The 119,375-nt window shown below is 53.4% G+C and overlaps 6 protein-coding genes across 22 annotated transcripts; all 6 read left to right on the top strand.

Moving 5' to 3' along the window:
- The first annotated feature begins 12,562 nt into the window (after positions 1–12,562).
- Positions 12,563–41,827, top strand: IP6K2 (inositol hexakisphosphate kinase 2). 8 transcript variants are annotated; one of them, XM_019806726.2, is made up of 7 exons: positions 12,574–12,716; positions 19,668–19,757; positions 32,403–32,734; positions 34,660–34,882; positions 36,772–36,947; positions 40,423–40,598; positions 41,054–41,827. In XM_019806726.2, exons 3-7 carry the CDS (start codon positions 32,533–32,535, stop codon positions 41,552–41,554), a joined length of 1,278 nt encoding a protein of 425 aa, XP_019662285.1. In that variant the 5' UTR covers positions 12,574–12,716; positions 19,668–19,757; positions 32,403–32,532; the 3' UTR covers positions 41,555–41,827. The 8 variants fall into 8 exon arrangements, with proteins under 8 accessions (XP_011231658.1, XP_019662283.1, XP_019662285.1 ...); XM_019806723.2 differs by having other exon boundaries at positions 32,400–32,734; XM_034658280.1 differs by having other exon boundaries at positions 19,668–19,834.
- Positions 41,828–43,523: 1,696 nt separating this feature from the next.
- Positions 43,524–54,344, top strand: NCKIPSD (NCK interacting protein with SH3 domain). The gene is made up of 13 exons (XM_002926034.4): positions 43,524–43,800; positions 46,309–46,418; positions 46,673–46,877; positions 47,066–47,156; positions 47,365–47,855; positions 49,148–49,318; positions 49,464–49,550; positions 49,639–49,777; positions 49,858–49,938; positions 50,095–50,223; positions 50,317–50,409; positions 50,538–50,710; positions 53,445–54,344. Exons 1-13 carry the CDS (start codon positions 43,630–43,632, stop codon positions 53,646–53,648), a joined length of 2,145 nt encoding a protein of 714 aa, XP_002926080.1. The 5' UTR covers positions 43,524–43,629; the 3' UTR covers positions 53,649–54,344.
- Positions 54,345–59,820: 5,476 nt separating this feature from the next.
- On the top strand, positions 59,821–86,674 carry CELSR3 (cadherin EGF LAG seven-pass G-type receptor 3). 8 transcript variants are annotated; one of them, XM_034658275.1, is made up of 37 exons: positions 59,821–64,815; positions 66,288–66,938; positions 67,314–67,539; positions 67,855–67,970; positions 68,393–68,481; positions 68,589–68,746; positions 69,303–69,466; positions 69,731–69,856; positions 69,947–70,116; positions 70,541–70,726; positions 71,289–71,405; positions 71,784–71,955; positions 72,121–72,262; positions 72,359–72,479; positions 72,790–72,973; positions 73,291–73,392; positions 73,612–73,626; positions 74,786–74,880; positions 75,104–75,313; positions 75,536–75,731; positions 76,001–76,156; positions 76,519–76,693; positions 77,291–77,458; positions 77,687–77,813; positions 77,901–78,107; positions 78,314–78,488; positions 78,707–78,819; positions 79,268–79,347; positions 79,811–79,937; positions 80,374–80,490; positions 80,575–80,723; positions 80,983–81,098; positions 81,416–81,574; positions 82,137–82,337; positions 82,730–82,948; positions 83,494–83,618; positions 84,947–86,674. In XM_034658275.1, exons 1-37 carry the CDS (start codon positions 60,702–60,704, stop codon positions 84,992–84,994), a joined length of 9,816 nt encoding a protein of 3,271 aa, XP_034514166.1. In that variant the 5' UTR covers positions 59,821–60,701; the 3' UTR covers positions 84,995–86,674. The 8 variants fall into 8 exon arrangements, 7 of the variants coding, with proteins under 7 accessions (XP_034514166.1, XP_034514161.1, XP_034514160.1 ...); XM_034658270.1 differs by having other exon boundaries at positions 79,814–79,937; positions 82,730–83,618; XM_034658269.1 differs by having other exon boundaries at positions 82,730–83,618.
- A 1,025-nt stretch (positions 86,675–87,699) lies between these two features.
- SLC26A6 (solute carrier family 26 member 6) lies at positions 87,700–97,645 on the top strand. Of its 3 annotated transcripts, none has more exons than XM_011233357.3 (21): positions 87,700–87,814; positions 89,591–89,749; positions 89,831–89,970; positions 90,184–90,294; positions 90,842–91,005; positions 91,211–91,375; positions 91,455–91,607; positions 91,947–92,029; positions 92,115–92,262; positions 92,534–92,647; positions 92,742–92,819; positions 93,110–93,205; positions 93,429–93,535; positions 93,683–93,752; positions 94,729–94,821; positions 94,909–95,007; positions 95,416–95,508; positions 96,243–96,419; positions 96,609–96,663; positions 96,938–97,074; positions 97,306–97,645. In XM_011233357.3, the coding sequence occupies exons 1-21, from the start codon at positions 87,792–87,794 to the stop codon at positions 97,318–97,320; spliced, it is 2,280 nt and encodes a 759-aa protein (XP_011231659.2). In that variant the 5' UTR covers positions 87,700–87,791; the 3' UTR covers positions 97,321–97,645. The 3 variants fall into 3 exon arrangements, with proteins under 3 accessions (XP_011231659.2, XP_034514167.1, XP_034514168.1); XM_034658276.1 differs by having other exon boundaries at positions 89,810–89,970; XM_034658277.1 differs by having other exon boundaries at positions 87,718–88,453; positions 89,810–89,970.
- A 1,214-nt stretch (positions 97,646–98,859) lies between these two features.
- On the top strand, positions 98,860–100,147 carry TMEM89 (transmembrane protein 89). The gene is made up of 2 exons (XM_002926036.4): positions 98,860–99,575; positions 99,962–100,147. The coding sequence occupies exons 1-2, from the start codon at positions 99,039–99,041 to the stop codon at positions 100,145–100,147; spliced, it is 723 nt and encodes a 240-aa protein (XP_002926082.4). The 5' UTR covers positions 98,860–99,038.
- Positions 100,148–108,417: 8,270 nt separating this feature from the next.
- Positions 108,418–117,258, top strand: LOC100478686 (cytochrome b-c1 complex subunit 1, mitochondrial). The gene is made up of 13 exons (XM_002926037.4): positions 108,418–108,578; positions 108,831–108,971; positions 110,776–110,862; positions 111,908–112,037; positions 112,251–112,449; positions 113,199–113,278; positions 114,730–114,845; positions 115,081–115,224; positions 115,344–115,504; positions 115,617–115,702; positions 116,095–116,183; positions 116,542–116,617; positions 117,065–117,258. The coding sequence occupies exons 1-13, from the start codon at positions 108,510–108,512 to the stop codon at positions 117,127–117,129; spliced, it is 1,443 nt and encodes a 480-aa protein (XP_002926083.1). The 5' UTR covers positions 108,418–108,509; the 3' UTR covers positions 117,130–117,258.
- The last annotated feature ends 2,117 nt before the right edge of the window (positions 117,259–119,375 follow it).

The following is a 119,375-nucleotide window of genomic DNA, read 5'->3' as shown; positions in this document are numbered from 1 at the left end:
GGAAGCTCTCTCTCCCTCTCCCTCTGCCCCACCCCCCATTCACATGCGCTCTCTCTAAAATAAATAAAATCTTTAAAAACAAAGTAACCTTAAAAACTTTTTAAATTTAAAAAATAATTTTTAAAAATTAACTACCACAGCATGGTATTTGAGTTGTTGGGGATGCTGTGGAAGGGCATCAAGTGTATCCTTGCCAGGGAAGATAAACTCACCAATGAAGCCCAGCAGACAACACCTCCTGTCTAACAATATTACTTTACCATTTTCTTCTCAGTAATGTGGCTATAACGAGAACGAGCAATGATTCTGCGATCACCCGGTGTTCCTACAATTTCTTTCCAAGTGACCAAAAGAGGCTGTTCTACAACAAAATCATGTTCCCATTTGGTCTTGCCTTGACCTGGCAGTACAGGAGGGTCAAGTATTGGGTAAATATTTGTGATAGCCCACTGAGCTCAAGAAACCGATATTTGAGCTGTCTCAAAGCCAAACTGGCCTTGTTTCAAGGCTTTAAACATGAAATACGGCTTCTGCTTTTGTGGTTTTAGTGGTGGTATTGCTATGAACAGTTAAGAAATGCCAGGACGACAATAAGATCCTACGGTCCACAATCTCAGCCCCGAAGAGTGCATGTGACATGAGGACTTTGCGTTCTTGTATGTTCTGTAGTTATCACAGGTACCTGAATATATCCTCAGCTATCTTAGGGCATCCATTTTGTAACATCAGAATTAAAACAGTTTATTTACACTGTGATTAAGGAATCTGTGTGTGTTTCACAAGGCCCCATGTTAAGGATGACTTTTGCTTCCTTCACCCATACCCAGACTCTCCGTGGACAAATGCCGCATCACAGATGATAGCACAGGTACTGTTACCTGATTATTGGGGGGTATGCAGATAAAATGCAGGGCATTGACCAGGAATTTACTGAATAATCACTTGTGAATTTAGATGAGTATTATCTAAGTTCTGAATTAGAATGTCAGAAATTAGGTCTGATTCAGCTTATTCATTCACTGAGCAAAGATTTTTTTAAAGGGTTTTTATTTGAGAGAGCAAGAGAGCGAGCATGAGTAGAGGGAGGGGTAGAAGGAGAAGCAGACTCCCTGCTGAGCTGGGAGCCAGATGGGGGGCTTGATCCCGGGACTCCGGGATCATGACCTGAGCTGAAGGCAGATGCTTAACCGACTAAGCCACCCAGGCATCCCTCATTGTGCCGATTTTGATGACCTGCTGTGGACATTCCTGACGCTGCATTTAAACCCCAGGAATTATCAAGAATGATACTGAGGTCCACCAGGGCATTCTGGATCTTTCTCCCATTGATGAGAGAGCTTATCCTCCATGTTTCTGGACTCACATAGCAGCCCTCGTCTCCTGTTTCGAGGATGATCGTGCTCCCAATGCCTTATTGTTGCCCTTGGTCATGCTGCCCTTCTCCTTCGGGGCTGCCACTGCCTCTTCGTGAAGTGAGTGGTTTGGACACACAGCATGCAATGTCCCTCCATGCTCTAGCCTGCATCACACAATTCTGGTTACACAAGCATCTGGGGCACTAAAAAAGGAGAAAGACTAGATTTGAGGTTTGAAGGACACTCCCTCCAGGTAGGGATGTCTTAGAAATTATCACCTTCATCCTAGTCATCCTAAACGTCATGATGAAACTTAACCAGAGATGAGTTTTGGGTCTAGGTTGCATTGTGCGATTTCATAGGCTAAAAATCAGACTTTTCTGAAAGTTTGTCTCTTCTGTGTGACATTTCTACCCCTTCCTCTTGACTTTTTCGCAGCCAAAATCCTTGACCCTGTGAGCACTTCTTGCTCTTCTATAAAACCAGTTAACTGGCTTATCTTCTTCTTCTTTTTTTTTTTTTTAAGATTTCATTTATTTATTAGAGAGTGAGAGAGAGAGCACAAAGGGGAGGGGCAGAGGGAGAGGGAGAAGCAGGCTCCTGGCTAAGCAGGGAGCCCAACGCAGGACTCGATCCCAGGACCTGGAGACCGTGACCTGAGCTGAAGGTGGATGCCTAACCGACTGAGCCACCCAGGCGCCCCAGCTGGCTTTTCTCTAAGTACATCAAGTCAAGCAGTACCCAGCCCATTTGTAGACGAGAGGGCAGGAGGCTCGCCAGGCTGGAATGTGAAACCAAAGGAGCTACCCCAGACACTAGGAAAGCCAGCAGGACCTGACCGCACCAATCAGTCTATCCTGACAGGCAGAAGAATGGGCATTCGGCGGTCGGCTCTTGGGGAACACAGTCAAAATAGTACAGGCCAAATCTCCGTGGCCTTCTTGGCCATCGGCCCACCACTTCCTCCCTCTGCAGAATTGCACTGAGCCAAGGGTCACACAAGTCACTGTGTAGGCTGCTGGAAGCCAGGATCCAGCAATCCCCTTCCTGGCCAGGTCTCCGAGCCCTCAGAATGAGGAGGCAGGGGTGTTCAGTTGGCTTTTTTCTTAGTAAACTGGTAAGAAGGAAGAGCCGAAGTCTAGACCCATCAGATAAGCAAACCAGCGCTTGCCAGCATAACATCCAAACATAGTTAAACTGGACATTTTCTTTTTTCTTTACTTTTTTAAAAGATTTTATTTATTTGAGAGAGCAGAGCAAGAGAGAGAGAGCATGAGCAGGAGGAGAGGCAAAGGGAGAGGGAGAAGCAGACTCCCCACTGAGCAGAGAGCCCAACACGGGGCTCAATCCCAGGACCCCTGAGATCATGACCTGAACCGAAGACAGACTCTTAATGGACTGAGCCACCCAGGCGCCCCTAACTGGACACTTTCATTCTAAAATGAAAGTCCTAGGCATGAAGGGACACCTGCAGCACACACTCCTGTGCCTGCCACGAGCCCAGCCTGGGCAGCTGGAGGAGTGGGGGACCTGAAGTTGAGGCTGGATCTGCAGGACGGTCAGGGCAGAGGCCTTCGGGGCAGATGCGCATCAATCCCAGGCAAGCTGGACTCGCACATGAGTCAGCCTGGACTCCTGGCGTCCTGTCCTAGAGCCCAATGCCCAGGACGAGAAAGGAGGCTGCACACAGGCTCAAATGACCCCAGACGAGGGGCTGTTCCCTGAGCAGCTGCAGCCCTGGCTGTTCTGGGAGCCAGACTGCTTTTCTAACCAGGACAGAGCCGGGGGACAGAAAGCATGTGACCCCCAGACCTCCACTTCAGGGCACCGCCCCTACCTCAGAACTCAAGATGGTTCCACCGGACTGGCAGCTCCGGGCTGAGGCTGGTGAGATGAGTCGGAGACCCTCCAGTACCTTGGCTTGCTCCTCTGTAAAGAACGAAGCAGGCTTATGGGAGGGCATCCACTCAGCTGCCCTTGGCTTTGCCCACGTGCGTTGGCCTCATGGAATTCCAGTCCGGCCCTTTACCTGCCTGGGCTGGGCCAAGGCCCAACCACGGAAGGAGGCTGGGGTTCAGTAGGAGGCGGGGGTTCAGTGGCTGGTATGGTCTCTTCCCTTGCGCTCACTTTAAGCTGGGCATCTCTGGCTCACAGCACAAGCAGGCCCCACTCCCTGACAGAGAACTGGCCTCACAACTGAAAACCTATATGAGTTATTTTCATACCTGATAAACGGAGAAAGCTAGTTTTATGTCCCAGGAGGGCTAGCTTTGCACATGGGAACTGGTCCAGGGCCAAGTTTACAAAGTGAGGCAAAGTTACATGAAGCATATCAGAGTGGGGCTCGCAGAGACCAGGTAGGCTTCCAGCACAATGGGAATTTCTTAGTGTCCTTCTGGGCTCTTTGCGACCTAGACTCAGTGGGGACAGGGTGTGCGTCCAGGACGATGTGCTGGGAGCTGCCTCCACCCTGGCCCTGTGGGATCCTTTTCTTGGTAATCTTCCTGCCTTTTGTTGGATAACAACAACAAAAAAAAATCAGGAATGACTGCAGCCAGCCCCTCCCCATGTGGCCCACTTCCCAGGGCTATGGATGCAGGGGAGCGGGTAGGGTGGTGGGGGACCTGAGTCCTCCCCTGTCCTGGTGGGAACATCATGTTCTGGACTGGACTGGGAACTGCCCATCTAACCCTCGGGAGCTGTGGGCCTGAGGGGGTGGGGTGGAGTGAGAAAGGCAGGCTTGATTAAGGAAACAGGCAGGGAAGGGGTTTCTGATAGGTGACTGAGCCCAGGACAGCTCTGCCCATGCCCTCCCTGCTGACCCTACCCCTGGCCCCGCCCTAGCAGAGAGGGGCCCTTCCTTCCTCAAACCCAGGCCAGGGCTGCGTGGGAGGAACGAAGGGATCCCCAACTGGGATCTTCAGCACAGAAAGGCTGCCTCCACCTCCTGGTCCAACTCTCACTCCCTCCACTTTTAGACAACCTCTTTCACCCTTGCTGATCCCTGCCTGAGTCCTGGCTACTTACATCCCTGAGGCGAGGTCTCTGCTCGGCCCCTCCTGCCACCCTTCATCGGCAGGCCCCTCGCACGCTTGCTGCCTGGCCCTTGGTCCATCCTCTAACCTTTTGTGCCTCTACCCCCCTCCGCAATGGCCTCACCTCATTATCAGAGAAAACCGAAACACAGGCCAGAAGCCCCGGGCTCCTCCTCTGCTCCCCGTGTCCCTCTCTAGCACCTGCCCCACTGGTCTACTTTCACGACAGAAAGCCTTGAGACTTCCCTGCAGTTGCCGCCTCGCCTCGCATTCTGGCCACGGCTCACCACTGCCATCCTAGGAGCCAGCGGAAGTCACCATGGTGGACCCCTCTCTCCTGCTTCAAAGACCACCTGCTCAGGAACATCTAGTTCTCCTGGTTTGCTTTTCACCTCTGCTGCCAGCTTTACCCCAGCCTACGGTTCAACGCTGGAGTGTCCCAGGGCTCCACTCCACTCCCCACCCTGAGAGAGTTTGTCAGAAGCCTGACTTTCGGTGTTCTCTCCACGCGGCTCGCTCCAGATTTTTACTTCCGTCTGGGACCCTGGGCTGGGCGCAGTGTCCAGTGTCCTAGTGGTCTTGGGCTGGGCTCCCTCACTCATCTCTTCACTCCACCCACTGGGAACCTTCTGCAAAGTTTGCTTGGCTTTGTTTTTTTGTTGTTTTTTTTTAATTTTTTTCAAAGTGTGGACTATAATGAATACAGAAAGACATTCTGCTCAATGATTTCTCACAGGCCAAACACTCACAAAACACAGCCTGGGGGAAAGACACTGTTGGCGCCCGATGGTGCCTGTGCGGCTCTGCAGTCATTCCTCCCTGCTCTGCCCGAGTTCTAAGGGAAGCTGGTCATTACCTCGATTTTCTTGATTGTTACCACCTAAACGTACCCCTCCGAACAACCACTTTCTTGGAGCACCTGGCTGGCTCGGTGGAACATGTGACTCTTGACCTGCAGGTCAGGAGTTCAAGCCCCAGACTGGGTGTAGGGCTGACTTAAAAACAACAACAACAACAGAAATAAATTAACAAACAGGTAACCACTTTCTTCATAACAGTGATATAAACACCTATAATTAAGTGCCTAAGGGAGATCCCATCCTAACTACCAGGTTTTAGCATAGTCTTTATCTTTTCCTCTTTTGTGTACCCCTGCCTCTCGGCTCTATCACCACCACTCTCTGGAAAACCATGGTTACAAGATCTATATTCCCTGGGGCACCTGGGTGGCTCAGTCCACTAAGTGTCTGACTCTTGGTTTCGGCTCAGGTCATGATCTCAGGGGCTTGGGATCAAGCCCTGGGTAGGGCTCTGCACTCAGCGGGGAGTCAGCTTGAGATTCTCTCCCTCTCCTTCCCCTTCTACCCCCTCCCTCCCTGTGCTCTCTGTTTAAAATAAATGTTTCTCCTTGCTTACATAATGATTATATATATATATACACACACACACAGTTGATCCATTGAATGACACAGGGGTTAGGGACGCCAACCCTCTGCACAAAAATTCATGCGTAACTTTTGACTCCTCAAAAACTTAATAATCCACTGTTGATTGGAAGCCTACTAATAACATAAACTGTAAATTAACATATTTTGTATGTTGTATGTATTATATACTGTATTCTTACAATAAAGTAAGCTAGAGGAAGAAAATCGTAAGAGAAAATAGATACAGTACTGTACTACATTTATGGAAAGATATGCAAATAAGTGGAGTTCAAACCTGTGTTGTACAAAGTGTGAAATGTACACTTACACAGAGTGGTTCGTCTTTGTTGTATACATTAGATCATTTTGTACATTTTTCTGCATCTTTCCTTTCTCACTCTTCTCAACTTGTTGCAGGTGCTCCATTTCAGGCGGTGGTATTCCAGTTCCTCCTTTTTGATGGTGACATAAAACCTGTCCCCAAACTTTTTGATACTCCTCCCACGAAAGGTGGAGTCTAATTTTCCTCTCCTTGAACATATGACCCGGCCTTAGCGACTTTGCTTTTAATGAATAGAATGAGGTAGAAATGACAGTGTGACTTCGGAGTCTAGGTTAGAAAGGCAGTAACACCTTCCGCTTGCCTTCCTCTCTCTTGGGACAATCATCCTTGGGACCCAGACACCATGTTGTGAAGAGGTTCAGGGCACAGGGAGGCCAGTGTGGGTGTTCCTGCCTCAGCTCCAGCCTCAGGTGACAGCCAGCATCAAACATGCTTCAAGTGAGGAATCTTCCAATGATTTCAGCCCCAGCTTTCAAGCTGCCCAAACTGATGTAGCAAAGAACAGTTGCCACTGAATTTTGCTCAAATGGCAGATTTGTGAGCAAAATAAATGTTACTGTTTTAAGCCACTAAATTTAATTTATTACACAGCAGAGTAGCCAGAACAGTGTGGAGGTACCAAAATGCCTCTAACCGTGGCCTTGTGGATGGGCCATCACTTTGCGTTTTTTTCCCCACTATACATGATGTAGGAATAAATATCGCTGACCATATAGTTCACATCCAGTGCTCTTATTTCTATAAGGGAGAATCCAAAGTTTGGGACTAGAGGGCCCAAAAGTGTATGCATTTTTATTCTACTGGAGTTTGCCAAATTGCTTTCCAAAAAGGCTGTAAACAGTCTTACCTTTGTCAAGAATGTTTGGGCGAATCCTTTTCCTTACATCCTGGAAAGCAAGAGTTGGCGCAGCTCTAACATTTGCTGGTCTACTAAATATAAAGTGACAGCTCATTTCTCTTTTTTAAAAAAATTAATAGTTTTTTTTTTAAAGAGTGGTTAATTAGGTTTACAGCAAAATTGAGCAGAAAGTAGAGGGTTCCCATATATCCCCTCCCTGCCCCAACACACAGCCTCCCTCACCATCAGCATCCCATATCAGTGTGGTATGTTTGTTACAATCAATGAACCAATGTTGACCCATCATCAACCAAAGTTCAGAGTTTACATAGAGTTCATTCTTTTTGTTGTACATTCTAGGGGTTTTGACAAATGTATAATGACATGTATCTGCCATTAGAGTATTATGCAGAACAGTTTCACGGCCCTAAAAAACCCCCTGTGTTCCGCCTATTCATCTCTCCCTCTCCCTCAAATGCCTGGCAACTGCTCATCTTTTTACTCTCTCCATCGTTTTGCCATTGTTACATTTTCACTCTGATTTGCATTCCTTGCCTTCTGATATACTTGACCATTTTTTCATGTTGTGAGGTTCTGTTGGTTGCCTCCCAATCCTTTTTCTCTTTCATCTTTGCTAACAAACCCAGATTTTGTCCAGAGTGGCAAGTGTCCAGTCTCAAGGGATGGTTGAATCCTGACTCCACTCCCTCTCAGACTCCTAGTATAATTTCCTATAGGAAATTTCTCACCTAGTACAATTCCTATACCTTTCATAATAAATTATTCCCAAATATTTTATAGTTCTGTTATTGTTAATTGAATATTTTTCTTTTTTATTGATTTCTAGGGGCTTATTTGTAGTAAATTTTTAAAAAAAAAATTAAGTAGGCTCCATGCTGGGCATGGAGCCCAACATGGGACTTGAACTCATGACCCTGAGATCAACACCTGAGCTGAGATCAAGAGTCAGATGCTGAACTGAGTCACCCAGGCACCCCTGTAGTAAATTTTTATTTTTATTTTTTTAATTTATTGTTTATTTTAGAGAGAGAGAGCACAAGTGGGAGGGGCAGAGGGAGAGGGAGAAAGAATCCCAAGTAGACTCCATGCAGAGCACAGAGCCCAATGTGGGGCTTGATCTCATGACCCTAAGATCACAGCCTGAGCTGAGATCAAGAGTTGGACACTTAACTGACTATGCCAGGTGCTCCTATAGTAAATTTTTAATATATTTTTCTTGTATTTATCACCTTAACATTTTCTCTTATTAAGTGTAGTTTTCAAGAAAGTCCTTTGGATTTTCTAGATTTCCAATCATGACATTAACTAAAAAGATAGTGCAGTCTCTGTCTTTTCAATATTTATAATATCTTATTTTCTTGTCTTACTACATTTGCTAGAACTCTAAAGCATTGTATAATGATAATAGTGTTGATACCAATCCTGTCTAGCTCCTGATTGAAACAAAAAGTTGTTTTAGTAACTGGTGTATGTTGGCTTATGATTATTTTACATTTTATATTTTTTTCATGAACTGTGCCTTTGTTAGATTATGACCTTCTTTATTTTTCTCAATGTCTATCACCTTAAATCCTACCTTCTCTGGTGTCATGTGGCTATTCCTGCTATCTACTAGTTTGTGCTGGCCTGATCTTTCTGACAACTTCTTTATTTTCAGTCTTTTTTTTCTTCTCTTTCTTGTGGTTTCAAGTATCTTTGTTATAAACAGTATGTATCTTTTTTTTTTTTTTTTGGTCTTTCTAACCCAGTCTCTAGGTCTTTAATGGGGGGTCAGGGTATCCTTATTTCCTTATTTAGTATGACAAAGATGTTTGCCATTCCATAATTCCTTTATGTTTATTATTTTTTACTTTGTGATTTTATCTTTTTATTCAATTGACCTATATGAAACTACCAACTACCTACTACTTTCCTCTTTTCTCTCTCTACGCTGTCATTCATTTCATTTTTCCCTTGGTAATTTGGAAATTCTACTATTTTTTTTCCATTCCATTAATGGCTATCTCCCCTCTCTAGGCATGAGGACTGGCCCTTTACTGGGTATAGGTAGCAGATAATTTACCTACGTTATGGGGGAGAGTTAAAGGCCAGTTGGCCCTTCCTCCTTGGTAGGTAACTTGTTCTATCTATCTGTGAGTTTGTACAATATTCTCTTTCTCCTTGGAGTTTAAGAATTTACTATCATCTTTCCCTTCCATACTGCCTGGGAATGAGGTCAGTACCTCCCATCTGCAGACACAGCTTTTTCTTCGTCAGAAAAGTTTTCTTCTGTAATGCATTTAGTTCATGCCTCTATTTCATCCATCCACATTTCTCCCTCTGGAACTTCTGGTTGCACATGAGGATTCCTAGATTTGGCCTCCAGTTCTCTGGTCTTTCCTTCATGCCTTTGAGCTTTCCATTGAGCTCTGAGCTACTTCTTCCATTAGACCCAAGCACCTTCTTCATATTCCTCCAATGTGCCAAACTTGTTCTCTCCTTGGAGTCTTTGCACTTGCTATGCTTTCGTCCAGGAATGGCTTCTCTTAGCTCTTTCCCTGCTCAGCCATGCTTCCAGGTTTATCTTAGCTCAGATGCCCCCTTCCCAGGTATACCTTTCCTGCCACCTTGGATGTAAACAACATATCCTGCACATCACCCTGGTTCCTTTTCTCCATTATTCACACTGCCCATAATTAAGGGTTTTTTAAAAAGATTTTATTTATTTATTTGAGAGAGAGAGAAAGAGAGAGCATGAGTGGGGGGTGGGGCAGAGGGAGAGGGAGAAGCAGACTCCCCACTGATCAGGGAGCTCTAAGCAGGGCCTGATCCCAGGACCCTGAGATCATGACCCGAGTCAAAGGCAGACGCTTAACTGACTGAGCCACCTAGGTGCCCCTTAAGTTGTTTATTTTACTGTTATATTCATCCTTTACTTCCACACACTCCTTACTGTGGGGCAAGGATTCTATAAATCATTCAAATTCGTGCTTCCCATTCTTCCTATGTACCCAATGTCTAGCACAGGTCAGCACTTATGGAAGAAATAGGAGAATGAATTAATGTCTTCCCCAGGGAGACCCTGCCCTGTCCAGCCTCAACCCCACACATAGGAGTATTGGAATGGGAGAGTCGGTGGGCAGGGGAAGGTGGGGCAGTACTTACCTGAGAGGGCTTGAATGACTGGTGTCTGCTGGGCTTTTTTTATTCTGTGGCTCCAGGCAGGGAACAGGAGCAGAAGCTGGGTTGGGCTTCCTAGGAATCCTGCTGGGTATGGGGCCTTTGGGCCTGACCCAGGGCTAGCCTTGATCTCGGATACTCTCATGCTGCCCCATTTTTTTCCCTAGACCTTATCACTTCATACCACATGGCATCCTTCTTATTCAGTCAGCCAACAGGTGTTTCTGGAGCTTACTTGGTATTTGAGGTGTTCAGATCTGTCCATGACTAAACCAGAGGGATTCACCTCACAGGGCTCTTATTCCAGTGGAGGAATCCAGGCAATGCCATATAAGATTAATAAATGCCTCCATAAGAAAGGCAACTGCTGGGGCGCCTGGGTGGCTCAGTCGTTAAGCGTCTGCCTTCGGCTCAGGGTGTGATCCCAGGGTCCTGGGATCGAGCCCCACATTGGGCTCCCTGCTCGCTGGTAGCCTGTCTTCCTCCTCCCACTCCCCCTGCTTGTGTTCCCTCTCTCGCTGGCTATCTCTCTCTGTCAAATAAATAAATAAAATCTTTAAAAAATAAAAAGGCATTATGAGATTATTTCTTTAAAAAAAAAAGAAAGGCAACTGCTATAAAAAAAGTAGAGCAGGGTAAGGGGATAAAGGTGATCCCATGTGCTGGCTGAAAGGTGCAGGTTGCAGTCTGAAATGAGGGGCTTTGAGGGCATTAGGGTACAGTCCTGTGGAAATCTGTGGAAAGTGCATTGCAGATATGGGAACAACTGGAGCCCAGCCCTTGAGCCAGGAGAGTGCACAGGGTGTGATAGGTAAGAAACTTCAGGCTGCTGAGCAGTGGGGCTGGAGATGAACAGAGGACACGCAGTCAGAGGTAATGGGGAATCATAGGGTCCCTGCCAGCTCTGACTTTTCCTTGGGGAGGGTCTACTGCAGGCTGATGTGTGGAGAATGGACCAAAGGTGGCAAGGGTAGCAGCAAGAGACTGGGAGGTGGCTGTGACATTGCCCTAGGGAGAGATGGTGGTGGCTTGGACTGGGTAGAAGCCATGCACCTGGCAAGAAGTGCTCTCATTCTGGATAGATGATGAAATGGAAGAAACAAGACTTCTTGAATGTAAGTGGGAAAGCAGTCAAGGGGTGTTTGGACTGAGCAATAGAAAGGACGAAGCAGCCACCCCTTTGAACTGGGGGAGGTGAGGTAGAGTGCATTTGGGGGATGAGCTGGAGCGAGGGTGGCACAAGGTGAGTTTGAGATGCCAAGTGGAAGCCAGTGCAGATGCCTAGTTTACAGCTGGGCATTGAGTCTGGCACTCAGGAAGGGTCTGGACTGTACGCACAGCTCTGGGAGTGATGGACGTGTAGGTGGAATTTGAAGCCATGAACCTGCATAAGGTTATGAGAGAAAGAATGTAGATAGAGAGAGGAGCAAAGAGGAAGAACCAGTGAGGTGAGGGCATAGAGGCCTGAAACATACAGAGAAGGTGCCTCCAGGAGAGGAGGGATCAGCTGGTCACAGGAAGTCTTTCCTGGCCACTCCCATAAAGGCAGCACCCTCTCCCCCTCCTTTTTTTAACTGTTTTTGTTCACTGCTATATTTCCAGCACAGAGTGTGGGTGCTCAATAAATACCCGTTGAATGAATACGCATATGCACGAATCCACACCTCCGCAAACCCCCAGTGCACATGCAGCCGGGGGCGGCCATGCTGGCCTCCTTTACAGAGAGAGCAGAGATCAGGCAGGAGGTTCTACCCACTCTCAGTGGCACCTCCCTCCTCCCTCGAATTTCCCAGCTTCACTGACATCCACTCAGGTGCAGCCCTTCTGGCCAACCCATAGGACCCAGGACAAATGAGCCTTGACAAGCCCTGCAGTGTGGAGGTTAGCAGGACCTAGGTTGGGCACAGGGTCATCCACCAGTCCCCAGAGGACTCTACAGCCATTCCTCTGTCCACCCCTCTACATCTAGTCATCTATCCACTGTGCATATAACCACTCCTTTACTCACCGTCTACAGTCACTCTTTTGTCCATCTTTCCATCCATCCCTATCTAGTCCTCTGTCCATCCATCTGCTCGGGGGACGAAATTCCCAGTTTGCTGCGGACTGTCTCAATGTTAGCCCTGAAAAGTCCACATCCCGGGAGACCCCTCGGACCCTGAAAAAATGGGACAGTTGGTTGAGCCATCCGTTCACCCAGGGATCCCTCATTGCACCCACAAGCCCAAAGTCCATCTGTCCACCGAAGCACACACCTGACCTCCCTGGTCATCCTCCCCCTGGAAGGCAGGCAAGGCCCCGCCCCATCCCTGGCCCCGCTCCTTGCCCCGCCCCTCCCGGAAGCCGCTGCCGGGGATCCCGGCGCCCTAGCAACAGCGATTTTCGGGCTGCCCAGTCCACGAGCCGGGCTCCTGGTGTGAGCCAATAGCGAGGGGCTCCGGGAGCGAGGCGCGGGGGGCGGGGCTCGGCGCGGCCGCCGCCATCTTGATGGGACAGAAACAATAGGACGAAGCACCGCGGGACGGGCTGAGGCCGCAGGTAACGCCCGCCTTGTCCAGCCTACGGCTCTGCCGCCCCGGTAGATTTGGAGGAGGGTGTCTCCGCGCCGTTCAGGGGCGAGGTCTCTGGTCATTAGGGTTGTCTCCGGGTTATTTGGGGAGGGGCTCCCCCGAGATCCTGGGGGCGGGGAGATCTCCTCGGGTCTTGGTGGGGCCGGATATCCCCCGGTTGTTTGAAAGCGGCATTATTTCTTCAGGTTACTGGGAGGAGAACATCTCCCCTAATATTGAAGGAGCAGAATCTTCTCTGGTCATCGAGGGGGCTCTCGGGTATCTTGGCGATTCGGGATCTCCCCCGGTCATTGAGGAGGTTTCCCCAAGTCTTTGTGGGGGAAAGATCTCCTGGGTCATTGCTTCCCAGGACAGCGGTGTCCATGGACTCCCTGGTTATTGTGGTGGGGAGGGGGGTTCTCCTCGAGTCTTTGGGTGGAGGAGCCAGCCCACCGCCTCAGGTGCTGTTTACCTGGGGCCGGCAGATGTGCAGCCATTTTGAGCGTTGAATGCCATTTGGGCCCGTCATCTGGCGTCTTGTGAGGCAATCTGCCCATCTTATTATCCAAAAAAGTCCTAAAATGGATCAGAGGAAGGCTTCTTTAATAGTGGTAAATTTCACCGTGGGTGGAGCTTTCATTTTTTTCGTATTTGCTTCAAGACTGCTTTTGCCGCCCATCCTAATATTTTGTATCACTCGGTTTCCTATGGTAAAGCTGCACTAGCAGAAAAGTGAGTCCAAACGTTGTGAAAACAAAATGGAGAAAACAGTAAAAACAGTAAAACCTAGTGCTCTTAAATACCAGGGAAATAGAGCCAGTTACTGCTTGGAATGAAACATTTTGTTAGTAAAATGTTCATGAAACAAAATAAAGCCTTTGGAAAGAGTAGTTTTAAGAAAAAGTACTGAAACTTTTGAAAAGCGTTAACAAAATGTTCGGGGTCACCAGTTCTGTGTTTTTTTTTTTAATAAAGCATCATGATTACAGTAATTTTGATGAACTGTAGTATTTAAAATATTTGCAGTATTTGCATTTTTAGCAGGGTTACATTTTAAGTGAACTCAGATGCTTATTTACTTAGGTTGCTGCTGTGGAGTTTGTGTAATTGCATCCTGTAACCTGGTGTTAAGTATTTAAAGAGAAGTTTCAGGGTTGTGGTGTTATTGTTTTAATTTTAGCCACTATCAGAATTAGAAGCCAGGAAAATGAATACTTTATCATATTTGATGTAAAAAGTCAGTTGAGGGGCACCTGGATGGCTCAGTCTGTTAAGCATCTGCCTTTGGCTCAGGTCAGGATCCTGGAGTCCCTGAATTGAACCCCCATTGGCGGGCTCCTCGCTCAGTGGAGAGCCTGCTTCTCCCTCTCCCTCTTCCCCTCCCCACTTGTGTTCTCTCTCTCTCATAAATAAAAAATCTTAAATAAAAGCCAGTTGATCTCTTACTAACTTTGGGGAAAAAGTCAGTTGAACTGTTAACTGTTACTCCAACTGATATATTTGCTTTTTGACTTTAGAGTAGAATTGACAGGAATTGTTAGAAATCAGGTGCACGAGTACCAGCATCAGAGTTGATAGAATTGTAAAAACCACTTTAGCAGATGTAATAGAATTCTTTTGTGCTTTGTAGCTTCACAAGTGACAGACCAGTACACTGTATACCATCCCTGTGTCTGTCGGAGCAGTGGAATGTGGAAGGAAGGAAGGAGCAACTGCTGACTGATGAACCTTAGCTAGTCTCCCTTGCAGAGGGGTGCCAGAGCCTTCTGTAAGCACTGGAGATGTCACTGGTATCTAGGCAACAGGGTTGAGCCTGAGCCTCCGAGGCCAGCCTGCTGAGGTGAAAATTTTCCATTGTTTGGTTCATAAAGAGGATGCTCTGGGGAAGAATTTTCCCTTGAAGTGAAGTTATTTTACCTAGTGAGATAATCGCCCTAACAAATTGAGTACATGTTTGTACAGTGGAAGGTAAGCAGATCATTTCTCTGGTGTGATTATATTTTAAAGCATATTTTTGTTTTTAAAATAATGATATTTTTGCCTATTTGAATACCAAGTAATAAAAGTAACCGTAGTATTATATTTTGCAATATATTCTGGTAGCAAGAAAAGGTCCTTTTTCCCCAAAATTGAATTTATAGTCCACCTCAGAGTTTGAAGGAAAAGACAGTTTCCTTTTTTTTTAATAATTTTTATTTTGTTATATTAGTCACCATACAGTACATCCCCAGTTTTTGATGCAATGTTCAATGATTCATTATTTGCGTATAACACCCAGTGCACCATGCAATATGTGCCCTCCTTAATACCCATCACTGGCCTATCCCAATGGAAAAGACAGTTTCCTAAGCTGATGAACAGTTGGTTTGGGTCTGTCATCCATCACCAGTTGGGAGTTACCAACTCCTAGTCGATCTTGTTTCATCTCACTGCCTGTCTCCCCCCATCTTAAAAACAAACAAAACCTGAGTTTTTTTTAGGTGGCATAGTCCCAGGATGTATTTTTTCTATTAAGTATTTCATTGTTTATCTCTAAGAGACAAGGAGCTGCCCGTGATATCTACAATACCATTAATATACCAACGATAATACTTTTTTTTCCACCTGAATATCTGGTTATGCTCAAATGTCTCTGATTTTCCCATAGTTTTTTTTACAGTTGATTTGTTCATATCAGGATCTAAATAAGTCCTGCACTTTGCGTTTGATTGAAGTATCTCTTTTGTTACTTAAATTTATATAGGCTCATTCTGTTTTTCTAATAATTGTTTTGTTGAAGCAACTGTCATCCTTCAGGATTTCCCAAATGCTGGCTTTTGCTGATCACTTCCTTTGCTTGAGACCTTTTGACTATGGTGGCTGGGATTGAAGGGGTCGCTCCTGTACATCTTCTCAGTGAAGGTCTTGTGAAGGTTTTGCCAAGGCTCACTCATAACCGAGCCCCAAACCATGAACTCTGAGGTCTGTCATGGACCTAAAGGGCCACACAGTGCAAGACCCTTCTTCTCCTTCTGGGTCGTATAGTCCGAAGACTATGAGCCCTAGATTTTCCACATGAAACTGGGAGGAGATTCCCTCTGGATCGTGTAGTCCAAAGGGTATGAGCCCTAGATTTTCCATGTGCAACTGGTAGGAGATTCCATGACTTCCAGGAAGGTATAGACGTTCTGCCTCTGTCTCTTTACAGACCTCCTTCTCTCATACTGACCTTGCCCCCTCTGCTCACAGGCAGTTCGCACCTATGAGGGCCCTGACCCAGTGTTCTTCTTTCTTTGCACATCACTCTTAGAGTGCCTTCTGTCTTCCCTTTGTAGGTAACCCCCAAATCTCTTTTCAGGTTAGGTTCACTCAAGCTTCCATCCCATTGCTCCCAACTCTCTGCTGAGTATTTCTTAAGTGCTTGACCATCCCCTTATATTTAAGTGTCTGCAGCTCAACTCAGTGTCTTCTGAGCTGTTTCTGACTTCATGAACCAAACATCCTTGTTCTGACGTGGGAAAGCTCAATATCTGACTCATCCCTCTAATTGGGTTCCCTGTATCGGGTTCTGAAGATAGGGTCCACAGGTACCTGCACCCCAGTCTGTATGTAGAGTTCAGTGAAGGTATGCATTTTTCAGGAGAGGCCCACAGATGTCTCAGATTCTCCAGGGGGTCAGTAACCTCCTGAAGGTCAGTAACCTTCTGAAGAACAGTGTGGTACACCTAGCCATCTACCAAATCCTGTTTCTCTACCCTCCCCCCTTCCTTCCTTAATTCCCCTGTGGGGGCTGGGCACCAGCCTATCGTACATTGGAGAAGGCAGGAGAATTTGTGCCCTGCCAAGTGTGCCACTGAATGTGGGAGAGGTCCTTCCAGGTGGGACAGGTGTCTGGAGAAGGCAGCCCTGGTGTCTTGGCCCCAGGGCCTAGGAGCTGTCAGGACTCTTTCTCACCTTCCGCCCCAGGAATGAAGGAGGAAAGACCCATGAGAGAAGGAAGCCCATTCTGGGAGAGGCTGAAGAGACCAGCTTGGTCTTGATCCTGATGGCCTCCTAGAGGTTGCAGCTCTCTTAGGGGTACTCTTGCTATCATCTCCTTCCTCGTGCAAACTCCCAGACTCAGGACTGCGAAGGCAGTGTTGCCTTCTCCTCTTTCACCTTGGTTTTGATATCTTCAAATAACCAGATTCTAAATTCATGAGCCCACAAAGTTACCTGAAACACGTCTATGGTATAACATATAACAGAGTAGCTTGAGAGCTTTCTAAACACTCACAGTTCTTCTTAAGCAGCTTAAAATTTTTCTTCTCTCAAACCTCTTTTTTCATATATGCTTCCAATGTGTATAAGCATTGTATCTCTTTGTTTGCTCCTTAAGAAAGAATGTAGACAGAAGACAGCCTGATCCTGTTTATGTAAAGAATAGAAAAGTGTATGGAAGAAAATCTGCAGGGTGAAGAGACCCCAAACTAATAATGGTGGTCATTTTATCACACTTGTAACTAGCTTAAAAATCTGTTTTTTTAAAGGCTAGGCAGGATGTCCTGTGGCACTCTGTTCCTCTGCCTGGCGTTGAAGCCTCCTCTCTTCACTCTCCTTACAGGAGTGCAGGCTTAGTATGCCCTTATCCCCTCGTACTGTCAGGTCCCTCCTGTGACCTCCGTCTCCCAGTGGACTCTTTGGAGGAACTGTAGGGCAGTGGGCAGAGGACAGCCAGGCAGGAGGCTAGATATTTTACTTTACTCTTGTTCCTGCCTCAGAGCACCTCTGTAAAACTGTACCATGCCTGGCTTATAGATGAAGACCGGCACCAAGAGGAGGTAAAGCACCATGTATACCCCAGGGTAAGGCAGGCCCGAATTTGCCAGGGAGATTTAAAAGAATTTTTTTTTAAAGATTTTATTTATTTATTTGACAGAGAGAGACAGCAAGAGAGGGAACACAAGTAAGGGGAGTGGGAGGAAGCAGGGTTTGTTCCTATACTCCCATGATACTCTCAGTTTTCAGTATTTGGGGAACACAGCCTCATGAGACCAATAGGGGAAAAGAGTGTGAGCTTTCGAGTCATTATCAACCTTTAAATCCTGTGCCCTCTTATACAAGTTGATTTTTTTTTAAAGATTTTATTTATTTATTTGACAGAGATGAGACAGCCAGCGAGAGAGGGACAAGCAGGGGGAGTGGGAGAGGAAGAAGCAGGCTCATAGCGGAGGAGCCTGATGTGGGGCTCGATCCCGCAACGCTGGGATCACGCCCTGAGCCGAAGGCAGACGCTTAACCGCTGTGCCACCCAGGCGCCCCCCAAAAGAATTTTCTGATACAATTCAAAAACGTATAAACTTAGAGAAATGTACTTGGAAGTTGGCTTTCCTACAATATTTACTATTTTTAATTGCACATACACAGTTATTATCTAAAACAGTGTAGTCCTTTAGAAGTTATACTTTTTTTTTTTTTTTTTTAGACTTTATTTGACACAGAGAGAGACAGCCAGCGAGAGAGGGAACACAAAGCAGGGGAGTGGGAGAGGAAGAAGCAGGCTCCTAGCAGAGAAGCCGGATGTGGGGCTCGATCCCAGAACGCTGGGATCACGCCCTGAGCCGAAGGCAGACGCTTAACGACTGAGCCACCCAGGCGCCCCTAGAAGTTAATACTTTTTACCCACGTATTTCGTGAGTTAGTTCTGTTCTGCGTGCATCTTTGCTATTCTCATAGCCACATTTGGAGGTGCTCTCCTCCTGAGCACTTCATCTTCACCTCTTAGTGGTGGAGATGTAACATTATCACTGGAACCTTTACCTAGAGCTGGTTGTGGTCTCTTCAGTGTGACCCTGTTACTGCGTTGATTTTTTTTTTCCTGTATAACAGCTTTACTGAGCTATAGTTCACATACCATATTACGCATCCCAAAAGGAATCCTGTATCGCTCATCCCCAGTATAGCTCCCCTCCCAACTGACCCTTCAGTCTTCCTGAAAGTCTCCTCACCTTGACCTGTTTTAAAGGCCACCGCTGCACTTGGTTAAGCCCTGGGGATGGAGGGAGGAAGCAAGCTCTTCCTGCTGTTCGTTGTGGTGGTATGCCCCAGAGGTATGCCTTGGGACTAGGGAGGCTGTAGCACATTACCATTTCGCCATTTTACCTGGAAAGTTGGAGGGGAAATGAGGACATCTTACCGAGAAAAGACTTTGTTGGACATGACCATCTGTAGTCCACAGCCAGCTCAGATGCACTTTAGATTCATTTTTCTGTTTATAGACGTTTTCTCCAGTCTTTTTCAAGATTGTATATTTGTTTTTGTTTGTTTTTTTAAAGATTTTATTTATTTATTTGAGAAAGAGAGAGCAAAAGAAGGAATACAAGCAGGGGGAGTGGGAGAGGGAGAAGCAGGCTTCCCACCGAGCAGGGAGCCCGATATGGGGCTCGATTCCAGGACCCTGGGATCATGACCTGAGCGGAAGGCAGATGCCTAACTGACTGAGCCACCCAGGTGCCCCTCTATATTTGTTTTTAGTGTAAATTTTCATAAATAGGGTTCTCTTCTAATTGAAATTACACAAATTCAGTCTTACAAGTAAGGATTAAGCTTTGGTGACACACCAGCATTATCAGTATATGGTGACTAAAAGTTAATATTCTAGTAACAAGAAAGAGTTTTTGTATTTAATGCCACTAAGATGCCACTTAGTTAAGATTGAAATGGTTGGGAGGATGGTAGCTCGTAAATATGGTCTCCAGGTCAGAACAGGTAGCAAAATATGTGGTTAAACAAACAAATGGTTAAACAGAAAAGTTGTGCCTTGATTTGATTTTAAATGTTTGTGAAATGTAGCTGTTGCTGAAGTTATATTGGCAGCACCTACAGCACCCTGCCCATGGGAAAATAGAAATAACAGCTCCAGCAGCTGCTAATGGGACATTCACTATGCTAGGTCTTTTACCTGTGTTCTTTTCATTCCCAGGATGATCTCATCCCGCTCTGGACTGAAGGGTTTCAGACTTTGGTTTGGAGTTCCAGTACCTGCTCTCATAAACTCCTTGGGACAGCTGGAGTCAGTCTGGGCCTCTTGGGCCTCTTCTGATTGCTTTCTATTGTAGACAATTCACAACACTTTCTTTGCACTGCTGGGTTTGTTTGTTTTAACTCTTCTTGTGAATATATTTAACTGAAAGTCATAATTGGTCAAAATGGGAGAGCATTTAGTATTATTTGTTCTCTCTATGTAGCCATCCATTTATCTTGAGATGCTCCTACATGTTTTAGAAATTGAGTGTCCAATCCCAAACCTAAGGAAGATTAAGTTTCTTTTTTTTTAAGATTATTTATTTATTTATTTGACAGAGAGAGAGACAGCCAGCGAGAGGAAACACAAGCAGGGGGAGTGGGAGAGGAAGAAGCAGGCTCCCAGCAGAGCAGGGAGCCCGATGCGGGGCTCGATCCCAGGACCCTGGGATCATGCCCTGAGCCGAAAGCAGAGCTTAACGACTGAGCCACCCAGGCACCCCTAAGTTTCTTTTAATGAAGTAAGATGTGTTAGAAACCAGGAAGACAGAACACTTGACTAGTGCTGCTGTTTCTGCTCCAGGCTTTTCTATCCCCAGCTGCACACACAGAAATGAGAGGTCCATGGGCTTTGTGAGTTCCGTCATACTGTCTTGGGGAACGTAAAAATCTTGGATCTCCCTTCAAAGCTTATTTTATAAGAATGGATTATTTTTGTTTTACAACTGTAAAACTAACACTAGATAGGAATTTTTGCTGTGACACTCCTCCCTGCCTTTTTATCCGGGTTTGAGATCCCAGGTCTTATACAACTTTGGTGTCATTGCTAAGGCTGCAGCAACATTTGTCTTGGGATTAACCTAGCTCCAAGCCTGCCGGCTTTCCCTCTGATGCCCGTTTGTTTAATGTGCTTGAAATTGGGTGTCTGTGGATTGTACCTTAGCTCATTCCTCCCCTCTCATGGGCAAGAAGTGATGCTAAATCTCTGCTGAGGTCTCACCTGAGCTGCTTTTACAAGGTGCACTGTGGAGGTGTGTGGACCAGCACCTTTCGGTTCTCATGCTCAACAGAATCAGACTGTTTCCTTGAGAGATAGCCTGGAGTTACCCAACAAAGGAAGAGGAAGGGTGGATATAGTGTATTTGACCACAGAAGGTATATTTTTATGAGTTTGAACAACCTGACAGGAAAAACATATACCACTATTAAACTATTTAATTGTACATTGCTGATATTACGGTCTTCCTAAATTAGTTCTTAATGAACATTTTCAAGTTTTCTGCTTTTATGCTCTATTCATGTAAGGCAGAGAAAGGTGTCCTTCCAAGAACAGTGTCTGTTCACTGAGGTGAGTGCCCTGGAGGAGAGTTAATGTAGTTGGTTGCCAACTCTCTGCTGAGGGTTTGGGTTTTTCTTGCTCTGTCCTTACCAGAGTATGGGAACACAAGTGTCTTTTCTCCAGGTCCTTTGAGCTGCCCCTGCCCTTTGTAGTACCTATGCTAGGCCTTATGGGACAGACACAGCAACACCTTCCCAGAGTTACATGCTTGAGGACCTGTGGGTTGATTGGGATGCTGCACCTCCCTTGGGAGGCTAGGGGAGGACCGTAAGCCCCAGATGCAGGGTCCTGGGGCATTTGGAAGAGTGGACCTTGCTGAGGTGCCAGGTGGCAGCTGATAGAGTCTGGGCTGTGAAAAACTGATGGATGTGGCCAGCAGGTCTAGGGCAGGTAAGGGCTGGGAAAGGAGGGGACAGGCTGCTCCTCTTCCAGGAATGATTCATCTCACTCTCAAAAGAGTGTTTTTACTTTGAAAGTACTGGAGGCTCTTTGTATAGAGCCAGAGAATGGGAGCAAAGAGGCAAGATGTCAAAAGTGGAAGTGCCCCATTGGCCTTCCTTCCCAGTCCTCAGATGCGCTCTTGAGTGACTGAAGTCACTGCCCTTCTCCCAAGCTGGGTGATTCTGAAGGAGTCAGCGTCCGATTTGCTACAGTACTGTGGGTGTGTTTGAACTCGATTTCCTTGAAATTTGTAAATATTTTGCTATGCTTTATTTTGGAAAGAAATCTTAGGATTTCTGGAGGATAACTTGCAAATGGCATGGTGTTGTGACCTGTACCAGTGTCAGGAATTTTCTCACACCCATATCTCATTCTTTTCTGGCTGGTCAGGGAGGAACACTGTGTGCAGAATGGTTTGTGATAAAAGCTGCCAGATTGGGGGACACCTGGTGGCTCAGTCGATTGAGCATCCTAGTCCTAGTTTTGGCTCATGTCATGATCTTAGGGTCATGGGATTGAGCCCTGCGTTGGGCTCCCAGTGTTGGGCTCCACGCTTAGCAGAGAGTCTGCTTGAGACTTTCTCTCCCTCTCCTCCTCCCCCCACTCTTCCTCGCTCTCTCAAATAAATAAATCTTAAAAAAAAAAACAACTTCCAGAGTGGTGTTATGAGCGTGGGCTACTCTGCAGCCCCTTGAGGAGAGTATTTACCTGAGTGAGGTTTTGCAAGGACCCAGAGGAAATTGTGCCCCCTGGACACAGGACCTGGTGCAGTGTAGGACACACCTTGGTCCCTCCATCAGTAGGTATAACACTCAGGGTGCTGGCCTGGGCAGGTCATGGCTGCCTGGGTTCTGTGGCTGCCCATGAGGACTGAATCATTTTTGGCCCCCTGTGTTTCAGAGGATCAGTTCATGTGTCATCTGGTTTGGGAGCTTGCTGAGAGAGGAGTAGGGGTAAACACTAACTACATGCAGAGAGCATTTAATCTTGCCTAAAGCCAATGAATGGACCATTACTTGTTGGCACAAGACAGAACTGTGATTCAAGGTAGGAAAGTCCCTCAGATTGAGACCTCATGGCAATTTCAGCTGCAGTGTGAGGCGGTCACTTCTGTATGTTTCTGTTGTGTATGTTTCGTACAGGGTGGTGGGAGTCATAGACTGCACCAAGGAGGAGACTGGAATTGGAGAATTGCCCTTGAAAGAGGGGTAATGGGCTTTTTAAGGAGGACTGAAAATTCTTGGTTTGTGTATGAAATAACATTTAATTCTTTTTTTTTTTTTTTTAAGATTTTATTTATTTATTTGACAGAGACAGCCAGCGAGAGAGGGAACACAAGCAGGGGGAGTGAGAGAGGAAGAAGCAGGCTCCCAGCGGAGGAGCCTGATATGGGGCTCTGGGATCACGCCCTGAGCCAAAGGCAGACGCTTAACGAGTGCGCCACCCAGGCGCCCCAACATTTAATTCTTTATAAGAAAATGTGATATTCTGATAAAGAGGACATATGACACCTTAGAATTAATAATTTCAATTTCCTTGAAGGAGTGGTGCTACGGTTCTAGCTAGAAAAAGCTTTTTTTTTTTTAAGCTTTTATTTATTTATTTGTCAGAGAGAGAGAGAGCACAAGCAGGGGGAGCGGCAGGCAAGAGGGAGAAGCAGGTTCCCTGCAGAGCAAGAGCTGAAGGCAGATTCTTAACCAGCTGAGCCACCCAGGCGTCCCTAGAAAAAGCTTTTTAAGTTGCTAAAACTTTGTAATTCTAGCAATGTAACTCTGATGAACATACCTCTAGGTAGGCCGAAAGCTTCTCATCTCCTTCCATCTTGGGACCCATTAGTCCTTCATTCCAGAAATCTGATCCGAGGCAGAGATATCAGGCAGTGTGGTCATGATGGCGGTTCTAGAGAGGAGAAGCATCTGAGACGCTGCTATTTCCCTTATAGAAAAGCTTGTCTGGATTTTTGGAACAGAATCTGGTGTTTTATTTGTCCCTCAGCATTGGGGGAAAGATGTACGTTATTGTGGCTTTAGTGAAATAATTCCATGTACAACTTAGAGCTTTTCCTTTATTTAAACTAGAATAAAATATTAATGGAGAAAATGACACAGGTATCTGTGTCAAATTGATGCAGAGCTTCTGTGTCTTGCCTCTCTGACTCTGTTGCTTTGGCATGGGGGTGCGGGTGGACGGACAGACACCCTGCCAGCCAGCCAGGCTGTAGCTCCTTTGAGGTTAGAACTATGATTCCAGCCATTCTTAGCAGTAACTCTTTCATCTCAGGCACCTGTTTTCTGTAGTGAGGCCTCCCTGTTATGGTGACCTCCTGGCGCCTCAGTGCATCCATCTATGAGGGAGATAGGTAATGGTGGTGTCTACTCCAGAGGGCTGGTGTAAGAGCTGGGTGTTACAGAATAGACTAAGTGCTCCATAAATGGCGGCTCTGGTCTCTAGTCTCTGGCTTGGTTGTATCCCGTTGTCATTGAAGCTTGAGGAGTTGGTTACTTCCTCCTTTGGTCTTCCAGTGCTTTGTACACACCTTAAGGGCAGGGTGTGTTTGGGTTGTTATCCTCCCTTATTTACCTGTGGTCCAGCTTCAGGTTCTCCGTCGTGGAATGGAGCCCACGCAGTGTGGGCTAGGGCATTGCTTTTTTGTGGATGAGCTTAAAATCTTCAAGAGCTGAACAACTATTGGGTTTTCCTGTTTTAGTCTCAGTGAATTCTTTCATTTTTTCCCTTAATATTTCCCTCCCTATTATAAAGGTAACATATACTCTGAGTTTGAGAATATTTCAAGAAGTTTGGGATATTTAAACAACTTGAAGAGAAGGAAATAACAGTCTTACCACTTGGTACAGGGCAGATCCAGGTTTTATGCTGTCTGAAGTTTATATAAATATATATAATTTATTTATATAAATATATAATTATAACTGCCATCTTTAAACAGAAAAATTTACAATGATGAAAACAAGTTGGTAGAAAGTTTTTGTTTCGATTGAAAAAAGAAACCAGAAGTTCACATTTCAAAAAGCAGACAAATACTACAACTGCAGTACTTCCCCCCCCACACACATTTTGGGGCAGCGTTTTGACTGACTGTTCGGTGACAACAGTGTTCTAATGTTTCTACAGAAAGAACACATAGTTGCTCCCCTAGGTTGATGCCCATCTACTTTCTATTATTGACAAGTTAGAACACTTTCTTTTAGCTTCACAATTCATCTCTGTCATGTAAATTTGGGGGATTGTTGTCAAATTTGGGAAACGTGTATCAAGTTTCTTTCATAGCTGAGCTGGGAGACTTCAAGGCATTCAACATTTTTAATGCAGTGGCTACAGGGCTTTGGAAGGGGGCAGGCAGCCATGACCCCTGTGAGTAGCTGGTACTTCATTTTTAGATTTTTTGTGTGTGGTAAAATATACATAACATAAAATTTACCATTTTAGCCATTTTTAAGTATATGATTCATTGGCATAGCTGGTACTTTTTGCTAGTCTTCTCCTCTGTAATTCTTTGGACCTAGTTCAGACAATATAGATTATACAGTTTTATATCTTCTTTAACTTAAAAGAGGATATCGTAAGCATTTTCTCAAATTGTTTAAAAATCATAAAATTGATAAGCAACTTTTCATAATATCCTGATAGTCCGTCATACACTCTTCTATTCCTAGACATGGGAGTAAGTACTTTCACAATGGGGTATAAGAGATGTCTTAATGGGGGAAGGGCATGCCTGGCTGGCTTAGTTGGTAGAGTGTGTGACTCTTGATCTCAGGGTTATGAGTTTGAGCCCTACATCGGGTGTATAGAGTACTTAAAAATAAAATCTTTTTTAAAAGGTAGGGGGGAGATGTCCTGATGGGGCTTAAACAATGTGGCACAGTGGTGGGAGTTTTCCTGAGGTTGGTGATGGCTTGATGCCCTGTACCCAGATGGGTCATTCTGGTCAGCCCTTATGCTTGGTGCCTCCCACAAGGCAAACATTGATAGCTTTCTTCTTCCTTCCTGGCTTTATTTTGCTAAAACTCCTTTTTGTATATTCATTTTGTTACCAGGAATTATACCTCATCTATTAACCAGCTTCCCAGTAAGTCCAGGTCATGTGAAGAATGATTTTCCTTCTGCATTATCTTGCTAAGATAACTCATTTAAAGCTGAATGGCAGACCGACCAGTGTTGCTGAAGGAGGCCTTCATCAGAGACCCAAAACCAACCCATGGCCTTTCTTTGCTTTGCCTGCAAAAGATGGGGATAATTATCTTTTATTTTTTTTAAATTTTTTCTAAAGATTTTATTTATTTGAGAGAGAGCGAGTGCGTGTGAGTGAGAGAGAACACAAGCAGGGGGAGCAGCAGGCAGAGGGAGAAGCAGATTCCCCACTGAGCAGGGTCCTGATTCTCGGGGCTCAAACCAGGGACTCCGGGATCATGACCTGAGCCAAAGGCAGATGCTTAACTGACTGAGCCACCCAGGCCCCCCAGGAGAATGATCTTTTAATGATAACTTTGCAACCTGAAAACCTTAGGTGTTTGGGATGTGAGCTCTCAGTACCAACACATAATTTCTTAATTCTTTTTTTTTTTTTTAAGATTTTATTTATTTGACAGAGAGAGAGACAGCCAGCGAGAGAGGGAACACAAGCAGGGGGAGTGGGAGAGGAAGAAGTGGGCTTCCAGTGGAGGAACCTGATGCGGGGCTCGATCCCAGAATGCCAGGATCACGCCCTGAGCCGAAAGCAGACGCTTAACGACAGAGCCACCCAGGCGCCCCCCAACACATAATTTCTGAATGCTAGTTAGAGTATTTGTTTTAAGCTATGATAGAATTTTAATCTTCTTGAGGCTACATTTTCTTTTAAAATAATCTCTACACCCAGTGTGGGGTGCGAACTTACAGCCCTGAGATCAAGAGTCCTGCTCTCTACTACCTGAGCCAGCCAAGCACCCCAAGGCCACATTTTTAAAAGTTTATTCTTGAATGACCATTCTTTTCTTGCCTGATTTTCTGCAAGAGAGAATTTTCAAGACATTGATTGTCATTACATTAAGAGCTTAAGCTCTGTTTACGTGAAATGTTTCCACACTACGAGGTCCCAGATGAGTGTTCAGGTGCAGGGTCCTTCATTTATATTCCTCAGTGAATGTAGACTTAATAGGTGGGGAATTATAAATGCAAAATTAACACCAGTCAGTGCTCAGAATACATTTAGTAAAGTGTGTTGCATGCCTCATTTTAATAATTGTACTCACTGTATGTGGGTTTGGATAATTGCAATGGGTGCCTTTTGAGTCCTCTGTTGATCTATGTACAGCAGGTGTTCATGATGCAGTAGTGACTTGAGGCACATCCTGTAAAGTACCTACTCTGTGCTGGTGTTCTGGACTCTGGAGATTCAGCAGTGAACAGAGCAGTCAGCAATCTCTGATTTTATGGACTTTGTTTTCTGGTGGGGTCAGGATGGGGGATAAAAAAAATTAAGACAAATAAGAAAACATAGTATGTTAGATGGTGGTGATAAGTGCAGAAGAGAAATAAAGCAGGGTTGTATAAGGGAGTGTAGACAGGGAGGTATGGCATTTTCAGATGGGGTAGCTAAGGAAGACCTCATTAAAGAAGTGACATTTGCATAAAGAGCTGAAGGAGGTAAGAGAGTGAGCCAAGGGGATACCTGGGGGAAGAGTGTACCAAGCAGAGGGAATGGCAAGTGCAAAGGCCCTGAGGTAGGTATATTCCAGGCATGTTTGAGAAATAACAAGGAAGTTAGTATAATAGCAGATTTAATGCTGATTTTTCTTTCCTTCTGGGTTTTACAGAAAGGCTTATTGGACCTTTATGCTTCTGTTCTGCTTGCTTATGTGTAAAGGATGCTTTTGCTTTGACTTTATAAGAATTGAAAAAGATAACCATGCAACTGGTAGAAGTGTGCTAGTATTAAGTAAAAAGTCTAATTTTTTTCTGATTATTAAAATAATATGTACTTATGAAAATTTGGTAAATTAAAAAATGTAAGAAAAAATTTAATCCCTCTATTGAAGAATAATTTATATACAGTAAGACTCATCAATTTTAAGTCTAATTTGATGATTTTTTTTTAAGGATTTTATTTATTTATTTGACAGAGAGACAGCCAGCAAGAGAGGGAACACAAGAAGGGGGAGTGGGAGAGGAAGGAGCAGGCTCCCAGCAGAGGAGCTTGATGTGGGGCTTGATCCCAGGACTCTGGGATCGCACCCTGAGCCTAAGGCAGACCCTTAACAACCGAGCCACCCAGGCGCCCCAGTACATTCCCTTTTATTGCTGAATGATATTCCATTATAGAGATATACCACAGTTTGTTTATTCATTCACCCATTTGATGGATGTTTGGGTTTTTGCCTTTTGGCTATTGTAGGTAGTGCCTCCGTGATCATATACAAGTCTGTGTGGACATTTGTTTTCATGTCTCTTAAGTAAATACATATGAATAGGATTATTGGGTCATATAATAAGTATTTAACTTTCTAAGAAACTGCCAAACTATTTTCCAAAGTGGCTGTACCACTTTTTGCATTCCTACCAACAGTGTTTAAGAGTTGCAGTGACTGACCCCGGTGGTGTAGTCATGGGTTGTGTAATTATGGGTTGTATGCAGATAGTGGTGGCTCTGGGGCTTACACAGATGAGGTGTGAATGGTGAGTGTTGTTTTTGCACCATTAGACTAGTGTGCCTCACACCACCCCATGACTATCCAACCCTGAGGTTTTTCTTGAGGCAAAGTAAGTGGCCCCAGCAGACCCCACTTATAGCCTCATTAACTAAATTCTAGATGTGTGAGCTAAAGGAAGGGCTCAAGGATTTTCATGAGTCATAGTTGTTTTATTTGCAAGATTTTATTTATTTTTAAAATTGTTTTAAAGATTTTATTTATTTGAAGGAAAGAGAGAGCGTGAAGGGGGAGGGCAGAGGGAGAAGCAGGCTCCCTGCGGAGCCTGAGCCTAATGCAGATGCTTAGGCACCCCATCTGCAATATTTTAGAAGCTAAGAATATTAAGGCATTGTTTCCAGCAGATACTTACACCGATTTGACAGATTTAGGGGGATGGGCTGTGGAGGAAATCTATGTCCTGTCTTAGATGAATTATGTTCTGTTTTCCTTACCTTTTCATAGTTTCATGGACCAATGTGAGGCAGTATGGAAAGCTAAAATAGATGCTAAATCTGAAAGCAGTATTTTATGCTTATCCCCCCTCTCCCTAAGCACAGGGTCCACACATTTTGCGTGGACTTCTCAGTAACCACTAATACTACAGGATTCCTGGGAAACTGGGCCTTAGAGCTTGGATGTTTAAAAATCACTGAGAGATCCCTCTGCTCAAACCACATGTGAGACAGAGTAGCAGGTGAAAAAGAACAGGTGTTTTAGGCACTTTTCTTCTGGCCAGGTTGAGGCCACTAGAGAGGGAGCTGATCTGCTGTATATAATCCTTGGGAAGTTTGATCCTCCATTTTCCCACAGAGATACGGCCTATAAGGGAAGCTAGGAAAGAAGCTCCATTTCTTCATCTGCAACCCCAAATGTGAGAAATATGTGGTATGGTGAAGCCATATTTATGTTCATATTGAGAGACTAAACATAATTGAAATAAAATAATCACAAAGGGGCGCCTGGGTGGCTCAGTCACTTATGCGTCTGCCTTTGGCTCCAGTTATGATCCCAGGCATCAGGCTCTCTGCTCAGCAGGGAGTCTGCTTCTCCCTCTCCCTGCCACTCTGCCTACTTGCACTCTCTCTCTCGGTCAAATAAATAAAATCTTTTTAAAAAAATTTTAAAAAATAAAAATCACAAAACAGGACTTACCTTATTATTTGCAATGCAATGATATTTACCCTTTTTTTTCCTATTTGATTAAAACAAACTACTAGTTACCTCTTACTAATTGCATTATACCACCCATACAGTAGAGGTCTACTCCATGCCTCTCTTCTCCATTTTACAAACCAGAAAACTGGAACCCAGGGGCGCCTGGGTGGCGCAGCCATTAAGCGTCTGCCTTTGGCTCAGGGCGTGATCCCAGGGTCCTGGGATTGAGCCCCACATCAGACTCCTCTGCTAGGAGCCTGTTTCTTCCTCTCCCACTCCCCCTGCTTGTGTTCCTTGTCTCGCTGGCTGTCTCTCTCTGTCAAATAAATAAATAAAATCTTTTTAAAAAAAAAAGAAAAGAAAAGAAAACTGGAACCCAGAGGGATCCAGGGACTTGGAGATTTTCTCCAAGTAATTGAGTGGCTGAACTGGGACTAGAATCTGTCTCCACCTCACTACAGGGTAATCAGTTGTCGCCCTGACTCTGCCTCATATTTGGCAGTTTCTTCTGTTATGAGTTTGGCTCAACGCGAGGATTAGCCTTATTTTTCTTGCCTCTCTACCCAAGATGATTATTCTCCAGGGAGCAATGTCTTGAGGACTGCCAGAGTTGGGTGCTGGGGGGAGGGTGGCAAGGTGCCACATCATACCCAGTAGCTAATGAATACACTGAGGACCTGGGAGGAGGAGATGGAGACATCCACCTGGCCTTTTGGCCTCCAGCCACACCCATGCACCAAGAGAGTTGCAATGAAAAACCAGATTTGTTGTAGATTGTTCATTAGGGTAGGGATGGGTAAGAGAGATGCCCGGAGAGAGAGATTTTTCTACTTAATTGAATACACTTAAGGAATTTTGAACAGAGTTGGAAAGGGATTCATATTGGTGTCAGCATTAGTCTGACAACAAAAGCAGTTTATACTTTAATGAAAGGTTTGGATTGTGTTTCTAAAGCCTGGACCATGAGGAGTGTCTTGTGCATTGACAATAATTATGGTACCTGGTTTGTGCTTGGGTACTGGCCGACCGACCGTGGGTCAGTACAGTAGGTTTTCTTTGGTATTGCTCTTACTCCAGAGGTCTTTTCAGTGGATTAATGTGAACTGGTCTGTGTAGACCCTAAGAAAGGGCTGGTGTGGCCAAGTATCTCAGAGCTCCACCTTCTGGAGAGAGTCTGGAATGGCTAGAATGTACTCATCCTTGGAGCTTAGAACCCTTCTCAGCACATACCCTCCTGAGGGCTTCTGTGATGATGAGGTGGTGGTGCCAGGAGAGAAATCAGGACCTTTGGTTTTTGTCTCTTTGCATATAGGAAAGTGTATTGATTCCTAATCCTCGAGTCCATTTGGGGTCCACAGATCTCTCTAAAAAGAGATTAACAACCACTTTAAACTCTTTAAGAGAGGCTACGTTATAAATAGAAAATGTACATGGTGAAGGCACTCTCATACCAGGCAAAATGTCCCATGTACATAGGAGGAGTGCTGTATCAGGGCACTAGTGCCAAAGACCCTGGGACCTAGAGGTGGCCCTGTGAGGGCATCCAACAGATTGAGGTTCATTTGGGAGCTGAGGCTTATTGTCCCTGGCCCTGGATGAGTTTCCTCACCTCCCCAAATCAGCTTCATTGTTTGCAGCAGAGAGAATAGTGTCTTCCTCACAGAAAGTATCCCAAGGACAAAACGAGGTAAGTTTCTGTAGTGAGCCTAGCATGTAATAGGTGCTTTACTCACCTTAGAAGACAGTGGTTACATCTTCAGCAGACCTATTCTCACCACCAGCATGTCAGTTGGGGTAATGGGAACTGGAAGAGTTCTCATTAAGAACGCTACAAATAAATGAAATGTCCCACGCCCTGTAAGTAGTGCTAGTAGCAACTGTGTAGTCTGTAAATTACAGTCAGAAAACAAAGAACTAGCTTGACATGCCGCGAAATGGTTAACAGTTGCATAGAGGTTGCTTTGCTGAGATCTGGGGTGTTTAGGGATGCAAAGTCAGGTCTAAGGCCCTGAACCTCAGAGTGGATGAGAGCCCTAATTACTCCAGGAGCGCAGCTTTGGTTTAAAGGTGTGCCCCAGCTTTTGGAGATCAGGATAGAACTGATAAAAATAGTCAGTGACCTAGAACACTGTGTATCTTTTTAAATGGAGTTAGCCAGCCTTGATCGGTTGTTTTTAGATACAGACGTTAATCATTAAAGCTAGGCCCAAGCTGCACTGCTAATAAGGTTAATGGGGCTTGTCTTTGGCCTTGGGGGTGCGGGGGGGAGTGGACACCCCGGGGGAGTAAATCTTACCAGATGGTGAGTAAGCAGGTTTTCCCTTTAACTGCATTTTATAAAAACATAATTAACGACTAAGAACCTAATGTCAGCTAGGATGATGAGTCAGTGTAGGTTCATCATTCGTAACAAACGTACCACTCTGATGGGGGGATATTGGTAACCGGGAAGGGAATGCATGTGTGGGCGTAGGTGGTTATGTGGGTAGTTATCTTCCTCTCGTTTTTTGCTGTACACCTAAAACTACTCTAAAAAATAAAAGTATTAAAAATATGTATGTATGGCGGCGCCTGGGTGGCTCAGTGGGTTAAGCGGCTGCCTTCCGCTCAGGTCGTGGTCCTGGGGTGCTGGGATAGACCCCGGCGGGCTCCCTGCTCAGCGGGGAGGGAGCCTGCTTCTCCCTTTGCCCCTCCCCTCGCGTGCGCTCTCTCTCAAATAAAATCTTTTTAAAAAGTATGAAGTTCACCGTACTAGAAAATGGCAAGGTTTATCTGAATTATTAGGTTTGAAATGGGACTTTACCTTATCGTGGCTTTGCATTTTTCCCGCCTAGTGGAGGGCACAGGCTCTTTGGGGACACCTGGGGCCAGTCCCTGCGTGTCGGAATCTGGCCCCACCCCGCGGTAGCTCCGGCTGTTTGTTTCTGCGGGAGGAGGCGGAGCCGGGGTGGGCGGCGTGGGCGGGGCCCCGCCTGAGCTCGGGCTGTTTGTCTTTCTGTTGAAGTGCTGGCGGCTCTAAGGCGATTCCCAGGCCGCTTCCAATGCCAGTGTCTCCCTTTGCTTCCAGCAGAGCGTCCCGGCCCGCTCAGCCGAGGACTTGAGGCCAGACAGACGGACGCACGGACAGACGACAGACGGAGGACGCGCTGGCCGCTGGACCCCGCCGCCTCCCCCTTCTCCCTGCCGCCTGCGCCTGGAGGATGAGCCCAGCCTTCAGGGCCATGGACGTGGAGCCCCGCACCAAGGGCGTCCTTCTGGAGCCCTTTGTCCACCAGGTCGGGGGGCACTCATGCGTGCTCCGCTTCAACGAGACAACCCTATGCAAGCCCCTGGTTCCGAGGGAGCACCAGTTCTACGAGACCCTCCCAGCCGAGATGCGCAAATTCACTCCCCAGTACAAAGGTGAGCCCCCGCTGCCATAGGGGTCGCCAGCGCCTGGCGAGGAGATGCAAGGCGGCGCAGCCGTGGAAGGCCTGGGCAGCCATCCCGGGAGCCCTCACCCCTCCCCTCACTCTGTGTTTTCCCTCCTCCTCCTCTTGGCCCTCAGCCCAGCACCTCACACCCTCAGTTTGCAAGCCCTGGTAAGATTGCTCAATTGTTTTGTTTTGTGGATTTGTTTTGAGTTTATTTCTGGTGGAAGTGTAGTTGTGTTTTATGTTCAGGTGTCTCTTGATCACAGTAACTCATAGCCCCCCCATGGGGGAACAGCGGGGGAAGACTTTGGGAGGATTTTACCCAGAATCCTTGCTGCCTGCTTTTTGTCCTCCAGGAAACCAGAAGCCCTGGTGATTAGGTAGGCTGGGAGCAGGGTTGAGTCAGATGGAATGCAGGAGTGGGAGGCTTGTGCTGATAAGCCGAAGCCCTTTGCTATTACGGAATGTCCCCAAATTGCAATGTTATGGCAACCCTTTGATTCACATATGGTGACTCTCTCTCTCTTTTTATAATGCATTTTTGGGGTGACATCAGCAACCACCAGCATGGTGTGGTCTTTCCTGGGATGGGGGGATATTTTGTAAATCAAAGAATCCATTAAAGGAAATTAAATTTATATTGCCTGGTTATACAAAAGACTCTTGAACAACTTAGGTTCTTCTGGGACTGTTGAAACATGCTCTTTGAAGACAGAATGTACTGGGCACCTCTCTCTGTACTCTGAATATGCATGTGTGTTGTGGGGGGTGGGGTGGGGGAGTTGAGGGCCCTCACTTGGTCCTTCTCTGTTGTTTTTTCCAGGACAAAGCCAAAGGCCCTTTGTTAGCTGGCTGCCCCTGCCCCCTATTTCCCCCTGGTTCTTTCCCCGAGGCCACAGGGAAGTGTGGTCCCCTGAATTCCCCACCCGGGCTCCTCTGCTCCTCTGCGCCCAGAGCCAGGGACCACCTCAGAAGTGTCATCTCTCTCTGAGCACGCATTCCCCTGCAGCGAGCGAGCGAGCAAGCGGGCGGGCAGCAAGGACTGAGCAAATTGAGTGATCCCGGGCCAGAGAGGCCTGGGAGGAAAGGTGTTCAGCCAGTCGGTTGTAAGGCACTCGTCGGCACCTGCTGAAACGCTCCCACCTGACAGCCCCCTCCTCAAAGACTGTCTAATTACACATGGCAGGTTCTAGAGACTCAAGGGGGAGAGCCGCTTTCAAGGCCACCACGCGTCTGTGCTCCCGGCCCGACCCTATTTGCCTTGTGTTCATTTTGTTCTTTTGTGACTGCAAAGACCAATAAAGTAACATGTTTGAGGACAAAAGGCTCGGGGTGCCTACCCATGTGGGGGTGCTGCAAGAAGCCTTTGCTAGGGTGTCTGTTGTGCTGTGTGGTTTGTTTTTGTTTGCTCCTTTATTTTGTTTTGCTTGCCCAGTCTTCCCTAACCCTTGGATGCTTCTTACCCCTCAGGGCAAACCTTTGTCCCCGCTGTGTTCAGGCTCTGCTTTAAAGCAAGCCTCAGGCCATCGGAGTTTCTGTTTAGGCATCAAAAATCCCCAGAAGATATAAAGAGCAAATGTTTTTACGTCTCTCTTAGGATTAGAAGAATTACATAAAACTTAATAAACATTTTCAATGATGGAAAAATGTGTCTTGTAATTCTTTGGCTCTTGCCTTGTTGAGTGCATCAGAGAGGAAGACTCTCGGCCATGTTTACTCCCTAATCGCTTGTCTTGTATGGTGTCATCTTTTCTAGCTGTTTTGATATTTGTTAGGTTTGCAGATGAGTTTGGGGCCTCTGGCAACTAGAGACTAAGGAACAGGGTAAGAAAAAAACAAATGTTACAATCATGTTCTTTATAAAACGTCTTCTCTGGAATTAAAAGTTCTCTCTGCTCCTCACCCCCCTTCCAGGTGTGGTGTCTGTACGCTTCGAAGAAGATGAAGACAGGAACTTATGTTTAATAGCATATCCATTAAAAGGGGACCACGGAACTGTGGACAGTGTAGACAATTTAGACTGTGAACCAAAAAGTAAGCTCCTGAGGTGGACAAACAAAAAACATCACGTTCTAGAAACGGAAAAGAGCCCCAAGGACTGGGTGAGGCAGCACCGGAAAGAGGAGAAGATGAAGAGGTAGGTATAAACTGAGGGGGGAACCCTGTACTCTGTGGAAGGGGAGGTGTCAGGGGATCTTAGTTATAGCCCAGAAACAGTGGACTTAGTAGGTGCCTTGTCACTAGTGGCCAGTTCCCACATGGCAGCTTCTCTTTGGTGATTCTGGGTTACACTTTTGAAGTTTGTGTTAAATATTAGCCTTTTAAGATCAGTATTTTTGAAATAGAAAATGGAAAAGATGTACTAGACTTAATGTATTATAGGTGAAGCTAAAAGGCAATGCCATTTATCTCTTTAGCACTGAGGTTACCTCTGGATTACAGAAAGATCATGTTTCTTTTATTTTTTTACTTTTCTTTAAAAAAATTTATTTATATATAGAGAGAGTGCACAAGCACACATGAGTGTGCAGCGGGGTGGAGCAGAGGGAGAGGTAGAGAGAGAATCTCAAGCAGACTCCCTACTGGGTGTGGAAACCTATGCTGGGCTCATCTCACGACCCTGAGATCATGACCTGAGCTGAAACCAAGAGCTGGACACAACCAACTGAGCCACCCAGACGCCCCCATAAAAATGTACCTTTAAACAATTTTTTAAGTGCAATTTGGCCTTTGAAAGTATATCCTAAGTCTAGGAATTGATTTTTATTTATTTTATTTTATTATTTTATTTTAATCTTTTTAGGTAGGCTTCATGCCCAGTGTGGAGCCCAATGCGGGGCTTGAATTCACAACCCTGAGATCAAGACTTGAGCTAAGATCAAAAGTCAGATGCTTAACTGATTGAGCCACCCAGGCACCCCTAGGAATTGATTTTTAAAGGGAAGTTATAAACAAAGGAAAGTACAGACTTAACAATGAATCAGATTTGTACCATATCACCCAAATCCACATTAATGCAGACATGAAGCACCTGGGTGGCTCAGTCAGTTAAGTTTCAAACTCTTAATTTTGGCTCAGGTCATGATCCCAGGGTTGTGAGACAGAGCCCCATGTAGGGCTCTACGCTATGCATGGAGCGTGCTTAGGATTCTCTCTCTCCCTGAAGTCATCCAATTTGTTGTTTATTCTACCTTATAAATGTTATTAGCCTTTTGTTAGGATATAACCTCCTAGTTAATTTATTTTGAAATAAAGCCTAATCATGTAAGGTAAAGTAAAAAAAAAAGAAAACAACTCTGGATTAAATTATGCCACTTTGGATAAACAGCTACAGTGGCAGCTATAAGAGAGTTTTAGTCACTCATTGCCTCTGCAGCTACCCTGCGCCAGGCCCTGTGCTGCGTCCTGGGGATGCAGCAGTGACCAAGACAGGAGCCATCCCATCACCTCAGGTTGTTCACTGATGGTGAGAGACAAAATGGTCAGTTGGATATCCCTGAAATGTAGGATCTACCTATACAGAGCCTTCCAGGTGTCACCCCTTGGCAGAGCTTGAAAAAAAATATATATATATATAAATTGAAGTATTTATAATGCAGCTAAGTAGGTTGGCTTATTCCCATGGGATTTCAATTCAGCTTTTCCCAGTCTCCAGCATTTGGAATCTGGGAACCTACATGCATTAGAAGCCGGGGGGTGGTACTGCCTGGAAGAAGAGGGTAGTAAAGCCTGCTTGGGAGGGAGTGGTGGGGGTGCAGGAGTGGAGGCAGAGGCTGTTCTTGCATCTTAGGTTTTCCTTACTGTAGAAAAACCTGAGCTGGGCCCTTAATTTTTTAAAAATCAACTTTCTTGATGTATAATACACTTAACAATAAAATGTATCCATTTGAATGTTAAATGTGTACACTGAAACCACCACCACATCGAGATCTCAAACGTCCCATCACTCCAGAAGTTCTTTCGTGCCTCTTTGGCCCTGAATTTTGATAAGACTTTGTGATTTATTGGCTTCTTGTCTCCTTACAGCCATAAATTAGAAGAAGAATTTGAGTGGTTAAAGAAATCTGAAGTCTTGTACTACAGTGTAGAGAAAAAAGGGAATGTCAGTTCCCAACTTAAACACTACAACCCTTGGAGCATGAAGTGTCACCAGCAACAGTTACAGAGAATGAAGGAGAATGCAAAACATCGGAACCAGTACAGTATCCTTTGTTCACAGAGTATCTCTGCCTTGGGGAGAGGGGAGGATGGCTGAGATCCCAAGAGCTCAGAGAAGTTGGGTTTGTTTTCTAGCCATGGTTATGCCAGGGCACCCTATGCAGTAGCCATGGGCAGATATCTGTTCCCACAGGAACGGGGGCTGGTCTGGGAACATAGATGGTGGGGAGGCAGGTGAGGGGCACCTCATGGAGGGACCAGCCTGCATCAGGGCGGCTTACCCTAGAGTGCAAGGGCCTGGTTCGTGTTCTCAGAAGTCCCCTGCTTACCTGCCAGGGGTGGTGTGGCAGGTGGGGGCTGACACATGAAGAATAACACAGGGGCCTTTCTTTTTTCCCCTTCTAACCCATTAAGCTATGTTTCACTGATTTCTTTCTTTTTTTAATCTCATGGGGAGCGGGAAATTCCTCAGAATTGAGTATGTTTTATTTATTTTTAACTTTTTACTAGGGGATATTTTATTAATTTATTTTTACACATTCAGTTTTATTGTAACAAAGCAACTTGTACACTNGGGGAGCGGGAAATTCCTCAGAATTGAGTATGTTTTATTTATTTTTAACTTTTTACTAGGGGATATTTTATTTATTTATTTTTACACATTCAGTTTTATTGTAACAAAGCAACTTGTACACTTTTAACGTTTAAAACTGAGCAGCATCTTTCCTTTCCAGTGAAATAAAAAGAAAATTTAAAAATAAACAGGAACAAAATTACAATAGAGAGTGTCAATTCCAAATAAGATCCTACGGGTTCTGCCGATTCTCCCATGGAGTGGCAGGGCTGAAGTCATCATTAGGAGTGAGTTTTATTTTAAAGCATCATCTTAAACTGCAAGGATCTCCGTTAAACATCACAATTAAACATGCCAAAGGAGAAGCCATGTTGTCAAAATGCCCACTTAACCCACCCAAACATCTCAAACCTACCCTTTGCTGACCTTCCATAACCCCATCTTTTAAAAGTTTTAAACAAGAGAAAGTAGACAGGTACATGTTGGTAAATGCTAACTGTCCATATTCACATAGAGACTCGGTATAATCTTTGAGCCCAATATACAGAGACAGGAGGAAAAAAGCTAGAATTCTTTGCACTACTGCACAGGGGCATAGCACCCTCCAGCTTCCAGCAGAGCTAAGGGAGCAGAAGGTTTTTCTTTTTTCTACTAGGGGATATTTTAAACATGTTAAACATAGAATAATACTTTGAAGTTATAAGTACCAGTGACCCAGGTGCGGCAGTTAACTCACTTAAGTCCGACTCCTGCCATGACTGTCTGCTTACACTTCGCACCCCCAGCCCAGCTCTTTCTGAAGTGTCTCCTGGATCATTGCCATCTGCACACACCTCAGCATGCATCTCTAGGAGAAGGATATTTTAAAACATTATTACCATTCTTGCTCCTTAAAAGTAGACAGTAATTCCTTATTATCAAATATCTAGTTTGTGTCCACATTTTCCTAATTGTCTTAAAAATCTGTTTTTACTGATGGATTGTTTGAATGGGGATCCAGGTGAGATTCACATGTATTTGGTCGAAATGTTTAAGTCTTTTTAAATACCCTTTCTGTTTTTTCTTCTTGGAAATTTCTTGTTAAAGAAAGTAAGTCTTCAGGGTATCTGGGTGGTGCAGTCGATTAAGTGGCTGACTCTTGGTTTCAGCTCAGGTCCTGATCTCAGGATCGTGAGATCAAGCCCCAGGTCGGGCTCTGTGCTCAGCGGACAGTCTGCTTGAGACTCTCTCTGCCTCTCCTTCTGCTTCTCCCCACCCCTAATAAGTAAATAAATCTTAAAAACAAGAAAGAAACTAGGTCTTCTAAAGTTTCCCACCATCTGGATTTTACCGATTACATTCCTGTGATGTCTTTTACATGTTACTCTTTTCCCTCTGTTTCCATTAAGTTGATAGTTTGATTTCCAGGCTTGATCAGATTGAGGTTCAGTTGTGGGGTGGGGGCAGGAATCCTTCTGAGATGGTATTGGCCATCAGCAAGTGCACTGTTTGTCTTTCTCTCCTGTATTGCTGTTGCCTTAGGTCCATTTTTCCACTAGGCAGTTTTCTAATTTTGTCATTCCTTCTTAGCTGGAGTCTGTAAAGATAAACTTTTTCCCATCGATTATATGCTTATCCTGAGGTATAGTTGATATAGGAAAGGCAGATTAAATGTTTCTTTTTCCTTTATTTACTAAATACTTGGAATAATGGGTGGGTTTTTCAACATCCTCCAAAGGTGACCAGTGAGTTTCAGTATCATTATGAATCTATGAATTTAAACATACTTGATGTGGTTTACTCCATTGCAGTTTTTATCTTTACTGATGCACAAATTGTCCCATGTTTGGTCTTTTAAAATAGGCTCTTGAGTCCTTCTGACACAGTCACGGTAGTCTGTGATGGCTGTCTCACTTTCTGGTATGAAAAGATGGTCCAGAGTCATGTATGTTTCCTACTTCAGATGTGAGTTCCTCATTCCTCTAAGGCAGGAGTTACAGACCTTTTCAGTAGGGGGCCAAATAGTAAATGTTTTAGGCTTTGCAGGCTTTACAGTCTGTCACAGCTCTGCCATTGTGGCATGAAAGTAGCCATAGATAATGTAAATGAATGAGCATGACCGTATCCCAATAAAACTATGGTCACCAAGATTTGCATATCATTTAATTTTCATGTGTCATGAAGCATTATATATATTTTTTGATGACTTAAAAATTTAAGAACGATTTCTAGTTTACAGGCCATACAACAAGTAGGGAGCCATAGTTCACCAATCCCCGCCGCAGGAAAACTGGTCTCTTGCTAGGGGTGCTCATACATCTAGCAGGTCATTGTTTCTAGACCACACAGCAGCAAAATACACATTTATTTATTTATTCTTAAAGATTTTATTTATTTGACAGAGCACAAATAGGCAGAGGGAGAGGGAGAAGCAGGCTCCCCACTGAGCAGACAGCCTGATGAGGGACTCCATCCCAGGATCCTGGAATCATGACCTGAGCTGAAGGCAGACGCTTAACTGACTAAGCCACCCGGGCACCCCAATACGCATATATTTTAAAGAGAAAATTTTTCATGAGTTCATATAGTTATTTCCAATTCACATATAAGGCTACAGGATTTACTTATTTAATGTTCTGTTTATAACTTAGGACAGTTTGGTGCAGAACCCTCTTCCCATACCTCGCCGAGTTCAGGAAATGGTGTGTGTGTGTCCCCCAGGCTGCGGGAAGCCCAGGCCTGTGTTGAGTCTAGACCCAGGCAGTTCCCTGACAAGAGCTGAATATGCCTTTTAGCCCTCTGGTCAGCCTTGGGCTCTCCACATGGTGGGATAGCAGGACTGATGGGGCCCTCTGTGGACTCAGGCTTCTTTGAGGCATTGTGTACAGGCATTGTGCCCTGGGACTGCCAAGGCCCCATGCAGCAGCACCTTCTCTTTAGAGCGAGGATAGTCCTTAACCACTCAGAATTCATCTTACTGGAAAACCTGACTTCCCGCTATGAGGTGCCTTGTGTCCTGGACCTCAAGATGGGTACCCGCCAGCACGGTGACGATGCTTCAGAGGAGAAAGCAGCCAACCAGATCCGCAAGTGCCAGCAGAGCACATCTGCAGTCATCGGTGTCCGTGTGTGTGGCATGCAGGTGAGGGGACTGCTGGGACATAGCATGGGCTGGCTGGGGCATCCAGTAGCTGCCGCTCCCAAACCCTGGCATAGTCCTGTTATCTCAAGATTCCAGCATGACTTCCTAATGCTTCCTAATGCTTTCTGGTTAGGAAAAAAGCATGCATGCTTGGGTGAACCCTCTGGGGCTGACCTGGTTGACTGAGTCCAGAGCCTCTGGACAGGAGCGGGAATAAAGGCAAGGAGGTTAGGCCTTCTCCACCAACCCATACACTAAGCAGGGGTCTGTGGACAGAGCCAGGTCAGAGGGCTGCATCCTGAGTGGTGGTTGATCAGAGAGGATAGTGTCTTGTGTGACTGGTGTACTTCACAGGTTCAAGGAGCTGATCCAGGGCTGTCATCTTGCTGCTGTTCCCCAGGGTTCAGGCTTTGAGATGGCGGTCAGTACCTAACCTGCTGGTCTCCCTCCCACAGGTGTACCAGGCAGGCAGTGGGCAGCTTATGTTCATGAACAAGTACCATGGACGGAAGCTATCGGTGCAGGGCTTCAAGGAGGCACTTTTCCAGTTTTTCCACAATGGTCGGTACCTGCGCCGTGAGCTCCTGGGCCCTGTGCTTAAGAAGCTGACTGAGCTCAAGGCCATTTTGGAGCGACAGGAGTCCTACCGCTTCTACTCAAGCTCCCTACTGGTCATCTATGATGGCAAGGAATGGCCTGAGGTGGCCCTGGACTCAGATGCTGAGGACTTGGAGGACCTGTCAGAGGAGTCAGCTGACGAGTCTGCTGGTGCCTACGCCTACAAGCCCATCGGCACCAGCTCAGTGGACGTGCGCATGATCGACTTTGCACACACCACCTGCAGGCTGTATGGCGAGGACAGCGTGGTACACGAGGGCCAGGATGCTGGCTATATCTTTGGGCTCCAGAGCCTGATAGACATTGTCACAGAGATAAGTGAGGAAAGCGGGGAGTGAGCTTGCTGGCCGCACCAGCACTTGAGAGACTCTCTGTGTCCCAGGCACAGCTGTGCTGCGTCGGGGAGGAGGCCAGTATGGCCAGGCCGTCGGCCCCTGCAGCCTGGAGCTGATGTGCAGAGGCCTCTGTGAGTCCCAGCCTGAGCCAGCCTCAACTGCGTTCGGAGTCTTATTTATTTTAACTATTTCTTCAACATTCCACATTTGATGATGCAGATACCTCTTTCTTCCCTGAGTGTAAATGTTCTAATACAAATCTTTTTGTTAATTGTACACAGTGCTGCTGTCGTTCTTACCAAGGGCAGGCAGCCAGCCCCCTTCCCAACCCTCAGAAGCCTCACACATGCTATCTCCTCCACCCTAGCCCAGGAATATTCTCCTTGCTACTGCCCCCACCTCATAGACCTAAAATCACCACAGCTGCTTGGCTTGCCCCTTAGGTCTCTTTGGGGTCTGTGCTGGCTTAGTGTCCCAGCACCCCCTAAGCAAAGAACTACTTGACTTCTTGATACAGGTCTTTTCCTTGCCCTCCATACAGCTTAAGACATAGTTGGGCAGCATATGTGCCAGACCTTGGATTCAGCTCCTGCACTGTGATTTCAGATGTCCTAGAGCCAAACCGGGGCCTCGGGTAGCTGTCAGGCTCCGGTCTATTGGCAGCCATGGGCTCCACAGTAAAAGGCCCTAGGAGGTGGGGGGTCCCAGTGAGAAAAGGTGTTCCTCTTAACCACACCACATGTCACCACTGCTACCCACCGCAACTACGCCAGTCTCATCTAACCCAGCTCCAGCCAAGGCAGCCCCTAAGAGCTACTTCTTCGCTAGGAGGGTTCTGGGAGGTGTGGCAGGAGGTCTTGAACTGCAGAACCAGACACCAGGAAGAAGAGCACAGACCCAATGCCAAGAAGGTAGGGTCTTGATATCCAGTTCCAGCAGACCCACACCTCCCTGAAACTCCCAACACCTCCTTTCCAGGGCCCACTATGCCTATGTGTGCTATGTCCCAAAATGCCAACTGCGTACACTGGCCTGTTTGTGCCCACACCCCCTGCACCCTGGGCCCAGGCTTCCAGTGGGGAATGTGGCTGGACCAGTACCCGGACAGGAATAGGAAACCCCCAGGACCCTTCGGGCCTCTCCCCTGGGTCCCTCCCTCTCTCAGGACATCAAGGACAGGTCAGGGCTGACTAGAAAAGGTGTGCAGGGTCAAACAAGCTCTTACGGCCACAAAGCACGCCCCTCCTCACCCTCACCAGCTCTCCTGCCTGCTCAGAAATAAGAATTTGGAGTTGTAAGTCCTATGAAGAAAGCAATGTGACAGCGACTGGGACCCTGATGATCATATGCTGTGAGGGAGGGAAGTGAGTCCCAGGCAGAGGAAACCATATGCAAAGACCCACATTAGAGGAGTAGAAAGAAGCTAGCGAAGAGGAGGTGGGTGGGCAACTAGGACGGGAGGACTTTGGACTGGAGAACAGCCAACCTGGTTTCTGTGTGTGCGGCTGGATTAGGGACTCCCTGAGGAGGGATCATGCGGCCTGCGGACACCAAGGAGACCGGCCCCCGCGGGCGCCTCCAAGTGTTGGATCAGCGAGATGCAACAATGGGACTACGCTACCGTTAGTAGGTCAGGACCCACTCTCCCGGCGTGGCGGGGACGCTCAGCACTAGGGCGCAGGACACGGGCTCTGCCGTTGGGCCGCGGGCGGAGCGCTCCTTCGGGACGTCGAACGGGTCGCAGCACACGGGCTTGAGTGGAGGGCCAGGCAGGAGAAGCTGGGGTGGGGTTCCCCGGGCGGGTACGCAGCAGGGATCGTTGGCTCGGAGTCTGAGGGGTCCGGACCGGACCCGCAGTGGTCTAGAACCGCGCCGGGCCGCTCCGCTTGGAGCCGCCAGGGGGCGCCGCGAGCCGCGCGGGGGCCGCCCCCCTCCCGAGGCGGGGCTGCGGCGGGCTGGTGAGCGCACGCGTCGTGTGTCACGGGGCGGGGCGGGGCGATCGCGGTGCTCCGGGCCTGGCGTCTTGGTTCCGCAGCCCCCGCCGCTTCCACTACCCCGGCGCGGCCCGGCCCGGCTCCATGTATCGTGCGCTCTACGCGTTCCGCTCGGCGGAGCCCAACGCGCTGGCGTTCGCTGCGGGCGAGACCTTCCTGGTGCTGGAGCGCAGCAGCGCGCACTGGTGGCTGGCGGCGCGGGCGCGCAGTGGCGAGACGGGCTACGTGCCGCCCGCCTACCTGCGCCGCCTGCAGGTGAGTGTTCCCCTCCCCGGCCCGGCCTCCGCGGTCCCTAGACTGGGCCCCATCACAGGCGCTCGGTACCGACTCCGGAACCCCAGGCCCACCGGGACCTCCCGCAGATAGAGAGTTTGAGCATCTGACCCTGGGACCCCAGACTCAAGAGGACTGGGGCCCCAAGAGCCCGCACCCCCACAAAAGGCCAGGCCCTTGACAGCCAACTCTGAGGACTCCAGACCTGCAAGCCTAACTCTGGGACTGAGACTCCTTGGGATCCCAGACCCATTGAGACCCAATATCTGAAGCCCCATCTGAGTAGAATTCAAGACTCAGTTCTGAGATTCCAGTACGGCCGAATTCTGATCAGTTCCCCAGATCCCTGAGACCGCAGACCCATAATCGGTCCTTTCCCTGGATCCCCTGGATCCCACACTCTTTCCTCCCACCCTCAGACCCGCACCTGGAGCCACTGCCTCCACCACCGAGACCCGGGCCACTCTGGACACCACCTGTTTCCCCAACCGTTGCCTATGGCCTCACTCCCCCACAGAGACCCTGGAGCCCCCGATGACCCACCAAACCTTAATACCTCAGTGTCTTTCACTCTTCTGTACTCAGCCACCCTCTAAGCTCGTCTTCAGACCACCCCCAACTCTCTTGGAACCAAAGATCTCAGCCCCTGTTGGCACTCCCTGGCACTGCTCTCCCCGCCCCCCATCACAAGCCTCAGGCCCTGACTTTTCAGACTGATTTTCTCTGAAATTGAAAAGCTCCATCCCTCCTTGTCCGCAGCCTGGGGTGGGGGCCTCTCGGGTTGTGAGGAAGTGAGACCTCTTCATGGCTTCCCCTGGTCTCACTATGGCCCTGTTTCCTTCCAGAGGCTGCATCTCCAGTTCCTGTTTCCCCAAGAATAGTCCTGCTGTGGGGGCTGGGGTGCAATGTCTCCAGCTGGTCTATTCTGACCTCAGGGGAAAGGAGGGCCTGGAGCCTCCAGGCCTGGCCTGTGCCAGACACCCCCGCCCCATCCTAGTCCCTAGTCTTTAGGAAACATCCTGTCCCAGCCCAGTTCAGGACAGAAATAACAGGATAAATTTGGAGATGTCGTCTGGTCTTACCAGAGGGGCTGGGCCCTAGATCTTGGACCCTCAGCTTGCTCCCATCTCAGAGTGCCTGGGGCGTGACTGGAGCTCTGGACACTAGGGCTGCTGGCTCTGGAACGTGCGTGTCAGACCCAGCTAGAGAGGGGTTGGGGGTTGGTTGGAAGCCTCTTCTTCAAGGGCCTGTGAGGATCCTTTCCAGGGCTAGTGGGGCTTGGTGCTTGGGGAGGGCGGCAAGGCTACCAACCCCTCGTAGTCTCTTTCTGTGTATCTCCCTGTCTCTGTCTCCCTAACTCTGTCTGCCATTCGGACTCTCTCCCTTTCTCTATCTCTGGCTCTCAATTTCTTTCTGCGTTGTCTCCCTCTGCCTGTCTCTCCCTCTCCCTCCCTTCCCTCCTCCCTCCCTCTTTCCCCTTCTCTCTCTTTGTTGTTTTCTATGGATATGTGTTTCTTTTTCTGTCCCCCTTTCTGTCTGCTGTCTCCCTGCATTCTGGCATACCCCATGCTACCTGGAGGGCTTTGCCGACCTCTGTATCCATCTGTCTGTCCCCATCAGGGACGCTTCTTTGACCCCGCTTGGTGTGACATCACCTCAGTTCTGAGACTTCCATGTAGCCTGATGGACCCTCATGGACAGGGGAGGGGTGGAGGTGGGTGGTCCCATGGCTGCCACCCCCTGCTCGTCACACCATGCCAGCCTGGCTGGTTGGTTAGACCCCTGAGTTGCTGGGTCTGGCAGCACGGAATCTGGGACAGGGGCCAGGCCCCTCTCTTATGTCCGTCCTCTGCCACAAATACAGAACTGCTGTTTCCCAGGGCAAGTCTGGAAGATTCCTGGAATAACTAGAGGGTATAAAGGCTAGAAGCAGGGGTGGAAAGAGGAGGTCCCTTTGGCCCATCCTCAGCTGGTACCTCAGGCCCATCCCTGGGGTCCGTAGAAGGCTCTGAGAGGACAGGGCTATTCTGGAGTGTGACCTTGGTTTGGAAAAGGATCAGCAGGATCCAGAGAGATTTGTTAAGGGTTCCAGACGCTAGAGGCTCCCTGCTTGGCATATCAGCCTAGGCTCTGAGCCAAGCCTGGGCATAGACTAGGTATGTACTCCTGGTCTCAAGCTGGGGGTCCTTGGGCTGTGTTTTTACTCTAGACCCCTGGTTTTCAGAGACAGCCGAGCGCCTCACTGTGGGGCCTGACTGGGGCCCCAATATGTAAAGCAGCAGCATGGGGCCACTCCGTGCCCCAGCTCCCTGAGTGACGCAGTTTGAGAACCTTACTTCGTATTGTAGTTCAACTTTGTATGCTCATGTCGAGCATTCCAGGCTCTAGCTGTAACGGTCTCCTGTCTGCCCTGGGCTCCATCCTGGGCTGGGTCTAGGCTCACCCTCCCTAGGCCCCCAGGTCTAACTGCCCACTCTTGCCCCTACTCAGGGCCTGGAGCAGGATGTCCTCCAAGCCATTGACCGGGCCATCGAGGCTGTGCACAATGCAGCCATGCGGGATGGTGGCAAGTACAGCCTGGAGCAGCGCGGAGTCCTTCAGTGAGTGTGGGGGAGGGGAGGAGGAGGGCACCCTCCACCTCCCTACCCCAGTGAGCAGTCGGGTGGGGGTCCTTCAGTGAGTACTGGGGATGCCTGGAAGGCAGAGTTGGGAGTAGGGCAGAGTGGGGTGGAGCATGAGGGAAGTGGGAGGAGCCTGGGCTGTGAGGGGCCCCCTCTGCATCCCACAAGGAGCATGTGAGGACTTTGGGAGTTTTAAGGTCACTCGCCCAGTAATCTCCCTGTCCCTCCATCAGGAAGCTGATCCACCACCGGAAGGAGACCCTGTCCCGCAGAGGCCCCTCAGCCTCCAGTCCCGCAGCCATGACCCCGTCCACCAGTGATCACCATTTGGACGCTGCTGCCGCTAGGCAGCCCAATGGGATGTGTCGAGCTGGGTTCGAGCGGCAGCACAGCCTGCCCAGTTCTGAGTATCTCGGGGCAGACGGAGGCCTCTACCAGGTATGTGGCGAGGATATGCTGAGGAAGGGGGGTGGGTGGAGCTTAAGGCTTGGTCCAGAGGCTCCGAGAGTCCACTTGGGTCAGTGATGCAGAGCCATAGCCCTGCCCATGCCGAGAGCCCAGTTCCCTAGCCAGGCGGTACCCCGGCTGGCAGCCTGTCCTCCCAGAGCCCACTTCTGTCCCCCCAGATCCCACCGCAGCCTCGCCGGGCAGCTCCCACCACGCCACCCCCGCCCGTGCAGCGCCGAGACCGGGAGGCCCTGATGGCCCCAGGAAGTGGTGAGAAGGCAGGGTTGGGGCAGTTGGGGGGGCACCCTATGCTTGGAATGGTTGCTCTGCTTGCGTCAGGAAGTTAGGGGCTCTGGGCTTGGTGGGGCAGGTCTGGCAGAGAAACCAGGCCCTGTACTGGGGGGGGCGGGGCTCAGGGCCTGGAGGGGTAAGGGACCCAGGGAGCTGTCCCAGCACAGCATCCACTCTCTGCCCACAGGCGGCCGCAACACCACGCCCTCCGGGGGCAGTTCTGTGTCCAGCGGCTCCTCAGTCAGCAGCACCTCCCTTGACACGCTCTGTACCGGCTCTAGCTCGTCTGAGCTGGGCCCCAGCTGCTCACCCACGCCCCCACCTGTGCCCCGCCGAGGCACCCATACCACTGTGTCCCAAGCTCAGCCCCCTCCCTCCAAGGTGCCAGCCCCCGAGCCCCTGACAGAGGAGGTGGCGGTTGATACAGCCTCAGCCCCTGATGAGCTGGAGGCCCTGGGCGCACTGAGCCTGGGGACCGCAGAGGAGAAGGTGGTGGCTGAGCCTGCCGTGCCCAGGACCATCGGGGCAGAGCTGATGGAGCTCGTGCGGAGAAACACCGGCCTGAGCCACGAGCTATGCCGTGTGGCCATTGGCGTCGTGGTGGGTCACATCCAGGCCTCCGTACCAGCCAGCTCGCCTGTCATGGAGCAGGTCCTCCTCTCGCTGGTAGAGGGCAAGGTGAGGGTGGGCGGCAGGGCCAGGGGCCTCCCCATCCTTGGGCCGCCCTGCCTCCCCCGCCCCATCCCCACCCTCACACTTGTGTCCAGCCTTAACTTGACAGGCGTCTGTTGAGCTCAAGCTCGGCCTTCATTGTGCTGGGTGCTGGGGACATATGAGCTGATCCTCGGAGGAGAAAGGGAGGAAGAGAATTCCAGGCAGAGGCTTAGCCTGGGCAAGGGCCATAAGGCAGGACCACGCTGGCTCGCAGGAGGAAGTGGAACAAGGCCAGCATGGCTCTAACATGGGGAGTGGGGGAACGGGGTGTGGGAGGAGGTGAGACTCGGGGCAGGTGACAGATGAGACCAGATGTGAGTGGCCAAGTGTCTTCTCTGGCTGCTGGGGAGGAGTAGACAAAGGGCATGAGAGAGGACCATGCTTGCTGGCCTTGGCAGTGGAGAGGAGTGGGTGCTTCGAGAGCTGTGGCGGAGGCCTCGGGGCTGACTCAGGTGTGAGTCAGGTGCGTGGGCATCGTGGGGTCGGTGGGATCCTTTGCCGGGGTTGGGGCACTGGTCAGGAAACAGGATTGGAGGGCAGTGAACCTTCTCCATGTGGGGACCAGATGGGCCCAAGGTCCCTCCTTAGGGCCCCAGAACCCGGCAGCCGTGGTGGGGGAGGCGACACGTGGAACAGCAGGTCAACGGGCTTGTCTGTGCTGGGCACGGCGGGTGCTTATCAGGTGGCAGCCACTTGGGAGACGGGAAGTGGGGAGATGACAAGGCCTGGTAGCTCATCGTGTGGATTTGGAGGGTAGCGTCTCAGTCACATTCAGGCAGTGACAGAGTCAGTGGCCTTCCTCATGGAAGATGTTTATACAGGGCTGGGATGAGAGGTGAGTTGTTGGAAGGCCCCCGCAGGGGTGTCTCACGCAGAATCTGGTCCCAGCATGTTATCAAGACTGGGGGCAGTGGGGTTACTTGCAGAGGGCGTGTAGAACTGGGCTGGTGCCCTTGGGAGTGTTGGTGTTGAGGTGTGGGCCGTGGGAGCAGGTCTTCAGTGGGAGCTCGAGACGGGGCAGAGGGGAGGAAGAAAGAGAACCAGGGGCCGGTCCCATCACAGGTTCTGGGAGGACACGAACTAGAGGCAGCTCTGAGAGGTGAGGCTGGGGACCCTTGCCTGATGTTGGCCTGGAGCTCATGCCTGTGACATCCTCAGGGTTTGGGTTGACTTCCAAGCCTTGGGGGCTTCCTGGAGATGGGGATGGGCAAGGAGTGTGCTGAGCCATGCCTCCCCCTCTTCCTCCCCCCCTCCAGGACCTGAGCACAGCCCTGCCCTCAGGGCAGGTCTGCCATGACCAGCAGCGGCTGGAGGTGATCTTTGCAGACCTGGCTCGGCGGAAAGACGATGCCCAGCAGCGCAGCTGGGCCCTGTACGAGGACGAGGGTGTCATCCGCTGCTACCTGGAGGAGCTGCTGCACATTCTGGTGCGGGGTGGGGGCCCACAGGTGTCCCCCCCCTCCACACTCCCCTCCCGCCCCCGTTGCTCAAGAGTCTCCCCTGCGTGCACTCAGCTCACTCGTGTGGCCACGAGGCTCACACTGAGTCTGTCCCACTTCCTCCTCCCCACAGACTGACGCAGACCCTGAAGTTTGCAAGAAAATGTGCAAGAGGAATGAGTTCGAGTCTGTCCTGGCCTTGGTGGCCTACTACCAGATGGTGTGTGTGAGGCAGAGGGGCGGGGGCGTGGAGGCGCCCGGGCAGAGGTGGGGGTTCTGGGCTCTGAGCGCACAGGGTCTCCTGCCAGGAGCACCGGGCGTCGCTTCGGCTGCTGCTTCTCAAGTGTTTTGGCGCCATGTGCAGCCTGGACGCAGCCATCATCTCCACGCTCGTGTCGTCCGTGCTGCCTGTGGAGCTGGCACGGGACATGCAGACAGACACGCAGGGTGAGGCGACGGGGAGCTTCCTGCCGCGTGGGGGGTTCCCACCCGCTGTAGGGGCTCTGACCGCCTGCCTTGCCCTCCAGATCACCAGAAGCTCTGCTACTCCGCCCTCATCCTGGCCATGGTCTTCTCCATGGGGGAGGCAGTGCCCTACGCACACTACGGTAAGCGGGCAGGCCGCCGACCGCTGGGAGCCCGGGGCCCTGGGGGACCCACGGCTGACGGGGATAGGGCATCCTCCCCGGGGGCTCACAGGAACCCAGGGGGCTGGGTGGCGTACAGAGGCAGGGAGGGCTCAGATTCTGTGCGCCCCCTCCCAGAGCACCTGGGCACGCCCTTCGCCCAGTTCCTGCTGAGCATCGTCGAGGACGGGCTGCCCCTGGACACCACAGAGCAGCTGCCGGATCTGTGCATGAACCTGCTCCTAGCTCTCAACTTGCACCTGCCAGGTGGGGGCGGGGCCGGCGGGAGGGGGCTGACCAGCGCGGGGGCTCTCCCTGCGCGGTGCCCGTGCGCTGGTCTACACCCATGTCCTTCCTCAGCCCCTGACCAGAACGTCATCATGACGGCCCTGAGCAAACACTCCAACGTCAAGATCTTCTCCGAGAAGCTGCTGTTGCTCCTGAACAGAGGGGGTGAGGGCCCAGGAATCCGTGTGGTACCACTGCCCTGCCATTTGACTCCGTGACCCCCATAACTCCCTGCGGTGCCCCCCGGGCTCCCCACAACGACCACCCTGACGCCTCCTCCCCCTGCCTCCCAGATGACCCCGTGCGCATCTTCAAACATGAGCCGCAGCCGCCACACTCCATCCTCAAGTTCCTGCAGGATGTGTTCGCCAGCCCCGCCACAGCTGCCATCTTCTACCACACAGACATGATGGCGCTCATCGACATCACCGTGCGCCACATCGCGGACCTGTCGCCTGGAGACAAGGTGGCTGCGGCGGGGGTGGGAGCCGCGTAGACACTGAAACATAATGAAGGGGGGACAGGACACTGAACGGAGACTGAGGACAGGCTGCAGCTGGAGCCAGGCCAGTGTGGGGGGCCACTCAGAAAACATGGCAGGTGTGCCCAGACCCACAGGAGCCTCGGTGAGCTGATCTGGGCCAGACGGCCTGCACAGAGCCGGGGTGGAGGAAGCCAGGGGATCAGGCAGGAGGAGGTGGCCTTTCCACAAGGCCTCAGAGGCTGCAGCAGGAGCTCGTGGGTCTCAGAGGAGGGAGACTGACTGACACCGCAAAGGGAGTGTAGACTGTATGAGAGCCTAGGGGAGGGGGGAGGCTGTCAGGGCTGCCCGGGTCGGCAGTGAGAGGCCATGGCCGTGGGGGACGAGGTCAGGTTTGTGTATCAGAGGTGAGTCTGAGGGCTTGCCCTGGACTTCTGTCAAGCAACCAGGTGGATGAAGTGTGACTGCTGAGGTGGGGAAGCACTCTCAGGGGGAAGAAGACAGGGCTGTGTTCTGATGTGTCAAGACTGAGAAGATACCGCTAGTCATCCAGGTACAGAGCCCGCCAGGGAGCCGTGGAGCTGAGTTGGGACTGGGGTTGCCTGTGCACGGGTGTGACGGGAAGCCTGCTTCAGGGCCACTACCGAGGGCGTGAGGTGGACAGGTCAGACGGAAGCTCAGGCCTCGGCTCAGGGCACAGTGGGGACAAGTAGGGATGAGCCCAGGAGAAAACCCAGAGAGCAGGAGCACAAAGCAGGATTTGGGGGAGGTGGGAGATGAGCTGTCTCCACGGTTAGGAGCCTGAGTAAGATAGAGGCTGCGAATTGGCCGTTGGAATTGCCCCCCAGAGGCCAGAGGTGACTGATAAGCAGTATCCGAGAAGTGGTGAGAAGAGGGTCTGAATGGAACTTGTAAGAGAGAATTTGAAGTTGGAGGGGAGTGAGAGGGACATTGGAAGCCATAAACAGAGACAACTGCTGTGAGTTTTTCTATGAAGGGAGCGGAAGAGCAAGGGGGGGGAGCCCTGGAAGGAGATGTGGGGTCAGGAAGTGTTTTATTTTTTTTTAATTTTTTTAACTTTTTTTTTTTTTAAGATTTTATTTATTTGACAGAGACAGATACACTGAGAGAGGGAACATAAGCAGGTGGAGTGGGAGAGGGAGAAGCAGACTCCCCACTAAGCAGGGAGCCGGATGCGGGGCTTGATCCCAGAACCCTGGGACCATGACCTGAGCCGAAGGCAGACACTTAATGACTGAGCCACCCAGGTGCCCCTCAGGAAGTGTTTTAAAGGTAGAAGATGCTGGTATAGGTCTCTGGGTCAGAGGGAATGATCCAGTAAGCATCAAGAAATGGCTGGCGTGTTCAGGAGAATGGGCTGCTGCAGGGGTCAAGTAGATCCGGCAGTGGAGGAGGGACCAGACCTCTGGGGGGACCCCCCATCCACCAACAGGAGCCAGGGCAGCTCATTTTGGTGGGCACAGGTGAGTTGCGGGTGCTAGGAGGGGAAGAGAGCTTTCTGAAAGATCACGTGTTTTCTCCATGAAGCACAAGGCTGGCTGTCTAGGCACTTTAAATCTGGAAAACTGAGAAGAAAGTGGGCAGTGGTCCTTAAGGGTGCGTGAATGTAGCAGAGAAAAGTGGTGGGAGTCCAGGGCAGTGCATGTCCATCTGAAGTTTGTGGTGGGGAAGGAGGTTCAGGCCTGTGCCTGGCCTTGGGGCTGTCCACTGCTTAGATACTGGGAGCTGATTTGCAGGTGCTGAGATCTGACCAGGGTTGGGGGTTACAGGGTGACGCTGCCTGAAGAAGGTATTGACTCCCCTAAGCACAAGTAGAGAGGGAGGGGAGGGGTGGTGACAGGGATGGTGAGGGGGGCAGACAGAGGGAAAGTGCTGGGATGCGGGTGAGTTAGTGGATTAGGTGTCTCAGTGAGGAAAAGGAGCAGCTGGGGTATCAGACTGGAGGGGCTGTTGAAGCTTTTTCAGCCAAAGGTGCTGGGGTGGGGGATGTTAGCACTGGACCGAGGGCATATGTAGAAGGTAGGATGGCAGCCAGGACCTCAGGGTGGGTATCAGAGAGGACACCTGTGCTTCTGGCCTGTGCGTTCAGATGGACAGCCGTGCTCTTTCATAAGGAAAAAAAAAAAACAAAACAAAACTGAGAAAGTCTTCAGTTTTGAGAGGATGGGAAGGTCAGGAGTTTGATGGTGGACATGTGTGGAGGGGGTCTCTTTGAGGTCTGCAGGAGATGAGAAGTGGGCAGTTGATATTCTCTTCTGGAGCTCACTGGAGAGGTCTAGGCCAGAGATGTGAGTGGGGGTCATTATTTGAAGCTGTGGGTGTGCGTGAGATCTTCAGGGTGGGAGGAGAGAGTGGGAAGCGGGGGGCCTCTGACTGGACAGCGGCCCCGGGAGGGCCCAGCAGTAAAGTTGGGCAGAAGCTGGCCATTTCCCCTTGCCACCTGTCTGAGCCAGGACTCTGGTGGGCTGGCCACGTTCTGGGACTGTCTGTGTCTGGGATGATCCATTCATTTACTTACTCAGCGGCTCTCAAGGGCCAGTTCTGGGCCAAGCACATGGTGGGTGCTGGGGGGTGCAGCCCTGATCTTCAGTGCTGTGAGCTGGTCCACGGCCCGGGGGCCCACGTGGTGGCCTGTTCCTGTCTGGTGGCAGTGGCGGTGCCTCCCTGGGGTCCCTGAGCTCAGCCCCTCCTCCCACAGCTGCGCGTGGAGTACCTCTCCCTGATGCACGCGGTAATCCGCTCCACGCCCTACCTGCAGCACCGCCACCGGCTCCCCGACCTGCAAGCCACCCTGCGGCGCATCCTGACCGAGGAGGAAGCCTCGCCCCAGGGCCAGATGGACCGCATGATTGTCCGAGAGATGTGCAAGGAATTCCCTGTGCTGGGCGAGGAACCCAGCTAGCGCCTTCCTTCCCTCCCTTCCCTGCAGCCCTGGTCAGGGTGCAGGGGACACGGAGGCTTGGCCCTCAGAATGTTTTGCACAGACGGTGTGGGGGAGGTGGTGGTGGAAGGGACCTGAGCAGGGCCCCCCCAACACCTGAAGTAGAACCAGTGCGAGGGGCCAAGTGCAGGATTGGGGACCACGCTCTGGGAGCTCTGCTGGGGCAGAGGGCCTGTGTGAGCTGAAGCCCCTCCATCTCCCAGTAGGCCGCCTCTTCAGCATGCCCCCTCCCCTCAACACAGACGCGCACTCAGAGCCCTGCTGCTGCTCCGGGCTGGGCCAGAGCCCCCATCCTTGTCTTGCCTAGTCTGGGTCCTGGGCCTCAGCAAGCCATGTCCTTGGGGTAAGGGGAGGCGCCTTCCGCCAGCTCTGTTCTTTGCCTTAGCTTTGCAGTAAGTGCTGCTCATGTGCTCCCCCCTCCCTGTGGGGGTTGCTTTCCCTTGCTCCCACCCCCAGAGGTCTTGGCCAAGCTCCTGCTTCGAGAGCAGAATCTTAGAGATGGGCCATCTATTCTGGAGCTCCACAGGATAGGGTGATGGTCCCGAGAAAGCCAATGACAGAGTCTATTTTCTCCGTAAAAACATAGACTGAAAAGCCATGTGTATTTTCCTGTGTCCTGCAGCTCACCTTCGGGAATAAATCACAGGCATCCGGAAACAGCTGTGTGATCAGCAACCCTGCACGATCCTGGGTGGGGGTGGGAGAGGATGGGCAGGGATGCTGGGGCCTCAGGACCTTGTCACTTGCTTGCCCTGACCTCTCCAGCATGAGGAGGGGATGGTCCCTAATAGGCCTGTCCATCAAGGTCCCTTGAGCCCTGTTTCAGCCTCTCTCCGTGAGTTCCCATTTCTCCGGGGCCACAGCTAAGCCAGTGAGTGCCCCACGCGGCCTGTTTTCAGGTGACCGCCCTTGCAGACCTCCCTTCTCCCATGTTGAAACCCTATCCTTCGTAGCTGTTCTCAAATGAAGTGGGCCCCACCCCAGCCTCCCAGCACATGCAGGCCCTGCCCAGCTCTGTTCCCTTCCTCGTTTGTCAGTGGGTACAACAGGATCCCCTCGTTTTACAGCCTCAGAGATGTGGTCATTACATAGGGCAAAAAGAGTATCTCGACAGGTGTGGGGTTCGGCTTGCACTACTGTTGGCAGACAGTTGGGGACCGAGCTGGCAAAAACGTCATTTTCCTTGTGGGCTCCCAAGTTAACAAAGGCTCTTGCCATAAATGGGGGAGGGTCAGGAGGCCACAGGCAGACACCAGTCAGAAGTGGTTTTCATTAGTTCCGTCCAGCTTTCACCCAGGATAATCCTCATCCCACACTTGCACACATTCAGAATTACTGATACTGTGACTTCAATCACAACTTTTCTTTTCTCTCTGGGGTGCTGAAGGCAGATGGCTGTTCCATTATTTTCCCAACAGGACTGTAATGCAGCAAGAAGCACAGAAGAGGCCAGGGTGAGGGGTGGGGTCCCCCCGGGCACAGGTCCTCGGGGAGCTGAGGCAGGAACGTTGACAGGGAGGTCACGGAAGCAGAGAGCAGGAAGCTGATGAGATGTCCTTCCCTAACTTGATTCTCGGGTTAAACACACAGGCTCCCCTGCTGACCTGAAGAGGGGCTGACAAAATGCCCCCCCCCAGTAGCACTGTGGGACACAACCTGGTCACTCTTCACCCTGGGCGGCGTTCTGCCTTGCCTTTCACATCAGAGTCCGTGACATGGCCTTCCAGTCACGACTCCTTCCTCACTGGAGAGCAAAAGGCAGAGAACCGTGATGCTCCTGAGAGAGAGTAACTCGGTGAAAAGCACAGGTCCCTCAGCAAGCTGAGACAGGAACTTTCGACAGCCTCTGTGCTTGGCTCTGCTCGCTGTTGCGATGCACACACTGATGGGAAGGGCAAGGGCCGTGCTGTGCCACCTGTCCCAGTGCTGGCACCTGTGATGAGCGAAGTAGAACCCGTGGCAGGAGGGTCAGAAGCCCTGGTCAGTTTCTGCGCAATTGTCCAAGGGGCCCTGGCATGTGTTTGTAAGGGTCGCAAGAGCCCCCGCTGACGGAGTTAAATACTGGCCTTTGGCAGCAAACGGGCGCTGAGAGGATCCGGAACTCCATGACCCCCTCAGCAAACACCTTGATGGCACTCTCAAAACAAAATGACAACTGTAAGGGGAAAAGATGATGAGCCACACAATTCCACAGCGAGAGAACTAGCTTTGCAAGAACACCCGTTTGGCTGCTTGGAAGGATGGAAAATGTGGGATGTGGTGAGACAAGAGGGCAGAGACAGACAACTAAGCCACTCAAACGGGAGTGTTCAGTGCGTGGGCCCAAGAAAAAAAACCCGAAGGAGATTCTGAAGGGCAGTGAGGGATGGGGGTTTGGGCTGAGCTCTGAGGTAGAAGTGGGTACATAAAGGTGCTTGTGGGACACGCGCTACGGACCACAGGCTACCCACATATCTGGCAACGCCAGGGTAAGGCGTTGGGTGAAGATCACATGCCTGCTCGGTCCCCGAAAGATAACAGAGGCTCCAAGTAGGTGAAAACAATCTTTTTTCTCTTCTTTTTATGGAAGAATAACATAACCATGAAAAGTACAGTATACAGCGAGTACAGCTGAATGAATTATGAGAGAATGCTGATACAACCACCACCCAAGTCAAGAAATACACTATCACCAGTCCCCAAAGCCCACTTGTCCTGACACGCACGTCCTCCCTAGACCTCCTCCCTAGAGGGAATTACAGATAAGTTTTGCCTAACCTGACGTAAATGGAACCATACAGTATAAACTCTTGTGTCTGGCTTCTTCATTCACCATTAAGTTTCTGAGATTCGTCTGTGTCCTAGTATGTGGTTGCAGTTTGTTCACCCCCAAAGTCATGTGGGATATACCCTCATTTATTCACTGCTGGTGACCGCTCAGTTTCCAGTTCTTGTCTATTATGAACAGAGGCATCAGGGACATTGTTACCCAGGTCATCTTGTCCCACGTGTGCATTATATTGGGGGTGTGTTCTCATGAGTGGAACTACAGGGTCGAAAGCCCGCTCTCCAGATAGTTGTGCAAAGTAGCTTTACCAGTGTATGCTCCCTCGTCATGCTGAGTTCCAGCTTCTCTTTCCCAAAAAGGTATTGTCAGGCTTTTTTTTTTTTAAGTCATTCCCCTAGGCCATAGTAGTATTTATTTTTTAAACTTGCGTTTCCCTGATGGCTAAAGAGGTTGAGCACCTTTTCACTAGTTTCCTGGCTATTTGGATCGTTTGTGAAGTACCCGTTCAAATCTCTTGTCCATTCGTTTGCTGGGTTGTCTATCTTTTGTTGATTTGTGATATGTATGTGGCATATGAGTCCATGGGTTGTCTATCTTGCAATATCTTCTCCCATCCTTAATGTTGTCTTTTGATGAAAAGATGTTCTTAGTTGTAATGTAATCCATTTTTTCAGGACTTTCTTTGTGGTTAGTGCATTTTGTATCCTAATAAATCTGTGCTTAAAGTATGAAGATCTTATGTGTTGTCTTTCCTTTCATATTCAAATGTCAAATCTATCTGGAATTGATTACGTGGGTAATAAGAAGTAGGGTTCTCATTTAACTTCTTCTACATGGATATCCAACAGAACCCGCACTATTTTTTGAAAAACCCATCTTTTCCCCATTTGACTCTTAGAGCCACCCTCACCAAAATTCAAGTCTCCACACATCTTTAGGCCCATCTCTGGGTTATGTTCCAGCAGTCTATTCCTGCTCTGGAACCATAGTCTTGGTTTCTGAACATTTCTTGTACCAATAGAGGAAGCTGTCCTCCTACTTTGGTTTTCAAGACTCTCTTGGGTATTCCTGGCCCTCATTTTAGAACCTAGTTTATCAGTTTACACACACACACACACACACACACTGGGATTTTATTGGAGTTGCACTGAATCCATATGTCAATGAAAATTTTAGAAGAAATGGCATCTTTACAATACTAAATCTTCCAATCTTTGAACATAGCTTTTCACTCCATTTATGTCTTTATTTCTTTCAATGTGTGTGTGTGTAAAGAGTCATCACATGACTTTTATTAGCTTTATTCCTGGCATTTTGTTACTTGACGCTCTTGTAAATATTTAAAATTTTTTTTCTGTTGCTGACATAGAGAAATTACAACTGATTTTTATTTTTATTTTAAAGATTTTATTTTTAAGTAATCTCTACACCCAACGTGGGGCTCAAACTCACAACCCCAAGACCCAGAGTTGCATGCTCCACCAACTGAGCCAGCCAGGTGATCTGCAACTAATTTTCATATATTGACCTTGTGTTCAAGAACTTTGCTAAGCTTACTCTAATAACTTATCTATAGGTCTTTTTAAAATTTTTTACACACCCAACCCTATTGCCTGTGCGTAAGTTTTATTTTTTCCTTTCCAATCCTCATAACTTTTTATTATTTTTCCTGCCTTAACAGCACTGGCTATGCTTTCTGATATAGTATTGAGACTTGTGGTCACGAATGTAAAATGTTTTCCTCTTGTAATGTTCTGCTGCTCCAGAGGGGAGGGATACACAGATAGTCTATTTTGGGTTGGGTTAGGTTTTAGCCCATGTTTATCTAAGAAAAGCAGGGCAGTTGAGTTGTTATAACACTGGATTCTATTAGGCTAATGGTAAAGGTAAGGAACTGAGGAGGTGAGGAATGATGAACTGGAGATCTCAGTGAGATCAAAGAACTATTGGATAATTAGCTGGATGGGTTGGCCAGGTCTTCTGGCTTGCTCTTCCAGCAAGGTACCTGACTGAGGGGGGGGGGCGCTAAACACAGGGTAGAAAGAAAAGGCAGGAAGTGAGGGCCAAGATGTCCTAGAGAGCAGTTTCTGCCCAGCCTTTGCCCTCTGGTCTCTGGACGGCTCTCCATCTATCCCACAGCAGCCTCCAACCCAGGTTTCTGAGCCCTTGGGTGGACCCTCTAGCTTAGAGATGGAAAGACAAGACAGAGGATGAACCGTAGGGATCTTGCTATGTTCCTAGGAAGTAGGGGCAGGTCTGGAGTTGAAGGGAGAAACTATCACCAATACTTGGTTTCCGTCTTTACCAGCTGCCGCTGGGGGTGGGGCGCGGAGGTGAGTACACATGGGGAGCGGGAGGCCCCCAAGGTACAGCAGCTAGAGAGGACAGCAGTGGAGGCAGGAACAGTAGGGCGCGACACGGATAGCCACCGCAGTCACACCGCGAGTCAGGGGTATTAAGAAGTCTAGGTCTTGCTCTCCACAGGAGGATCCGCTGAAGCCACCGCTAGCCCTAGTGAAGACAGCAGAGCTTATTTCCCTCGGCCGGTGGTTCTTTACGCCTCTGCATATGCCCACGTAGCCTCCCAGAGCTAGGATGGCTCCTCCTTCCCTCTCAGCGGCAGACTTCCTCTTGGTTATTCGAGGCTCTGCTCAAGCATTTTCTCTAGCGGGAAGCCATCCCAGTCGCTAAGTTGGCTGAGGCACCTCCTCCGGGACCCTAGCACCCTTCCCCCTAGCGTTCCGCCTGCCTCACTCCTTGGTTGGTGTAAAGTTTTGTGCCCTGCATTCGCTAGATCGTGGACCCGGAGGGCAAACGTGCAGCCAAAACCTCGGCCTCGGCCCTCCAGCCCCTCCAGCCCCTCCAGCCCCTCCAGCCCCTCCACGGACTGGGCCCCCATCCAGCCGAGTTTCCCCTTCAGCGGCGCACCAGATGCTCCACCCTCACGCCGAGTGGAACCCAGACAACACACCCGGGGCAAATCTCCGACTTTTGAGGAATCCTCAGATTCTGGAGACCACCGGCCGGCTCTCCGTAGGCAGAGCGCTCGGGAGGTGGAGTCCACGGGAACCCCACCTCCCGGAAGCGAAGAAGTCAAGAGGCCAAAGAATGTGCCGTCTGATTGGTTGATGATGATGTCATAGGTACCATCGGAGTGGGCCGGAGGCCTTAGCCAGGAGTTTTCCGTTAGTTCCTAGGAGGAGCCGCGCCCCTTGGTGCGTTCTGGAATCCAGCCCTAAACCCCTCCTCGGTCCCGGGACGCCCGCGCCCTTCACACATGACGCTGCAGGGCGTTGCCGCTGCTGCCTTTGCCGGCACGACCGTAGAAAGCCTCCAGGATGATCTCTCCCGGCCAGCCTGGAAGCCACAGAACCCTCCCCTCAGACAATGAGTCCGCCGTCGGGGGCGGAGCCTCCCATTGTGCCAATAGTTCTCCCTCAACCCCGTGTCGTCTTCTGTGACGTCCATTCCGCCGTGTCTGCCCATTGGCCAGCTCGTACCGATTGGCGCCTGGAGTTGCTCAGCGCTGGGAGAACTATAATGAATCGTGGGAGGAAGGTTGAGCTTCCGCTAGTCCCTTCAAGGGGTTAAGGGACGCGGTCGTGGCGGGCGAGGGGCGGGGATCCGAGGAAGCCGTGGCAGTAGCCCTGTGGCAACTTCGGGCTCCACGTGGCATCCCAGAGCACTCGAGACCTGCGGCCTGGAAGAGGGTGTAGCCTTCAGTGGAGGGGTCCCCAGAGCGGGATACTGCTGGGATCCAGCAAGGCAGAGAAGAGTTCGGTCTCTACTCACGCCTTGGTCGGGTCACCTCCAGTCCCTGCTCTGCAGAGACGCTCCAAAAAGGCAGATGGTCGCGACATGTGTCATGAGTTAAAATTCAATGATCGAACAGTTCAAGCTATTAACTTTGCGTCTGGCGTCCCAGGTCCTCATCCAGTCAACGTCCCTTCCACCCCCAGGATTCCACATGGTAACCATGCCAAGAGTCAGGAGAACGCTCTCTGCACGTCATGGGCACCAAATTTTCAGGCCAAAATCCCGGACAGGTTTCGGAACTAGTGCTCAGGAAGGGGGACAAGACACCTGCAAGCAGAAGAAAGGATGGGAGATGTAGCTGGGACCGCGCCTAAAAGGGGGAAGGCGGGTGAGGGCGGTGGCTCAAAGCAAGGGGGGTGGATCGAGGGGCGGCGAACCTCCTAGCCCTGTTCAGCACCGCGGGCAGCAGTTATGCTTTGCCCTCAACAAAGATGGCGAAAATAGCTTCAGCAGTCATAGTCGGCATGCGCGACGGGCTGTACCACCGGATTTGGGCCTTCGGGGCGGAGGTGGAACGAACCATCGCTGAGGCCGGGAGCCATGTTGGAGCGGCGGGAGGCGGCAGCAGCTTCGGGGATGCTGTGGTGGGGGCGGCAAAAGCCGGAGCCGCACGCCAAAGGGGTTCTGGCCGCGGAGTAGATGGTGCCCAGAGGGCGGAGGCGGCGCGGAGCGACAGGCCGAGAGGCGGGGGACCGGGGCGGCGGCAGGGGCCCGGGAGGGGGCCCGAGCGGCGGGGCGGGCCCAAGGCCCGGACCGAGGCGAGGGGCGGTGGAGGCCGTGTGGGGAGGCGGGGGGTGATGGCGAGGCGGCCGCCGTGGTGGAGTCTCAGGGGGCCAACGACCCCACTACTCCTGCTCCTTCTCCTCCTCTCTTTGTTCCCTCTCAGCCGGGAGGAGCTGGGGGTCGACGGGGGCCAAGGCTGGGACCCAGAAGTAGCTGCCGCTACGGGGCCAGGGGCGCGGACCGGTGGCGGAGCCTTAGCTCTTTGTCCCGAGACGCCCGGGGTCCAGGAGGATGGAGAGCCTGGTCTGGGAGTCAGGGAGCCTGTCTTCGTGGGGCCCCGAGAGGGAAGGCAAAGCGCCCAGAGTGGTCGAGGGCCCCCTGAGCAGGCGGACGCGGGGCTGGGGGCAAAATATGGGGTCCAGGCATTAAACAGCCGCGGGCGAGAAACAGGACAGGGACCAGGATCTCTGTTATGCTGGCGCGCGGAGGTCTCCTCTTGCAGGCAGTCAGGACCCTTGCGAAGAGATAGTCTGTCTCCAGAGGCTCTGTCCCCAGGGGTCCCGAGCCTGGAGACCAACTCGGCCTTCCCTTCTGACCTTCTGGTTCGGCCCCGTGGTTACAAGCTGGTGTCCTCCCAGAGGAATGCTGGGAGAGGCACCCCAAAAAAAGTGGGAACCATGCGCTGCTGCGGGGAATTGTGGGCGCCGAAGCGCAGGGGTCAGGGCGAGAGAACTGAGACATCTCGAGCAGAGAGGACAGCCTCCCATCCGGACTGTACCCCCAGGGCTGCGGGATCTGGCCTTGGGCTGGATTCAGCACCGCGCACAGAGAGGACAGCTCCCGCTCCTGGTTCAGCACCGCTCGAGTCTCGGACAGCTCCCGAGCCGACGCCCGAGCGCATGCGCTCGCGTGGTCTCTTCCGCCGCTTCTTCCTCCCGCAGCGCCCGGGGCCGCGCCCTCCGGGGGTCTTGGCTCAGCCAAGATTCTGGAGAATATCCCCAGCAAGCAGGGTCCGCCGCCGTCGCGCTGCGAACCGCCACCCGCAGTTTCCGCAGTACAACTATCAGGCGCTAGTGCCAGAGAACGAGGTGGCGGGCACCGCGGTGCTACGCGTAGCGGCGCAGGACCCGGACGCAGGCGAGGCCGGACGCCTAGTTTACTCTCTGGCTGCGCTCATGAACAGCCGCTCGCTGGAGCTGTTCAGCATTGACCCACTGAGCGGCCTCATCCGTACAGAGGCTGCTCTGGACCGCGAGAGCATGGAGCGGCACTACCTGCGCGTGACGGCGCAGGACCACGGCTCGCCGCGCCTCTCGGCCACCACCATGGTGGCCGTTACAGTGGCCGACCGCAACGACCACTCGCCGGTGTTCGAGCAGGCGCAATACCGGGAGACACTTCGCGAGAACGTGGAGGAGGGCTACCCCATTCTTCAGTTGCGTGCCACAGACGGCGACGCGCCCCCCAACGCCAATCTGCGTTACCGCTTCGTGGGGCCGCCAGCTGCGCGCGCCGCTGCCTCCGCCGCCTTCGAGATTGATCCGCGGTCTGGCCTCATAAGCACCAGCGGTCGCGTGGACCGCGAACACATGGAAAGCTACGAGCTGGTGGTAGAGGCCAGCGACCAGGGCCAAGAGCCCGGGCCGCGCTCCGCAACTGTGCGTGTGCACATCACCGTGCTGGATGAGAACGACAACGCGCCCCAATTCAGCGAGAAGCGCTACGTGGCGCAGGTACGCGAGGATGTGCGCCCCCACACGGTGGTACTACGCGTCACAGCCACTGACCGGGACAAGGATGCCAACGGACTGGTGCACTACAACATTATCAGCGGCAACAGTCGTGGCCATTTCGCAATTGACAGCCTCACGGGCGAGATCCAGGTGGTGGCACCTCTGGACTTTGAGGCAGAGCGAGAGTATGCCTTGCGCATCCGGGCGCAGGATGCAGGCCGGCCACCACTGTCCAACAACACAGGCCTGGCCAGCATCCAGGTAGTGGACATCAATGACCATACACCTATCTTTGTCAGCACACCCTTCCAGGTCTCTGTACTGGAAAACGCACCCCTGGGCCATTCGGTCATCCACATTCAGGCAGTGGATGCGGACCATGGGGAGAATGCCAGATTGGAGTACTCCCTAACTGGTGTGGCACCTGATATGCCCTTTGTGATAAACAGTGCCACTGGCTGGGTCTCTGTGAGTGGTCCCCTGGACCGTGAGTCTGTGGAGCATTATTTCTTTGGTGTGGAGGCCCGAGACCATGGCATACCCCCACTCTCGGCCTCAGCCAGTGTCACAGTAACTGTGCTAGATGTTAATGACAATCGGCCTGAGTTTACAATGAAGGAGTACCACCTACGGCTGAATGAGGATGCAGCTGTGGGCACCACGGTGGTCAGTGTGACTGCCGTAGATCGCGATGCCAACAGTGCCATCAGCTACCAGATCACAGGCGGCAACACCCGGAATCGCTTTGCCATCAGCACCCAGGGGGGTGTAGGTCTGGTGACACTGGCTCTACCACTGGACTACAAGCAGGAACGCTACTTCAAGCTGGTGCTAACCGCTTCAGACCGTGCCCTTCATGATCACTGCTATGTGCACATCAACATCACAGATGCCAACACTCACCGGCCTGTCTTTCAAAGTGCCCACTACTCCGTGAATGTGAATGAGGATCGGCCAGTGGGTAGCACGGTGGTGGTCATCAGTGCCTCTGATGATGATGTGGGGGAGAATGCTCGTATCACCTATCTCCTGGAGGACAACCTGCCCCAGTTCCGAATTAATGCAGATTCAGGGGCCATTACACTACAGGCTCCACTGGACTATGAGGACCAGGTGACCTACACACTGGCTATCACTGCTCGGGACAACGGCATTCCACAGAAGGCAGACACCACTTATGTGGAGGTGATGGTCAATGATGTGAATGATAACGCTCCACAGTTTGTGGCTTCCCACTACACAGGGTTGGTATCTGAGGATGCCCCACCTTTCACCAGTGTCCTGCAGATCTCAGCCACTGACCGGGACGCTCATGCCAATGGCCGGGTCCAGTACACCTTCCAGAATGGGGAAGATGGGGATGGAGATTTTACCATTGAGCCCACCTCTGGTATTGTCCGCACAGTGAGGCGGCTGGATCGGGAGGCAGTGCCGGTATATGAACTTACTGCCTACGCAGTAGACCGAGGTGTGCCCCCACTGCGAACTCCAGTCAGCATCCAGGTGACGGTGCAGGATGTAAACGACAATGCACCTGTCTTCCCAGCTGAGGAGTTTGAGGTGCGAGTGAAGGAAAACAGCATTGTGGGCTCCGTGGTGGCTCAGATCACTGCAGTAGACCCTGATGAAGGCCCCAATGCCCATATAATGTACCAGATTGTGGAGGGGAACATCCCTGAGCTGTTCCAAATGGACATCTTCTCTGGAGAGTTGACTGCACTCATTGACCTGGACTATGAGGCTCGCCAGGAATATGTGATTGTGGTGCAGGCCACGTCTGCCCCTCTGGTCAGTCGGGCCACTGTGCACGTCCGCCTGGTTGACCAGAACGACAACAGCCCTGTGCTCAACAACTTCCAGATCCTCTTCAACAACTACGTATCCAACCGCTCAGACACCTTCCCCTCAGGTGTTATTGGACGCATCCCAGCTTATGACCCTGATGTCTCTGACCACCTTTTCTACTCTTTTGAGCGGGGCAATGAGCTGCAGCTGCTGGTGGTCAACCAGACCAGTGGGGAGCTTCGACTCAGCCGCAAGCTAGACAACAACCGCCCACTGGTGGCTTCCATGTTGGTGACTGTCACAGGTAAGGGGAGGGGTGGGGATAGGCAAGTGACCCAGTGACCTCAACGTGTCAGGGCCTCAGGGGCTCCACAGGGCATCAAACCAAAGAAGTATTCCCAAGCCTTCCAAGAATCCCTTAAGTGCTGAGTTCCTGCACCTCACAGGGTCTGCCATAGACTTCACAGGTTAGGTTCACATAGTCTCTGCTTAGGGTCTTGGGTAGACTCCACAGAACCCCAAAGATTCTAGGACATCTAGCAGACCCCATAAAGACTGTATGAACTGTCTACTACACTAAAGATAGTGCCCCTACCCCCAAAAGGCTGCAGGTCCTGGGTTAATGTTCTGGAGGTCACAGGAAAAGCCAATATGGGCCAGTCAGCCCACACCACACCCTTGTTCAGATGAAGCATTACTTTGGGTCCAATCTGACCTTCATCTGTACAGGGGAGGTAGGCCAATAGTTTAGTGGTCAAGAACAGCAGCTTACTCTGGCAGCTTCAGACAAAGAGTGGGCCCACATTGGCCTGGCTGCTATCTAAGGGACTGACTGAGTCCCTGCCCTTCCGGAAAATGTCCAGAGGCTCACCTCCCTCTTTCCCACCTCCCAAGCCCCAGACTTCCACAAACACTCCCTCATAGGCAGATGCAGGTGGGAGAGCCTCTTGCAATTCTGCCTACTGCTCCAGAGGTTGGGAGCTAGGCTTCAATTGATGTTCATTCCCCAGTTCTGGAGCGTGGGCTCCTGGCTCTGCCAAAGAAGGAGCAGCCTTCATTTATCCCTAAGTTCACTCAACAACCAATCCTTATTGGCCATTCAATGTGTACTAGAGCCTGGGGACAAGGGATATAAGCACCTCATTCTCATTTTGAGAGGTGGCCACTGAGATCACGGGACCCGGGTCTGGGGTAATGGGCAGCTTTCTGACCCAAGAATGCTGAGGAGAGCGTGGGTGGTCAGGGTCCAAGACCTTCCTGAGGAGAGGGAGCTTGCTGAGCCAGGGTTCTGTGGGGTGGGGCTGGGAAAACAGTTTGCTGACCAGAGATAGGGGATGGGTAATCCTTGATCTAGAACCCCATTTGTTTATTTGAGGGGATGTTTTGCTGGTTATGCAATGCCTGAGGATAGGGGTGGGTTGTCAGGGGCCCTGGCTCCTCTTTAAGTTCTGAGTGAGGGTGTCTTGCTGACCATGATAACCTGGGGGAGGGTAGGTTACTGACCACTTAGGGACCTTCTTGTGTGCTGTTGGATGAATGGCTTACTGACCCATGGGCTGGCTCAGATCTCTGCTGGTGCTGGAGGGAGGGGAGAGGAAGCAGCAACTTTGAACCTTGATGCTGGTGGTCACAAGCCCCAGACCCCCTGTGTCCTGGCAAGGTCAGCCTGCTGACTCAGGTGCTGGGGGTCTAGGTATTCATTGACCCCAGCCCTCTGAGTCTCGGGGAGGGGCAGCCGCTGACTCCAGACTGATCTCTGTCCCTACCCCCCCGCAGATGGGCTGCACAGCGTGACGGCGCAGTGTGTGCTGCGCGTGGTCATCATCACGGAGGAGTTGCTGGCCAACAGCCTGACCGTACGCCTCGAGAACATGTGGCAGGAGCGCTTTCTGTCACCACTGCTGGGCCACTTCCTGGAGGGCGTGGCCGCGGTGCTTGCCACACCCGCCGAGGACGTCTTCATCTTCAACATCCAGAACGACACAGACGTGGGGGGCACCGTGCTCAATGTGAGCTTCTCGGCGTTGGCGCCACGCGGGGCCGGGGCGGGCGCTGCGGGTCCCTGGTTCAGCTCCGAGGAGCTGCAAGAGCAGTTATACGTGCGCCGCGCGGCCCTTGCCGCCCGCTCGCTCCTGGAAGTGCTGCCCTTCGACGACAACGTGTGCCTGCGTGAGCCCTGTGAGAACTACATGAAGTGCGTGTCGGTACTGCGCTTTGACTCGTCCGCGCCCTTCCTGGCCTCGGCCTCCACGCTCTTCCGACCCATCCAGCCCATCGCAGGCCTGCGCTGCCGCTGCCCTCCCGGCTTCACGGGAGACTTCTGCGAGACAGAGCTAGACCTCTGCTACTCCAACCCGTGCCGGAACGGCGGCGCCTGCGCGCGGCGCGAGGGAGGCTACACCTGCGTGTGCCGCCCGCGCTTCACAGGTGGGCAGGCTGCCGGGCTGGGGCGCCTTGGGTAGAGCGTGGGGGCGAGTGAGGGTGCGGCGTCAGTCTTGAGCCTACCGGGGTCGAGTGGGCGCGGTTCGGGCGAGGCGGTAGAGCCCGGCAGTGCAGGAGCATAAGGCCCTGAAGGAAGAGAGAGAGGCCTTGACGGGACTGAGGCTGTGAAGGGGGCGTGGCCGTAGCAGGGGGCGTGCCCTGTGGGCGTGGCCGGGGCCGCGGGAGCGTGGGGGCGGGGCCAGGCTGACAGGTGGCGTGCCCACGGGGAGCTCGCCCTTTCAGAGGGCTGGGAGTCCTTGGAGGGGCGGGCCCCGCTGGAGTCCGCGCGGGCGGTGACCTCCGGCCGCGTTTTGACCATAGGAGAAGACTGCGAGCTGGACACGGAGGCCGGACGCTGCGTCCCCGGCGTCTGCCGCAACGGGGGCACCTGTGCTGACGGGCCCGACGGCGGTTTCCGCTGCCAGTGTCCGGCTGGCGGCGCCTTCGAGGGCCCGCGCTGCGAGGTGGCGGCGCGCTCCTTCCCTCCCAGTTCGTTCGTCATGTTCCGTGGCCTGCGGCAGCGCTTCCACCTCACGCTGTCCCTCTCGTAGGTGCTCGCCCGTTATATCTGAGCGCCTCCACGTCGTCCCTCCATGACCCTACTCCGTCCATGATCCTGACTCCGATTTCCAGCTGACCTACCCTGATGTCCCACAGGACACTGCCCCCTCCCCGGATGCCCCACCTGGGTGTCTCGGAACATCTCTGTCCCTGACGTCCTGCACTGTCCCTGACATCACGGCATCCTTTCTCATCACTTCCTGCCCCATCCGAGCCTGTGCGGGCGCCCCGCGAAACTTCTGTCGAGGGGTGGTGGTTGCCAGGTGTCCTGCTCATGACGCTCCCTGTCCACCCCATCCAGGTTCGCAACGGTGCAGCCAAGTGGGCTGCTCTTCTACAACGGGCGCCTGAACGAGAAGCACGACTTCCTGGCCCTGGAGCTCGTGGCCGGGCAAGTGCGGCTTACATATTCCACGGGTGGGTGCTCCCGTGGATGTGTGTGTGGGCGAGTGTACATGCGTGGGTGAGATGGCTCGGGGGTATAAGCCTCAAGTCCCCTCGGGTTTGCCTCACTGCACCCCTAAATACCTACTTCCATGCCAGACAGACATCAGTGAGGATCTGACCCTCCTACCCATTCTCTGCGGGAAGGTCCATCTCTCCAAGAAGTGTGTGCTTCTCCTATCTGCCCAGAAGTGTGTCCTATCTCCTGTCTCTCCTATCTGTCTCCTTTCTGGCACTCTGGTCGAGCCAGTGTGGTCACCAGTGGATGGGACTGACCTGATGTATCCAGGACCGTATGCTACATTCTGGGAGTAGCTGCATTTTTATGACTGGGGTGGGGAGGGCGAGGCAACTAGGCACCTCCAGACAACCTTCCACATGTATCCTCCCCACAGGTGAGTCCAACACAGTGGTCAGCCCTACAGTTCCAGGGGGCCTGAGTGACGGACAGTGGCACACCGTGCATCTGAGATACTACAACAAGGTGGGCACCACCCTTGGCATGGGAGTGTGAGGGGAGCTGGGAGGCCAGATTCTGCCTCTCAGGGGTCACCCTGGGGGTCCTGTTGAGTGGTATGTCTGGGTCTCTAGCCCCGGACAGATGCCCTGGGGGGTGCTCAGGGCCCCTCCAAGGACAAGGTGGCTGTGCTGAGTGTGGATGACTGCGACGTGGCCGTGGCTCTGCAGTTCGGTGCTGAGATTGGCAACTACTCATGTGCGGCTGCTGGTGTGCAAACAAGCTCCAAGAAGTGAGACCCCAGCCCCTGATCCCCATGCCCTCTGTCTGCCAAAGCCCACCCCAACCTTTCATATATCCCACTCCCCACCCCAGCCTACCAAACTCCCTATCCTTCCCCAAATCACCATTTCCCTCTCCCCATTAGGACACTGAAACCCCACCTCACCCTAGCTCCATCCCTGTATTCTACCCCAGACTCCCCATTCCTGCACATGGTCCCCAGGAACTCAGCCCCTAGGCTGCACTCTCCCTGCTCCTTTTGAATGCCCCACATCCCCACTTGGCGCCCCAGACTCTTCACCAACCACCCAAATGCCTCACTCTTTCATCCTAGCCCTCGACCCCTCTTTCACCTTTCCTCAGACCATCTGTCCATCATGAGCTCTCCTTTGCACGCCCACAACTGAAGTTAGGCCCCAGCTTCTTCCCTAGCCTGACCTTACCCTCCCCCCTAGATCATCTTTACCCTCTGAGTCCTACCCCCGACACACACACTTCCTGTGGCCCTCAGGAGCACCCCTACCCTGGCCCCCATCCCAACAATGATGTGGACCCCTGATCCCCAGGTCCCTGGACCTGACGGGCCCTCTGCTCCTGGGGGGTGTCCCCAACCTCCCCGAGAACTTCCCCGTGTCGCACAAGGAGTTCGTTGGCTGCATGCGGGACCTGTACATTGATGGCCGCCGAGTGGACATGGCAGCCTTTGTTGCGAACAACGGCACCATGGCAGGTAGGCCATGTCCCCATATTAGAGGGGGGCGGTGGAGGGCTACATGGAGTGATTCCAAATCTGACCTCATCTTTGCTTCCTTTGTGGGCAAGCACTGTGCAATAGCCTAGCCTTTAGGGCCCACCTCCTTCCAACTCTACCCTGAGAGAACACAGGGCTGAAATCGTGGCCACTTTTGTCCCCCCGGACCCCTGTGTCCTGTCTAGCACTCGTGCCCCCCGGCCCTCCATGTTCTCACACCCTCCATGTGCCTTCCTCTCCCAGGCTGCCAGGCCAAGCTGCACTTTTGTGACTCGGGCCCCTGTAAGAACAGCGGCTTCTGCTCAGAACGCTGGGGCGGCTTCAGCTGCGACTGCCCTGTGGGCTTCGGTGGCAAAGACTGTAGGCTCAGTGAGTGGGCAGCATGGGGCAAGAGGGGCCTGCAGGGTAAGGTTTGTTCCTGAGGTGGGGCCTGTGATCCTGCTCTTTTTATCCCCTCAGCCATGGCCTACCCCCATCATTTCCATGGCAATGGCACACTCAGCTGGGACTTTGGAAACGACATGGCTGTGTCTGTGCCATGGTACCTGGGGCTGGCATTCCGGACACGGGCGACACAGGGAGTCCTGATGCAATTGCAGGCTGGGCCACACAGCATGCTCCTCTGTCAGGTGTGTCTATCCTCTTGGCCCCTTCCCAGACCCTCAGGTCTCAGCTTCAAATGCCACCAGCAACACTCCTTTGGGGTTGAGCCTGGTCATACCGCATGCTCCTACCAGGTGGACTGACCATACTTGACCTTGCTCGGGATCCTAGCCCTTGACCTTCTTTCCCACCATGATATCCCTTGCAGGCGCAGGGCCCCAGCATGTCTCTTTTGTGCTAGCGGCACCGATCCCAGACCCCTGATCCTGACGTCTGCCCCCTAACTTCACTCTCAGCAACATGACGTCCCTGGGCACAACCCCCTGTGTGCCAGATATAGCCTTGGCCCTGCAGTGCTGATGTCAGAGCCCCCGGACCTCGCATCCTGACACTCCCAGCCCCAGCCCAGCTTGGGGCCCTGACCTCAGGGCTGTGCTTCTCTATCTGCAGCTTGATCGGGGGTTGCTGTCTGTGACAGTGACCAGGGGCTCGGGCCGTGCTGCCCATCTCCTCCTGGACCAGGTGACTGTCAGTGATGGCCGGTGGCACGATCTGCGGCTGGAATTGCAGGAGGAGCCAGGGGGCCGGCGGGGCCACCATGTCCTCATGGTCTCATTGGACTTTAGCCTCTTTCAGGTCTGATCGCTTACTCTGTGGTAGTTCATTCTCAGTCTTCCAACCAGACCCACCTCATTTGACCCCCCCCACAGTCCATTTCCTCTCAATTCTCTCCACTGCACCCCACTCTCCCTGCAGTGCCCTCCTCATACCCTTGCTCTGAGCCCACCCTGCCAGTCAGGCTGCTCCGCTGCCAGGCCTGCTCATGTCAGAGAGGCTCTCCAGACTTCTGGCCTGGTCTTGGGGTATCTCTGCAGCCAGTACATTCCCTAACTCTTGGAAACCCTCTATGGTCCCTGCCCTAATCTCCTCAAAGCCATGAAATTTCAGGGTCTATTTGGGTCCAGGAGAGAGACCCGTCTGGGCCCAGTTCTTGACCGAAATCTTGCTCTTACCCATCCCCCATGCTACAGTGGGTCCTCCGTACTCCGGGGCAGCTCATTCCCAGACCCGTCCCCTGGTCCAGAGAGACAGAGGATGGTCATGCAGGGCTAAGACAAGGTCAAGACTAACTCTGGGGTAGGGCAGGGATCCATCAGGCACCCCCACACCTCCAGTGCTGACTGTCCCCCTCCCCCAGGACACCATGGCAGTGGGGAGTGAACTACAGGGCCTGAAGGTAAAGCGACTCCATGTGGGAGGCCTGCCCCCCAGCAGTGAAGAGGAGGTTCCTCAGGGTCTGGTTGGCTGTATCCAGGTGGGGGTCAGCATGGGAACATGGTATGGGCCGTTAGGGTGAGTGGTCAGAGGTTAGGAGCACCTTGGGGCCTGAAAAGCTGCATTCACATAGGGGTTGGCACAGGGAGGGGATGTGACCCAGAGCCATCAGACAGGGCAGGCCTTTCTGTGCTGTTGGACGTGAGGGTCTAGCTTAGACTATCAAGGGTCATTAGAGATCTGTGTCAGGGACAGCATGATTAGGGGCCCCATGGGGGGGCTGAATTGGGGATATTGGGGTCAGGGTCTGGGTCTTTTGGGGGGCCTGCATGTCAGGGGTCATCAGATCAGGTGGCTGGCTCTGTAGGGACTGAGGTGCTTTGACATGAGTCTCACGCCTTGCTGGCTCTGTCCACAGGGGGTATGGCTTGGCTCCACACCTTCGGGATCCCCAGCCCTGCTTCCGCCCAGCCACCGAGTGAACGTGGAACCTGGTTGTGTCGTGACCAATGCCTGTGCATCTGGACCCTGCCCACCCCACGCTGACTGCCTAGACCTCTGGCAGACCTTTTCTTGCACCTGCTGGCCAGGTGTGACTTGGGGATAGGGCAGAGTGATCTGGGTAGGAACCAGGGACTCCTGGTGAAGACTGGGGGATCTGGAGAGCCTGGAGGAGGCAGGCACTGGAAGAACAGGTGCCTACTTCCTCCCGTGCTCTGTGGCCGGTGTCCTGAGCTTGCTGACCCAACCTGCAGGTTACTATGGCCCAGGGTGTGTGGACGCCTGCCTCTTGAATCCCTGTCAGAACCAGGGGTCATGCCGCCACCTCCCGGGAGCCCCCCATGGCTATACCTGCGATTGTGTGGGTGGCTATTTTGGGCACCACTGTGAGCACAGGTGAGGGACTAGAGGCTGAGATGATGGAAAGACCTGGTCGGGGGCGGGAAGGGTCACCAAGACATGGAGGCATCTCACCTGGCTGTCTCCCTCCAGGATGGACCAACAGTGTCCTCGGGGCTGGTGGGGGAGCCCAAGCTGTGGCCCCTGCAACTGTGATGTTCACAAGGGCTTTGACCCCAACTGTAATAAGACAAATGGGCAGTGTCACTGCAAGGTATGCCTGGCCCCAACCCCTGACCTTTGAACTTTTCTCCAGCTGTGATTTTTGATTCTTATCCAGCTTGCTGATCTCTTCCACCTGACTCAGGCCCTAACCTCTTACCCTGTCCTGTCACCTAACTGCCACCTCTTGTCCTTGACATCTGATCCCTCCCTTACGTTTCATTTGAAGTCCAACCTTTCTTCCGGCCTGTGAGTACTGTTCTCTTGACCATTTGCCCTTGATTCCACTCATTCCCCAGGCCTGAGACCCCGACCTTAAGCCCTGATCTCTGACCTCAGGCCCCTGATCCATTCTCAAATAGGAGTTCCACTACCGACCACGGGGCAGCGACTCATGCCTCCCATGTGACTGCTACCCTGTGGGCTCCACCTCGCGTTCATGCGCACCCCACAGTGGGCAGTGCCCCTGTCGCCCAGGAGCCCTCGGCCGCCAGTGCAACAGCTGTGACAGTCCTTTTGCAGAGGTGACAGCCAGTGGCTGCCGAGGTGAGCAGGCTCCATGCAGTTCCACATAGAGAGGGCTGGTTCTGCACACTGCCACCAAGTCGCCTGGCCTGCGTGGCTCCTTAGATAGGGGCCTCAGGAAGTTTTTCCCGAAGGAGACCACTGACACCTAGGGACCCCCACATTTGCCCCACCTAATTCAATGACTTGTCACAGAATCTGATAGGCCAGCTCCCGTAATAAGGTCAGCAGGGGAGTGGTGGGTGGTGGGTCTGGTGTGGGTGATAGAGGAGCCGTGGGTGTGGCTGTCGTTGGCCCCAGCCTCTGGCCATCTGGTTCAGTGCCTCCTCTCTCCCCAGTGCTCTATGATGCCTGCCCCAAGTCCCTGAGATCTGGTGTGTGGTGGCCCCAGACCAAGTTTGGCATGTTGGCCTCAGTGCCCTGTCCTCGGGGGGCCCTGGGTGAGTACCTTGGGGGGCAGGGGCATCACTGAGGGTGGGAGTAGGCCTGTCCTCTGACTGCTGGAGCTACTTCTTTTCCTGAGTTGGGTGGCCCTGCTCCTGCAAAGAAGTGGGAGTCGGGGAGGGGTCCATGTGGGCTCCTCACTACCTCCTCGGAGCTCTGGGTCCCTCCCCACACCCTCACTGAGCCTCCATCTGTTTCTCTTGGCTTCTGGGCAGGATTGCGGGGTGCAGGTAAGGGGTACGTGTTTGCTCAGGTGTGCTGCCCCCCCCCCACTGCCAGAGCTTTTGCAGACCCTCCTGCTGCCTGAAATCCCTGCAGACCCATCCCTGCTGCCTGAGGTCTCTGAGAGCTACTCTCAGCTGCTTGAAGTCCCTGGAGGCCCCTTTCTACTCTCTGAGGATGCTGGGGGCCCTTTTCTGATGCCTGAGGTCCTCAGAGGCCCCTCCCCACTTCCTGAGATCCCTGCAGACTCCTCCTCGGTTTCCGGGGTCTTCAGGCCTTTCCCTACTGTCTAAGGTCACGAAAGACCCCTCCCCTCTGTTTGAGGACCCTCTAGACTCTTCCCTGCTGCCTGAGGGCCCCTCCCCACTGCCTGAGGTCCCTGCAGAAACCTCCCCGCTGCTTGAGGTCTCCACAGTGGCTGGACAGACATCGTCTGTGTACGCATGCTCACGTGTGTGTCTTTCTGTGCCTGTGCTCGTGTCTGTGAGTCTGTCTTGCAGGGGAGGGGGTTCTGTGTTTAAGTTAGGGTCCCTCTTGCTGGTGGCTATAAGCTCTCTTAAGGCCCAGGTCTATTCTCATTCAACCCCCATCCCAGTCGCACAGACAAGGGAGAGATGGCAGCAGAGCCCACGACTGGGGCAGTTAAAACCAGTGTGAGAACTGCCACCCCACCCTCACTTTGGTCACAATACCCCTGGAAAACCTGGTCTGTGTGCGCATGTCTGTGTGTGCATACACGAGAGCGCATGTGTGTCTGCGTGTTTGTCCTGGTCCACACATCTATGTGTGTGCAGATGTGAGTGTTGGGGTGTGTGTGCTTACCCTGGGCCACGTGTCTGTGAACCTGGCCTGGCCTCTGTGTGTGTGTGGGTGTGTGTGTGTGCGTGTAAGAGAGAGAGAGAGAGCGAGAGCCCTTGTGCTCAGCTTTATGTAACCAGTGGTTCAGAATGACCCACAGACCCCTCAAGAATTAACTGATAGGCAGCTGGGACCTGCCTGGGCCGGGGGCTGGGTGCTGGGGCTGCAGTGTCCAGGGGTCCAGCCACAGATGCTGATTATTCTGGTCTCTGCCTCAGAGCTCCCCGCTGTGTTCAGGGAGGGTGCTGTGCTCCCTCCTCAGTGAAAGTGTCCAGGACCCAGGCCTGATCAGGGGTCATCTGCCCCTAGGTGCTGCTGTGCGGCTGTGTGATGAGGACCAGGGTTGGCTGGAGCCTGACCTCTTCAACTGTACCTCCCCTGCCTTTCGAGAACTCAACCTGCTGGTGAGACTGCCCAGACCTGGCCCTGTACTCAAGACCTGTGCTGGCCTCACCCTGGCCTCGGTTTCCCTAGCCCCGTGCTGGGCCCTAGGCCTCATGCCCCAGCCTTTGACCTCCTGGGCTTTTCCTCGTTGCCCTTTAATCTGGCCAAACCCTTCTTCCTGTGAAGCTTTTGAGAAAGGCTTAAGGGACAAGAGAGCGACCATCCCCATCTTTGTCCTGGCAGCTGGATGGCCTAGAGCTGAATAAGACAGCCCTGGATACCGTGGAGGCCAAGAAGCTGGCTCAGAGGCTGCGGGAGGTGACCGGCCACACTGACCACTACTTTAGCCAAGACGTCCGAGTCACTGCCCGACTGCTGGCCCACCTGCTGGCCTTCGAGAGCCACCAGCAGGGCTTCGGGCTGACAGCCACACAGGACGCCCACTTCAATGAGGTGGGGCTGCACCCTGTGCTCACCGTCCCCTGGACCCCTGCTCAGCCCCCTCCCGACCCTGGGGAATTGAAAGCCCTGGGCTCGCTCTCTTCCCTTGTCCTCTCCAGACCCACCCCCTTGCCTGCTGGGTCTGAGTGCCCAGCCAGATCCTTCAGGCCTGCCCCATCCCCTCACATGTCCTCCCTCACGTGGCTGAGCCCGTTTTCATCTCCCTGCTTCCAGAATCTGCTGTGGGCGGGCTCTGCACTGCTTGCTCCGGAGACTGGAGACCTGTGGGCAGCACTGGGGCAGCGGGCCCCCGGGGGCTCCCCAGGCAGTGCAGGGCTGGTGCAGCATCTGGAAGAGTATGCAGCCACCCTTGCCAGGAATATGGAGCTCACATACCTGAATCCCGTGGGGCTGGTGACACCCAACATCAGTACGTGTGGGTGGCCTGGCAGGGTGGCGGGAAGGGGGCTATGAAGGGGCAAGGACCTGGAGGTCTGAGGGGCTGGGGATATTGATGTCAACATCAGTGGCAGGAGGCTGGGCCACCTCCGTCAGCTCTCTGCAGGGACAGGCTCTGTGTTGGTAGCAATGAACTGATGGGTTGTGGGACGTGGGTACAGGATGAGGAGAGGAGGGTGTGGGGCCTTCAGCATGGGGAGGAGATCCTTGTTGGGTCTCACCCGTCTTCCTCCTGGGCAGTGCTCAGCATTGACCGCATGGAGCACCCCAGTCCCACCCGGGGGACTCGTCGCTACCCTCGTTACCATAGCAACCTTTTCCGGGGCCAGGATGCCTGGGACCCTCACACGCATGTGCTGCTGCCTTCCCAGTCCCCACGGCCATCCCCACCTGAAGGTGAGAGCCCTTGGGTGACCCCTGGCCCAGACAGCATGTCGCCCTCCTGCCAGTTCTCCCCTTGCCAGACCAGCCCCACATCAGACTCCTGCATGAGACCCTCCTATGTCAACCCCCCCACAGCACTCTCCCCTCGCCAGACTCTCTCCCTCACCCCAGATGATGTCTCCCAGGCCTTGATATTCGGGATCCAGCGCTGGGCATGAAGGGGACATGGACTTCTACTCCCCCCATCTCCCAGTTCTGGACCTTCAGGGAGGAGATTCCTGTGCTTGATGCTGCATTGGGTTGGTTCAGAGCTGGGTGTGTGGGTGCTTGGGGTCAAGGGTCACTGACAGTGGTTCCTCTCCCGCCCCTGGCAGTTCTGTCCACAAGCAGCAGCAGCATGGAAAACTCCACCGCCTCAAGTGCGGCTCCTCCTCCAGCCCCTCCGGAGCCTGAGCCGGAACCTGGGATCTCCATTGTCATCCTCCTTGTTTACCGCACCTTGGGGGGGCTGCTCCCTGCCCAGTTCCAGGCCGAGCGCCGGGGCGCCAGGTACCACGGGAGGGCCTGACTTCTAGGCCCCTCACCCCTGAGCTTCCCGCAAGGTTCTACCCAACCTAGCACCCTCTCTGGGTGGGCAAATGAACAGGTTCACCATCGTCCTGAGACCGGTCCTGTGCACAGCCCCAGGGATTCCCTGTGAATCATGTTCTGTGGGGTTGTGCACGGTTGCAGACAGACACAGAGCTATCGGTGGGGGCGGTTGCATAAAGGAGGGGTCCAGGAGCCAGGTACAGACAGGCAAACTGGATGACAGGGACTGGCAAAGACAGGCTGACCAATGGAGGTCAGAGGGGGCTGGCAGGGAGGGCCGTTGGAGGCCAACAGTCTGGAGCTGCTCAGGCCGCAGACTCCAGTGCGTGCAGTAGGTCTGCAGTCCCTCAGCTGCAGAGAACCTGCCATTTGTGCAGAACCATGGCAGCCCAGCTAGGCATTGGACTCAGGGTCCTGAAGCAGCCCAGAAATAGCGTCCACTCCAGGGCATCCCGGACTCTCGGTCAACCATGCCAATGGCAGGAAGACCGCGAGGTAGGTAGTCAGAGCTTGGGGAGGTCAGCGGTGTCCGAGCCCAGGTGGGTGTCTCCTCAGGCTCCCCCAGAACCCTGTTATGAACTCCCCGGTGGTCAGTGTGGCTGTGTTCCACCGACGCAACTTCCTAAGGGGCGTCCTGGCGTCCCCGATCAGCCTGGAGTTCCGCCTGCTACAGACAGCCAATCGGAGCAAGGCCATCTGCGTGCAGTGGGACCCACCTGGCCCGTGAGGACCTCCACTCTGGAAACCCTTGGTCCCCTGTTGGCCCCTGGAGCGCCCCGCCTGCCCCTGGGGCCCCCATCAATGTCCCCGTGCACCCAGGCCCCTGAGGAATGCTGCTCCCAAGCTTCAGCCCCCCCACCCCCCCAGCCCTACTGTCTGTCACAAGCCCCCCACCTGGCCACGGGGCAGCGCCCCGAGGGGATGGTAGGTCTAACTGCCCTGTGGCTGCAGGGCGGACCAGCACGGCATGTGGACAGCACGGGACTGCGAGCTGGTGCACAGGAACGGGTCTCACGCCCGATGTCGCTGCAGCCGGACAGGCACCTTTGGGGTCCTTATGGATGCCTCCCCCCGTGAGGTGGGACTGTGTTCAGAGTCCTGAGGATGCGGGCAGGCCCAAGGGCAGGGGTGCCCAACACCCCAGCGACCGTCCCTGTCCCCACAGCGGCTGGAGGGTGACCTGGAGCTGCTGGCGGTGTTCACGCACGTGGTCATGGCGGTGTCTGTGGCTGCGCTGCTTCTGACCTCAGCGGTCCTGCTGAGCCTGCGCAGCCTCAAGTCCAACATGCGTGGGATCCATGCCAATGTGGCGGCTGCCCTGGGCGTGGCAGAGCTCTTCTTCCTGCTGGGAATCCACAGGACCCACAACCAGGTGCAGGGTCAGGGCCACGGGACCTGTGTCTTCGTGACCTCGCCTGGCCTGGGAGGTCCTGGAGCCAAAGCTCAGGGTCAGAGGTCAGGGAGGCCCCGCTGGGGGCCTGGGTTCGGGGCAGGATGCCAGGGTAAGGTGCTGCGGTTCAGGGGTCAGAGGCGGGGTGAGGCGGGAGCAGTGCTGACGCCCCCTACCCCTGCCTCCAGCTGGTGTGCACCGTGGTCGCCATCCTCCTGCACTACTTCTTCCTCAGCACCTTCGCGTGGCTCCTGGTGCAGGGCCTGCACCTCTACCGCATGCAGGTGGAGCCGCGCAACGTGGACCGTGGCGCTATGCGCTTCTACCACGCCCTGGGCTGGGGCGTCCCTGCTGTGCTGCTGGGTGAGGGCTCTGCCCCCTAGCCCGTCCAGGCCCGTGACCCCTGGTTTCCGGCCCGACCCTTGCCCCTGCTCCCCCCCATCATCACCCTAACCTCAGTCCCCCGTGCCCTGGGCTCAGGGAGGAGCCTGCGCTGCCCTCCCCCGCAGCTTCTCCCCGTGCATGAGTGGGGTAGCTGTTCTAGAACATACCCCTGCGGGCCTTCCTCTCCTCCCCTATAGGCCTTGCCGTCGGCCTGGATCCCGAGGGCTATGGGAACCCTGACTTCTGCTGGATCTCCATCCACGAGCCCCTCATCTGGAGCTTCGCAGGCCCTGTCGTCCTGGTCGTCGTGGTGAGTGTTCTGTGCTCGAGGCCACCCGTGCGCACTGTGGCAGGTGTTGGGGTGTGGCCCACAGCAGGTGTGGTGGTGTCCGTGGAGGGGTCCAGGGGGCAGTCCACAGTCTTTGCAGGAGGTCAAGTTCTGTCTTCCACTCCCCTGGCACAGAGATGGGAGGCATCAGGTCAGACACTCGGCTCCCTCTTCTCCCTCTTGGGAACCTCCTTCTCCATTTCTCAGTCCCTCTCTGGTTCCCTACCTGGGACTTCCTCGGTGTCTGAGGGCCTCTCTGTTTCTGATCTCCGGACTGTGTGCGTGTGCACCCGTGCACATGTGTGTTTCTCCCTGGTTCTGCCTCTCTCTGTGTGCCTCGGTCTCTCTCTGTCCCTGTCTCTCTCTTTCTCTCACTGGCTCTGTCTCTCTCTGCCCTGCCCCTGCTCCGCATGTCTGGCTGCGGGTCCAGATGAACGGGACCATGCTTCTCCTTGCTGCCCGCACATCCTGCTCCATGGGGCAGAGGGAGGCCAAGAAGACCTCCGTGCTGTGAGTTGGCCGGTGGGGGAAGGTGGGGGTTCTTAGAACAGCAGTCCTCTCCTGGGCAGGCTGGGCTCCAGATTCTGGGTACGGGGATGCAATCCTACCTGCCCTGGCCTGTGGTCCTTCTCTGGCGCCTCCATCACCCTCTGGCCCCACATGTGCTTCTGCCCCGTGGTCTCTGCAGAGGTTCCCATGATCTGGGTGGCTCACTTTGCCCCCTACCCCCTGTGTCGCCCCCGTCTTCCACGTTTTTCTCACAGCACCCCCCCGCCTGCATGTTTTCCCCACGTCCCCTGCTGGCTCCCTAAGTACCCTCCTGATTCATTTGGTGACCTCCCATCTCCCCCCGTGTTCTCCTGAGACCTCCATGTTCCTGTGTGATTTCCTGTCCTTCCACGTCCCCTGTGTGTCCCACACACGAGCCCTGCATGATGCTTGTGTGTCCCCTGTGTCCCCATGTGTCCCGCAGCAGGAGCCTTCGCAGCTGCTTTCTGCTGCTTCTCCTGGTCAGTGCCTCCTGGCTCTTCGGCCTCCTGGCGGTCAACCACAGCGTTCTGGCCTTCCACTACCTCCACGCCGCGCTCTGCGGCCTCCAGGTAACTGGCACCCCGCCCCGCCCGGGGCCAGGTGGGGGTTCGGCAGGGCAGCCCCAGCCCTGGACAGGCCCTGGAGCCCAGGTTTCAGGCTGACTTCTGCTGGGTGACTGATGACGGGCAGGCTGCTCATCCTGGGTTGACCTTCCCCAGCACTGTGGCTCCTGGCCACTTGCTGGTCCACCGACTTAGTGACTTGTGCCCCTCTGACTCCTCACTGCTTCTGAGACTCTCCCTGACTCCCTTCCTGGGTCGACCCTGGGCTCCTCACTCCCTCACGCTAACTTGCAACGACTGATCCCCCTTGCTGACCCGCAGTGACTTCTCCCAGCCCTGACTCAGCCCCTGGTGGCCCTCCTCTGACCTGTGACTCATTTCTGATCTCTCATTGACTTTCACTAACCCCTCATTGACCCCACACTGGTCCTTGCTGGCACAGGGCCTGGCAGTGCTGCTGCTCTTCTGTGTCCTGAATGCAGATGCTCGGGCGGCCTGGACGCCGGCCTGTCTGGGCAGGAAGGCGGCGCCCGAGGAAGCGAGGCCGGCGCCTGGCACGGTGAGGGGCTCTCGGGGCTGGGGATTCAGGGTGGGGGCCTCTGCAGAGCCAGCTCACACTCCTGTCTGCGTCCACCTCCTGCAGGGGCACGGGGCCTACAACAACACGGCCCTCTTTGAAGAGAGTGGCCTCATCCGCATCACCCTGGGTGCCTCCACTGTCTCCTCAGTGAGCAGTGCCCGCTCCGGCCGGACCCAGGACCAAGACAGCCAGCGGGGCCGCGGCTGCCTCAGGTGAGCAGAGCGACCTTCTTGGGAGGGGCAAATATAGCTCGGACCAGTCCCACTTGACCAGAGGTTGGCATTAGTGGTCCCGGGATGGTGGCTCTGCCTATCTTGGCACCTGGGCCCAGACGTCTCTTGCCACACACCTGGGGGTGCCTTCAGAGCCATTCCACAGCAGTTGGCCTGTGTGCTCACAGACACCCCAGCCTCCAAAACACCCCATCTCATCCTTCTTTGATGGTGGGGGGGGCCACTCCTGCATTTCCAGGGACAATGTCCTGGTTCGACATGGCTCAGCTGCTGACCACACTGACCACAGCCTCCAGGCTCACACTGGCCCCACTGACCTGGACGTGGCCATGTTCCATCGAGATGCTGGTGGAGGTAGGGGCCTGGGCTGGGGGTGGGGGGAGGTAGAGGATCTCTTCCCCCATTTCTCTTTCTTGAGAACAGCAGCTGACTGTGGTGGGGTGAGCTCCCCCCAGGTCACTGCTCTTGGAGGCACCAGGTTCTCCTGCCAAGTCCCAGCCATTCTGCACCGACCCCCACTCTAGGCTCTACCTAGGTCCCCAGGCCCAGCTCCCCGCTGTAGCCGCTCCAAGACCCTCAGCTCCAGGCTCTTTGCTGACCCCCAATTTCCTTGCCCCCCCCCACCCTGAGCCACTGATGTGCCCTCCCTCTTCTGACCTTCCCAACTCCAGCCGCAGACTCTGACTCCGACAGTGACCTGTCTTTGGAGGAGGAGAGAAGTCTGTCCATCCCATCCTCAGAAAGTGAGGACAATGGCCGGACCCGGGGGCGTTTCCAGCGTCCACTCTGCCGCGCAGCCCAGAGTGAGAGGCTCCTGACTCACCCCAAAGGTGAGGGGATACTCTGACCCCCTGGGTGACCAAGAGACACCCCCTATTCCACTTGGGTGTGACCCAGGGACACTGATATCCCCTGAGGATTCCTGGGACTGACCTATTGGGCATGTGGGGTCATCACCATGCGTCCACACACCTCTTCCCATCCAGCCTCCTAGCAGTTCTGCTGGCTAGAGGCCCAGCAACAGCCTGGACAACAAGGTCAAAGTCAGGGTGACAGGTCATTCCTCCAGCCCCTTTGCTTCCCTGAGGGTTACGGTTCAGCCTGGTTGGTTCTTCCAGGGTTCTTCTTGACCTCTCAGCCACCAAGCACCCCCCGCCCCTAGTATCTCTCTGCCTCCAGAGGGGCAGGCTCACCGGTAATCCTCTCCATGGTTCCATCGATTTCTGAGAGACACCGCTTATTCCTACCTCTGCTCAGTCAGAACAGCCAGAGTTTCAGGAGTCATTAGGGTCAGGCTTGGGGCAGTGGGGGCAGTCACCGAGTCTGGATCACAGGGCTCGCGAAACAATGGGGCCAACTCGGAGGCTCCTGTCACCTGCTCTGGCTCCACAGATGTGGACGGCAATGACCTCCTGTCCTACTGGCCAGCCCTGGGGGAATGCGAGGCCACTCCCTGTGTTCTGCAGACCTGGGGCTCCGAAAGGCGCCTGGGGCTGGACACCAGCAAGGACGCAGCCAACAACAACCAGCCAGACCTGGCCCTGACCAGTGGAGATGAAACCTCTCTGGGCCCGGCCCAGCGCCAGAGGAAAGGTATGATCCCTGACTTTGGCCTCCACTTCAGGGACCCCAGGGACTGCTTTTACCGCAACCCAGGGGATTCCTGCCTCTTTGACCCTGGCCTGCATTGCCAGGTCCTGGGGGCTGTCGCTCCTCTGATCTCAAGGTGCAGGGGGTGGGGGTTGCCCCTACTCCTGCATAATGGGGAGAAACCCTGCCCTGACCAAGGATTACTGCCTCCCCACTCTGAGCCCTGTCCTGCTGCCTCTGTGGAGTCCCGAGGGGCTGCCTCTGCCCCTCCCCAAGGGGCTTCTGCCCCCAGCCCCGTGTTAGAAGGATCGCAGGGCAGCTGTATCCCTAGACCCAGGGAGTGTCTGCCCCTGTCCCCCCACACATACCCTTGCTCCCATGTGTTCCTCACACAGGCATCCTAAAGAACCGATTGCAGTACCCACTGGTGCCACAGAGCCGCGGTGCCCCCGAGTTGTCCTGGTGCCGCGCAGCCACCTTGGGCCACCGTGCTGTGCCAGCTGCCTCCTATGGTCGCATCTATGCTGGAGGGGCCACAGGCAGCCTCTCGCAGCCAGCCAGCCGCTACTCCTCTCGAGAACAGCTGGACCTGCTCCTCCGGCGGCAGCTGAGCCGTGAGCGACTGGAGGAGGCCCCTGCCCCTATTCTTCATCCCTTGAGTCGGCCAGGTTCCCAGGAACGCCTGGACGCTGCGCCAGGCCGCCTGGAGCCCAGGGATCGGGGCAGTACCCTCCCACGGAGGCAGCCACCCAGGGACTACCCTGGTGCCAGGGCCGGCCGCTTCGGGTCACGAGATGCTCTGGACCTGGGGGCACCCTGCGAGTGGTTGAGCACACTGCCCCTGCCCCACAGTGCCCGGGACCTTGACCCACAGCCCCCGCCTCTGCCCCTGTCTCCCCAGCGGCAACTCTCAAGGGACCCCCTCTTGCCATCTCGGCCCCTGGATTCGCTGTCCAGGAGATCAAACTCAGGGGAGCAGCTGGACCATGTGCCTAGCCGGCACCCCTCGCGAGAAGGCCTCGGGCCGCCCCCACAGCTGCTCAGAGTTAGGGAGGACCCAGCCAGTGGCCCTAGTCATGGCCCCTCCACAGAGCAGCTGGACATTCTTTCTTCCATCCTGGCCTCCTTCAACTCCTCAGCTCTCTCCTCCTCTGTGCAGTCCTCAAGCACGCCCTCGGGCCCTCACACCACGGCCACGCCTTCTGCCACAGCCTCTGCGCTTGGGCCCTCCACACCACGCTCTGCCACGTCCCACAGCATCTCGGAGCTGTCTCCAGATTCAGAGTAAGCAGGGTGTGGCCACGTGCCCAGACCCTCATCAGCTTAAGGCGCTCTGTGTTTTGCCGCAGAATGGGGTGTGGGTTGGCAGTGTGGGCTACCTCAGGCTCAGCACAGCTGGGGGGCCATAGGCAGGCAATGGGTGTGATTAGCAGGGACTTGCCGGGTGTCTGCTCGGTGCCAGCCACACTCCCCTGCACCTCCCAGGCTAGGGAAGAGAGATAAGTGCCTTCCAAAGGGCTTGAGCTAGTGGAGGGGACAACAGTAGGAGCCAAGGCCTAGAAGGAGGGGGTAACATGGTACAGAAAGGGGCAAGGGGGAGACGAGGAATCATGGCTTGGGAGCCTTTGCTTAGGAGCTGGTAAGGGGTAAGGAGGGGCCAGAAGTAGTGCCAGGATATGGGCATCTCATATGTCAGGCTGAAGAGCTGACTTTGAAAGTAAATCATTTACCCACTTATTTATTTAGGCAATGTTAAGTTCCTCACGCCTGCAGGCACTGCGAGGTGGCGCACGCAGGAACTGAGTTGGGACCTGGTGCGTCTCAGGGACCTGTGGGCCATCTGTAGTGTAGGGAGCAGCAGACATACCTGGGAAGCAGCTGGATACAGGAGTCAGAGAGGGAGTGGGGAGGAACCAGGGGTTGCCAGGCTTTGGAAGCCAAGACAAGAGTTGAGTTTCAAAAAGGAGGACTAGCTAGGTCAGGCTTTGTGGAGGTCTGCAGGGTGAAAGGAGGCTTTGGGGGGAAGGGACCCCAGGAGTGGGGCAGGAGACCGATAGCACCAAAGCAGAGTCAGAGGAAGAGAAAGGAAGGAAGGAGCAGGGAACTTCGGGCCTTGTGCCGGACTCTGGAAGGGTGCTGGATGCAGGGCTGAGGAAGGGCTATGAGTATTGCCTGGGCCCAACTGCAGTCCAGCCTTGGGGTCTGGCTGGTGGGGTGGGGGAGGGGTCCTGGGGGACTGCGCAGGGGTTCGGGCTCTGGAGTCACACTCCACCTCCCGAGGTCTCTGTTTCCAAAGCTGTAAAATGGATCTGTAGTAAACTGGGACGTGGAGATTTTTTTGAGACAAAATCTGTCAAGTGCTAACGTGTCTGTACGTAGTAGGTGCTCTCTGAGTGCCTAGAGAGAAGACAGGTGACCAAGGCGCCTTGCTGATGAGTGCAGAAGGGGCGAAGGGCTCTGAGAACCCTGGAATGGGTGTAAGGGGCTGGGGACTGAGAGGAAAAGGTGATGGGGTTGGGGGGGTGGCGGGGGCCCCGGCTGCGGGGGAGCCGAGAGCCGCTTGACTGAATTCTCTCAGCAACCACCTCTGACCACGGCATTCAACTCTGCAGAGTTCCCAGAAGCGAGGGGCACTCCTGAGGGCTGGACGCCCAGACTAGGAACGGCTGAGGGCCATGGAGGATTTGAGCTAAGAGAAGAGACTCCAGGCATCGGGGGCTGATCCCAAGGCAGCCTCCCGCCCACCCCCCAGCTCTCCTGTGGGTGCGGTGCTGAGGCTCCTCGCTCTGTCTGTGAGCATGCGAGCATGTGCATAACAGGTGCAGGGCAAGGGAACTGAAAGGAGGACTTTTATATGTTTTGTACCTTTGTAACCAGAGAGATATGCTTATGTTATTTTTCAGCTTTTCTGTCTCCCGGGGTTCTGAGGCTGGGCTGGGAGGGGAAGGGGACAGAGGGTAAGAGGTGCCGTGTTTGGCCCCGTTTGGGTCCCTGGCACACCATATGCTCTCTCCTCTCATCTTCCTGGGGTGGATTCAGAGAGGAGGGGCAACTAGCCCTCACCCATTGATCTGACTATTGTTAGGGCCCAAAGTACAGAATTGATCTTTGCTCTTTCTCGAATGCCCCAAGGGCCAAACTTCAGGGACTGGGGGTTGGTCTTGGAAACAGGGGTCCTCTGACCTCCTCACGGGGCTTGCTCGTGCTGCCCCTCCCCGTGGATGTGTGTGTTTCATATGTGGAGTCCCTGCCACTTACTGCCTTATGACCTAGGACTGATACTGCGGGGCGCTGGTAGAGCCGCACGGTCAAGTTTACAGAGCAAGGCTTTCCTTTCGCCCATGCGGAGGGGCTCAGGCCTCTATTCAGACATTCCTGCAGACGGTGGACTAGGGGGGCATTTGCCAGCCCATTGTCTGTGGTGCCATTTCAGCCCCTGACACTGCCCTGCCCTAGAATTTCTTCCTCAGGGTAGGGGGAGGCAGGGGGAGCAAGGGGGAGCAGAAATAAGAGAGTTAAAGACACGGAATGTAGGTGCCACTGCCTCCCATGTTTACAGGACCCTCCCTGGCCCTAGGCACCTGGGCTGCGGTAACTAGTTCCACCCTACTTTATTCCCTTCTAAAGGGAAAAATGACTGTTTGGACCCTGTTCACAAAACTCTCTTACATTGCTTTGTCTGACATCCAGAACTGGGAACTTTTAGATTTTGTTACTTTGTTTACAGGTCAAGATTTAAAACATTTTAAAACTTTGTTTACAACTTAAAACTTTGAACTTTTACACTTTGTTTACAGTGGAAAATGTGGTTTCCCTCCCCCCCTCTGTTTACAAGTGAAAGATTGAGAAGGTGGGAGAGGGGCCTGAGGACCTTGGACCTGGCCATCTTGAGGGGTTTCTAGCTGCTAGCTCTCCCAGGCCAAAGGTCAGCCCTGAGTCCCCCCTGTTGAACAGCAGACCCAGAAGGCCTCCAGAGCAGGCATCCTCTTACAGCTGGGAACAATGTTTGCATAGGGTGGTAGGGGGTCTGTGTAGACACCCCCCTTCCCCACACATACTCTTGGGAGGCAGTTTCCAAGGAGATTAAAAGTTCTACTTTGCTGACTGGTGCCAAATCCTGCCAGCCAGGACTCCAGCTCTCCTTACCCAGAATGACCCCAGCCCTTGAAGGGTTGAGGGGCCCGCTGTGGGGAGAGGGGGCTGTCCTTGCTATGTCCTAGGTTCTATAGATGCCCCTCTCTGGGGGTCCCCTGCTCCAGCCCAGTGGCCCCTTTCCCTGTCTGTGTAAATTGTTCCGTGAAGCCGCGCTCTGTTTTGGGAATAAACTTCTATAGAAAATGGTTATTGCCTCTTTCTGTTTGGGGGTGGGAATGGGGTGGGTAGGGTAGGAGAGTGACTATGAATGATTCAGACCAGGCTGACCTTTGGGAGAAATCTGAGCGCTGCCCCCCCCCCAATATTCAGCTATTTTTAGCCCATTTCATCTGACATTTGGACAAGGTTCCCATCTCTTTCACCCTGAGTTCTGGCCTGGTGCCTTGTGATCCCAGCGTGAAGTATGAGCATGGGTGCTGGGAGTAAGGCGCCCGGGAAAGCCCCTCTCTCCTCAAGGTGTCAGCACGATGATTTGGTCTTCAGGGCCTGCAATTCTAACCTGGCATTTGCCCCGGCCAGGGCTCCAACCAACCCTAGGAACTGCCCTTGTCAACCCTTCAGCCCATTAACAGTACTGACCCCCACTAGCCTCTCGGACTTGCAGCTGGCCAGGACATCGCGTTCCTTCCCCGCTCAGGCAGAAGCCTTCGGGGCGAGATGCCAGGCTGTGCTCTGTACAGGACGGAAACCTCGCAGCCTCATTTCAAGTCTGGATGTCCAGAGTTGAAGGGAGGCCTTGAGCACCTTCGGTGTCAGGCATTACCTGGTCTTAAGGGGAAAGCCTGAAGGTGGCGCCTTTAGTGGGAGGCAAAAGAGGCCTCATGGACCGGATACCCCAAGGAGAGCAAAGGTTCCGGTTACCAGCAGGGCCCCGAGGCAGCCCATTTGGGGGGTTTCCCTACCCATCCCGCGGGGACCCTCCGAGAGAAGCCAGAACTTGGTATCCGCCCTGTCGTACTCAAGTACCCCGGGACCGCGGCTATGGCCAGCCGAGCGCGGATCCTTAATCTCAGTCGTGAAGTTCCACCCGGCTCAGGGAGGAGGACTAGACGAGCCGAGAAGGGTAGCGGGAACCAGGCCGCAGGGGAGGAAGGGGTTAAATCTTCTGTCCCGGGGCTCGCCACGCCTAAAGAGCCTCACTTAGGCCCCGCCCGAGCACGCTGATTGGCTCAAGCCTGCCCCGTCCTGTCCGGGGATTGGCCCCTTGGAGCGCGCCGTAGGTCCCTGTCTCCGCTCCCGAACTGTAGCGGCCTCCCGCCGGACTCCAGGAGCAGCCGCCACCTGGCAGGCAGCCCGCTGACCATGGGGCTGTCTGAAGCTTCGGGGTGAGTGTAGGGCACGGTTCCGGTTCCCCGCGTCCGTGTCCGGGAGCTGCCGCGTGGCCCCGGTGTAGACGCCGGCTTAGGTTAGCTCGGAAGGGGGTGCCGCTAAGTCCGAAGCAGGCATCCTCCCCCTGCGACGCCCTGGTTTGCCGCTTTGCGGATCTTCTGCAGGCGGCTGCCCCCTGAAGCGAGGGATGGGGGCGGGAGCCGGCGCGATCCCCGCCCCTGAGGGCTGTGCGGGAAGCCACTCGAACGCCGCCCGCGGGCTAGCCTCGGGCCGCGGGAGGCGGCGGAGTGTGGAGGAGCCCCCGCCCAGCAGGTGAGCCGCTGGGCGCGTTGGAGCCGGGCGGTCGCCAAAAAGAATCCATAGCGGTGGCCTGAGCCCACCCAGCTGTACCACTGACTTGGAATGAGGGGTCCGGCTGGAGGGCCGTGGTGCCCTCCCAGTGGGAGGGGCCAAGGATCTAGGCCCCGCCCTTCAAGCACGTGTCCTGGGGAGTGGGGGAGCCCTTTAAGAAGACCTGAGTGACTCACGGAGGAGGGGCAAGGGGGCTCAAAGATCTCTGTGAGACGGCGGTGCCAAGAGTCTCTGAGGATCTGCCTTGCACCTACTCCATTCCTTTCTCCAACCAGGACATCCAGGTTAGAGGTTCTTCCCAGGCGGTTCTTACCCCTCGGGTGGGATCCTACCCCCAGGTCAGAGCCCACAGATCAGATCTTTTCTGAAAACTTGCCCAGCAGGGGAGAGTTTCCCCTTAGGGAAGAGTTTCCCCTCAGGGAAGACTCCTGTGCTGAGGTCTATTCCCAGGTGAGAGCTTTCAACCGATGCAGGTGGGCCAGGTAAGAGCTTCTCTTAGGGGAGAGTACCCTCCAGATAAGAAATTTCCTGGTTTTCCTGGCAGGTGAAGACTTTCCCCACTGAGAAAGCTTCCCTCCCAGTGTGAGCTTCCTTGAATAAGAACTCCCTCCCTACAGATCGCCTATTCCCAAGGGAGGTCCCCTCTTCCCCTCCCCACCTCCCCTTCAGGTGGGGAGCCTCTGGGTGGATAAGAGATTCTCTGAATACAGAACATACCTGGCAGGTGCAAACTTTCCTGTCGGGTGAGAGCTTTCCCTACGTGAGAAAGAGCACCTGGTAGTAGGAGCTCCCGAGGGGAAATCTTCCCACTTTAGGTGGGCGCTTGCCTTTCCAGGTAAGACCCCTTTCTCCGGGTGAGAGTCATCCCCTGGCTTTCCCAGATTAAACCTGAGTTTCTCCATGGCCTGGACCCCCAAGGCTGGAGGCCCAGGGGCAATCTTAGCCCCAATACTTTCCTTCTGTTAGAGGGCAGCCACTCTTAAAGAGGAGCCTGCCTGAAGAACTAGACCCCTGGTTGCTGGGCCCCTTCCTTGTGCGAGCTCTCAGCCAGCCAGCATTGAGCCCATGGGGCAGCTGGATGAGGACTCAGACACTGGACAGGGATTGTCCGGGGGAGGGGCTGAGGGGGACAGTCAGCGTGGGACGGGGACTTACAGAACACTCGCAGGTGGGCAGTTCGACCTAGTTGGAGGTATGGATCGTACTCATCCTGCCATCTCTTCATAGGGGACTTTGGCCCAGCAAGAGACTTTTCCCAGCCAAAGTTCAGGGATTTCTACTGGCTGGGCATGGGTCCAGCTCTCAGTTACCTAGATCTTAAGGCCTAGAAAAGTCAAGTGGGTGACTCTGATCCCACGTGAAAGCGTGGGGGAGGTTGGGCCAGAGGTGCACTCACTGTGACTCTGGTCTCACCACCCCAGACAGAGGGACACACAGGCACTGTTGCCTGTGACACAGGCCATGGAGCTGAGGAAGCGAGACTACCATGTGGAGCGGCCACTGATGAACCAGGAACAGCTGGAGGAGCTGGGGTGCTGGACCTCAGCAACCAGGACCTACCAGTGGCGAACCTGGTTTCAGTAAGGCTGAGGGTAGGGGTCTGGGGGCGCTGGCAGGACTTAGGTAGACCCTGTCCCCAGTACCTACCGTTGTGTCCCCAGGTGCTCCCGTGCTCGGGCCCAAGCCCTTCTGTTCCAGCACCTCCCAGTTTTGGCCTGGCTCCCCCGGTATTCCTTGCGTGACTGGCTCCTGGGCGACTTGTTGGCTGGCCTGAGTGTGGCCATTATGCAGCTACCACAGGGTGAGCCATACCTGACCCCGAGGCTGTACCCTCAATCCTTGCGGGATGATCTGCAATCCTTCGAGGCCCTGGCCCAGAAGCCCTGCGATCTTGCGCACCCCCCAGCTATGAGCGCTGCCTCTGGAACTATAGCCCATGACCTAGGGTTGGGATTCCCTCATCCTTTTCAAGGCCCTGGCCTCCAAGCCTTCATTGCTACCATTCCACTTCCAGGCCTAGCCTACGCCCTCCTGGCTGGACTGCCCCCCGTGTTTGGCCTCTACAGCTCTTTCTATCCTGTATTTATCTACTTCCTTTTCGGCACTTCCCGGCACATCTCTGTGGGTGAGTGGCGCCAGGCGGCCTTGCAGAAGGACGTCCACCTTCCCCCATGGAGGATAGGGTAAGGGAGGGCCAAGCGGGGCAAGGGAGCTCAGGGAAGGGGGCAGCATTGGTGCTGGGCCGCTGGGACACTGGCCCAAGGTCATTTCCAGGCAGGACTAGGCCTCTGACCATGGGGCCACAGATTCAGGACAGCTCTAGGCCCTGGCTCCAGGAGGATGTGCAACTCGAAGGGCCCAGAACTTGCAGAGGCCTGACTAGCCTGAGGCAGGCCGTGTCCCTTTACCCATCTCACCTTCTACAAGGGGCGTGATTCTGAGCGGATGGACATGGGTGGGGCAGGGTAGGTGATGCGGGGCCAAGATTTCTAGCTGCCCTGCAGAGTCCCTGAGTTCAGGGTTCATACCTGACCACTAGCACTGCCTCTATATGCCTGACATAGTCTGAAGATACTTGTCTCGAACCGGCTATCTCCTGACCCCTTATGGGCAGGGCCCCAGGGTAGGGCAGCATCCTCTCCCCTTCAGACCCACCCTGACCTACCCTGCAGGCACCTTTGCTGTCATGTCTGTGATGGTGGGCAGTGTGACAGAATCCCTGGCCCCAGATGAGAACTTCCTGCAAGGTGCGAACTCCACCGTCGATGAGGTGGCCAGAGATGGTGTCCGGGTGCAGCTGGCCTCCACACTCAGCGTCCTGGTCGGCCTTTTCCAGGTGCGGAGCAGGCAGGAGGCTGTGCCCCCACCCCGCCACTGCTGAACCCATCCCTACCCTCCTCTGCCAGTTCCCCTTCCCCCGAGTGTGTGCCCATCACCGCCCTCCTCATCCCCCTTGGGTGCCACCTGCCCCGGGCTCTGCTCTCGCCACCCTGACGACCCTGACCCTCAGTCTCCCCTGACTGCCCCTGGCCACCCCGCAGGTGGGGCTGGGCCTGGTCCGCTTCGGCTTTGTGGTCACCTACCTGTCCGAGCCCCTGGTCCGCGGCTACACCACGGCGGCGTCTGTGCAGGTCTTCATCTCACAGCTCAAGTATGTGTTTGGCCTCCAACTGAGCAGCCACTCTGGGCCGCTGTCCCTCATCTATGTGAGTGAGGGCGGGAGGAGGGACAGGCGGGGTGCACCCCACAGCCTTGAGTGCTGCCCGTGACCCTGCCTCCCCTCAGACGGTGCTGGAGGTCTGCTGGAAGCTGCCCCAGAGTGTGGTTGGCACGGTGGTCACCGCATTGGTGGCAGGCGTCGCGCTCGTGCTGGTGAAACTGCTCAACGACAAGCTGCGCCGATATCTGCCCATGCCGATCCCTGGGGAACTGCTAACGGTTTGGACTCTGTGCGGCAGGGCGGGGGAGGGGGGCAGGGGAGGGTACATCCCTGCTGGTGGGCACCCCCGGGATTTAGAGACCAGCTGGACTGGGCACCAGGGAGCGTTCCTGAGGACGGGGTATGACCACAGCAGGAAGGTCCCATGTCGGTACCTTCAGGACCCTAATAACCTCTCCACTGTCCCCAAATGGTGGTGTTATCTTACCTTGTCGCCCACTTCTCACCACCCCCCTCCGAAGGTTTTGCTTCAGGCCTCCCTCTTCACCGCCACAGTGGCTTCTCCACCCCCTTGACAATGCCAGCACCCCTCCCCTGACTCTGTCCTCTCTCCCCAGCTCATCGGGGCCACAGGCATCTCCTACGGCGTGGGCCTGAAGCCCAGGTTTGGGGTGGATGTCGTGGGCAACATCCCTGCAGGGTGAGCTCTGGCCCCTGTCCGGTCAGGGAGGGCTGGGGGGGCCAGGGCCAGCACCCTCCTTTGGCCTCACAGCTGCCCCTCACAGGCTGGTGCCCCCAGCGGCCCCCAGCCCCCAGCTGTTCGCCAGCCTGCTGGGATATGCCTTCACCATTGCTGTGGTTGGTTTTGCCATTGCCATCTCACTGGGGAAGATCTTCGCCCTGAGGCACGGCTACCGGGTGGACAGCAACCAGGTCTGGGGCTGGGATATGGGGGTAGCTGGGTAGACAGAGGCTCCAGGGCCCGGGGGCGGGGTGTGTGTGTGGAGTATCAGGTGGGACATAGGGAAACTGCAAACAGATGGGCTGGGGCTATGCGGGGGACTGAGGGTAGGAGAGCAAGGCATTCGGGACAGCAGCAGCCAAGCCTGGGGGCTGTTGAGTGTGGATGGAGGTTGGGGACCCCTAGGCCTGGACACAGCGGCACAGGCACCAGGCACTACACACCTGCACTTTTCTCCACCAGGAGCTGGTGGCTCTCGGCCTCAGTAACCTCATTGGGGGCGTCTTCCAGTGCTTCCCCGTGAGCTGCTCCATGTCCCGCAGCCTGGTACAGGAGAGCGCCGGGGGCAACACGCAGGTGGGCACTGCTTCGGCTGGGCGGTCCCACCCTGCTTCTCCCTCCACCCCTACTCCCCACCCCGCCGCACCCCCTGCTCACTCCCACCCCGCAGGTGGCTGGAGCCGTCTCCTCCCTCTTCATCCTCATTATCATCGTCAGACTCGGGGAGCTCTTCAGGGACCTGCCCAAGGTGAGCGGCCGCATCTGCCCAGCCAGGCCAGGGGCTCAGGTCAGTCAGGTCCTAGGCGAGGGGCAGAGATACAAGGGCGTGACCTGTTTTTCAAGGTTGAGCTGTTTAGGGTGAGATTTGGAGTCAAGGGTCAGGGATTAGAGCCCTTCAGAGTCAGAGCCAAGTGGTTGGGTTCAGAGGTGGCCGTTAGCATCATGCGGGGTTATGCCAGCCTCAGCCCAGGTGGTCAGGCTTGTCAGCATCTGGGCGCCTCCCAGCAGCCCCTGCTGACACACCCTCCCCTCACCCAGGCAGTCCTGGCAGCTGCCATTATCGTGAACTTGAAGGGCATGTTGATGCAGTTCACCGACATACGTTCCCTCTGGAAGTCGAATCGAATGGATCTGGTGAGAGGCCTGAGGGCCCCTGTCCTGCTGCTACCTGTCCTGCTGCTGAACCCACATGGCCTTCCTCCTGGCCTCTTGGGCTCCTGAATTCTTGGTCTCACTCATCCGTCCTTTTTGCCTGATGCCCCCGGGGCCCCTACTTTGCTCCCCTGGCAGGTCAGTGCTCTGGGTGGAGTTTCATTTTTCTCCCACTCCCCTAGCCACGTTGCCCTTCTACTTTTAGCTCATCTGGCTGGTGACCTTTGTGGCCACTATCCTGCTGAACCTGGACATCGGCCTGGCGGTTGCCGTGGTCTTCTCTCTACTGGTCGTGATAGTCCGCACTCAGCTGTGAGTCTCCCCCTTTTTGTCCCCCCATCCCAGCTGGTGAGGGGGTGAGGGCCACATTGGTTCCCTCCAGCTTTCCTGCATCTTGGGGGTAACCCTAGGCTCCCTGGTACCCCTTCATTTCCCCTCCTCGCACACTCTCTTTCATAGGCCCCGCTACTCTGTCTTGGGGCAGGTGCCAGACACGGATATTTACCAAGATGTGGCTGAGTACTCAGAGGTCGGTGGCAGGGGCTAGGCCGGAGGAGGGCCTGAGGGGGTGGGAATCGAGGCAGAAAGGGCGTTTGTTAGTCCTTTTCTGCCCCTGGCAAAAACCCTGGGGGCTGAGGGTGGCTTGGTCCTGGGAACGTCAAGGGAGGAATTTGGGTCTGTGACTCCTACTCAGAGCTACGATAGGACAGAGGAGGAGTGGACAGAGAGGGCCTGGGGAGCCTGGAGAGGGGTCTGTCTTGGAGCCAGCAGTACAAGCCTTATCCTGCAGAGCAGCCTTGGGGCAAGAGCCTGGGGCACCAGGATGTAGCGAAGGCTGCTTCCTGATCTGATCAGTGGAATTCCTACATCTCTATTGTTCATTTATCTCCTGAGAAGCTTCATGCCTAATAGTGGGGTTCTGGAATAAAACAAGCCCATTCCTGCTAACGTGGAGCCTTGGAGTCTGAGTACAGTATAATCAGACAGAGTGAGGGGAGGGCAGGAGGGGGAGCAGCTCAGCAGGATGGAAAGGGAGGTGGGGGCACATTATGCAGGTCCAAGTGCTGAGCAGACACCTGGGCTGTGCCCTGGATGGAGTGGGATTTGGGGAGGGTCTCTCTGTGCGTGTGCAGAAAACAGACCACGGAGTGGGGGGTGGAGCCCCAAGAGGAGACCTAAGAGCCTGTTTTGGGTATTGGCAGAAGGGAGGGGAGATGGGAAGGGAGGGTGCAGGATGCCCTGGAGGAAGCTTTGACAGGCCTGGCTGAGGGCCTGGGTGGTGGTGGGGGCGGTGGTAGAGAGTAGGCTGAGGGGTTAGGGTGATATAGCCAAGCTTGTAGTCCAAGATCTGGGGAGGGCAGGGGCCGCAGGCTGGGCCTGTGCTGGCCAGTGAGCAGAGGCTTGGTGATGGGGGCCCTGGGCCACACAGGGGGAGGAAAGCAGGAGAACCAGATGCAACCAGGAGAGTAGAGGGCTCAGCCACCTCAACCCTGACCCATCCCCAGGCCAGGGAGGTCCCAGGCGTGAAGGTCTTCCGCTCCTCAGCCACCATGTACTTTGCTAATGCTGAGCTCTACAGCGACGCACTGAAGCAGAGGGTGAGTCTGGGGGTCCCCGGGGTGAGTGTCAGAGGGTCCCTCGCCCCCCAGAGCGTCCACATCCCCTTCCGTGACGTTTGCCTCTAGTGTGGTGTGGACGTTGACCGCCTCATCTCCCAGAAGAAGAAGCGGCTCAGGAGGCAGGAGCAAAAGCTAAAGCGGCTGCAGAAGAGTCTCCAGAAACAGGCAGGGGACCCTTTGGGCCAGGGATTCCTGCCCCTGTCCTGCTGCCAAACCCACACAGCCTTTCTCCTGGCCTCCTGTGTTCTTAGCCTCATCCATCCCTCCTTCCTCCCTGATGCCCCCACGCCGGACCCCTGCTTTGCTCCCCGGGCAGGTCAGCGCTCTGGGCGGAGTTTCGTTTTTCTCCCACCCCCCAGGCCAGTGACAGCATGGACCACCACAGTCCTCTTCCATTTTTGGCTGCTCCTGGAGCTGGTCAAATCCCCTCCAGCGAGGCGGCCCTGGGTCCCAAGCTTTTGTTCCTGGCCTGCCTACCTGCCCAAAGCCTGAGGGTGACACCAGACTTGCCTGGCTTGGCTGTCATTTGACAGCCGGGACAGCTCTTTCCTGTCCCCCTTCTCCCCGGCCTAGACTGCTGCCTCTGAGGGCGCCTCTGTTTCTATCCATGTCAACACCAGCGTCAGAGACATGGAAAGCAACAACATGGAGGACTCCAAGGCCAAGGTGAGGCTGGAGGTGGGAGAGGGGCCAGCCATGAGCTGCAGAGATGTGGGTGGCCCATGCACGTCCTGCGAGGCAAGCCGTGGACCTACCAGCTGTGGGTTGAGGTGGTCGTGCCAGCAGCAGCGGGGTGGGATGATGGATCTGAATCGGGCTATGGGGAGAGGCCTAATGATCAGCCATAGATTCTGCTTGTGGCTCTGTGGTCTGCCATCCAAAGACCTTGAATTTGTAGAGTCCACAAGACCCTGCAGTCTGTGCTCATGGGTAGAGAGAACGGATTGGGGGTATCGGGAAAAATATAGGATCAAAGGGGATGCCAAGCTCAACTAGAGACCCAGGCGGGGTGCCACGCTGTGTGTGTGCATGTATCCCTGGGCCCCCTACCCACCCCACCCTGGCTGGCTGAGGATGGGGCGCTGTCGCCCAGCACCCCACCTTCTTAAGCATCCCTAGACCTGCGCCTGGGAGGTAACAGAGCAGTATATGCACGTCTGTGCGTGCTCCCTGAGTCTGGGCTTCCTCTCCTGTGCGTCCCCACGTATCCCTCCTGTCTTTGCATACAAGAGGCTTCCCCATGTCCAGGTTTTCATGTGTCCCCTGCATGTCCCATATATGCAGCTGTTTGCATGCATGCTCCCACATCGGACCCTATGTGGCCCCTTGCCTGTCCATGTGTGTTCCTTGCCATCACCCCTGCGTCGGCAGCCTTTGCAGGGTATCTGTTTTCCCAGCAGGCGAGCATAGGGAAGGAGCTAGAGGATACAGCAGCCAGCGGTCAAGAAGATGTTAAGGCCCCAAATGGATCCACACTGAAGGCCCTGGGCCTGCCTCAGCCACACTTCCACAGCCTCGTCCTGGACCTGGGCGCCCTCTCCTTCGTGGACACTGTGTGCATCAAGAACCTGAAGAATGTAAGGGGCTGGGGCACCCCTAAGAAGAGCTCTGGGAGAGGACAAGTCCCCCTAAGCCTCCTGACCCCATAACTAGATCCAAGAGCCCCTCTGAGTTCCCTCTCAAAACTCCCTCCCCCACAACCTGCCTGAGTCCTTCCTCGGAGCTCTTGCGCCTCCCTCTGAGTCTGGCCCGCTTTTCTGCTGCAGATTTTCCGCGACTTCCGAGAGATCGAGGTGGAAGTGTACATGGCCGCCTGCCACAGTGCGTGCAGGGGGGACAGCACGAGTGGCCTGGGAGGGGAGTGGGGCTCTTCCAGCCAAGGAGTCTGCCAAGCAGCACAAGCAAAAGTCTTTCTCTGAGACCGGAGGTCAGAGGTGTCTTGGGAGACAGGGGTCAAGGGTCAAGAGTCCCTGGAGGTTTAGCTGTCACCTCAGGGGTAGAGGTCATGGGTGAAATGGGTCAGGGTGTTCTGGTGATTGGGGTTGGGGTTCCTGGTGGTTCTGCGAGTCAGGGGTGACCTACTCCTTGCCTGTAGCTCCTGTGGTCGCCCAGCTTGAGGCCGGGAACTTCTTCGATGCATCGATCTCTAAGCAGCATCTGTTTGCCTCTGTCCACGATGCTGTCCTCTTTGCCCTCCAACACCCGCGGTCCGGCCCTGCCAGCCCTGTTTCGGTGAGCTGGCCTCTGGCTCACCGAGCTCTTTTTGTTTGTCCACTGCTTGTACCTACCTTGATCCCCACCTCCAGGAAGTCCACCCTTCCTTAACGGCTCTGCCCCCAGTGGACCCAGTGCCTTCCCTTCCCACCTTCAGCTGACCCTGGAGTAGGGGTTGCTGTCCTGGGGGAGGGAGCCAATATGTGTTTTTGGAAACTGACCGGAACCTCCCCTCCTCTGCCTACTCAGATGACCAAACTCTGACCATGCCGCTGCCCTGCCTGAGACTGCTCACCCCCAGAGGCTGTGGCCAGGCACTTGTGAAAACCTCCCCGCTCCGGGCTGCCTCCAGACGTCACCCAGGAGTGCCCTCCGTACATACACACACACGACTCAGGGATGGAGGTCCTGGGACTCCCAAGTTCAGTGCTATAGGCCTGGGCCTGGGATAGGGCGCTGGAGTCAGACCAGCACCGGCTGGGTCGGGGGAAGATACAGATTTTTGGCCCCAGAAATAAAGACCTGTTTGCCTACCACCAGGCCCTGCTGTGCCTTGGTGCTGGCTTGCTGGAGTGGGCAGTGATCCACAGCCCTGGCTCCTGACCCTTCTTATGCGCCAAAATGGGGGGCTGAAGTCAGAAGTTGGGGGGAAGATTTGGGGAGGGCAGAGTCAGGTGAGAGAATAGAGAGCCAGAGGGAGAGTTATGGGGCCCGGGGCCAGGGCGGGGGTACCCCAGGTTCAAGCTCCCCACGCACAACCCTCGGCACCTGTGTCTTCAGCTAGAAGACTGTGGAATCAGAGCTGCTTCTCAAGAATGGTCCCAATGAGTGCAGCCCTGGAGGGTGTAGAGTGAACGCCCGAGCAGCCAGCTGGGGGAGTATGGTGTTCACAGGTGCTGCTGGTCTGTGTCAAGAAGTACGAATGCGTAGGATTGACTTACTTGGGAAGAAGGCTGTTCGTACCATTAGGTCACTTGGGGTCTGCAGGTCCCTGTCAGCCAAGAAGCATGTGCTGATTTCTACCTTAAAAGGTTAGCATCTGGGCATGTTGCCCAGTGGGCAGCAGTGGGCCTTCCTTCGGGCCAGCGGATGCTCTGAGTGGGGGTGAGGGGGCCAGAATATTTCTGGGTCTCCTGGGCAGTACAGCGGGAATGGTAACCGTACCCACTTCGTGGGATGCTCAGTGAGCATTAAACGAGACAGTCCAAGGAATGCTCTTAACGAGGCCGGGCTCGTGTTACCTGCTCAGAACACTGAACTCTGCCGGCCGCCAGGTGCTGACCAGGTGCCCTGCTCTGTGCTGGGCGAGGAGACAGAGGCTGTCCTGCCCTTCAAGTCACCGAGGTGCCCCTCGTCCAGCTCAGTGTTTATCGTGTTTGGCGGTGGCATCCTGCTCTGTGTTCATGAATCATCTGCCCCCCCGCCTCCCCAAACCATAGCCCAGAAAGTCAGAGCTTTTTAATCTACTCTGACACGCCATGTCCCGGCACCAGGAACAGTGCCTGGCATGTGGTGTGCTTGGCAAATATTGGGTGAGTGAACTTATGTGCTGGGTGGAGGCCAGACCTCAAGCAAGAAATTGAGATAGAACTGCTTTGAAGACAACAAAACGGGATCACACAAGAGAGGAGGGACTGTGTTGCCCAACAGGGTCACAGGAGGGAAGCCAAGGGAGCAGGTCACACAAACTGAAACACCAGCTGTGAGAAGCGGAGGAGTGGAGGACCATAGGGAACAGCAGTTGTGTTTGGGAACACCAGGGAGGCCTGCAATGAGGCCGGAGGGAGGCCACAGCATGCAGGACCTCACAGGCCAGGGCGAGCCTTCAGGCTTCATTCAGAGTGTGTGGGGGCCCAGACATGTGAGGGCTCACCCTGCTGCAATTTGAACTGTGGGGCAGGCTGGGCTTTGGGGATCAGCAAGCAGCTCTGTGCTGGACAACAGCCTTAGGAGCCATGAGGTGTTAGAATTTTAGGGATTGGATGTTAGGGGAGGGGGAGGCGGCGGAGGTAGGGAGAAGGTACTCTTTCAGTCCTGTGGGCTGGCTAGGAGCTTGGCACCCAGGTCTCCAGCCTGCCATCCCCCTTGGCCCTGGAAGTCCCCCCTTCCCCACCCTGCTGTGTTTTCTGGCAATGGACCCAGTTGGAACCCACTGCCTGCCACTGGGGGAAGGGTGTTTGCCCGTTGCCAGGCACCCAGGTTCTATCCGGGCATTTGGCGCTGCCATGCTGCTCGCACCATCCTTTCTGCTACTGCTGTCCCTGCTGGCCCTGCCAGCTCCCTCCCACGCCTGGTCTCGGCCCCTGTGGTACCAGGTGGGGCTGGACCTACAGCCCTGGGGGTGCCAGCCCAACAGCCTGGAAGGTTGTGGAGGCAGCCTGGGCTGTCCTGGCCACTGGATGGGCCTGGCGATGAACCGCATCTACCCCGTGGCTGGGGTCACGATCACCACCACCATGATGCTGATGGTGGGCCGTGCGGTGCTGCAGCGGCGGCGCTCCCAGGCTACTAAGTCTGAGGTGAGCGAGCACCGCCCCGTTCTGTGCAGCCTCCTGCCTCCGCTCAGACCCGCGAGCTCATGTCCTCCACCCCATCCTCCCACCCAGGCCTTGTGTCCCCTCCCCCGCTGCTCACACCCTGTGGTCCCTACATCTGTCCACACCCATCAGCCCCTGACCATTCCCTGTGGCCAGTACTCTGCCCCCATCTGTCCACCCATTTACTATCCCTATTCCTCATCCAGCCCCCGTAGCCCCCGGGACCACCCTAGCCCACAACAGACCCTCGGTGACCCTCCATCACCACCTCCCTTCCTATGCCCTTCTCCCTGGTCTCATCGCTGCCCCTCACCACACCCCCATCCCGTCCCTCTGCTCTTACTCCTGTCTCTTGGTCCTATCCTCAGCATCCGCAGGTGACCATGAACCCCTGTGGACCCTGGAAACGGCGGACCCCAATCTCAGACCGTGCCTTGCTCCTTGGGGTCCTGCACATGCTGGATTCGCTCCTGGTCCATATTGAGTGCCACTTGCAGCATATATCCACCCAAAAAAAGACCCAAATAAAGGGGAGTCCCGCCCAGAGTGGGTGACCCAATGCATGCCTCTCTTTGCCTGGTGGCCAGTCGGGGTGGGGATGGCCTGAGGCTCTGGGCCAGGTTCAGGCCTGTGTGTGTGTCCTCTCCAGGCCTGCCTGGACCCTATGTCCCCTTTCTACTTCTGCAGCGAGCAGAGGTGAGGCCTCCATGATCAGGATGGGTGGGCAGATGGGACTGGCTCACAGTGCTCCATTGCCCCTACCAATAGACCCCTCTTCCCTAAGGTGTCACCCACAAATGCAACTGTTCCTCTGGGGCTCCTCAGGGGCCCCAGTGCACTGGGACAAGACTTGACCGTCAGGGCAGACTTGGGTAGTCCATGGAGGGCTTCCCAGAGGAGATGACAACCTGGCTGAGTCAGTGAGGGCTCCCGGTTGGTGATGCAAGGGGTCGGGCGGGGGGAGGGTGAGCCCCGGGCGCCTCCATCTTTGTGGCAGCCCCAAACATGCTCTGGCACCTGCGCGGCCCTTGCTCTAAGGCCCCTGGAAGCGGGCTGAGGGCTGAACTTCACCCCCCTTCCCTTCCTTTGACTGCAGACTGTGGAGGAAAGAAATGAGAGATTACAAATGTGAAAGAGTTGACCCTACAATGCAAAATCCAGACCAATAATGTGCTTGTGGTGACGTCCTGGCACGTTTCTGTAACTCACGCTCTCCTGAACCCCTGGCTGCTGACTCTGACAACTCTGTAGGATGAGGGCTTTGTCACATGGGGGACATACTCTCTATACAGAAAATAGAAAAATAATTCAGTCTTCCTTCTAACATGGTTGATTGGCATTTGTGTTTTAATTTTTGGTAGTTTAGAAAAGTCCTCTCCAAACCTGTTATTGATGATGTCCCATCAATGGTCTGGATGGTTTTCAAATTCGGAAAACTGTCATCGACTTGATTTCATATAGAAGCTGTGTAATTTGGAAGAATTTCTCAAAGATGGGCTTCTGGCTCCACAGACATTTCAAAACTTGTTTTCTTTCTGTGGCCCACAATTTTTCTAGCACTGGGCACTGTGGGGGCAGGTTCGAAATGCAGTCGGATCCTGTCTTTCTGTCCTGATCAGGAGCTCTGACCTGGCAGGGGGTTCCTGGAGGCCTCCTGTACCAAGACAGGAAAAATAAGGTAACCACGCACAGGAGTGGAGCAAACCACACTGGGTCCCTCTAAACCCAAACCGAGTGCGTCCCTGAGGTAGACTTGGACCTGCGCTGCCCAGGTCCCCCTGCGGGGAAGCCTGCTGCTGCCAGCCCCCCGAGAAGGCAGCCAGCAGATGGGTCTGCCTCTGATGCAGAAGGGCCTCGTCACAGCTAGTTTTTGACCTTGGCCCAACCCTTTCCCTCCCTCCCTCCCTCAGATACTGATCTTGACTCCCTGGTAAACACCCTAATCTCCCTCTTGGAGTCTGCTTCCCAGAGAACCCAACCTGGTACAACCCCCAACCCACCTTCCTCTTGGCTGAAACCCCAAACTGTTATAACCTCTTCAATGTCCCCTATAAGAGGAGAGGTAGGGTGGAGGGGTGACTGGGAAAGGAAGGAGGTTCTAACTGAATGCAGTTAGAGTATCTTCATTTTGTGAGTGTTAAAAAAAAAAAAAGACTTGGGGTGTCTGGGTGGCTCAGTTGGTTAAGCGTCTGCCTTCAGCTTGGGTCATGATCTTGGGGTCCTAGGATCGAGCCCCACATCAGGCTCCCTGCTAAACAGGGAGTCTGCTTCTCCCTCTTCCTCTGACCCTCTTCCCGCTTATGCTGTCTCTCNTCCAAAAAAAAAAAAAAAAATTTAAAAAAAAAAAAAAAAAAAAAAAAGACTTGCCCTTCCAGACACACTACTGGGGGTCTTCCCAAAGCCTGAAAGAGAAGGGCATTGAAACTTAGGATCCATCAGTACCTTGCTAGGCCCACTTCTACATTCTCCAAGGTTCAGTGAGCACCCACTGTTTGCCAGTTTTATTGTCGGTATCAGGATCCAATGATGTACAGAGCAGAAGGGGCTCCCCCCCTTACCCACTCACAAATGGAAGGGTGGTGGTAGTGGTGGTGGTGAAACCAACTCATAAAGAAGCAATTTCTCTGCAGAGAGCTGTGCTGGTCTAGTCAGGGTAGAGCAGATGTGGGCCGACTGCGGGTACCTGAAGAAAGAGTGAGGTGACTAGAGTAGGGGACAGCGCTCTGATCAGAATGACAAGCCTGGTGGAGAGGGTGGGGACAGACCTTGGCCTTATCCAGGAACTAGAAGATGGTCAGAATTTCAGTGGAAAAAAGGAGCTCTGGTGAGTAAGAAGGAGCAGGTGGGGCAGGGGGAGGGGTTGGTACCTCTTACTGAGGGTGTGGTGGGCAGGGTAATGGCCCCTCAAGATGGCCATGGGCTCTGTGGCTATGTTACAGTACATGGCAAAAAGAACTTGGTGGATGGAATTAAGGTTAAAGACCTTAAGGAAGAGAGATTATTCTGAATTATTTTGCTGGGCCTAATTTAATCACATGAGCCCTTAAAAGTGATGAAGAGGGCAGATGAGTTGGTCAGAATTAAATAGTGAGAGGTACTCGATCCTCTGTTTCTGGCTTTGAAGATGGTGGAAGGGATCTTCCACCACCCAAAAATCTGAGGAATCCGAAGCTGGGAATGACCTTCTGCAGATAGTCAGCAAGAAAAACAGGAACCTCAGACCGACAACACTAGCATCTAAATTCTGCTAATAACCCAAATGATCAAGGGCACTAATTCTGTCCTAGAACCTCCAGAAAGGAACACAGCCCTGCTCAATGAGATCCATGCTGGACTTTGAGCCTACAGAACTGGGAGGTAATAAATTTGTGTCATTGAGTTCCAAGTAATTTATTATGACAGCAATAGAAAACTAATACTGATATTGGTATCAAGAGCAAAGTACTACTGTAACAAACTCTAAAAATGTGGAAATGGCTTTGGAATTGAGCAGTGAGCAAAAGCTGGAAGAATGTCAAGGAGCATAATGGAAAAAGCCAAAACTGCCTTCAACCGTTAGCGGAAATCTTGACTTTAAAAATGCTGCCCATGAGGGCTCAGAAGGAAACGAGAAGCATGTTATTGGAGACCAGGAGGAAGCGGAATGCTAAGTAGCTGTAGAGAGCGTAGTGGAATTGTGTCCAGCAGTTGGGAGGAAAGCAGAACTTGTAAACGATGAACTTGGACATGAAGCAGAAGAGATTTCCAAGTAAAATGTTGAAAATACAGCCTCAGCTCTTGCTATTTATGGTAAAATGCAAGAGGAGGGAAGAAGATTGAGAGGAAAAGGGTTAAAACGGAACCAGGATATTGATCTCGGAAATTCTCGGTCAACTGTCCAAAAAACCACTTTCCCCCAAATTACTGGCATTGATGCAATTCTAATCAAACCATGTTTTTCTTTTAGACTGACAAAGAACTATTTTTATAGATAGTTTAGAACAGGGTGTGACATCACAAAAGATGGCAGAGAAGGACTCGCCAGGAATCCTTCCTCCACCAAAATGACTATTGACCTAGCAGAGACTGTGTAGCAGGTTTTTGGAACTCTGAAGTCGAGTTGAACACTTGCAGCATCCCAGGGAGAGTTTGAAGAAGAATTCAATTCAATGAATTTCCCTGTTTCCACCCCCACAGGCTGAGGTAGCTTCCCAGCTGCAGGGGATTTAAGTAGACCTCACTCCCCCAGCCCCATCCCATACTTTCCTTTTGGGAGCAGGACATTTAAGGAAATCTTTGTCAGGTCACTATCCAAAGTGATAATAAAATAGAAACTTCAGTTACTGCATGCAACAAGGAATATACACTTTGTAAAAATAGTATGGAAAGGTCATAAACAGATGGTTCCACCCTTCCAGAAGCCGCAATTGGGATTCCCTGAAGAGTGAGAGAATCAGATTTCCAGAATTACCACATGTCATACTCAGAATGTCCAGTTCTCAAAAAAATATTATGAAACATGCTAAGAAATGGGAAAGCATGGCCCATTCACAGAGGGAAAAAAAAAGAACTTGACAGAAAACATCCCTGAGTAAGCCCAGGGCAGTAGAATTATTAGTGAAAGGAAACCATGGACAAAAAGCTAAAGGAAATCAGAAAAACAATGTCTGAATAAAATTAGAATATCAATAAAGAGAAAATTTTAAGTGGATCCAAGAATGCAGGAGCTGAAGACTACAATAACAGAAATGGAGAATTAGAAGGGTTCAACAACAGACTGGAGCAGGCAGAAGAAAGGATCAGTGAACTTGAAAGTAAGACAAATGAAATTATCCAGTCTGTGGATCAGAAAGAAAAAGAATGAAGAAAAAATGTGCAAATCCTGTAGAACACCATCAAGGAGAACATTATACGCATTGTGGAAGTTACGAAAGGGAAGTTACGAAGAGAAGAAAGAAAGGGGCAGAAAAAAGTATTTGAATAAATAATGGTTAACTCCTCCCCCACAAATCTGATGAAAAACACGAGTACACACATCTAAAAAGTTTGGTTTGGTGGTTTGAGGCTTAGCATAAGTGACTTTACTCTGGGCCTCTTGTTTTTAACAATAAATATTGTATGATCCCACTTATGTGAGGTATTTAAAATAGGCAAGTTTGTAGAGACAGAAAGTAGAATTGAGATTATCAGGGGCTGGAGGAAGGAGGAAATAGTGAGTTATTGCTCAATGAGTACAGTTTCTGTTTCGGATGATGACAAAGTTCTGGAAATCGGGATGTCTGGGTGGCTTAGTCAGTTAAGCCTCTGCCTTTGGCTCAGGTCATGATCCTGGAGTCCCTGGATCGAGCCCCACATCAGACTCCCTGCTCAGCGGGGAGTCTGCTTCTCCCTCTGACCCTCCTCCCTCACGTGCTCTCTCTCTCTCACTGCCTCTCTCTCAAATAAATGAAATCTTTAAAAAAAAATTTCTGGAAATAGTGGTGATGGTGGTACAGTATTTTGAATGTAAACTAATGCCACTGAATTGTACACTTAATGATAGTTAAGATACTAAATTCTATGTAAATGTTAGTACAATTTAAATCTAAAATTTAAAAAACCAGGGGTACCTGGGTGGCTGAGTCAGTTAGGTGGCCGATTCTTGATTTTGGCTCAGGTCCTGATCTCAGGTTCCTGGAATTGAGCCCCACATCAAGCTCCACACTCAGCAGGGGGTGAGGGAGTCTGCTTCAGGATTCTCTCTTTGTCCCTCTGCCCCTGACCCTGCTCACACTCTTGCTCTCTCTTGCTCTAAAATAAATAAATCTTTTAAAAAATTAAATTTAAAAAAACTTGAAAAAAGCCTAAAATAAGAAACTGGTGAGTATATCAAATAAATACCGAGTGAGGAGAGAGAGGTGAGTGCCAGAGCCTTCTCAGACAGGCCACACGGACCTGGTTACAGGTTTGAGAATCTCTGGGGTACGTAATAAAGGGGATATGGATAGAGATGGATAGAGAAAGAAGGACTGGTTGAGAAACGCTGCTAGAGGGGCACCTGCCTGGCTCAGTCAGTACAGCATGTGACTCTTGATCTCGGGGTCATGTGTTCAAGCCCCACGTTGGGCCTAGAGATTACCTAATAATAAAAAAAGAAATGCTGTTAGAAAATTCAGTTGTGGGGAAAGGATATTTTTACTTCACCTTCTTCCATATAACAAGTAAATTCCAAAGATTACTGAATCACCAAAGACTCTTGCCAAGTCATTACAATGGCTACTGCTGTAAGTAAACGTTTCCTTTTTTGACCAGCCTCTTGAAACACATACTTCCCTGGGCTTCTACAACACCACACACTTCCTGGTTTTATCATTGTCCTTCTCTTCTCACCCTAAGGTAGCAGTGGGGATGGGGGAAGGGGATGGGGAAGACTGGATATGGAAATTTGGAATAGAATTTACTAAAGGATTGGGTGTGAATTTTGAGAGAGGAGTTAAGATTGGCTCCCAGATTTTTAGTCTGAGCAACCGGGTTACTGGAGGTGTCATTTGCTGATGAAGGCAATTGTGCGAGGAATAGGTTTGGAATGGAGACTGAAGAGTTCAGTGTTAGCCATTTTTAATTGAGATGTTGGCCCTCCAGGGGAGATGGTGAGTAAATGATGGGAATATAGGAGCCATTGTATGTACAGACAGCACTGAAGCCATGAGGCTAGGTGAGATGACCAGAGAGCAAATTTTTATCAGGAAGGGCAGAGGTAGCCAGGACTGAGCCCTGGGCTCTCTATTGAGATTGGGAGGTGAAGAACAACCAGCTGAGGAGCTAAGAAGGAGTGTCCAAGGTGGTGGGACAAGAATAGCAACGTGGGAACCTGAAAGTGGAAAAGTAATGAGGCTCTAAGGAGGAAGAAACGGCCAATCATGTTAAAGGAGGCCGTTGGATTTAGCAACATAGCTCACTGGTTACCACGACAGGTGTGGATTTGGAGGAGTGATGTGGGGACTGGACTGGAGTGGATTTGGGAGAGAATGGGAGGAGAGGAAGTCCATGCAGTGAACTCTTCAGGGAAGTGTGGTGGTCACTGGAGGAGGTTGTGTCATAGGCAAGAGGAGCCTAAGGAGACGTGACGACTAAATATAATGTATCCTGGATGGAATCCTAGAACTGAAAGAAAAAATAGGTAGAAATTAAGGTAATCTGAATAAACTATAGACTTTAGTTAATAATAATGTACCAATATTGGTTCATTAATCACAACCAGCATTCTTAATAATGTCAGGTGTTAATAATGGGAAACTGTGCATGTGTGTGTAAGGAGGATATATATGGGAACTCTACTATCTGCTCAACTTTTCTGTAAACATAAAACTTCTTAAAACTAAAGTTTTAGGGGTGCCTAGGTGGCTCAATAGTTAAGCTGCTGCCTTCCCGTAGCCAGGCTCCCTGCTCAGCAGGGAGCCTGCTTCTCCCTCTCCCAGTCCCCCTGCTTGTGTTCCCTCTCTCGTTGTCTATCAGATAAATAAATAAAATTTTTAAAAAATTGAAGTTTTTAAAAAATGCAAAGATGGACTAATTAGACGATCCTTTCTTTTATTTTTCACGTCTAAATCATAATTTTAAACCACAAAATATTAATAAACACTTAAGTGTCTTTTGTCTGCTTTTAAGAGTTATATTTTAAGTATGACTTTTTTGGGAAGATCTCAGAAGTACAATAAATCACATATAAATCATGTGAAAGTAGAGTTCAGAGGTACGCTCTTTCAAAAGTAACATTTGTTTTGTAAAAATTAAAAATTCTGTATTAACACAGAAATGTAAATATGGTAGCATCCTTCTCCTTCCCTTCAATCCATTTTCCAGAAGTCACTCGGCTGAAAGTTTCGAGAGAGTTCCTCCGGATTTTTTTTCAATGGGGTGTATTAGAAAAGCCTCATTGCTTTGTTTTGTTTGTTTGTGTGTGTTTTCTTTTTTCTTTTTTTTTTTTTTTTTAAAGATTTTATTTATTTATTTGACAGAGATAGAGACAGCCAGCGAGAGAGGGAACACAAGCAGGGGAATGGGAGAGGAAGAAGCAGGCTCACAGCAGAAGAGCCTGATGTGGGGCTCGATCCCATAACGCCAGGATCATGCCCTGAGCCGAAGGCAGACGCCCAACCGCTGCGCCACCCAGGAGCCCCTGTTTGTGTGTGTTTTCTTTTCCAAGCAAGGGAATCCTATTTCACAAACCCCAGACTAGGAGTTTTCTTTGTTCTACAGTGTGCAGTATGCACGAAGTCGGGAACGGGGAGCAGCAGCCTTCTCTCACGTTCCTCTCAGAAATGTTGCTCAAGGTCGATGACTTTGAATTTGAACTCAGTTTCACAGGGCTTATGGGTGCACACGCACAGCGTCAGTGTCAATCCCGAACAAACGGAATCCGTATTCTCTCCACCCAAATAAGTAGTCTCTAAACCTTTCCTTTTTCTTAGCAATATCTTGTTAAATTCCTTCGATGTCAACAGTCTGAAACTACTTCACCCTTTTAAAGAGAAAATCGTGATCAGCAGCTACCTCAGAGTCCCAGCATCCCACGCTGGTGCCTGAGCCCCGGGGCTCCCAGGCCCGGACACGCGGCGGCTGCGCCCCTGGCCCGCGCGGCAGCTCCGAGCACGCAGTGGATACGGAGCGCCCGCGGTTCGTGAGAAACATCGCGCACTTTGCCTCCCACAGATGAAAGGGGAGGATGGACTGGACCGCGGACGTACCCACACTGGCCATGGACATCCTGGTGGGCTGATGCACGCAGTACCGGTGGACGCTCGGACAGAACCATGCAGCAGCCGGGCGTGAATACTCCTGGACTCCGCCAGGAGGCGGCCGAGCGCCACGTCTGCGGTAGTGCGCCTGCGCCTCGGGCTCCGGCGCGTCCACTTGTACGTTTGTGTGGCGCGACTTGGTGCCGACAGGAGCTAGAAGATGGCGGCTTCCGCAGTTTGCCGGGCGGCCGGGGCCGGGACGAGAGTGCTGCTGCGCACCCGCCGCTCGGTGAGGCAACAGCGAGAGCACAAGGCCGTGGAGCGCGGGGCTTCGGCACGCGGACGGGAAGCGGACTGTTAGCGGCGGAGGGTCGAGATTGGGGAGGTTCCGGGGTCAGGGCCGTGCGAAGGTCACGGCGCTGAGCGGGGATGGGAGTCTTGCGGCTGGCCGGGGGGCGGCGACGGGGATCCCACTCTGGCCTGGGAGCCGAGGAGAGACCCCGCAACCCAGCCCTCAGTCTCGGTTATCCATTTTCACCAGCCGGCCCTGCTGAGGTCGCCTGCTTTGCGGAGCACCGCCACCTTCGCCCAAGCTCTTCAGAGCGTGCCAGAGACACAGGTCAGCGTGCTGGACAACGGGCTGCGAGTAGCCTCCGAGCAGTCCTCCCAGCCTACCTGCACGGTGAGCGGGGGCCCCTCTCGGGAGGCAGCCTCCATATCGCGCCTGGCGTTTTTTCCCAGGTCAGGGTGTGACCTTGGGCTCGAGTCCTCTGTGGTTTGGATCGGACTCCTCCTCACTCACCGCTGGGTTGACTCTACCTACCTTAATCCTGACCCCAGCTAGACTTGACTTCTTGGGGCATTCCTCACTATGACTAACAGTCATTTAGCATGTGATTGCTGCCAAGCAGGAGGCCAGGTTCTTTGCAGCGTTTTCTTAAGCAGCCCCTTTGACAGAAGTGATCCTGTTTTCATTTTACCTTGAGGAAAATGGGTTTCAGAGACATAAGGTGACTGCTAGACTCACAGCCCAAAGTCATAATCTCCTGGCTAGACTGTTTATGCACTTGCATAATGAATACATTTGAAGATTCCAAAGAAACGTGATTTTCCAAAAAATACAGATCCTCAAAATTGACTTAGGGAGAGAAACCTTAGCTAGATATATCATTAGGTGAGAAGATTCTCAAGACGTAATCCTCTGCACCCTAAACTGCAGGGCTAAGTGGTTTTATTGTTAAATTCTTTCAGTTTTCCAGTAACAAATAATGTCCTTTGACATAAGTTGTTACTGAACACGGTAAAAGATCATGGGCAACTTCCGTATTACGTGGCGCTTATATAAACTGACCCAAAGCCTGTTAAAGTTCGGGAGAGAATGCTGTATTTCATGGACTCCGAGATGCTCTAGATTGTAAGGGACACCACTGTGCCAGAGAGAGAATGCTGTCGATGATGACCAAAGGCTACCATGGGTTGTAAGATTAATTTTTCTTTCTCAGATACTAGTTGTGAAACAGATATTAGTATAAGAATTTTTTGGTATGTGGTGTGTATGTCAACATCTCTTGGGAAAGTAGATTTGAAAATTTTAAATCAGCTGTGAGCAAATATTAAATTAAGACGAGATCTTTGTGGCTTGTGTGGGGTGAGTGATGTTTGTATGTTTCATAGTACACCAGGAGGCTGTTGAGGAAATTAGGAGATTCTCTCATTGGGTGCCAAGGAGGCACTTGCCAGTGTTAAGTATTCGACTCAGATTAAAAACTTTTTAATTTTTTTTTAAAAGATTTTATTTATTTTATTTGACAGATAGAGACAGCCAGCGAGAGAGGGAACACAAGCAGGGGGAGTGGGAGAGGAAGAAGCAGGCTCATAGCAGAGGAGCCTGATGTGGGGCTAGATCCCATAACGCCGGGATCACGCCCTGAGCCGAAGGCAGCCGCTTAACCACTGTGCCACCCAGGCACCCCGATTAAAAACTTTTTAAAAAATAATTGTGAATGAAAGCTCCTTGCTTCATAAGATAAAATGTTCAGTGTCTAAACCAATAGTTTCCTTCCTAAATGGTGAAAGACAAAATCACCAGAACAAAGGCAAGGTATAATTTTTAGAAAGGACAAAATAAGTTGTTGTTTGCAAATGATGTGTTGCTTGCCTAGAAAACACAATTAACTGAAAAGCGAGACAGAATATAAGAGTTTCATATTGGTAATGGAGTCAGGTGAGTGTGCACAGTTAGAAATTGTTTGGGAACCAGTCGGCAAATAAGAGTGGAAAGGAGAGGTGACACAGTATGTCTTTTAGCCAGTGCCTGTGCCCCGGGGCACAGCTGTAGCTCCAAGCACAGGGGTCCTACTGAGACAGCTGTCCCCCCACCCTGGGACCATGACCCCCCTGCCTGGGGCTTCTTTTGAGTCATCCTGGGTAGGGTGTAAGTCGGGGCTGGGGTGGTTTGTTACCTTTGTTGATGGCTTTTTGTGCAGGTCGGGGTGTGGATTGACGTTGGCAGCCGTTACGAGACTGAGAAGAACAATGGGGCAGGTTACTTTTTGGAGCATCTGGCTTTCAAGGTGAGGCTCCTGAAATCCTGCATCTCCCCTGCCTCTTGTCCCTCCTGAGGATGCAGGTTAGCAAAGTCAACCTCCTCAATTATGGGCTTCAGCTCTTGGGGGGGGGGCACAATCTCTGGCTGACTTTTCTGGAAGGAACTACATGGGTTTAGCCTCTCCTGAGTGAGCACCTATCTAGTCAGCCCCTGCATAAGGCCCCCAGGGAGGCACAGGACCCCACTCCTCACCAGAGAGGCCAGGCCTGTGTTGTATGCGTGCATTGGTGTGGAAGTGTGGAACACGTAGATAGACAAGTGCATTTAACAATTTTGTAGACTTGGGCTGGCATGCGTTCTTGTGAGATGCTCTCCTCTGGCAGAATACCTGGGCATCTCTTGTTTGTAGAAGTAAATACTGAGCTTTCTTGAGGGTGGGGACAGTCTCCACCCTCAGCCAGCTCGTGTTGGCATGAAGTCTGAGTTTTTTAAATGAATTAAACAATGGAGCAGGTATGGATGGGCCGGGGCGTGGAGTAGGACCGGGTATGTAGTCTGGCCAGCAGCAGCAGCAGCACAGATGTGAGTGTAGATCTCAGCATGCGTGTGTGTGCCAGTGGACAGCAGGAGACACACACACACACACAAGTGGGGTTGAGTCCCACAGAGGTGTCCACCAGCACACACACAGTCATATGAATGGCATGGGGGTAGGGTGGGTCATGGCAGCGTCACCTGCACATTGATGTGAGCTAACCTGACTGTGACTGTCAGTAAGGTGACAGAGAGTGCTGGTAAGGTCAGACTGTTATGGGGCTCTGGATTTCAGGCCATACTTGCACTGGCCATGCCTTTCTCTCCTGGCCCCTGGCTGTCTCCATTCTATTAGCCTATGATACTGTGGCCTGCTCAGCACTTGGTGAGCACAGATCGTAGGCCCTCTATGCCCATAGTCTTTGCCGAAGGAGGTGCCTGTGGACCAGTGGTGCTGCTGGGACTTTGGCCTTCGAAGATAGGGGTCCTGAGTTCCCACGTGGTTCCTGATTGGTCCTGTTGATACCTGGTTCAAGGGAACGAAGAATCGGCCTGGCAATGCCTTGGAAAAGGAGGTGGAGAGCATGGGGGCCCATCTCAATGCCTACAGCACCCGGGAACACACAGCTTACTACATCAAGGCGCTATCCAAGGACCTGCCAAAAGGTAACGCCTGGAGGAAGGGGCAGGGACGGGGGGATAGGACTTCAGGGGTGCAGAGGACAGGCCTCCAGGAGCTTGGCCTGGCCGAAGAATGGGGTTACCCTGACAGCATCCTCTTGCAGCAGGGCAACCAAGCATGCCACTCCTGGGGGGGTTGTGCCATTACTGGCCTGCGGTGGCCCACCTGGTGCCCACACCTGCCCTTCTTGCATCTAGCTGTGGAGCTCCTGGCCGACATTGTGCAGAACTGCAGCCTAGAAGACTCCCAGATTGAGAAGGAGCGTGATGTGATCCTCCAGGAGCTACAGGAGAACGATGCGTGTATGCGGGACGTGGTCTTCGACTATCTGCATGCCACAGCGTTCCAGGGCACACCTCTAGCCCAGGCTGTGGAGGGGCCCAGCGGGAATGTCAGGTGAGGGTTGCTGGGCCCGTGCTGGCATGTGCTCAAGCACGAGTTTGTTTTTAGTTGGCCTGCGCTATTGTACGTTCTTTTTTTTTTTTTTTTTTAAAGATTTTATTTATTTATTTGACAGAGATAGTGACAGCCAGCGAGAGAGGGAACACGATCGGGGGGAATGGGAGAGGAAGAAGCAGGCTCATAGCAGAAGAGCCTGATGTGGGGCTCGATCCCATAACACTGGGATCACGCCCTGAGCCGAAGGCAGACGCTTAACCGCTGTGCCACCCAGGCGCCCCTATTGTACGTTCTTAATTTGTACAACTGGAAACATTCTTTCTGTTGCCACATGGTCCCTGGGGGTCTTTTTGAAATGCCTGCGTGGTCTTCACTCGAGTTGCGGGCCTCCTTGTAGGGCATGATTTTATGTGTGTCCTGACAACCTGAGGGAGGGAGCTTGGGGATCCCGTCTGTGTGGCTGTTTGTCCTCTGGTGGGACGAGCTCTGACACCGCCCTTGAGAGCTTCGCAGCATCAGCTCACAGCCTCCTCGGGGAGGAAGGACTGAGCCTGTCCTGAGGACAGATGTGAGGTGGGGCCCAGAGGGCTGGGTGGCAGAGATGGGGAAGGGGATCGAGGGGTGTGCTAGGGCTTGCTCCCCAGAGAAGCCACATCTCTCCTTGCCTGTCTCCTCAGCTCTGTTTGTGGGACCCAGACCACTGTGGTTTGGGAGAGGCGCTAAGCCATTGGCCGTATGTCTTGCAGGAAGCTATCTCGTGCAGACCTGACCGAGTACCTCAGCAGGCATTATAAGGCCCCTCGCATGGTGCTGGCAGCAGCTGGAGGTGAGTGCTGGGCCCATCGACGTTCTGTGGTGATGGGCGGGTGGGCACCAGCCTTGGTTACCAGGGCCCAGGTCTCCTGGTTATGACCATAGGGGATCTTCCCCTCCGGGGGACCCTGTTCCTGTCCTGTCCTTGAGGAGAGCGAGCTCTGTCTCATGCGCTCTGAGGTGGGATGGGATTCTGCCCTGCCAACACCCCTGGGACCCACCACGTAGGGATGCTGCTCCCCCTCATTAGTACAGGCCTTTCTCAGCCCCACCTGTCCCTTAAGAGACCCAGGTGGCAGGCTGGTGGGAGATACAAGCCCTCAGGTTTGTTCCTCGCAGCCTTGCTAGTGGGCAGGCCAGACCCTGGGGTGTGACGATGCCTATTTGATGACAGAGGGGAAGTGCAGAGTTGGAGGTTAGGGGGTGCTTTTGAAGCACATGTTGTTGGAACCAAGGTCTAAAGGATTGGGAGGGGTTAAGTCAGGCAGGGAGTGGGGAACCTGTGCAGAGGGGCAGGGCAGTGTCATGGTCCAATGCTTGGCTGCCAAGTGGGGGCCAGAGCATAGGCAGGCAGACCCAGGGTGGAGGTGGGGGAGGCTATGGCAGGTGTCTGGTAGGAGGTGGCAGGAGTGAGGGATGGATTCAGGATGGTTTTATAGATGGAAATCTGAAGGACGTCTGGCTGTGGTGGGGAGTGGACAGGAGAGGGATTAAGGATGCTTTTCCAGCTTGTGGCCTTGGCAGCCGGATGGGTGAAAAGGACTGCTGGGAAGGGCATGGTTGGTGGTCATGGAGCCTGTGACCCAGGGGACCAAGGGCAGTTTAAGCGAGTGAGAGTGAGACTGTTGAGTCCAGAAGGGTGGGAGCTCTGGGAAGGAAGGAATAAAGGCTGAGGCCGCTGGCAGGCTGTCTCTCTGGCTGCCCACAGCGCTGACCAGTCAAGATGCTGGAGCAGCAGGGACCTCCTTTTGTAAAAGTGAGGGTGTGCAGTCTTGCAGGGTCCTGAGTGGTATTTGTGAACGTCCCCAGAATTAGTCATGGCCCTGCAGTAGCACCTCTGTGCCCTCTCGTTAGCCTGCCCCACAGGGTAGCAGCTGGCATCTGCTTGAGGAAGGGTCAGAGGGACAAAGCAGGGCAGGTGGCCTGGGGCCCAGGGAGCCCCAGTCTTGTTCTTTATGTGGGGGAGAATGCATCCCCTGGGGACCCATCTTTCAGCCCACTGTGCTGCTGCTTCCCTGGGGCTGAGGTGATGGACGCTCTTCGACCTTGAGGTGCCTGCCCCGCCCATGAGGCAGAGTCTCTCTCTGGAGGATTCTCTTCCCTGACCCTGTCCTGATGTCGTGTCTTCCTTCCGCCATCTCCCACCGAGATCGGACGTGGGGTCCTCCGCCTGTGCGTGATCCCCCTGACTCTGTGCCTTGGCCCCTGCTGCCCGGCCCGTAACGGCGCCCTCTGTCTCGGCAGGGGTGGAGCACCAGCAGCTGCTGGACCTCGCCCAGAAGCACTTCAGCAGCGTCTCGGAGGCATACGAGGAGGACACCGTGCCCACTCTGGCTCCCTGCCGCTTCACGGGCAGCGAGGTGGGCCGCCTTGTGGCTGGGGGTGGTGGTCTCAGCCCCGGCCTCTGGAAGGACCCTTGTGAACATGGTTGTCTTCCTGATTCCAGAGATGCTTCGGGGGTGGGGAAAGGGTCCTGTGGCTGCTGCCTGATGAGCACATGTGTTCCCACACGTGTGCACATGCTTCACCCACACCTGGTACCTTTTCTGGTCGTCTGCACGCGCTGGCTCTCAGTCTCGCCCTGTCCTTTCTCAGATCCGCCACCGCGACGACGCTCTGCCCTTGGCCCATGTAGCTATTGCGGTAGAGGGGCCTGGCTGGTCCAACCCGGACAATGTGGCCCTCCAAGTGGCCAATGCCATCATAGGCCACTATGACTGCACTTACGGTGGCGGCTCGGTGAGTGCTGGGCTGAGCACGGGACCTTGCCGTCCAGGAACGGAGGGTGCCGGGCCGTGGGGTTCAGGCTGTGGGCCACGGACAGGAGGGTGGGTGCTGATGGTCCTTGCCCCTGGCAGCACCTGTCCAGCCCACTGGCTGCCGTCTCCGTGACCAACAAGCTGTGCCAGAGTTTCCAGACCTTCAACATCTGCTACGCAGAGACAGGGCTGCTGGGCGCCCACTTCGTCTGCGATCGCATGAACATTGACGACATGATGTTCTTCCTGCAAGGCCAGTGGTGAGTGGCAGCCCAGGACTGCCGGGCACAGGAGGGGCCCTCGAGCAGGACGGTGGGGGTAGGAGACAGCCCCATCTCTCGGGATGATCAGCCTATCCCCCGCCCGTTGTAGGATGCGCCTGTGCACCAGTGCCACGGAGAGTGAGGTGCTCCGTGGCAAAAACATCCTCAGAAATGCCCTGGTGTCTCATCTGGATGGTGAGTCCTGCAGCTCTGCGGGGAGGGCGTGGGGCACATCCTGGAGGGACAGCCCCAGGGTAGCCACATTCCCAAGCAGGATGGGAGAGGAGAACTCTGAAGGCCATGCCGTATCCCCACTGCCACCCCCAGGGGCTTGGCGGGTCAGATCCAGGTGGCAGCGGGCCAGGTCCGCAACAGCCCATCACTAGAGCAGATGGTGGAGGTGAGGCTGGGATCCGGGGTCAGACCACGGCCCGCAACAGCCCATAACTAGAGCAGATGGTGGAAGTGAGGCTGGGATCCGGGGTCAGACCACAGCCCAGGTGGCAGCCTGGAGCTGGAAGCTCAGCGAGCACCTGTGTTCCTGGACTGGACTGGGAGGACCTGTAAGCCTCCCCTGACCCTCGCAGGCACCACTCCCGTGTGCGAGGACATCGGACGCAGCCTCCTGACCTATGGCCGGCGCATCCCCCTGGCCGAGTGGGAAAGCCGGATTGCGGTAACGTGGGCCCCTGGGGGAGTTTCTGGAGTCCTGACCTGGCAGCCTCCTAAAGGGCGGGGAGTTCAGGCCTGACAGAGCACTGTGCAGACTGCTCCCGCAGTCATCCCTGGTGTCCTCGACAGCGTCACCGACAGGGTGGTGTCATCGGAGGGCCAGGCGGAGGCACTGAAGGCTGAGGGCATGGGTGGGGCCTATGGACGTCTGCGGCGGGGAGGGCCCCGCTGCCTTTCCCCTTTGGCTGAGGGGGCAGCTCCTCGGACTGTATGGAAGACCTTGGTTGGCTGGTGGGTGACGTTGATGGGCTGAGGTGGCACCAGGAACCTGTCTGTCAGTGTGTCCTCTGCTTCCCCTGCAGGAAGTGGATGCCAGTGTGGTGCGTAAGGTCTGTTCCAAGTACTTATATGACCAGTGTCCAGCTGTGGCTGGATTGGGTGAGTGGCCTAGAGGGCCTCTTCTTTGTCCTTCTCCTCAGGCCTCCTCTTGGCCTCCCCTGCTGCCTCTGCTCCCCCCCACCCCCACCCCGCCTACCCTGGTGGCAGCAAACCGAGGCCCCTGAGAGGCTCTGCCCAACAGCCTGGCTGCAAGGGAGTTCTTGCTCAGAAAACCTGTCCCAGCAGCTCCCTGACTCCCTGCCAAGGTGCCTCCATCAATACCCCGCACCCGCCAGGTAACGGACACCTCCGTGTGTGGGGTGGGGCTCCGAGAGCCAGAGCATGAAGTGACAGGCTCGGCACCCCTGGGGGAATGTTCTCTTCCCTTTTTCCACTCAAAGCCTGTCTTGTGCTGCTCTGGGCAGCTCTGCCTCGGGTGCGGCGCAGGGCCAGGTGTCCCTGTACAGGCCAGGCACCCCACCCTGACGCCCCACCCTCTCCCCACAGGCCCCATTGAGCAGCTCCCAGACTACAATCGAATCCGCAGCGGCATGTTCTGGCTGCGCTTCTAGGCAGGAAGGCTGTACAGGCAAGAGGGCTGGGCCAGGGTTCACGGTCCCTCCCCGCCACAAGTATACCACCTCGACTCTCCAGACCTGTGTGCAGATGACCTTACCTCCAATAAAGGCCCGTGTTGAGAACTGTGTTGTCCATCTCTTGGCATTGCCGTGGAGTCCCCCAGGCAGTGGATGGGGGAGCAGGGACTTCCGCCCCCCCAGTTCTGTATGACCCAGATCCTTCCACCTTCCGACAGGCTGATGTATCCTCAGCCAGGGGCAAGCGTGGGGGCTGCAGTATGGAGGCCGGAAGCCTTTGATGCCTGCAGGGAGCTGAAGCCAGATGTTTCCACTTAGCCACGTGGGGGATGCTCCTAGCTGGTCTGTCCCAAGAGTAGGGTGTGGGAACCCATGCTTTTGCCCTGGTAGAGGTCCCAGCCTGGGAACTCTGGTGGCTCAGGAGGGAAGCCCTTTGGTGTGGGTCCTGTGCAATAAGCCTTCTGGCAGTTCCTGGCCCCCTGGACAGACCAGGAAGGGCCAAGGACTGTCCCGGAGTCTCCCTGAGGAAGCTTCCTTCATATGTTTACTCTGGATTCTGGGAGGAGGATAGCCTGGGGCATAGTGTTCCCATTTGATTTCTAACTGTTGCCTGGACAGGCAGGGCAAGAATCCTTTGCCTCGATTTGCTGCTGACTCAGGCTCCGAGAATAGCCCTGAGCTCAGTGGGGCCTGAGCCCCCTCCCTTGACTAGGTCTGTCCCAGGCAAGTCCTGAGCTGCTGGCCTGATGATCCCCTTCCCATCTACCTGTGGCAGCCAAGACCTGGTGAAACACAGCTGCCTAGTCCCCCTTCAGGCCTTGGCCCCAGGAGGCAGGTGGGCAGGTAGACCCCTCTTCCTGTGTCTCCAGCCCTTCTGCAGTCAGGTTCCCTGGGAGCCCAGGATGGAAGTGGAAGTGAGGGGCCTGATTCTCCTAGGAGAAGTGCTGCTGGCAGTCGGGAGCAGAGTCTGGGACAAAGGTGGTTGAGAAGCAGGCTCTTGAGAAGTCATCCAGCACCCCAGCCTTGCAGTGGCCCCAAACAATCCTGGAATCATTCTTGCCCTGCCCCAGTGCTTTTCTCTCATCTCTGCTGCCACCAGTTGTCAATTAGGAAATAATTGTCAAGTGCCTTCTAGAACCCAGAGCTTGAGGTCCCAGGTCATCCTCCTACTTTGAGGGAACCTGCTAGGCAGTGCAGAAACCTGACAGGCCAACCCGCTGCTTATAGAGGCAGTACAATGGACCAGGGATTACCAAATCTTTGCCCTAAGTTTGAGCTCCTGGAAGATGGGGGTGATTTCTCTTCCAAGCCCAGGCATGGTCCTTGAAGGCTCTGGATGTGCTGGGCACTCCTGGAAGTGATCTGGTCCCAATAGACCTTGCATACCAAGCCAGAGAATTTGGTCTTTACTCTGGAGGCATCTTGAGGGAGGTCCCTTGGAGGTTACTGGCGAGAGAAGTGAGATCGGCCTGAGATTTAGCATGGGGACTCGGAGGCTGGATTTCTGTGGCACCCCAGGGAGCTGTGCTATGGCAGAGCAGAGGTCACAGCTGTAGGAAGAGCTGGAGTGGGCTTCAGGGGACACAAATAGGACAGCAGCCCCAACAGGGCTGGGGTACCCCAAGGAGGGGTAGGTTGCTGGAGGATGACCTGCCTAGCTTGGGCCACGGTTTTGGTGAGAAATTGGGAGGTGTCCAGGACAGTGGGATGTGTGGGGCTGCAATCCTGAAAAGAAGCCCCAGCTAGAGATGTGGTGCCACCTGGCAGAGGTAGTGACTGAAGCCAGGGAAGAAGATGTGGGGGGAGAGTGAGAGGAAGGACAGAGCTCTGGGGGCCCACTCTTCAGATGGAAGGTGCTGGGCTCAGGAGCTGGGCCCTAGCCTTGTATCTGCCAGGAGGCTGGAGCTGGGAGCCACAAAGGGTCACACACCTGCCTGGGGGCTCCAGTCTCACATCACCACCTGCACTTGAACCTCCACAACAGCCTCTCCCACACCATTTGAGGGACCCCCCCCCACAGCAGGCAGCCCTTCCTTTCAGGGGCACATGATGGTCTGATACCCTCTCAGCAGGGTGACCAGTTGCCCCTACAGGCTGGACCGCCATGTGTGTGTGTGACCCTACCGTACGTGGCAGCTCTGCCCCTGCTGAGCAAGAGAAGGTGGAGGGCTTGGGGGCGGGGCTGCCTCTGTAAGGAGATTGTGTCTGGGTCTCTCCTGTTC

The sequence above is a fragment of the Ailuropoda melanoleuca genome, chromosome 4 (genome assembly GCF_002007445.2).
Source record: "Ailuropoda melanoleuca isolate Jingjing chromosome 4, ASM200744v2, whole genome shotgun sequence".
Taxonomy (NCBI): domain Eukaryota; kingdom Metazoa; phylum Chordata; class Mammalia; order Carnivora; family Ursidae; genus Ailuropoda; species Ailuropoda melanoleuca.
The sequence above is the reverse complement of the archived record's forward strand: the minus strand, read 5'-3'. Positions and strand labels throughout refer to the sequence as shown.

Excerpts from the sequence above, each read along its gene's own strand:
- SLC26A6 (XM_034658276.1), top strand. The coding sequence starts at position 87,792 with ATGGGGCTGTCTGAAGCTTCGGG. Across the intron at positions 90,295-90,841 it reads TTCCCGGCACATCTCTGTGG|GCACCTTTGCTGTCATGTCT; the intron begins GTGAGTGGCGCC and ends CCTACCCTGCAG. Across the intron at positions 93,206-93,428 it reads AGTCGAATCGAATGGATCTG|CTCATCTGGCTGGTGACCTT; the intron begins GTGAGAGGCCTG and ends TTCTACTTTTAG.
- IP6K2 (XM_011233356.3), top strand. The coding sequence starts at position 32,533 with ATGAGCCCAGCCTTCAGGGCCATGGACGTGGAGCCCCGCACCAAGGGC. Across the intron at positions 32,735-34,659 it reads ATTCACTCCCCAGTACAAAG|GTGTGGTGTCTGTACGCTTC; the intron begins GTGAGCCCCCGC and ends CCCCCCTTCCAG. Across the intron at positions 40,599-41,053 it reads TCCGTGTGTGTGGCATGCAG|GTGTACCAGGCAGGCAGTGG; the intron begins GTGAGGGGACTG and ends TCCCTCCCACAG.
- TMEM89 (XM_002926036.4), top strand. The coding sequence starts at position 99,039 with ATGTTAGGGGAGGGGGAGGCGGCGGAGGTAGGGAGAAGGTACTCTTTC. Across the intron at positions 99,576-99,961 it reads CCCAGGCTACTAAGTCTGAG|CATCCGCAGGTGACCATGAA; the intron begins GTGAGCGAGCAC and ends TCCTATCCTCAG.
- LOC100478686 (XM_002926037.4), top strand. The coding sequence starts at position 108,510 with ATGGCGGCTTCCGCAGTTTGCCGGGCGGCCGGGGCCGGGACGAGAGTG. Across the intron at positions 110,863-111,907 it reads TGGAGCATCTGGCTTTCAAG|GGAACGAAGAATCGGCCTGG; the intron begins GTGAGGCTCCTG and ends ACCTGGTTCAAG. Across the intron at positions 113,279-114,729 it reads GGTGCTGGCAGCAGCTGGAG|GGGTGGAGCACCAGCAGCTG; the intron begins GTGAGTGCTGGG and ends CTGTCTCGGCAG.
- CELSR3 (XM_034658269.1), top strand. The coding sequence starts at position 60,702 with ATGGCGAAAATAGCTTCAGCAGTCATAGTCGGCATGCGCGACGGGCTG. Across the intron at positions 64,816-66,287 it reads CATGTTGGTGACTGTCACAG|ATGGGCTGCACAGCGTGACG; the intron begins GTAAGGGGAGGG and ends ACCCCCCCGCAG. Across the intron at positions 66,939-67,313 it reads GTGCCGCCCGCGCTTCACAG|GAGAAGACTGCGAGCTGGAC; the intron begins GTGGGCAGGCTG and ends TTTTGACCATAG.
- NCKIPSD (XM_002926034.4), top strand. The coding sequence starts at position 43,630 with ATGTATCGTGCGCTCTACGCGTTCCGCTCGGCGGAGCCCAACGCGCTG. Across the intron at positions 43,801-46,308 it reads CCTACCTGCGCCGCCTGCAG|GGCCTGGAGCAGGATGTCCT; the intron begins GTGAGTGTTCCC and ends GCCCCTACTCAG. Across the intron at positions 49,939-50,094 it reads AGTGCCCTACGCACACTACG|AGCACCTGGGCACGCCCTTC; the intron begins GTAAGCGGGCAG and ends GCCCCCTCCCAG.